Source organism: Trachypithecus francoisi, unplaced genomic scaffold (genome assembly GCF_009764315.1).
Source record: "Trachypithecus francoisi isolate TF-2019V2 unplaced genomic scaffold, Tfra_2.0 Lachesis_group0, whole genome shotgun sequence".
NCBI lineage: Eukaryota > Metazoa > Chordata > Mammalia > Primates > Cercopithecidae > Trachypithecus > Trachypithecus francoisi.
In genome coordinates this window covers 63,420,257-63,563,102 of record NW_022681453.1, presented here as the reverse complement: position 1 = coordinate 63,563,102, position 142,846 = coordinate 63,420,257, and the positions used below count along the sequence as shown (strand labels likewise).

The 142,846-nt window shown below is 42.8% G+C and overlaps 1 protein-coding gene, 1 long non-coding RNA gene and 1 other non-coding gene across 3 annotated transcripts; 2 read left to right on the top strand and 1 right to left on the bottom strand.

The window, feature by feature from the left end:
* The first annotated feature begins 20,375 nt into the window (after positions 1-20,375).
* LOC117076587 lies at positions 20,376-25,944 on the top strand. The gene is made up of 3 exons (XR_004434418.1): positions 20,376-20,484; positions 24,755-24,863; positions 25,861-25,944. It is a non-coding gene; the product is annotated as an uncharacterized LOC117076587 (long non-coding RNA).
* Positions 25,945-55,100: 29,156 nt separating this feature from the next.
* On the top strand, positions 55,101-55,202 carry LOC117084722. Its single transcript, XR_004437623.1, has one exon. It is a non-coding gene; the product is annotated as a small nucleolar RNA U13 (small nucleolar RNA).
* A 476-nt stretch (positions 55,203-55,678) lies between these two features.
* Positions 55,679-135,314, bottom strand: SNX4 (sorting nexin 4). Its single transcript, XM_033210949.1, has 14 exons — positions 135,128-135,314; positions 118,763-118,884; positions 111,993-112,128; positions 111,768-111,917; positions 110,959-111,006; positions 103,013-103,068; positions 92,515-92,587; positions 88,974-89,035; positions 79,956-80,021; positions 70,636-70,725; positions 67,263-67,362; positions 63,167-63,312; positions 60,607-60,721; positions 55,679-56,847 (listed from the first exon to the last, which is right to left on the bottom strand). Exons 1-14 carry the CDS (start codon positions 135,266-135,268, stop codon positions 56,800-56,802), a joined length of 1,353 nt encoding a protein of 450 aa, XP_033066840.1. The 5' UTR covers positions 135,269-135,314; the 3' UTR covers positions 55,679-56,799.
* Positions 135,315-142,846: the final 7,532 nt, after the last annotated feature.

The following is a 142,846-nucleotide window of genomic DNA, read 5'->3' as shown; positions in this document are numbered from 1 at the left end:
GTGGTTGTTTTCAGAGGCAACTGCTTACTTTCCCTGCTGCAGCATCGGTCATGAGACTTCAGAAGCATGAAGAAACAGAGCTAGATGTCAGTGACCTACCTTTCAGGAACAATCCCTATAAAAAAAAAAAAAAAAAAAAAGCAAAAAAGCAAAGCTCTTTCTGGGCTGGCTCTGTATAATCAGATGAAAAACTGAGTACCGGTCGGGCGCAGTGGCTCACGCCTGTAATCCCAGCACTTTGGGAGGCCAAGGTGGGTGGATCACCTGAGGTCAGGAGTTCGAGACCAGCCTGACCAACATGGTGAAATCCTGTCTCTACTAAAAATACAAAATTAGCTGGGTGTGGTGGAGCATGCCTGTAATCCCAGCTACTCAGGAGACTGAACCAGGAGAATTGCATGAACCCAGGAGGCGGAGGTTGCAGTGAGCTGAGATTGTGCCACTGCACTCCAGACTAACGACAGAGCAAGACTCCGTCTCAAAAATAAATAAATAAAAGGGCCACTTCAGCTCATTTCTGCCCAGCGCTTTGGAAGGCTAAGGTGGGAGGATCACTTGAGGCCAGGAGTTTGAAACCAGCCTGGGCAACATAGCCAGACCACACCCCCGCCCCCACCCCCGGTCATCTCTATGAAAATTAAATGAAATTAAAATTTACAAACTCATTTCTGGAGTCAGTTTGATATAAATTCATTCATTTAATTGCAATAGTTTTGGGTTGCTGCACTGGATACCAAACCTGCTAAGATCCACTTCCCCTACAGGTAAGGGCAACAAATGAATTGGAACGCTCTGGCCCCACATGTAAGTTTTACAGGAAAAAAAATGCAAAACATAAGTAAATGTAAACAGAATAAACAATAGTTTTTAACAGAAGAGAAGAAATTTATTGAATGCCTCCTATGTGCCATGTTTCCTGTGTGCATTATCTACATGTGTCTAATTTTTGCGAACATATTTCTGAGTTGTGTGTTATGAGACTCTGAATACAATAATTTGCCCAATGCTAGTGGGTAGCTTGGACTTGAATTAAGGTCAGTCTGATTCTGAAACCAGGGGTTTCCTTCCTAATCTGTACAAGTCCTATAGCACCATCATCCAGGTGAAGGAAAGAGATGCTTCCCAGTAAAATTTCTCAGGGCCATGTGGGAACTATCTCATCAAGTCATCCCCACAGTCCAAGGCCTGTGATTCCCGCAACCAAGCAGAACCCACCTGGACAGCTCTGACAGGGATGCAAAGGAGAGGTTGGAGGTGCCATGGCCATGGATTGTTTGAGGCAGCCCTGGGGCTTGAGTGAAGGGTCAGGACTAGAAGTGAGTAATCGTCTCCTTCCAATGTCATCATCTTCTCTGGAAATGATCTGAAATACAGAGCAGACATGAGAAGCACGTCTGCTGCTTCTCATGCAGCATGATACTGCATGAGAGGCATCCAAAAGTCAAAATGGAGGCATCCAAAAGTCATTGACACAGAGGGGAGTAAAATCATCTTGTAATTGCCAGAGGCCAGAGCAGCAAATAGATCAGGAATCAGGCAGGCTTAGAAATCCGATCTCATTTCTAGCCGCCAAAGCACCATGACCTGACTGTGACTCCAAGGTAACGTCTGGGCCAGCCATGTTCAGGGACTGGGACCTGCGTCCTCAGATGTGAACACCAACAACAGCAAGAGCTAACATTTTACATGAACTTTCCAGGTGCCAGGCTCTGTCTGAAAATTGTATATCCATGAACTCATCTACTCTTTACAACAGCCATTTGAGATTAGTACTCTTATTATCCCCCTTTTATAAATGAGAAAACTGGGGCAAGGAGAGATTAAGTAACTTGCCCAAGATCCCACAGTGGGTAGGTGGCAGAGCTGGGATTCAAGCGGGGCGGTCTGTGCTCTTAGCCATCAGGCCATACTGCTACGTGCTCTTTGCACTGGTCCAGGAGCAGTGCTAATGAGGTCTGAAGGAAGGATTAAAACGATGAGTTGGGGCCGGGCGTGCTGGTTCATGCCTGCAATCCCAGCACTTTGGGAGGCTGAGGCGGGTAGATCACCTGAGGTCAGGAGTTTGAGACCAACCTGGCCAACATGGCAAAACCCCGTCTCTACTAAAAATACAAAAGATTAGCTGGGCGTGGTGGCATGCACACCGGTAATCCCAGCTTCTTGGGAGGCTGAGGCAGGAGAATCACTAGAACCCAGGAGGCAGAGATTCAGTGAGCCAAGATCGCACCACTGCACTCCAGCTTGGGCGACAAAGTGAGACTCTGTCTCAAAAAAAAAAAAAAAAGGAAGAAGAAGAAGAACAAATAATGAGTTGGGATCAGCTTACCAAAGAGGGCCATGGATAAAGGAGGGAGGCACTGGGGTAGCCACTGAAGGGAATCGGATTATGCAATATCAGGGGAGCAGCAGGAGGAGGAAGGGGATCCACAGTATCCAGTGCTGCGGGGACAGGAGAGCCTGAGAAATGGTCATTGCAATGGGCAATCAGAAGCTTATGTTGAAGATATGGGTTACTCTATAACGATACAGATTTGGCTGCTGTAATAAAGACCAAATTAACAGTGTGCAGTGTATCTTCCTCACACAACAGCCCAGCATCAATAGTTCAGGGCTACTATGGAAGTACCACATTGATGGGGACACATACTCCTTATATCTCATTGCTCTACTATCTTCAGCACACGAGGTTTCTATTTCAGGTCAAAAATGACTGTCCCTGACGTCCCTCTACTTTCTAGCCAGGGTGCAGGTGAAAAGCAAAAGTGAATAGCATGTCCCGTTTCTTTTCAGAGGACATCCCAGAAGTTACATACATGGCAACACTTAGCTGCAAGGAAAACTTGAAAATGCAATCTTTAACTGGGCAGTCTGGTATGCAGCTAAAAATAATGGGTTCTATTTCTAAAAGAAGATGAGAGATGTTGGGACATAACTCTCTGTAATAAAGGTCATAGGTCACCTTTGGAGTTACAGTTTTGTGTGAACCTATAAAATTAGCAGGGAGATGACGGAGTGAATAGAGGGGAAGAAGTACCATCTGAGAAGGCTGATGTTGCTGGAAACAGAGAAACTCAGGATAGCTTGAGAAGTAACAGAATAGAGAGTTAGTTTGTGCAAGAGAAGCAGGGAAGCAGGTTTGTTTGTGGAGAGCAGGAAAAACCAAGAGGTGATGCTGGAGAGGTGAGGACAGTCGATGGGGCAAGGCTCCAAGGATATTGGGGTGAGAAGGGATTGAGGTTCAGTTGGAGAAGTTAGCCTTGGGCACTTCTTTTTTTCTTTGGGATAGGGTCTTGCTCTGTTACTCACGCTGGGGTGCAGTGGCACGTTCATGGCTCACTGCAGACTCAAACCCCTAGGCTCAAGGGATCCTCCTGCCTCAGCCTGTGAAGTAGCCAGGACTACAGGCATGTGCTACAATGCCCAGCTAATTTTTTTCATTTTTTTGTAAAGACGGGGGTCTCACTATGTTGCATAGGCTGGTCTTGAACTCCCAGCCTCAAGTGATGCTCCTGCCTCAGCCTCCCAAAGTGCTGAGATTATAGGCATGACCTTGCTTGGTCAGCCTTAGGCATCTCTTTCTTGAAACAAGAGAGAAGAAGGCAATGAGTAAAGATACAAAGACATTTTTATGTGAAGAGTAGGAAAGCTGGCCAGGTGCAGAGGTTGAGGCTGCAGTGAGCTTTGATTGCACCACTGCACTCCAGCGTGGGTGACAAAGTAAGACCTGTCTCAAAAAAAAAAAAAAAAAAGGAAAGTTGAAGAAACCTGGATTCAGGTGTCCTCAATCCCTGCCATGCAGGTGAGATCATCTCCCTCCGTAAACTGTGTTTCCAAATGTGAAGGCTGCTGAGAACTTATGAAATCTAAGAATGAGGCTCCATCTGCCTCACTAGCATCTGATCGCCTAGGGGCACCCTGCCTCCCAGGAGGAGGTTAATGAATATGCAATATCTCCCTCCTACAGACTTAGAACACCTGACAGAGCTGCCTCTAACCTGGGAAACCAAAGAGACACTGTGGGCACAGACTTGGCCCTCAATAAATATTTGTTATGTGAATGATTTCATGAATGAATGAATGAACCAACACATTTCCTACTCCATGATTTTGGATAGTTGCGCATGTTTAGAACATTAAAATTTCTCTTAAGCAGTACAATTCCCTGCAGGCTGACATTCATTTCAACTGATTCCGTTTCCAAACCCGCTTCCTTCTTCTCTAAAACATGAGAATTATGTGTTCCCTGGAATTTCTGAGATGTGGATTTTACTAGGCAATGTCTGGACCTTCTGTTTTGAGTTGTCAGAAGAGCTTGTAGGGATCTACTCAAGCTAAATGTTGACTTCCTCCAGTTTAAAAAAAATAGCATCACCAATAGGTTGGTTTTCTTTTTTCTCTTTAAAAGGAAAATATTCATTCATGGAAGTCTTTTGTGTTTTGTTTCCAAATGCCATAATGTCACATCATTTTAGATGCCAAGCAAGTCATGAGAGGACTCAAGAATCCAGATATTTCAGACCAAGGAAACAAAACAACCTCCCGTCGCCTCCGCTTCCCGCCCTCAGTTTTTGTAGTTGCTTCTCATGCCTGCTGCGCATCTCAGAGCATTTCCAGAGAAGATGGTGACACTGAAAGGAGAAGATCAGAGCAGCCATCAACCACCCACAACATCAGGATTTTTTTTTTTTTTAGGGACAGCATTCTCTCACTTTGTTGCCCAGGCTGGTCTTGAACTCCTGGCCTTAAGCCATCCTCCCACCTTGGCCTTCCGAAGAGTTGAGATTATAGACATGAGCTATCATGCCCAGCCAGGAAGTCTTTTATCATAGTCATTGTTTGTGGTGATGTGCTGAGGACTAGACAAACCAAATGACAAAGAACTAGTGGCTGCTGCCACATAGGCACAAAGTCCCCTCCCTGTGACAACTTGCAACCTTGACCCTCCCCTGAGCTTCTTGCTGAAAGAAGCCTATTCTGCTGGTCAGACATTGCCACTCCAGAGGAGAATCTCCAGATTCCACTCTTACAACTGCAGAAATGATTTTCGAGCAAAATGATTACATCACTTCCAATGATGATTCTTTTTTCTGGCCTCAACATGAGGAAGCAATGTGCTTGCTTTTATCCTCACCTTTAGATGTCAGCTCCTCTGGTCTGCTACCCTTGGAAATCTCCCTGAACTTTTCTCTTTCCAGATATGGTATTCTGCAGAGCGTTCTCTAAAGCCCTGACTCTATAACACAAGAAAAGAGCAGGTGTGCAAGGGAGCTGAGACAACTATCCCCTTCCTTCTCGAGTGGGGCGGCTTTTGATGAATATATTTGGGTCACTACCTCTGCCTCTTTTCTATTCTAAGAACACCGAGTTTCCCAATGTGCTGGGCAAGGAAGCAGGGCACCACTCTCGGTCTCAATCCCACCCTGCCTTCCAGACTATTCCACTAACATCTGGCTGGAAACCATCCAGGGCCCCCATATCACTTATGTTTGACTTGAGAGCCTCTAACTTCTCAGCCAGCATCCTCAAGTGGCCAGTGGGGTTCTGCCAGAGCACTAAAATTACAAGGTAGCATTTGTGTCCAATCCTCGGTTAGACACAATCAAATTGGTGCTAAATCTTGTCTGTCCTTTTCCGACCACATGGTTATGGTCACGGGTGATTTGTGCCTCTGCGAGGTCTATCTCAACCCATGCCAGGGTCCCCACGCTGACCTGGCCAGGGCCTGGATCCCTTTCTAATTACAGGGCAGCTAGACTGGGTTCTTCTGCATCTGAATCTTGCCCCAGCCCTTCGTGATGCATCTGATATTCCAAACCCAGTGTTTGGTTCTGGGTGTCATATTTAAGAAGGACGGTGACAGATTTAGGAGAACACCCAGCTGGTGAGGAATCTGGAAACCATCTTATACCAAGAATGGTCAGAGAAACGGAGGACACAAGCTAGAGAAGAGAGAATTGGTGAGCGGACGTGGATAGACATGGTTGTTGTAGAAACTCCAACTCTGGATTAGGGCAGAACAAGGACTGGTGAGATACACGTGCTGTTTTCAATTCAACAGAAGGGATACCTTTCCTATACTAACCCCACTACACTAAAGTAGTGCAGAGTGTTCTAGGAAAATGGTAAGTGTCTCTTTACCTAAATTGTTCTAGCAGAGATTATCTGGCCCTCCAGCAGAGATGTTCCAGAAGGAATTCTTTTGTTGGGTAGGAGGCTTGCCTTCCAACTACTTAATTGCCTATTTCTATGAAGAAGACATAGAGAGGGTCTGGAATTTTTTGGTGACTATGACCCTGTTAAGCCTCGCTGCTTGCTTGGCTCTAGACATCAGTCAGCTTTCAACTATTATTATTATCCTTTGAAATTCTGACATGCTCTCCAGGAAGTTTAAATATTCCCTTCTGTAGGGTGACATAGCCTGCCAGCTTTCAATTTCGAACTTCAAAGCTGCTTTGGACATAAAGGTTTGCTTTTACAATTTTAAAGATTTCTAGCCATATGAAAAATGACTTGCACTTTGGAAATTTGTTTTTGAAATGTAGACCTATTGACCAATTTACTGGTTAGATTGAGAGTCCTCCCAACATGTACAAGCGCCTATTTAACTTACCTTTGCTCTCTGAAAGGAAAAGGTCTGCCTCCAATCTAGAGCTGTCTAGAGCAGTGGTTCCCCACTCTTGCTGCACATCAGCATCAAACAGCCTCCAAAAAAAAAAATAAATAAGGTAATTGCCTAGGCCTCACACTCATAGCTACTGATTTAATTGGTCCAGGATTGGACTCCCACATAATTTTTTTTTTTTTTTTTTTTTTGAGACAGGGTCTCACTCTGTCACCCAGGCTGGAGTGCAGTGGCGCCATCATGGCTCACTGTGGCATTGACCTCCCAGGCTCAGGTGATCCTCCTACCTCAGCCTCCCAAGTAGTGGGGACTACAGGCTCATGCCACCGTGCCAGGCTAATTTTTGTATTTTTAGTAGAGACAGGGTTCTACCATGTTGCCCAGGCTGGTCTCAAACTCCTGGACTCAAGCAATCCACCCACCTCAGCCTCCCAAAGTGCTGGGATTACAGGAGTGAGCCACCGCACCTGGCCATCAATAAGTTTTTAAATGCCATGGGCAATTCCAGTGTGGAGCCAGGGGTGAGAGACTGTTCTTGAGGAATTAAGAGTCACAATAGTCAAATATGACCCATGTTCCCCTCAGAAGCTATTTCAGACCAAGCCAGTTTACTTGGTTTCTAGAGGATTCATAGTATTATCATATTCCAAAACATTGTTCCAGAACAAACGGATGAATTCTTGATAACCTGTTGCTTTGATCCTCAGTGAACCTTGTGTCTCAGGTCTGCTGGACCCAACTCTCATGGTGGGCTGAGAGTGGGGTGGAGTTCGAGGGATGTTTTTACATCTCTAATGACAAAAGTAGGATTTTCTGCTGAAGCTAAAATCACCTGCAGGTGTTCCAAGGTTCCCTTGGATGCCCCTTGCCAAGACACAGTTTCCCTCTGCCTAGACAAAAACATCTTTCTCTGAAGCTTTCAAAGTCTCAGCCAAGAGACAGCACTTCATTAGGGAGGCTTTTTGATATGCTGATTGCAGCTGCTTATATTCCAGAAGAGCTGTCAACTGGGAAAATCACACCCACATGACTATTGAAATATAACTGCCCGTAGGAACCCATAAGCCAGCAGATTCACCATTTCACATGGTGCTAGACCCTTGTCACCCCCCACAAAAGAAAACCCATGAAGACACAGGCCTCATGGGTCTTGTCCATCTTTGTAACTTCAAAGTTCAGAAAAATGCCTGACACATAGTGGATGCTCGATAAATGTATTCATTGGATGAATAAATGAGTAAATGAATGAAATGATACTCAGAGCTCTGATAGAACTCCAGTGACTACCAAGGTCACTTAACAACTAACTAAAAGATTTATGTCCATATTCTGGTTTCCCCAGAGCTTCAAAGAAGAGCTCAGATACCAGCGGAAGGCCCTGCAGACATCTTCACACATTGACCCTGGGAGGAACAGGGTGGCCAGAACAAAGATAAGTCAATCTATAAGAAGCCTTGGATCTCCTTCTAAGTTACCAGCCTCTCTCATTGGCAGAGTCCTCCAACTTCCCCTCCCTTCAGCCTGAGCATCATCAAAGTCCCCTTCTGCAGAGCTGCCTCCCAGAACCCAGGGATTCCCTGCTGCTAACCATATTAATGTCCCTCCTAACTAACCAACTTCCCTCCAGGGAGAGCCCCTCTCTAATACATTTATTTTGCCCAGGTTTCAAGGCCAAGCCCCCTTTCCTTGCACAATTCCAGTTTTACCAGTCATATAGCACCCCGCTCTGCCCAGCAGGGTGAGGCATCATCAAGCCCCTCTCCTCCTCAAAGAAGGCAGCTTGGCAAAAACATTTTATTGGTAACTCAAAAAATTAGAACGAGGCTTGTCCAGCCTTAGCAGTATTAGCAATCATCTGCTGGGGAAGCATACAAATTTGAGTTTAAAAAAAGCCAAGCAGCTGCATTCTCCCCATCGCCGGGGCCCTATATAACACACCCACGAAGAGTAGAAATCCTTTCTAGAATCTAGAATGTGGGATTTGATGACAAGATTCTGCCTTGGTCCTCTTTCTCTTCGGCCCTCACATCACGCTCCTAGAGGGGCCTTGTTACAAAAGGGAAAGCTACACCCAGTGAATTTTAGCTCCCCCTGTAGGCTGACACTAACTGCGTGACTGGGCAGAGCTGAGCAGTTCTCCCCGGGTCTCTGACTGGTACAATAAGGAATTTTTACTTTGAGGTTCAGTCAGCTTTCTGATGAAAGGAATTCCCTTCGGCTCAGGGTAGGTGTTGCCTGTGTCAGTGTGCATGTGGAAAGATCAGATGCTGGGACCCAGTAGTTAATGTGTTCGGTCTCTTATATGTCTCACCATCTCTGGCCGAGATTCAAAATGAGGAATTAAATGCTGGAGACCTGAATGCTAGCCTCGTGGGTGGCTCTAGAAAAGTCCCATCCATGCATTAATTCGCCTAGGAAGATTGTTTCCCTATGGATCATACCTCTAGGGATATGCATCTTAACTGAAGAGGGAAATATTCAACCAGCTTGATTTTCAACAATAACCTGTGATTGTTAACTACAAGTCAATGTTTTAAGAGGAGCAGCATTCACATTTCTAATCAAGGGGCCATTGTTATTGAGATGATAGTCCCTCCCTGCATATCCCTAGCTCTGAAATCCACATCCTACGTGGGGTGGAAAGTGATCACTTACTGAGGAAACTTCAAAGTGTTCCACATTATCACAACCCCTGGGAAGTTCAATCCAGTGGGATGATAGATTAGGGACGGAGAGGCAAGGCTGAGAGACAGACAGTACATTTAAAGTAGCATCTGGTTAGCAGCCGCCTGAGGCAGCTTTTCTCAACTTCCCCCTAAAATACATGCAGACGCAGAGTATTGAAAACTCTAAGTCATTCAAACACTTAAAACATATTCATCTAACAAGTGCTGAGTAAACAGTTACTGCTTGCAAGGAACTTATGGTCCAGTCAGTAGACCAAACTGTATTAATTAAGTATTGCTGGCCGGGCACGGTGGCTCAAGCCTGTAATCCCAGCACTTTGGGAGGCCGAGACGGGCGGATCACGAGGTCAGGAGATCGAGACCATCCTGGCTAATACGGTGAAACCCTGTCTCTACTTAAAAATACAAAAAACTAGCCGGTGACGAGGCGGGCGCCTGTAGTCCCAGCTACTCGGAGGCTGAGGCAGGAGAATGGCGTAAACCCGGGAGGCGGAGCTTGCAGTGAGCTGAGATCAGGCCACTGCACTCCAGCCTGGGTGGCAGAGCAAGACTCCGTCTCAAAAAAAAAAAAAAGAAAAAAGTATTGCTACCTAACAAATTACTCCAAAACTTAGTGGGTTAAAACATCATACAGGCCAGGTGGGGTGGCTCATGCCTGTAATCCCAGCACTTTGGGAGGCCAAGGCTGGTGGATCACCTGAGGTCAGGAGTTCGAGACCAGCCTGACCAACATGGAGAAACCCCATCTCTACTAAAAAAAAAAAAAAAAGGCCGGGCGCGGTGGCTCAAGCCTGTAATCCCAGCACTTTGGGAGGCCGAGACGGGCGATCACGAGGTCAGGAGATCGAGACCATCCTGGCTAACACTGTGAAACCCCGTCTCTACTAAAAACTACAAAAAACTAGCCGGGCGAGGTGGCGGGCGCCTGTCGTCCCAGCTACTCGGGAGGCTAAGGCAGGAGAATGGCATGAACCCGGGAGGCGGAGCTTGCAGTGAGCTGAGATCCGGCCACTGCACTCCAGCCTGGGCGACAGAGCAAGACTCCGTCTCAAAAAAAAAAAAAAAAAAAAAAAAAAAAAAAAAAACAAAATTAGCCAGGCTTGGTGGTGCATGCCTGTGGTCCCAGCTACTCGGGAGGCTGAGGCAGGAGAATCGCTTGAACCCAGGAGGCGGAGGTTGCAGTGAGCCGAGATTGCGCCATTGCACTCCAGCCTGGGCAACAAGAGCGAAACTCCATCTAAAAAAAAAACAAATAACAACAAAAACATACATTTATTATCTCCAGTTTCCAGGGGACAGGAATCCAGGCACAGAGTAGGTGAGTCTCCCAAATGAATTTCTTAAAAAGCTGTAGTCATCTCAAAGCTCAACTAGGAAGGACACGTCTTCCTCCCTCACTCAGGTGGTTGTTGGTAAGATTCAGTTGTGCAAGGGTTGGGGTGAGTATCCCTTGTTCCTTGCAGTGTGGACTTCCCCATAGGAAGTACCACAACATGGCAGCTTCAACCTGCAGATGAGCAAGAAGACTTCCAGACTTCCCACCCATCACCCACCACTGCTGCGATTCAGTGGGTATCTTAGATATTTAGGAGCTACCCATCTGCATTTAGGCTTTCTTCTTGTTCCTTCCTGTATTCGTCTATCCTCACGCTGCTAATAAAGACATACCTGAAACTGGGTAATTTATAAACAAGCAGAGGTTTAATAGACTCACAGTTCCACATGACTGGGGAGGCCTCATAATCATTGTGGAAGGTACAGGAGGAGCAAAGGCATGTCTTACATGGCAGCAGGCAAGACAGGGTGTGCAGGTGAACTATCCTTTATAAAACCATCAGATCTTGTGAGACTTATTCACTATCACGATCACAAGAACAGCATGGGAAAAACCTGCCCCCATGATTCAGTGACTATCCACTGGGTCCCTCCCTCGACACGTGGGGATTATGGGAGCTACAATTCAAGATGAGATTTAGGTGTGGACAGAGGCAAACCATATCACTTTCTTCATCAATTTATCCATTCAATAAATATTTTGAGGCTCTCTCTACATGTCAAGCACTATTTTGGGTAGTGCGAATACAGCAGTGAACAAAACAAATTTCCTATTCTTAAGGACTTTACATTCCAGTAGAGAAAAAAGATAATAAATAAGTAAGAAATGTAGAGTATAGTGGAGGATAAGTGTTACAGAACAAAATAAGGCAAGGTAAATGGGAGGGGAAGCACTGAGAAGTGTGTGTGTGTGTGTGTGTGTGTGTGTGTGTAGGTGTAAGTATAGTTGTGGGCGGTGGGAGGTTATAAGGTGACGTTTGAGCAGAGGAGTGAAGAAAATAGAGGTCTTGGGGTGGGAGTGTTCTTGGCATGTTCAAGGAACAGCAGTAAAGTCAGTGGAGCTGGGGAAAGTCAGTGAAGCAGAGACCAGCAAGGCACATGGTGACAGGGTTAGTTGTTGAGGGCAATGGGGTTCACTGCACAATAAGTTGAAGGGCTTTGTAAATCATTTTAAGACTTTGAATTTTACTCTAAGATAGAGTAAAAGTCTACATGGGCAGATTTGGAGAAGAGGAGCAATGTAAACTGATGTAAGATCACATTTGTTGCTAGTTTTTTGTGGTTTTTTTTTGGTAGGGGGAGTGTGGTTTTGGGTTTTTTTTGTTTGTTTCTTTTAGAGATGGGATCTCCCTCTGTCACAGAGGCTGCAGTGCCACGGCACAGTCATAGTTCACTGCAGCCTTGAACTCCTGACCTAAAGGGATTTTTCAGCCCCTAAGTAGCCTCAGCCTCCTGAGTAGCTGGTCCTACAGGCTCACACCACTGTGCCCAGCTTATTTTTTACGGACAGGGTCTCACTGTGTTCCAGGCTGGTCTCAAACTCCTGGTCTCAAGTGATTCTCCCACTTCAGCCTCCCAAATTGCTGGGATTATAGGTGTGAGCCACCACACCTGGGTTGCTAGGTTTGAGTGACTGTCAGTGGAGGCAACAAGGAAAGCCCACGAGACCACTTGAAAACTGTTGTTTTGTGTGTGGGTTTTGTTTGTTTGTTTGTTGAGATTTTGAGACAGGGTCTTACTCTGTCACTCAGGCTGGAGTGCAGCGGCACAATCACAGCTCACTGCAGTCTCAACCTCCTGGGCTCGAGTGATCCTCCCACCTTAGCTTCCTGAGTAGCTAGGACCACAAGTGCATGCCACCATGCCTAGCTGATTTTTTTTTTTTTTTTTTCCAGAGATGGGGTCTCACCAAGTTGCCCAAACTTAGTTGAAAAGTATTGAAAAAATTCAAGGCCAAGGCCAGCCACGGTAGTACAAGCCGGTAATCTCAGCACTTCAGGAGGCCAAGGCAGGTATATTGCTTTAGCCCAGGAGTTCACGACCAGCCTGGGCAACATGGCAAGACCCTGTCTCTACAAAAATATTAAAAATTAGGCAGGCATGGGAGTGTACACCTGTGGTCCCAGCTACTCAAGAGGCTGAGGCAGGATTGATTGAGCCCAGGAGGCGGAGGCTGCAGCGAGCTGTGTTCCTACCATTGCACGCCAGCCTGGGCGACAGAGCATTTATAGGAAAAAGAAGCAGTCAGGGAGGAGCAAATTGGGGAATGTGCAGAAATTAGGAATTCCTTCAAATGTGTTAATTTGAGAGCCTGTTAGAATCCCAACTGGACATATCAAGTGAGCAGTTAGATCAATGAGACCACAGGTCATGGACTGATTCTGGGCTAAAGATATAAATCTGGGACCCATCAGTTTAAATCTGGGACTCCCAGGATTAAACCCTGTGACACTCCAGCAGTGAGGAAGTGGCCAATAGGTAAGAGGAAAATCAAGAAAAAGTTGGCCTGGCATGGTGGCTCATGCCTGTAATCCCAGCACTTTGGGAGGCCAAGACAGGAGGATCCCTTGAGCCCAGGAGTTTGGGACCAGCCTGAACAGCATAGTGAGACTCGGTCTCTACAAAAAAATACTACCAATGAAAATAGAAAAAATGGTGCCAGGAAAACAAGTGGAGAAATTATTCCAAGGTATTTTATCTTCCTTTAGTTTATCTAAGTGTTATTCAAATGCTAATGTACATAAGAATCACTCTACAAGGTAAATACATAATATCTTAATTACGTCTTTCACAGGAAATATAAAGGATTTTCAAGGCAATTGAAGTGCTGAATGAAGAACGAAACTGTGGTCAAATGGGAACCCACTGTAGGACATGAAGTGTAAGCAGGATTCCGTAGTACTAGAGGGACAGAAGCAGTGTTTCATCGGGAGTCAGGTATTAGGGGTTTATTGCATTTTTAAAACAAATTCAATTTTTAAAACTTTTTATTATAGAGAATATCAGGTATACAAAATTAGCAGAATAGTATAATGAACCTCTGTGCTCCCATCACCCAGTTCAACAATTATCAACTCATCGTCAATCTGGTTTCTTTTATAATCCATTTAGTACTCCCCATTCAATTTGTAACAGGCTCCAAACATTGTACCATTTCATCTGTAAATAGTTTTGCAGTTATCTTTAAAAATATGTTTTTACATTACACAATACCTTTATCACCCCAACAGTTAACATAATTTCTCTTTTTTCTATTTTATTTATTTTTTATAGAGACAGGGTCTTGCCATGTTTCCCAGACTGGTCTCAAACTCCTGAGCTCAGGCGATCCACCAACCTCAGCCTCCCGAAGTCCTGGGGTTACAGGTGTGAGCCACAGCACCCAGCCAAATTTCTTAATATTAAAAAAAAAAATACACGAGCTAGCACAAGGTTAATTTTTGGAAAAAAAATCCAGTCAGTGCTCAAATTTTTCACTCATTTAATAACTATACTTTTTAATTGCTTGAACCAGAATCCAAATAAGGTTCACATACATTGAGAATCTTTTTTTTTTTTTAAGGGTCTTGCTCTGTTGCCCAGGCTGGAGTGTGCGGCATGATCTCCACTCACTGCAGCCTCAACATCCCAGGCTCAGGAGATCCTCTGACCTCAGCCTCCTGGATAGCTGGGACCACAGGTGTGCATCACCACACCTGGCTACTTTTTTGTATTTTTTGTAGAGATGGAGTTTTACCATGTTGTCCAGGCTGGTCTTGAACTCCTGGGCTCAAGAGATCTGGCTGCCTTGGCCTTCCAAAGTGCTGGGATTACAGGTGTGAGACACTGTGCCCGAGAATCTTTTAAGTCTCTATACGTTCCCCTTCTACCATTTCTCATATATATAAAATCCTTTTTTCTCCTGGCAAATTATTTGTTAAAGAGAGCAAGTTTTTTGTCCTATAGAGTTTCCCACAGTCTGGATTTTGGTGACTGCATACTCATATTGCTAGTGGTGAAATGTTTAACATGTTCCTCTACCTCTGAATTTCCTGTAAAATGAGAGTTGAATCTAGGGGCTTGATCAGGTTTGTCAGATATTTTTGGCAAGACTGCTTCATAGATGCTGCTGTTTTCTTCCACCAGGAGTCCCTTAATGTCTAGTTATGTCTCTTTTTCGTGATGATGGTAGCTGTTCATGATCAAAGCCTAGATTCATTCTACATTAGGGGTTGCAAAACGGTTCTAACACTATCCTTCCTTCTTCATTTATCACCTGTAATACTTCGATAAGGAGAAACTTCCCCACAATCTGTATATGGCTTTTCAGTGATAAAGTTCACATATGAAAGGCAATGTAAACACTTGATTTCTTACCTTTAGCTATCAATTTTCAAAATAATGAGTTGGCCTCTAACATGTTCCCACAGAACCTAACTAGGGCTTTTGTTTTGGGAGGGGAATACTGATGAATGCATGGACTTAATTCTTTTATGTTTCAATCCATTGCAATTATCTCACTGACACTCAAATTATCCATCATTGGCCAGTGGAATCCCTTCAAGTTGGTTCCTGAGTCCTTTTGATGAATAATCCTCACTATCTGGTATTCAAAGACATTCAGGTTTATCTTGTGTATTTCCTACCCAGACCTGGAATCAGCCATTTCCCCTAGAAGCCCTGACTCCTCTTAGTGGAAAAGGAGTTGAAGTTGTTATGCACGATATGGGGTCACAGAATCAAAAAGCCAGGCAGTAGGTGTCGAAGGAGATGCCACCTCTGCAAGCAAAGCTGTGTTAGAGTCCTCTAGAACTCAGAGTTTGACTGGGAACCATTCACACCAACCTCCTCTCAAGCTGTTGATCTAAGAAAAGGATGCTATTATCTCCCAAGCAGAGAGTGAGGGGCCAAGCTGGACAATTTTGTTTCATTCATGCCAAGTAAGTAAAAAGAGAAAAAAAATTGAGCCCATGACAAAATGCTACTGAATAGGAAAAAGGACAAATCTCTTCCTCCCTGAAGAGCAAGAGGAAGGGGATAATTCCTGAAAATGCAGACTACTGCAGGAAACAAGAAAATGTTGGAAAATTGTTTGACATCTTCAACAGAATGGAAGAAGAGATGCCTTTCATAAAACATGAGCAGTCAGCCATATGAAGAAAACAAGCAGAAAAGAAAAAGAACAAAATAAATCGAATGGTAGATGGATAAGATGAAGAATTCTAAGGGAAATTAAAAACACAAGGGCAAAAATAGGATGAAATTATACTTACATATTTATATATAAAATACTGTTGTTTTCTCCTAGCAATAGATGAGAAACATCTTTCTATGTGTCATTAACTATCTGTTTTCATGATATTTCTATGACTGGACTGCATGGATAATTCAACATATGAAGGATCACACTTCATTTACCATATATACCCTCATGTTAGAAAGTTAAGCATTTTCCAGACTTTTTTCTTTTTTGCCATTATGAGCAATGTGAAAAGGGTGCATCCTTGTGCATGTGCCCACAAATTTAATGACTTTTTTTTTTTTGATACAGGGTCTCACTCTTTCACCCAGGCTGGAGTGCAGTGGTACAATCATGGCTCACTGCAGCCTTCCCCTCCCGGGCTCAAGCAATCCTCCCTCTTCAGCCTCCCAAGTAGCTGAGACTACAGGCACGTGCACCTGTATGGCTAGTTTTTTTTTTTTTTTTTTTTTTTTTTTTTGTAAAGAGGAGCTTTTGCCATGTTTCCCAGGCCGGCCTTGAACTCCTGGCTGGGCTCAAGTCATCTGCCCAACTTGGCCTCCCAAAGTGCTGGGACTACACCCATGAGCCACCACGCCCAGCCCAAATTCAATAACTGTTTATTGAGCACTTAATGATTACTAGGCACAGCACTAGGTGCCAAGGTACGTGGTGATGAAAAAGATGGACACAGTTCCCATCTACATGGCCCTTGTGGTCTGACAGGGAAAGACAATTAAGTATGAAATTTCAATACTTTTGTGATGGGTGGTAGAGAAAAGAAATACAGGTGATAAGGAAGCACATGGCCAGGAAACCTAACCTGAGAAAGTGACATTTAATCTGAGACCTGAAAATGAGAGGAGTTAAGCTAAGAAAAGAAAAGCAGAACAATATTTTAAGGAGGGAGAACAGCATGTTCAAAGATCTGAATGTGAGAGAGAGCAAGGCACACTCAAGATGAAAGAAATTCAGTGGCAGCTCAGAAAGGGCCTTGCCACTGAAGGATTTTCAGCATGGGAGGGTCATGGCCAAGTTTTTTTGCTATAGAAGATATCTGGAGCACAATGGACATTGGATTATAGCCTAGCATAATTAAAGGTAGGGAGATCATTAGGAAGTGAGTCAATAGCCCAGGCGTGGAAGGGTGGTGGGCAAGAAGAGGGTATTGGCAATGAGAATGTAAAGAAGCAAATAGACTGGAAAAATATATTTAGGAGAGGCTGATTCATTTGATGTGGGTGGCAGGGGAGAGGGGAGTCAAAGCTGGCTCTCTGGTTTCTGACTTTAGAAAACCAGGTGGTGCCATTTACTAGTAACGGCAGAAACATATAGAAGAAATTATGAGTTCAGCTGGGTAATGCTGAGCTTGAGGTTCCTACAAAACTCCTAAATGGAAATATCCATTATGCATTTGACTATCCAGATCTGGAGCCCAGGAGAGAGGTCTGGGCTGGAATTCTAGACTTGGGATTCATCAGTATATGGGTTATAATGGAAACTTTGAGAATGGTTGAGAGCTCCCAGAAAGCATATATACAGCGAGAGAGAAAAGCACCTAGGAGAGAACCCTGAGGAGCAGCACTAACATTTAAGGGATGGGCAAAGGAAAAAGATTTTTAAAAGACTCTCCAAGTCTAGATGAGTCAATTGCTTCTTTCCAATTGCTTCTTTTCCAGAGAAAAGAAATTCAGAGAACATGCATCTTTAAGAAGCCAGTAAGGCTGAGCACAGTGGTTCACACCTGTAATCCCAGTACTTTGGGAGACCAAGGCAGGCCAATTACTTGAGGCCAGGAGTTCAAGACCAGCCTGGCCAACATGACGAAACCCCATCTCTACTAAAAATACAAAAATTAGTTAGGTGTGGTGGCATGCACCTATAGTCCCAGCTACTTGGGAGGCTGAGGCAGGAGAATCACTTGAACCCAGGAGGCGGAGGCTGCAGTGAGTCAAGATTGCGCCACTGCATTCTAGCCTGTGTGACAAAACAACACTCCATCTCGAAAAAAAAAAAAGAAGCCAGGAGAAGAGCTTGTGTTTAGAGGAAAGGTGTGGCTAATAGCATCAAATATTTTCCAAGAGGTTAACAAAGACAAGGGCTGAAAAGATTCCACTAGATTTAGTTGACCACCTAAATGACCTTGGTCACCATGATAAAAGCAGTGAGTGGCCATGGTAAATTGGGTGTGGTGACCAGATATTATGGTAAAGAATTAGGGGGTTTTGTTCATATTTTTTAGACACAAGGTCTCGTTCTATTGCGCAGGATGGAGCAGTGACATGATCATAGCTCACCACAGCCTCAAATGCCTGAGCTCAAGGGATCCTCCTGCCTCAGTCTCCTGAGAGCTGGGACTACAGCCATGCACCACCACACCTGACTATTTGTTTTATTATTTTCTTTTGATTTTTGTAGAGACAGGGTCTTGCTATGGTGCCAGGGAGGGCTGGTCTCAAATTCATGGGCTCAAGTGATCTGCCCCAGCCTCCCAAAGTGCTGGGATTACAAGTGTGCCCAACTGCACCCAGCCATAAAGAGTGAGTTAACTGAAGGTGAGAAAGCATTCAGTCTCATTTGACTTTTGAGCCAGTTTGAGAATCATTGTCTTTTACTGGGCAAGTGTTTTTTTTTTTTTTTTTTTTTTTTTGAGACAGAGTCTCGCCTTGTCGCCCAGGCTGGAGTGCAGTGGCGCGATCTTGGCTCACTGCAAGCTTCACCTCCTGGGTTCCCGCCATTCTCCTGCCTCAGCCTCCCAAGTAGCTGGGACTACAAGCGCCCACCACCTCGCCAGGCTAGGTTTTTTTTTATGTTTTTAGTAGAGACGGGGTTTCACCGTGTTAGCCAGGATGGTCTCGATCTCCTGACCTCGTGATCCGCCCGTCTCGGCCTCCCAAAGTGCTGGGATTACAGGCTTGAGCCACCGCGCCCAGCCTACTAGGCAAGTTTAACTAATCTACATTTATATTCATAATGGTTTTTTGTTTCTCTCATTTTCTTTTTTTTTTTTTTTTGAGGCAGAGTCTCACACTGTCTACCAGGCTGGAGTGCAGTGGTACGATCTCGGCTCACTGCAAGCTCCGCCCCCGGGTTCACGCCATTCTCCTGTGTCAGCCTCCTGAGTAGCTGGGACTACAGGCGCCCGCCACCATGCCCAGCTAATTTTTTGCATTTTTTAGTAGAGACGGGGTTTCACCCTCCTGACCTCGTGATCTGCCCACCTCGGCCTCCCAAAGTGCTGGGATTACAGGCGTGAGCCATTGCGCCCAGCCTCTCATTTTCTTTTATGCTTTCTAGTTTTTATGTTCCCTTGCTCTTTCTTTTCTATTCTATGTTTTGCTGAGTAGACGCTTATATTTACCATTAGCTCCTGAGGTGAATTCAAGGGTAGACAGTCTGCCGTTAATTCTACTCAGTAGTGGAAACAAAATTTGCATCCAGGCAGTCCAGAGTCCACAGATTCGGCCACTGTGCTATGCTGCCTCTCTTGCAACTCACAGCATCCTAACAGACATGGAAAATTAATTTGTCCTTGAAAATAGTCACACCACATGGGCAATAATTTCACTTTAGAAATATATCTTAAAGAACCAATCAGAAAATTATGCACATAGGTACTCACTGCAGCATTAAAATTTTTTTTTCCACTCTGTCACCCAGGCTGGAGTACAGTGACACAATCATAGCTCATTGCAGCCTCAACATCCTCAGCTCAAGCAATCCTCCTGCCTCAGCCTCCCAAGCAGCTGGGACTGCAGGTGGCTCAAGCCACCACAATCAGCTCAATTTTTTTTTTTTTTTTGTAAAGATAGAGGTCTCATTATGTTGCCCAGGCTGGTCTCGAACTCCTGGGCTCAAGTGATCCTCCCAACTCAGCCTCCCAAAGTGCTTGGATTACAGTATGAACCTCCTCCCCCAGCCGGCATTTTTTAAAAATAGCAAAACAATGTAAATTTGCATAGATTTTCCTTTCTTAAAAAATATTGGCCGGGCGCGGTGGCTCACACCTGTAATCCCAGCACTTTGGGAGGCCAAGGCGGGTGGATTACCCAAGGTCAGGAGTTCGAGACCAACCTGGCCAACATGGTGAAAACCTGTCTCTACTAAAAACACACACACACACACAAAAATTAGCTGGGCATGGTGGTGGGTACCTGAGATCCCAGCTACTCCAGAGGCTGAGGCAGGAGAATCGCTCGAACCCAGGAGACAGAGGTTGCAGTGAGCCAAGCTCATGCCATTGGATACCAGCCTGGAAAACAAGAGTGAAACTCTGTCTTAAATAAATAAATAAATAAATAAATAAATCAGCTGTTTCTATTTAATGCTTGACTTGTCTTAGAGTCTGTGTTTTTTGCCTTGGTTGTAAATTTTGTTTGTAAATTGGTCATGTTCATTTAAAAGTTGATTGAAAAAATATATACATTAAAATGTGTGCCCTGCTTGCTTCCTGGGCTGGCTATTTACAGCCCAGAACAGGACATGACATACAGGAGTGGGAAAGCAGAGTCCATCCGAAGGTGACAGAAGAAGCAGGCATTTTCCGGCACCAGGACCGAACGTATTAAAAGGCTAAGAGATTTGCTTCTAAGATGTCTGGCAATGAAGCACAGAGAAACACAGTAAGTTACATAATTTTTATTGTCCAATAAGACAAAGAAATTCTAATTCTTCTGCGGGAGCAGTTTTATCTGGGATCTAAAAGTCAAGCAGGAATTTATTCTGTGTATCCTCCTGGAAAGGGTATTGAGGGACGCTAAAGACTATGTTTAAATAATTGCTAAAGAAATCCCATTAAACCCATTCACGTGGATGGCTCTCTATGAACTTGTCATCCAAGCTCACCGTGAGGCATCAGCTCCTAGCCAGGGGAAGGTGTTTATGCCACGCAGCTGAACTGGGGTTCGGGTGCGGTCTTCTGGTTCATCTGTAGAGCTCTGCCTCTGAGAAGGCCCTTCACATCCCGTGCTTCTCCAGCTTTGCACAAAAGCACCCTCACGTGAACACCAGCTGGGGGCGGGTGAGAAGAGGTTGTAGCCCAAAAAGGCCAGCTGTAAGCTAAAAATTTCTTTGAAAATTTGCAATTTATATTTAAAGTTCATGTGAATTTTACAGTCTGTTTCGTAATGTGTTTATAGATAAAAATGTGTTTTCCCCCTTAAAACTTCTAAAAAATTGGTGCTCCAGTGGATGGGCTGTATTTACCCTATTTGAGTATCTCTCGGCAAAGCTACCCTGGACCTCCCCACCTAATCCCCACCCTCCACAGACATAGCAAGATTTTAATTTGATGTTGAGCCAGAGTCTCCAAGTCTAGATGAGTAAATTGCTTCTTTCCAATGTTATACGTACTGGAATAGAACATCATAGATTCTTCTGACATATAGAGAAGAGGGTCTACGTAAGCTTTGGTTGGCAGGTGTTTTTAACATTGCCTGTAGGACTTCCTGTACAGATAGCAGAGAAAGCTACTGTTCTACACAGCTACAAACATCAGGGGTGACCACATGAGGCAAGAGCTAAAGCATCTTTTACGCTCCAGGGCTCATGATTGGTCATGACCTACCTAAAGTCCCAGGGAGAGCATGTCCGGGTGGCAGGCACTTAGCAGGGCTGACCTCTCTACAATCACAAGGCTCTGTATGAAAGGCTTGAAACCCCCTATTTGCAACAAGTTCCCTGAGAGAGCAAGCATCTCTAGGAACTTCTGCACATTGAGTCATTTATCCTGGAAGCTCAGTCCTTATTCAGTTGGCCCTTTCTCTGGCTAGGACTTTTGGCTTTCAAAAGTCCAGGGTGGGTTAAGGCAGCTCTAAATGGCAGAGGGCTGGTGTTGTGCAACTCCTCTGGCTAGATTTAGGGCTGGACCAGGCTGTCCATAGGTGTTTAAGGTTGGATGCAAGGCACAAGATCATTTGGGGAAAGATGTATTCTCCTAAAATTGGAGGTCACATCCTTCATGAGCAAGACTCTTAGAGTGCTGTCTGTGGGTGATGAAAAGGCGCTCATTAAGAATAACAAAGGGGCCAGATACAGTGGCTCATGCCTAAAATCCCAATGCTTTGGGAGGCCAAGGTGGGAGGGTCCCTTGAGCTCAGGAGTTCGGGACCAGCCTAGACAACATAGAGAAACTCCATCTCTTCAAAAATACAAAAATTAACCAGGCGTGGTGGTGTGTGCCTGTAGTCCCAGCTATTCGAGAGACTGAGCCAGGGGGATTGCTGTAGCCCAGGAGATCGAGGCTGCAGTGAGCCATGTTTGTTTGTGCCACTGCACTTCAGCCTGGGCAACAGAGTGAGACTCTGTCTCCAGAAAAAAGAAGGAGAAGAAGGAGAAGGAGAAGAAGGAGAAGAAGGAGAAGGAGAAGAAGAAGAAGAAGAAGAAGAGAGGAGGAGGAGGAGGAGGAAGAAGGAAGAAGGAGAAGGAGAAGAAGGAGAAGGAAGAAGGAAGAAGAAGAAGAAGAAGAAGGAAGAAGAAGAAGAAGGAAGAAGAAGAAGGAAGAAGGAAGAAGAAGAAGAAGAGGAAGAAGAAGAAGAGGAGGAGGAGGAGGAGGAGGAAGGAAGGAAGATGAAGAAGAAGGAAGAAGAAGAAGAAGGAAGAAGAAGAAGGAAGAAGAAGAAGGAAGAAGAAGAAGAAGGAAGAAGAAGAAGAAGGAAGAAGAAGAAGGAAGAAGAAGAAGAAGGAAGAAGGAAGAAGAAGGAAGAAGGAAGAAGGAAGAAGGAAGAAGGAAGAAGGAAGAAGAAGAAGAAGAGAAGAAGAAGAAGAAGAAGAAGAAGAAGAAGAAGAAGAGAAAAATAAAAGAAATAAAGAATAACAAAAGACACTCCTGTCAGGAACATCCAAGTGTTTTAGGTGCTCTGTGATAGGAATCTAAGCAAAGACCAAGGATACTCTATATTATACCACAGAACCTCCATCCAAAAATCCTTGGGGGTGGGAACAGGGGCAGCCCAACCCATGGGACTTCCCTGAAATGATGTAATTCCCGGGCTAATACCCTGGGAAGAAGAGGAGGTCCTTCACCTAAGGACCTGGATCATTAAATGAGGCCCTCAGCAGGTTGGAGTGGGGAATCCACTTCCCTCTAGTGGCCTCATTGTCCCAACTTTCGACTGCCTTAGTAGAGGGGGTCAAGGTGGTTGTCAGTCTGTGGATTTTGGAGGTACGGATGAGAGAGAGGGACCTCTGGAGAGAGTCACAAAGCAAGTCCTGCCTTGTGAGCAAGATTTTCCTTTTTTTGTTGTTGTTTTTTTGAGACAGGTTCTTGCTCTGTTGCCCAGGCTAGAGTGCAGTGGCGTGATCATGGCTCACTGCAGCCTCGATCTCCTGGGCTCAAGTGATCCTCCTGCCTCAGCCTCCCAAGTAGCTGGGACGCCAGGTGTGTGCCGCCACACCTGGCTGATTTTTTTATTTTTTGTAGGTGGGGTCTCATATGTTGCCCAAGCTCATCTTTTAAACTCCTAGGCTTAAGCAAACTTCCCACCTCGGCCTCCCAAACTGCTGGAATTACAGGCGTGCCCAGCCACGGTGCCCAGCTCAGACTGCCACTTTCATATCACTGTGTTCTCTTCTCAGGTGTATGTCTTAAGCTTTTGTTAAAACCTTGTTTAAGTAGGGTAGCCTTGTCTCCACTGTCTGGATGATAAGAAAAAGGTTACATGTTCACCCCTGGGACACAGGATCAAAGCGGGAAGCAGGTGTGGGAGTCAGGGGTCGGTGAAGAGAGACTCCTAGGAAGAGGATAAGGTTCCAGCTCCATGTTAGAGCCACATGTTCCAGCTGCCTCCTCCCGGCAAGAGATTCTGCTCTTATGCCAAGGAATAGATTCTGCTCTCATGGGTATTTTATTAATGTATCCGGCATTTCCTTACTACCAACTACCCTCAATCTGCTTGACCCCATAACCACAGCTGTCAATACAGCAGCCAGGAATCCAGATCTTGGCCTGTGGGTGCAGCTGCCCCCAGACGGGGGTGTGCTGTCATTTCCAGACCTGAGACCCAGGCAAGCAGAAATGTAAGAGACCTCCAGGCCAGGGCAAGACTCCAGAGGGCTGGAGATAGTTTCTATCTGATGGACCCAAGGCCCTCAGGGAAATTAAAATCCTCTCCACCTTGAATCCTGTCCCAGGATCTTGGTGAACTTTCGGGTGAGCCTCTCTGCCCTCAGCAAAGAAGGGTCATAGGAACAAATGACCTGCATAATCCTAGGGTTTCATTGGTTTCACATTGTGGCCTTTGGGCCTCTGGGCTGGTGGCAGCGTCCCAGCTGTGGGGGTGCAATGCGCAGTCCTGGGCCCCCAGTTTGCAGTAGTTCCGTTCCTTGATTGTATCTGTATGTTGAACAAGCATGTCTTGTGATGAAATAAAAAACTATCTCTTGCCTCCCATTACCCCCCTTTTTTTTTTTTTTGAGACAGAGTCTCACTCTGTTCCCCAGGCTGGAGTGCCGTGGTGCAATCTCAGCTCACTGCAGCCTCCACCTCCTGGGTTCAAACGATTTTCCTGCCTCAGCCTCCCGAGTAGCTGGAATTACAGGCACATGCCACTGTGCCCAGCTAATTTTTGTATTTCTAGTAGAGACAGTGTTTCACCATGTTGGCCAGGGTGGTCTTGAACTCCTGACCTCAAGTGATCTGCCCACCTTGGCCTCCCAAAGTGCTGGGGTTCCAGGTGTGAGCCACCGCGCCCGACCTCCCACTGCCCTTTTTAACCTGAGTCAGGGTGGGAAGTGTTTCTTCCGCTACAGAATGAAAGCTCAGCAGGCTCCGCTTCAGGTCATCGAGAGGCTTCAGTCACTTTAAGTCAGAAAGACAGTCTCAATTCAATAGTTACATACAAGTAAGTCTTGAGTCTTCATAGGAAGGAAAGGTGTCTCCCTCTCTTGCTGCAGACACTTGTAGTTGATGCTGCTGTCTCTGAGAAAGGGGTGACGATCGGCTTCTTCCTCCAATCCAATCTCCTCCTCTCTCCTTCCATAGCGCTGTTTCCATCATCACCAGGTGAGAAAAAGGGCAGGAGAGGAGGTAAGGGGCTGGGCACATGCCACTTGGCCAGCTGGCTTTGTACCCTCTGCGTTGGCAGAGAATTCAAACTGACTTTCTGCTTGGATGCTTTGTAGATTGCTCAGAGACTCCCGTCCCTGGGATCTTTCTTCCACAATTCCTTGGCCAGGGTGGTGCGTCCGTGTCTGAATGGTTTCTTGTGACATCTTTACTCCCAGCGTCTTGCTAGTTAGGCCTCAAAGGTTTGCTCTTCAGCTTGGCTCACTTTGTTTTTTTAAAAGACAGGATCTCACTTTATTGCCCAGGCTGGAGTGCAGTGGCGTGATTAATATCTCACTGCAGACTAAAATTTTTGGGCTCAAGTGATTCTCATGCCTCAGCTTCCTGAATAGCTGGAACTATAGGTGCGTGCCACCACAACCGGCTAATTTTTTGATTTTCTAGAGACAGAGTCTTGCAATGCTGCTGAGGCTGGTCTCAAATGCCTGGCCTCAAGCAATCCTCCCACCTCAGCCTCCCAAAGTGCTGGGATTATAGGTGTGAGCCACCAGACCTGGCCTTTGCCCACTTTTTGACCCATGAGAAATACTCACGCTACCCTTTTGTTAAATCAAGTTTACCCTAAAGCTGCCTCCTTACATATTTTAAATTCAGCCTAAAGGTTTTTCTGTACATAATGAATTATAACCTAAATGAAGGTGTAAACAGAATGTATTCTACTCTTGTGCCAATCACCCAGTTTTGGCCATCAAAGGGGGCCAACTGTTCAAACTGTGTTCAAATAAGGCAAATGTCAAGCTGTAACCAATTGGGCTGTTTCCATACTTCAGTACAGAATGTAACTTGCCTTTTTTCTGTCCCAAAATCTTCTTCCACCACATCGCTGTGGTGGAGTCTCTCTGAGTCTAGCTCAAGAGGCTGCCCAATTCACAAATTGCTCTTTGCTCAATTGAATCTGTCAAATTTAATTTAGCCAAGGATTTTCCTTTAACAGATGATGTCAGAAGTGGGATCTGATGTAGAGCTTCCAGCAACCCCTAGGAGCACTGAGTGACCAAGCGAGGTACCCCCGGGCCCACTATGTCCATTGCTCTCTCTCACGGCAACTGGGGATTGTGGTAAGATCTCCCTCAGATTCAGAAGCTCCATGAAATTGTGTTTTGAGCTCTCTGAGTTTGTTTGAGCAAATTTCTGATCCAAACTAGGTTTGGAAGTCATGACAGAAATTGGACCGGCTCTAGGATTAAATTGGATCTGATCAATAACTGGCTTGGATCCAGTTAGAGGCCTTCTGACTGGGTCAGAAAGAAACTGGTAGTAAGTGCCAATACTGCAGCTGGTGTAAACTTCAGCTTTTGGAAATTCTTGGGGATTTTTGTGTTCTACCCCCTCTGTTTCTTCCTTCTTACATGCTTAGGTTAGGAAAAATCATTGGCAAAGTTGGTCGAGAGGATCTGAGAGGCAAAGTCAATATTTTAGGTAAAAACTGGATCCTTAATTTTTGAAGAATTGAGTACCTTCCAGTTTATACATGCATAAGTATTAGGCCCTGAAAGCAACAAAGGCTTAGGAAATGATGAAATCTTACTAAAGATAAGTTACAGTAGAACATTCCAAATAAACAATACTGGGCCAGGAGTGGTGGCTCAGGCTGTAATCCCAGCACTTTTGGGAGGATAGCTTGAGTCGAGGAGTTCGAGACCAACCTAGGCAACATAGTGAGACCGCATCTCTCTAGAAAACAAAAACGAAGAAACAAATGAATAATACTGCACTGGACGAAGTGCGTTTGAAAATGAGGTCTCCCAAAGTTGTCTCATCTAGGGGTGCTTACTGATACGCAGAAGCTACTAAAGAGTTTTTTTTCTTTTCTTTTCTTTTCTTTTGAGACTGAGTATCTCACTCCGTTGCCTAGGCTGGAGTGCAGTGGCATGATCTTGGCTCACTGAAACCTCTACCTCCAAGGTTCAAAAGATTCTCCTGCCTCAGCCTCCAGAGTAGCTGGGATTACAAGGCATGCCCCACCACACCTGGCTCATTTTTTTATTTTTGGTAGAGATGGGGTTTTGCCATATTGGTCAGGCTGGTCTTGAACTTCTGACCTCAAGTGATCTGCCCGCCTTGGCCTCCCAAAGTGCTGGGATTATAGGCATAAGCCACCACGCCCAGCCAAAAAACTTCTAAAGAGATTTTAATATTTGTATTTAAAGACTCTTTATAAAAGGCAAATAAAAGCTTAAATAACTAACTGATAAGAAAAATTAAATCTGCTAATCTGTTAGCTTAGTTACCATCCCACCTCAAAGGTGAAAAAAATCTAATCTAGATAAAGTGTTTATAAGAGGCAAGGCTTCTTTTTCAGATTAATTCACACTGAGTCCACGTATAGAGAATGCTTTTTTTTTTTGCCTCATTCCTTAATGGGTTTCACCCGGAACTCAGTAAATTTTAGCTAAAAAACAGTGGCTAAATTAAAAAGAACACTTATTGAACTAAAATCCACCATTCTGGGCCGGGGGCGGTGGCTCACACCTATAATCCCAGCACTTTCAGAGGCTGAGGCAGATCACATGAGGTAAGGAGTTCAAGACCAGCCTGGCCAACATGGCGAAACCCTATCTCTATTATTCTCTACTACTATTACGTAAATTAGCCGGTGTGGCGGCACACACCTGTAATCCCAGCTACTCGGGTGGCTGAGGCACGAGAATTGCTTGAACCCAGGAGGTGGAGGCTGCAGCGAGCGGAGATGGCGCCACTGTGATCCAGCCTGGGTGACAAAGTGTGACTCTCTCTCAAAAAACTAAACTAAACTAAACTAAAATAAAATACATCTTTCTGGAATTTAACTGGCTATTTTGAAACCGTTTTGTAAAAGAAAATTACATCTATTAAGGAAATCTCAATTTTTGAAGATGTCTGCCTGTGTACATTAGAAACTCTTACCACTGTTTTAAGTTTACATTGTAAGTCATACGTTTGTATAAGGTGCTTTTCTGGCCATCTTGTCTGGATTGAACTTTTACATGAGCACTGTGTTTTTCCTTGGTTTAAGCAAATGATGATATAATATTTAGTCCTAAAATCTTACCTCTGTGCTTATGAAATACAATTTTTTTTTTGTTTTACCTAAGAGTTGTCTCTTTAGAAATGCAAACTTTTTGCCTGGTTAATAATTGCTTAGGGCAATGAAACAGATAATTGGAAGACTGATAGTCTGAATGGGGAAAAGAAAAGCTATTTAAAAGCCAGCAAATAAAAAAAGCCAGCTTTATGACAGCTCTAAGACTGTTTCTGTGTGTTTGTGTGTCTAGATGTGTTATGTATATGTGATAATATCCAGTAAATAATGATAGTTTTTAAATTGTTGGTAAAATAAAAATGGCTTCAAAATGATCATTAAATACAATTAGATGCTTGATTTGACTGTAAGCTTATGTTTCTGGTTTAGAGCGAGCCTCTACATTCACGAGTCTGGATAGGGGGCCATGCTGAGGTCTGGAGGGGTGCTCTCAGTGCCTGGACCAGCAGCTACAAGGCAGAAGCAAGTCCAATATGCCCCTTCTTCCCTGCTTCCCCTGCATGCCTACTGGCTATTTTGGGAGAGGTTGGATCCCTTAGGTATAGTAGCTGGACGTGATGCCTAATGCCTATAATCCCAGCATTTTGGGAGACTGAGACAGGCAGATCACTCAAGGTCAGGAGTTCAAGACCAGCCTGGCCAACATGGTGAAACCCTGTCTCTACTAAAAAATACAAAAATTAGCCAGGGGTAGTAGGCTGGCACCTGTAATCCCAGTTACTTGGGAGGCTGTGGCAGGAGTATCACTTGAACCCAGGAGGCGGAGGTTGCAGTGAGCAGAGAGCACCACTGCACTCCAGCCTGGGTGACAGAACAAGACACTGTCTAAAAAAAAAAAAAAATGCCGGGCACAGTGGCTCCTGCCTGTAATCCCAGCTACTCAGGAGGCAGAGGCACGAGAATTGCTTGAACCTGGGTGGCGGAGGTTGCAGTGAGGTTAAAATACTAAAATATGAATTATTAATATGGCTTCAGAAAAGTTAAATATAAATTTAGATCTGTTAATAAACAACAATTTAAAGAAGCATCTTTCTAAAAAATTATAAAATGGTTTTTCTCTACAAATACTGATATAAAACAGTTCAAAATTACTTTCTAGGGTCCAAGCGCAGTGGCTCATGCCTGCAATCCCAACACTTTGGGAGCCAAGGGATGTGGATCACTTGAGGTCAGGAATTCAAAACCATCCTGGCCAATATGGTGAAACCCCATCTCTACTAAAAATACAAAAAATTAGCCAGGCGTGGTGGCAGGCGCCTATAATCATAGCTACTCAGGAGGCTGAGGCAGGAGAATGGCTTGAACCTGGAGGCAGAGGTTGCAGTGAGCCGAGATTATGCCACTGCACTCCAGCCTGGGCGACAAAGGGAGATGCTGTCGAAAAAATTAAAAAATTTTAAAAATTAAAAAAAAATTACTTTATAGGGTTTTCACTAGAAATTAAGGTTACTACGTTTTTTGTTTTGTTTTGTTTTTGTAGTTGTTGTTGTTGTTGTTTTTGAGACAGAGCATCCCTCTGTTGCCCAGGCTGGAGTGCAGTGGTGCAGTCTTGGCTCACTGCAACCTCCACCTTCTATGTTCAAGCGATTGTCTTGCCTCAGCCTCCTGAGTAGCTGGGATCACAGACGCGCTCTACCACGCCTGGCTAATTTTTGTATTTTTAATAGAGACAGGATTTCAACGTGTTGGCCAGGCTGGTCTCAAACTCCTGACCTCAGGTGATCCACCCGCCTCGTTCTCCAAAAGTGCTGGCATTACAGGTGTGAGCCATCATGCCCATCCAGGTTACTAAGTGTTAAAACTGTAGTTAATATATGTAACTAATACTACTAGATATGAGAGAAACAATTCTGTATACAGAGTTTATAAGCAAAAGCAAGATATGCTTTGATGAGAAAAGTTATAAAGGCATAAAAATATGTGTTTGTTAAAAAAATTTTGTTTAGTTTGGACTTACTTAAAGGTTTCAAATTAAAGCAGTGAAAAATAGATAAAACTAAATAAATATAGGAAGTTGGGAGAAAATATAAAATGTAAAATATTTATAAAAATCTTGTATGGTAGGCTGGGCACGGTGGCTGACGCCTGTAATCCCAGCACTTTGGGAGGCTGAGATGAGCAGATCACAAGGTCAGGAGATCGAGACCATCCTGGCTAACGTGGTAAAACCCCGTCTCTACTAAAAATATAAAAAATTAGCTGGGCGTGGTGGCAGGTGCCTGTAGTCCCAGCTGCTCAGGAGGCTGAGGCAGGAGAATGGCATGAACCTGGGAGGCGGAACTTGCAGTGAGCCGAGATCACGCCACTGCACTCCAGCCTGGGCGACAGAGTGAGACGCCGTCTCAAAAAATAAAAAATAAAAAATAAATCTTGTATGGTTAAAAGACTATAGATTTGATAAATTTATTTGTAGGGTTGTATTAAAATTAGCTTTAGTATTGATAATTCACTAATATAAAAGTAAAATTTTGTTTTCTCTTTTGAACAAAAATTTGGTATAGTATTAATAAGACACAGTAAAATATTTTTGTTCATCCTTTGAGTAAACTACAAAAAGAATAAAGAGAGAGAAGAGAGAAGAAGAGACAGATTCTGTCTCATACTGTCTTTCTCAGGTCTTTTGGTTGTTTGGAAAACTTTTAATTATCACTTTGGCTAAATAAATGACTATTATTTCATAGTGACCCATGATGCTATTTTGGTCAAATGTTTTAAACTTTTGACATATTTAATAGGCTTCTCAAAATCAAATGTCAGCTTCAAAATTAAGTCTTTTTTGACCTCTAACTTTGGGGTGCTACAGAAGTTGCCCAAAGCATCCAAAAGAGAGATACAAAGGATTATTTTACATATTAAATTACATGGGAAGCACTGTCAAATAAGAAATGATGTTTAAAAAAAGATGTTTAACCTTCTTCAAGTTATATTTAAATGAATATGTTATTTATATCTGTTCCAAAATTATATGGGATTTCTAAAATTCTAATATGTCTGGGAATATGATATCAATCATAATTATGGTCATTATGTTAAGTTTTTGTAGGCCACAGATATAAACAAATATTCTTGTCAATTGTGTCTTTAACTATGACCATTTAAAGTCATTTCCACAATTAACTGCTTAAACTTCAGAAGCATGCAAAAATCCTAAGGTATTGAGTTTTTTTGTTTTGTTTAGTTTTGTTTTTGAGACAGGGTCTTGCTCTGTTGCCTAGGCTACAGTGCAGCAGCATGATCTTGGCTCACTGCAACCTCAGCCTCCCAAGTAGCTGGGACTATAGGTGTGAGCCACCACACCTGGGAAAAGTTTGTATTTTTTAGTAGAGACTGGATTTCACCATGTTGGCTAGGCTGGTCTCAAACTTCTGGCCTCAAGTGATCTGCCCGCCTCGGCCTCAAAAAAGGCTGGGATTACAGGCATGAGCCACGGTGCCTGGCCAAGTATTGAGTCCTTAAGGAGGTTCATGAAAGGATGGAAAGGATTGTAAAAAGCACTCATGAATACAGGTTTCTGATAACTTTAGATTGTATCATTTGGACTGGGTAAGAATTCCCAGAACTCTTAATAAAGAGAGTAACTGGTTCATGAAGCTGCCAAACCAAGCAGGACAAAAATTAATTGAATACCAAGAAAATATTTTGCCAGATTTTCACACAAAGTCAGTTCACAAATTATTTAGGTATACAATTTGAATGAACTCCATGGTCCAAGTGAAATTACCTATGATAACCCACCAGTTATCAGTGTTATGTACCTAAATTGGAAAAATAACTGGTAATTAAGAAGACATAAATACAATGTTAAGTATGGACTCATGGAGACTCTGGCTGGCTTCCTTGTCCTTCCTGAGTCCTTAGAGCTTTCATTATTAAAAGCTCTGCATTTTGTGACTCATCATGGAAGAGATAAAATGATCCAAATTAAAAATACAGATATTGGTGTGGTGACTGTTCCAAATTGCTAACAAAAGGCCAGGCACAGTGGCTCACACCTGTAATCCCAACAATTTGGAAGGCCAAAGAGGGAGTATCACAGGCCCAGGAGTTCGAGGCCAGCCTGGGCAACATAGTGAGACCCTGTCTCTATAAAAAATAAAAAATAAATAAATTCCAAAAGTAGTTTATGACCAATATTTGGTTTGTCAAACCCACATTCCTGGGGAGACAATCAAGATGTTATAACAGCCGCTCATTATGCCAAAGTGTATTTTCACCACGTAGAGAGGGCTTTTCATGGTCCTCTGACTGAGGACAATCAACTTCTTCACAATATAGGACCTGAAGATGGGTTCAGGTTCTGAGAACATCAGAAAAAAAACTACCTTTGCCATCCATACTGCAGCAAAACTTCAGGACCTTGAACCTTGGATTCATTATCTCACAACTCAGAAAGGCCCTTCTACACTCTTGGAATGATACACCCATCGGATGTATAGTTCCTTAAGATTTCAGATGGGTGTATAGTTACAGCTAACCAGGAAAGTTTCTCCCCAGAAGAAGACAGCATCCTTAACTCGGACAGCTTTTCCCCAAGATCATGAATCAAGACTTCTCTACTATCATCAGACTCTTATCTGTCCATTTTTTCCTTTGCTTTGCCTCTATGAACAGTAGAAGTGAAAAGGTAGTCTGTTGTGTACACTCATGGGGTATACTTTTATTTGTGAAGGATTTTACAGCCAGCCTTATACATGCACAATCTTATGCCTTGATAGATGGAAGATGAAGGCCCAAAGTATACAGAAATTTTAATGGTACATTTGTTGCCTCATCATCAGTCAGAAATAGAACATTGATCCACTCTTCCTAACCTACACCATGGGTTAAAGAGGACATTGCCAGGAGGTCTTTGTTTTTCTAGATGGGCATCATTTGTTAGGTCTCTTTTTTTCCATAATTTGGAGTATACGAAGCAATGATTAGAAATTTACCTTTCTGGCCGGGCGCGGTGGCTCAAGCCTGTAATCCCAGCACTTTGGGAGGCCGAGACGGGCGGATCACGAGGTCAGGAGATCGAGACCATCCTGGCTAACACGGTGAAACCTCGTCTCTACTAAAAATACAAAAAACTAGCCGGGCGAGGTGGCGGGCGCCTGTAGTCCCAGCTACTCCGGAGGCTGAGGCAGGAGAATGGCATAAACCCGGGAGGCGGAGCTTGCAGTGAGCTGAGATCCGGCCACTGCACTCCAGCCCGGGCGACAGAGCAAGACTCCGTCTCAAAAAACAAACAAACAAAAAAAGAAATTTACCTTTCGGCCGGGCGTGGTGGCTCAAGCCTGTAATCCCAGCACTTTGGGAGGCCGAGACGGGCGGATCACGAGGTCAGGAGATCGAGACCATCCTGGCGAACACGGTGAAACCCCGTCTCTACTAAAAAATACAAAAAAAACTAGCCGGGCGAGGTGGCGGGCGCCTGTAATCCCAGCCACTTGGGAGGCTGAGGCAGGAGAATGGCGTGAACCCGGGAGGCGGAGCTTGCAGTGAGCTGAGATCCGGCCACTGCACTCCAGCCTGGGCCACAGAGCGAGACTCCGTCTCAAAAAAAAAAAAAAAAAAAAAAAAAAAAGAAATTTACCTTTCTTGATAGGCTCTATAGCAGGTTCTAATGGAAAGGCTATTGTATTAGTACAATAGAATTGCTACAAAGAACTACCTGAGAAGGGGTGATTTATAAAGAAAAGAGGTTTAGTTGGCTCACGGTTCCACAAGGGGGAGGTGCCATACACTTTTAAACAACCAGATCTCATGAGAACTCATTCATTATCATGAGAACAGCAAGGGTGAAGTCTGCCCCCATGATCTAACCACCTCCTGCCAGGTCCTTCCTCCATCATTGGGGATTAGAATTCAAACATGAGATTTGGACAGGGACACAAATCCAAACCATATCAGCTATGGTTACACATCAGACTTTGTTTTTTGTTTTTTTGAGACAGAGTCTCACTCTGTCACCCAGGCTGGAGTGCAATGGTGTGATCTCAGCTCACTGCAACCTCTACCTGCCAGGTTCAAACAATCCTTGTGCCTCAGCCTCCCGAGTAGCTGGGACTACAGGCATGTGCCACCATGTCTGGCTAACTTTTGTATTTTTAGTGCAGACAGGGTTTCACCATGTGGCCAGGCTGATCTCAAACCCCTTGGCCTCAAGTGATCCGCCTGTCTTGGCCTCCCAAAGTGCTGGGATTACAGGCGTGAGCCACCACATGGTCAGACTTTAAATTTTCTTGTGTGTACCCCTGAACTTAAAATAAACGTTAAAAAAATTCTCTTGTGAAAGTTATCCTAAATAATAGAATTGTTCTAGATTACTTACTGGCCAAGCAGAGTAGTATCTGTGCCATTACTGGCACTTCTTGTTGCCCATGGAGAAATAAATCAGGTATTACAGAGATTCAGTTGCAGGGGATTAATGAACAGGCTGCTTGGTTAAAGTGAGTAGACTCTTTAGCTCATTCTTTGATCTATTTTATTTTAATTGGTTTGGTTCATGGGAACCTTGGCTAGGGAACATACTCTAAACTCTTGGTATTATCCACCTGACTATATTCTCTCAAAAATTTTAAATGTTTGCACGCAGCCATCTCTAGAATGTCAAGTGCTCTCTTTTCAACTGGAATGACAAGAGCTGAAAGAACTGTGTGACCATGAGGGCACTGTAACCTACGAATGATATGCTGAGACCAGAAACCCAGAATGACTGGTCACAGAGTGGTGCTAAGGCTCTAAGTTTTGCTCACACTCTCACCTAAGTGAGAACATGACCAAAAGCAGGGAAATTTTAAACAAAATTATGGGAGGCCATTGTTTTGGACTAAGCTCATGCACTGGGCCCCATCAGACCAGATCAAACCAAAATGGAGTCACTCATGCTAAATGTGACATAATCAGACTAAGACTTTAAGGAAACATGATAGCTCCTAGAACAGACCAGATTTTGTTTTTCTCCGGTAAACAGGACATTTCAGCACAAGGAGATACCCTCTACTTTCTTACAAAAAATAGCCTGAAGTCCTTGTTCCCACCTTATAAAACCCACTGTTCTACTAATTCCCAGTAGGTTTCAAAACCAAGTAAGTACAGTAACGATAGTGATAGTGACATCAATGACTTAAGTTTTGGTCACCCTCTCCCAATTGACAGGATGACCAAAAAGGAAGCATTGTTAAATCAAGTTTAGCCTAAAATTGCCTCCTTACATTTTTTAAGTTCAGCCTAAAGGTTTCTCTGGACATAGTGAACTATAATCTAAATGAAGGTGTAAGCAGACTGTAGTCTACTCTTGTGCCAATCACCAAGTTTTGGCCAATCAAAGGGGACCAACTGTTCAAACCATGTTCAAATAAGGCAAATGCCAAGCTGTAACCAATCCAGCTATTTCTGTACCTCCCATCTGTTTTCTGTATGTAACTTTCCTTTTTCTGTCCAGAAATCTTCTTCCACCACGTGGTTGCAGTGGAGTCTCTCTGAGCCTACTCTGGCTCAGGGACTGCCTGATTCGTAAATCATTCTTTGCTCAATTACATTCTGTTAAATTTAATTTGGATAAGGATTTTCTTTTAACACTGTTCCAATGAAATGAAGTGAAATCTGAGATGATCCTAAGATACCAGCAAGCTTTTGGCTGTCCTACAAAGCTTAAGTCAGCTCATCTGTCTGTCATACTCTGGAGAAGGGAATCAGGCCCCAGGCTCCTGTGCACCCCCTCAACACCAGAGGCTTCCTGGTGTGATCGTGTGATCATTGTCTCCAAAGACAGCCACCGTCAGTTCCTCCCTCTGTTACATGCATAACACCCAGCTATCCAGAAGTGGAGTCTATAACATCCCCCCCTTGAATCTGAGCTAGCCTGTGGCTGCTTAACCAACAGCATTGGTGGAAGTGACTCTGCGCCACTTCTAACCTTTAAGAGTGTTGACCTCAAGGAAGAGGCTGATGCACAAAATATAATGTTTTAAAGAATTTATTTGAGCCAAGATGAGAACAACTGCCTGGAAGACTCAGACCCAAGACACCGTGGAGCTGAGCTCCGTTTGACCTTTGTTACAAGCAGGCTTTTAAAGGCAAAAAAGGGTGACAAGGAGTGGGCTGATACAAAGTTGCTTGTCAGGAATTCTCATTGGTTTACAGAAATAAGATTGATTGGTGTTTGGACATACATGGTTGAACTGTAGAGTATGAGTAATTGTGTCCATTGTGCCACATTGTTAGATAAATTTATAGCTACTTTTAGGCCAGGCATGGTGGCTCACGCCTGTACTCCCAACACTTTGGGAAGCCGAAGTGGGTGGATCACCTGAAGTCAGGAGTTCGAGACCTGCCTGACCAACATGGCAAAACCCCATCTCTACTAAAAATACAAAAATTAGCCAGGCATGGTGGCACATGCCTGTGATCCCAGATACTCAGGAGGCTGAGACAGGAGAATCGCTTGAACCTGGGAAACGGAGGTTGCAGTGAGCCAAGGTCATGCCACTGCGCACCAGGCTGGGCAATAGAGTGGGTCTCCCTCTCAAAAAAAAAAAAAAGAAAAGAAAAGGAAAAGAAATTTATAACTACTTCTGGTGACAGGCAGTCTAGAGCCCACACTACAAGTAGCTTAGCTCAAGGGGGATGTGGGATACAATGGCTGCCTCATTCCTATGCCTCTCTGGGCCTGACAATTTAGAGGAGGCTCACATTCCCCAGATTAAAAGTTTATTTTCATTCTCAGGAGGGTTGGCAGCTTCCTGCTTCTCCCAATTGGAAGCCAGCCTCCATGTTGTGAGGAAGCCCAGGCAGCCACATGCGGAAGAGCCAAGCCCCTCAGCCAACAATCTCAGCCAACCTTCCAGCCATCAGCCAGCACCAAATGTGAGGGAGCCGTTGTGGAGCCCACACCATGTGGAGCAGAGACAAATTGTCCCCACTGAACCCAATTGTAAAATTGTGAGCAAATCAATAATTGTTGGGTTTTTTTCTTTTTCTTTTTTTCTTTTTTTGAGATGGAGTCTCCCTCTGTTGCCTAGGCTGCAGTGCAATGGTGTAATCTCGGCTCACTGCAACCGTTGCCTCCTGGGTTCAAGCGATTCTTGTGTCTCAGCCTCCCAAGTAGCTGGGACTACAGGTGCCTGCCACCACACCTGGATAATTTTTGTATCTTTAGTGGAGATGGGGTTTCACCATGTTGGTCAGGCTGGTCTCAAACTCTTGACCTCAGGTGATCCTCCTGCTGCCTCGGCCTCCCAAAGTGCTGGGATTACAGGTGTGAGCCACTGCACCTGGCCAATAATTATTGTTTTAAGGCACTAATTTTTGTAGTAGTGTGTGTGTGTGTGTATGTGTGTTTGTTTTTGCAGCAACAGGTAACTGAAACACTTGGTAAGCTCCGCAAGTCGCCCCATATGAGAAATAAAATTCCAAGCCCCCCAACTGAATGAACCATCTCTTGGCCAAGGGAACCCCAGAGAAACTTTGGAATTTGAGTTCCCTGCCCTGGCAGGATGGGAAGTTGAACATGCCTTGTTATACCCCCTTCCCCACTAACCACCTATTGGCTTTCTTCCCTAAGGGCTAAATGGAAGCCAGCCCTTTCAAAAGATTCCATCAATTCTTTTCTGGTTTTTCTAGAGGAAAGAAAAAAAAAGGCTCAACCGCCTGACACTGCCGCTCCTTTTCTGCTTCATAAGGGACCCCCAACCTGGCCAGTCTACAGAGGACATGCACAGAGGGTTTTTGTGTCCTCTGCTTCACCTTTTCATATCAGAGGACGGTAAACTCCACCTCAGGTCATGCTAAGTCTGCCATTTTTTGTACAAGGGATGCATGAGGGGGCATGAAGCTCAATTGAATATGCATACATTTCTCCTTTCATAAATATTCATGATTCCTCCTATAGCTTATTCAATATGTAGATTTAGCCACCTTGGTCAGCATAAATCTGTCTTATTGTTCCCACCCTCAAAGTGTGTTTCCAGCTTCTGGTTGGAGGCTACATTTCCCAGCCTGTCAACATGTCCACCCTGCAGGCTGCAACACTTTATGAGAAATGAAATTCTCCTTTTCAAATTTATGAACCTCCATTCTTCAGTTGACACATGGAAGCCTTTCCCACTAGGTTTCAGGCACAGTAGATAGCACCTCCCTTCCTTCCCACTAGGGGGAATGGGGGATTCAGTATAGCCACAGATGTCTCCAAGGAAATCTCTTCACAAGGCATTCTGCCTCTTCACAAACTACTGCCTTTGTATATCCCTGATCTGCCTGAAAACTACAAAAGATGTAGAACTGGTTCTTTAAATTTTCTTTTTAAAATTGAAGGTGTATTGACTGGGCATGGTGGCTCATGCCTGTAATCCCAGCACTTTGGGAGGTTAAGGCGGGAGGATCACTTGAGCCCAGGAGTTTTAGACCAGACTGGGCAACATAGCGAGACCTCATCTCTATTTATTTTTTTAAAAAAGTAGGATGTATGGGAACTCTGTTTCATGATCACTTAAATGTCAGATATCTTTCACATTAGTCCTCAGTTAAATCTGAAGCCCCAAGAACCTCATGTTCAGATGCCGTGACACTGAGTCCAGGATTGGCTAGACTTCAGGCAGAAGACATATTGCATGGAGCAATAATTTTTCAAATTTTTTTCAATACTGAAAAACCCTGGCAGAATTTTATTTGAAGGCTTAAACTAGCTAGAGGCTATGCCCCAGTTGAAGAGACCTGGGGGCTCTTTCCTGCCTTCCATAGTGACTCCTAAAATGACGTAAATGCCTTTGGTTCTGCAGAACGCGATTTGAACACCACCAGTGTAAGGCAAAGAACCTGGCTTTGGAGCAGGTGGACCACTCTGACCTCAGTGTCTTCATCTGTAAAATGTGGAGAATGATAATAAATAATTATACCTACTTCACAGATATTAGGAGAGTTCAATGAAATGAAAAGCATGAGTGAATCTGTGCTGAGCTGTATTCCACAAATGTTTGCTCTGTCTCCTTTCATTTTGACTCATGTTTCGAGTCAACAGCAACACTGACTTTCCTGCCTGGGCTCAGTGGACAGCCTGCACTGTATCCCCAGGCCTCTGCAGAATGTCATTAGGTCAGACAACTTCCATCTCCTCTTCTGGAGCGGCCTCAGACCATCCCACAGCCTACCATAGGAATCTGAAACGAGATTCCCAGTAAAAAAAGGGTTGCCAACCCCTCACACCTCCTTGCCCACAGGCTGAAAGGCTAAGGTGGATCAAGATCACAAAGACGCTGGGATGAACCCAGGCCCTTTTGCCAGTCTCACACTACAACCCAAGGAGTTCCTCCTGAGAAAGTTATAATACAGCGTGGTCCTAGGAGAAGAGAAAATGTCAGGCAGCAATTTCACATGACTAACCAAAAGGAAACTATTGAAACAGCTGCAGAAGCTAGGGACTGATAAAACACTGAAAACCAGCTGGCTAAGACTGACTGGACCCAACATGGCACTGGATTTGACCTAGATTTCTCCTAGAACCTCATCTGCTCATTAACATACAAATCAGACACCCACTAGTGCCATGACTGTTCCCGGAACACCCATATTTAGTATAAAAATGGGTAGCACCACAGTTCCAAGAAATCTCCACCTTTTTCCAGGAATTTTCATGAATATTCCACCCCTTGGTTAAAGAAACCCATAAAGGTAGAAACCCCAGACCTCCTAGTGTGACCCTTTTGAGTCTGCCCACACTCCGCTTTCTTGAGTGTGTGCCTTCACTTTGCAATATATCTCTGTATTTTCACTATTTTCTGACTCATCCTTGAATTTCTTCTCGTGATGGTATCAACAGCCCAGACACTAGCTGGGGGTGAGATCCCACCAGTGTTTGGGAACCTCCCCCAGCCCTCTGGTTATTGCTCCCTTGCAATCACTGTGGAATGATGCTAAATGCTGTACATTCACTATTTAACCCCAAAACAACTCCCAGGGGGTTGATACTGTCACAGATCAGTGACTATCGGGGCTGGTGGTATGGGCAGTAAGAAGAATTTACCAAGTCAGTTGTAGGTAAAGAAAGGCAGATTTATTAGAGAAAATATGAAAATACGTTGCAAGAAAGCAATGGGCAAGTTAGCAAGAGAGGAGCTGACTACAAGGAGATAAAGGCTTGCTGGAGACTTTATAGGATGGTGCTTGTGCTGTGTACTGAAGAGGGCTGTGCAGTGCTGATAACACCAATGTTGCAGTGAGCTAACCTGCAGGTGTCTGGTGACAGTTGGGTGCAGCAAGATTGTGAGTTATCTGCACAGGAGGACTATGTGTCCTGGACCATGAAGAAAAGCAGACTCATAGCTTACCTGCTTTTTCTTTTTGCTTTCCCCTGATCCCGCCAGCCTGACTCCTTTTCCCTAATTAGGGCTCTACAGATACCCTTTTTTACAAGCTACCCCTTTTTACAAGTTAGAAAACTGAGGTTCAGAGAGATTAACTCAGCAATTTCCAAGGCTGGCTGACCATCAGAATAACTGGGGAGCTCTTCAAATGCACATTCCGGCCGGGCGCGGTGGCTCAAGCCTGTAATCCCAGCACTCTGGGAGGCCGAGGGGGGTGGCTCACGAGGTCAGGAGATTGAGACCATCCTGGCTAACACAGTGAAACCCCGTCTCTACTAAAAATACAAAAAATTAGCTGGGCGTGCTGGCGGGCGCCTGTAGTCCCAGCTACTTGGGAGGCTGAGGCAGAAGAATTGGCCTGAACCTGGGAGGCGGAGCTTGCAGTGAGCCGAGATCTCGCCACTGCACTCCAGCCGGGCAACTGGGCAAGACTTGGTGTCAAAAAAAAAAAAAAAAAAAAAAAGCACATTCCTAGGCCCCACCCGCAGACCAACAGAACCAGACCTTAGTTCTGTAGGCTCCAAGGTCACACACCTCTCCAGTGGGAAGACAGGACTGGGACTGGGATGAGACAGGTGAGGCCCTGGCTGTCGGGTGCCCGTCTGTCTGTGTGACCCAGAGAGCATGGGCCTCCTTCCAGTCTGCACCCTTGGTCTCACCCAAGACCCGCCCGTAGCGAAGCCAGTATTGGGATTACAGATCAGTCTGCAGAAAGTCCACATCCTTAGCCACAAAACTATTATTATTAATACTATAGCCCCAGGATGCCTTAGGGCAGAGATTCTCAAACTGCAGCCTGCATCCAAATCACCTGGAGTGCTTGTTAAAACGCAGAGCGCCCGGCCCCACCCCGTTTCTGAGTCAGCAGGTCTGGTTGGGGCTGAGCATTTACCTTTCTAACAAGATCCCAGGTGGAGCAGATTCTGCAGGTCCAGTACCACACTTGAAGTGCCACACTTGGAGATTCACTGCCTGAAGGTGGAAGGAGCTGGCACCTCAAGCAACAGCTCCATTCTCTAGATTTCTTCTGTCAGAGTCTATGATGAAATGCTCTGGGCAGCTGGATTGCCTGAGCCTGCAACCGCGAGACACTCCAAGTCGTAGTAAATTCCCTCATTGCTCACCTGCACCCAAGCATCTTGATGCGGGTATTCTACGCTGCTCCCCGTTCCAATAAGGAAGGAGTATCCTAGGAAAGGGTCTAAGATTTTCCAGCAGGGAGGGGTCAGGCCTTAGCAAGGTCATCACTGATAGGGTCTCTGGCTTCTGATCCCTCTGTTGGCCACACCATCTGCATGGGGGCTTCTGGGATGGCATTGTTGAGTTCATGTTGGTCTTTGTGCTTTTTGTAGCCCCACATTTATGCAGCTGTCTGGGAAAAGGAGAACCTGGTCTAAAAGTGGCTAGGGGTGCTCCCTCCGTGAGTGATCATCCTGAGAGCAGTTGCAGACATTTGTGTTAATTAGTTAATTTAATTTTATGTGCACCTAGTTAGTGCTCTAAAAGAGAATCTACAAATTAATGGCAGCTCACATGCAAATGAGTGAAATTCACAGCCCCACACTTTAGGGTTTTGGTTTTCGTTTTTAAACAGCCCGTGGGCCAGCACTGGGTATTTCCTTGTAATCCTCAAAGAAGTATTTCTGATTCATTGAGCGCCTAATTGCACAGCTCATAAGGGAAGTTCCTTCTAAAATGAAAACCCAGCATCCCGCGGGCATCGGCCCTCACTCATTTCCGCCTGTTACCAATTGCAGACTCGCTCAGCTGCCAGAACCACTCTCCTCAGCACCCTGATTTTACCCACCTGTCTGACCCCTGACCCCTGACTCCTGCCTCTTCCTCCCAATGTTCCTGTTTAAATCTGGGCCCACTATGGTTGGGGAAAGTGCTCTAAAGTGGGTGTCAGGACATGTGGTTTCACCTGCTAACCAGCTGCATGCATTTGGCAAAGTTACCTTTCCTCTCTCAGGCTTCAGTTTTCTCATCTAAATACCTGCGAGGGTAACAGGAGAGTGGTTTCTCCTCAGGAAATGGGAGGCCTTGCTGGGAAGAGGAATCAGGACAGGAAATGAGACGGCCCTTGGGACAGGAGAGGAAGGACCTGCTCTGGGGCTTTGGGAATTGGACTTGGAAGTGCTGGGAGGGCAGGAAGCAGCTCTGGACTGGGATGAGCTGGTCCTGGTTAGTTAGAAGGGAGACTTGTGGCATCACTGAGTCGCCATTTTAGTTTTTGCTGGCAACTGTGGTGAGGGACAGCCTCTCACTTCAAGGCGATGCCAACAGTTCTTGGAGCTCCTTCTCCTGAATCATGGGGAGAGTTCTTGGAGCTCCTTCTCCTGAATCATGGGGAGAGTTCTTGGAGCTCCTTCTCCTGAATCATGGGGAGAACTGGCCCAAGCTGGCCGGAGCCTGGCTTGTGACCCACAGTGTGTGCATGAGTTCAAAGAGCTCAGTCTCCAAAACTCTGTGGCCATGGAGCCCAGGCTAGATCTAGGCTAAATATAACCATGCAGAGGAGTCCTTGTACCCATTTTGAGCCCCAAGAAACCACTGTGGCATGAGAGGCAGGCCTCAGTAGCCTGGAAGCTTCCTGCGGAGACAAGGTCCCTGCCCTCAAGACAGTTCCCAAGTGGCCATGGTTCACTATTGGCCAACCGCTTGTTGGCCGCAGCCATGACGAAGAGTGGCCTTTAGGCCTCTTTGTTTCTTCTCAGGGAGGTGAAGTAACCATGACTGGGAAGCACCCAGGGGTCCCTAGATTGGCTATGGGAGGAGTTCCAGGGAGGATTTTTTTTTTTAATAGAGACCACTCCTTGTAAAAAGGACATTTTAAATAATTGGTGTGTTGGGAACATGGAGTCACTTCTCTAGACCTTAAAAAATAATTTGTTATTTTCATTCACGTGGGTAAAGCAAGACATTTGGTTATTTAAGAGAACGAGCCTATGATCTTATGGAACCGCCAGCAACAATATTCCATGATTCTGTGAGATGTCCCAGATCCCTTACTCAACTGAACAATAGCCAGCGCTATTTACCCAGCACATACCTACCAGGCACACTTGACATGCATTATTGTCATTATTGTATCTAATATAACATTTCTTTCTTTTTTCTTTTTCTTTTTTTTTTAAGACAGGGTCTTGCTCTGTCACCCAGGCTGGAGTGCAGTGACGTCATTCTAGCACACTGCAACCTCCACTTCCCGGGTTCAAGTGATTCTCCTGCCTCAGCCTCCAGAATAGCTGGGACTACAGGCATGCGCCACCACACCCAGCTAATTTTTTGTATTTTTAGTAGAGATGGGGTTCTACCATATTGGCCAGGCTGGTCTCAAACTCCTGACCTCAAGTGATCCACCTGCCTCGGCTTCCCAAAGTGCTGGGATTACAAGTGTGAGTCACCGCACCTGGCCAATTGTATCTACTGTAATATGTCTGCAAAGCAGGTGCTATCCACACTTTGCCCTGAAGAATCTGAGGCTCAGCAAAGGTAAGTGTTTGGATGAATAGAGGCAAGATGGTGCACTTCCGGGTTCTTCACCACCCCCAACTTTTCCCGTGCGCGCGAAAATGCAGCCGGCGACCCGGGAAGGTGCAGACCAACTAGGCATGCGCCAGGTGATGTCAATCCGAAGAGACCAAGATTTACCTGGTCGCACCTGTGGAACGCCCCCCCCCCCCCCCACACACGCCCGTGCCCCGCCTATTGCCCTCCCACTCCTAGAAAAGCCGCTCCGGAGGGACGCCACGCGCGGCCTGCCTCAGTCCTCCACGCCTGTCGGGATGTCAGGACTGCAGGAACTCCGTCCGAGAGCCCCACTGGGGGACTCTGTGGGCCTTCTTTGCCGGAGGCCGACAGACCTCTTCCCCACACCTTAGGTGACCAAAATAGACTTGCAGTTTTGCTCCTACACTTGCCTAGTCACTGGTTCTTTTGTGCCCGCTCTGGTGGTCTTAGAAAAACAAATCAGTTGGTGCCGAACCCGGGAGGAGACCCCTCCTCAGGGCCCCCAGGGTCTGGGGAGCCTCCTCCTCCTCCTCCTCCTCGTTCCACGCCGCAGACGGGCCAGGACCTGAGACCTGCTTCCCTCACTCTCACGGCCTCTCTGGGGTAAGTGCCCTTGTCTCCTCTTTACCTCCCTCGGCCAAAATCCTGCGCAGGTCCGAGGTCCATTTGGAGCCACCATGTGGCTCGGGAGACCCGTTCAGGACGGAGACGTCCGCCTGAAGGTAATCTCCACGTTGGCTCCATGAGCCTCCAGTCTGTCTCTGCTGGTTCCAAAGGACGCTTTGAAGCCAGGCAGGGATCCATTTCCATTTCCATTGTGTCCATTGTGTCGGTAAAGAGAAACAAACGGGAAACGCCCCAGTCCAAATTTCCAAAGAGCACCCCCTTAGGGTGCCTCCTAGCCAATTTAAAAACCTTACAGCTCGAACAAGACCTTAGGAGGAAGCGGTTAATTTCCTTTCCACTGCGCCTGATCGACCTCAGCAATTTCTGCCAGTGGCTAGGCAAGTGGTCTTAAATTAATTACGTACAAGGCTTTTGGGCCTTAAGCTCTCGTCCCTATACTCCTCCTTCTCTCCCCGCTCTCTCCACCCCCTCCCTTCCTGCCCAGACTCCTCCTCCTTCCTCTTCCTTACCTACTAGTAATCCACTCGGTCCCGTGCCTCCTTCAGGGCCCCCAACTGGCTGTCTTGAGTCCCCTCTCTCTGCCCACACCCTCCTACAGTGTTAGCACCTTTGCGAGAGGTGGCTGGGGCGGAGGGGGTAGTCAGAGTACATGTCCCTTTTTCATTGGCCGATCTTTCCAAAATTGAGAAGCGTTTAGGTGATTTCTCAGCTAATCCCACCATCTACATAAAGAAATTTAGATACCTTTGTCAGACCTATGACTTAACTTGGCATAACCTCCAGGTTATCCTAACCTCTACCCTCAACTGACTGAGGTTCTAACCCAGTATACCCGGTTAGATCCGGCCTCTCCCACAGGGGCCACCATTTTGGTGTCTTATTTCATTTCTCAATCAGCTCCTGACATTCGTAAAAAACTTCAAAGGTAGAGGATGGTCCTCAGACACCAATACAAGACCTGGTTAAATTAGCCGTTAAGGTCTATAACTCCAGAGAGGAGACGGCAGGCTCGCCTCAAACAGAAGTTACAGCTCCTAGCAGCGGCTTTACAGCCCAGTCGTAACCCCAGGCCAGAGAGTACACACTCCGCAGACTCCAAGGCTACGAAAGGAGCCTGCTATAAGTGCGGCAAGGCAGGACACTATGCCAACAGGTGTCCACAAGGTCCCCGAGCCCCAACGCAGCCTTGCTATAAGTGCAAGGCATCAGGACATTGGGCCAGTGAATGTCCTAACCCTCGTCCACCAGCAACCCCCTGCCCTGCTTGCTAGCAGGGAGGACACTGGAAGTCTGATTGCCCCACCCTGAGAACAGGTGCTGCGTCTCCACGTGACCCCCTTTCCCAGGATCCTGGGAGCTCCTTCCAGCTCCCACATCTGGACGACAACTACAACTGAAGGTGCCGAGACTCGGGGACCCCCATCACCCTCGCCGAGCCACGGGTAACTCTCCTAGTAGCAGGTAAGACAATTAATTTTTTAATAGATAGTGAGGCTACCTATTCTGTTTTGCCGTCCTTCTCTGGACCTAGCTTTCCATCCAATATCTCTGTAGTAGGAGTAAGCGGAAAGCCATCCACTCCACAAAAACTCCACTCCTTAATTGCTGCCGGGCCAACAACTACTCTGCGCACTCGTTCCTCATTCCCAGCTAAAAAGGGCCCCTACCGAAAGCAATCAGTGGAAATCAGTTTGCCTTTCCTCCACTCGCCTCAAACTTACTAAATTTTCTTAACTATCTCATACTCCTCAACCTTGCTGGGACCTTCCTTCTGGGTTTTGCCCCTATTCCAACAAATGCTTCCATTCCTCATTCCTATACTAATACTGTGCCTTATTTTATTCTTCATCCGTACGTCCAAATACCAACCATAGGCCCCGACCTTAACAACACCCCTTGGCCGGGCGCGGTGGCTCAAGCCTGTAATCCCAGCACTTTGGGAGGCCGAGACGGGCGGATCACGAGGTCAGGAGATCGAGATCATCCTGGCTAACACGGTGAAACCCCGTCTCTACTAAAAATACAAAAACTAGCTGGGCGAGGTGGCGGGCGCCTGTAGTCCCAGCTACTCGGGAGGCTGAGGCAGGAGAATGGCGTAAACCCGGGAGGCGGAGCTTGCAGTGAGCTGAGATCTGGCCACTGCACTCCAGTCCGGGAGACAGAGCGAGACTCCGCCTCAAAAAAAAAAAAAAAAAAAAAAAAAAAAAAAACAACATCCCTTAACAGCAGGAAGTAGCCAGACAGACCACGGTGCCCCTTTATCACTATTATCAAGAAAAGGTTGGACTGTTTGGATGAACGGAGGCAAGATGGTGCACTTCCGGGTTCTTCACCACCCCCCAACTTTTCCCGCGCGCGCGAAAATGCAGCCGGCGACCCGGGAAGGTGCAGACCAACTAGGCATGCGCCAGGTGATGTCAATCCGAAGAGACCAAGATTTACCTGGTCGCACCTGTGGAACGCCCCCTGACACGCCCGTGCCCAGCCTATTGCCCTCCCACTCCTAGAAAAGCCGCTCCGGAGGGACGCCACGCGCGGCCTGCCTCAGTCCTCCACGCCTTTCGGGATGTCAGGACTGCAGGAACTCCGTCCGAGAGCCCCACCGGGGCACTCTGTGGGCCTTCTTTGCCGGAGGCCGACAGACCTCTTCCCCACACCTTAGGTGACCAAAATAGACTTGCAGTTTTGCTCCTACACTTGCCTAGTCACTGGTTCTTTTGTGCCCGCTCTGGTGGTCTTAAACAAATCAGTAACTGACAAGTCATGTAACTTGTAAGAGGTGGAGCCAGGAGTCCAACCAGGCCCGAATGTGACTTCAGAATCCCCTGATTCGCAGCCTAGAGCCTCACTCGTGGCTACTGTTCCAGGACCAGCCCCATCTGGAGGTCCCTAACTCTGGTGCCAGTCAGGAGCTCACCTTTGTGCATAGTGCAGAGGGACCGTTCCTTCAGTGTGAGGACAGGGCACTGGGAGGCAGTCGACTCATGCCTGGGACACTGCTAGGGGAGGGCTGGAGTGAAACACTGGTCCGTCCAGGCAGAACCAAAACAAGGTAGGACGTTTTAAAAATCCTTTTAAATTGCTGGGCATGGTGGCTCACATCTGTAATCCCAAGAGGACTGCTTGAATTCAAGACCAGCCTGGGCAATATAGTGAAATCCCATCTCTACAAAAAAATAAACAAAACTAGCCAGGTGTGGTGGTGCATGCCTGTAGTCCCAGCTACTCGGGAAGCTCAGGCGGAAGGATGACTTGAGCCCAGAAGGTGGAGGCTGTAGTGAGCTATGATCCTGCCACCACACCGTAGCCTGGGTGACAGAGCGAGACCCTGTCTCAAAAAAAAAGAGAAAAAAAAAGGCCTTTTCATATTCCAAGTCTATTGAAATACAATACCTACAACATGGCGAAACAATGTGAAGTATGTTCAAATGGTTTAAAAAAGATGCTGCCCAGCAAGAGGGGAAAATGGACAAGCGAAGCATCAGTGTTTGTACAGGAATGCTAGAAAAAGGAAAGGGGAAGAGTTTAAAAAAGAAAACCTTTTTTTTTTTTTTTTTCTAAAGTGGGGCAGAGAAATCTCAAAATGTGATTGGGAGATTGAAGAAAAGAAAGAGGCCCGTCCTTCCTCCCAAGCTGGAGAGGTTGAAGGATGCCTCGGTAGATGGCGAGTCTGAGATTCTCTCCAGAACCAGGAGTGCCTGCCTGTGCCTCTAGAAGGCTGTCTTCGAATCTCCTGGGGGCCATTCCCTGTCCACCAACGTCCCACTCTCTAAATTCCTCGCCTCAAATTCTGATACGCTTTCGCAGTTGAAGGTCCTCCTATAGCTTTGATTACTGCTAGGAGTGTGCTAGTGCAGAGGGCAGAGGCAGCAAAAAATGGGCAGAAAATCAGGGAGAATTGCCCAAGTGTGAGTGACTTAGAAAAAGAGATTTTCCCCCGAGGAATTATATTGATGAAATCTAGGCTTGAAAGGTCCAAGTTCAAAGGTCTGCTTACTTTATTATCGTTTTACCCAGAGGAATGTGCCTGTTAGGTTAATATTTATTTTATTGAATAATCTAGTTTCAGTTACTGTCAATAAAAGTCAACGCTACTTTTTGTAGGAGAAAAAGGCAGTTTAGCGGCTAATTTCAGATCTCAAACAGGTTGTTCCTGGGCCCGTTGGCTCTACCGCCACCTGGTGGTAGATTCCTGTAGAGCAGGGCTGGCCATTTGGGTTCCGAGCCAGAACCCAAGTCGGAGAGGTTGGAATCCTGATCTGCTCACCCAGGAGCAGGGTGACCAGTTGGACAGACTTCCTCTCTCCCTGAATTTCAATTCCCATATCTTAAAATAGAGACCATAACGTCTACTTTTGGGGTTTGTCGTAACAATCAAATGAGTTAACATATATATAGTGCCTAGTGCATGGTAAATGTTTAATAAACTATTAACTTGGCCGGGCACGGTGGCTCATACCTGTAATCCCAGCACTTTGTGAGGCTGAGGCGGGCAGATTGTTTGAGCCCAGGAGTTCCATACCAGCCTGAGCAACATAGGGAGACCTCCATCTCTACAAAAAATTAAAAAATGAACTAGGTGTGGTGGTGTGAGCCTGTAGTCCTAGCTACGAAGGAGGCTGGGCTAAGGTGGGAAGATCACTTGAGCCTGGGAGGTCGAGGCTGCAGAGAGCCAAGATCACACCACTACACTCCAGACTGGGTGACTGAGCAAGACCCTGTCTCTAAAACAAAAACACATATAGGAGATTTATAAAACTTAACTACACACACACACACACACACACAAACACATACACATAAACGCAAACCAACTATTTCAGTATGTGGGGCTAAATTCTAAGGGGAAGTATAGGGAGTTCTGGGAGTCAGAGGCTCTTTGATCAGAGGCTCAGGGAAGATCTCCCAGAGAGGGTTATGACTGGGCTGAGTTTGTGAAGAAAAGTTATCCGGCTAAAGGAGGTGGGGCTGGAGGCTGAGCGATCTCAGGCAGGGCAGACAGCAGGCCTGAGGACCCCTAGGCAAACAGAAGTGAGTTTAGGGGCAGATCCCTTCCCAGAATTCACCTCTTGCTTCCAGGCAGGGGCCCCGCTAAAAGCTATCAGTCAGTTTCCATCTCTAACAGGAGATGGGGGTCTTCAGTTACCATCCAGCCGGGGCATGTCCCACAGGAAGGAACATGAGCTGGGCCCGGAAAGGAGCTGCTCAGAGCTCCAGTGTCAGGCAGGTTTGGGGAGCTCCCTGCAGGTGGGCAGGACGCAGGACTCCTGAGGCCCCACCATCTCCTAAGGAAGCCCCCTCCCCATCCTCTGCTACTCCTAAAAAGCCTGGAGGGCTTCCCTTCCGGCTGGCTCAAGCAACATGGATTCCCAGCCCTGGCCCTGCCCACGCTCACAGAGTTTCTCTGGGGCTCAGGCCATCTGTTAACACAGTTATCACTGGCTTCCTGCTCACCATGCCAAAGTGTCACACACGTGAGCTCAGGTCTAGGAAAGAACTCTAGAGGGGTTTGCAACACTACCTTTCCAAAGTCCCTGAGTAAGTGAAATGCAGTGTTTAGCCCAAACCATCATTTTAGCTAAGTGCCTTCCTGTGTCCTCCCCAAGAACCACTCTCAGTGTATCCTCTCACCTGGTATGGGGTCTCGTTTTACCCTCTTTTCAGTCCCTCCTTCCTGACTACTGAGCAGACAGGGAGATGTGAGAGCCAGAGAGACTTGGGCAAGGCACACAGGCCCATTAGCTCAGCAGCTGTGGAGAGAGAAGCCATAAAGAAGGAGTCCTGTCTGGAAATCAGAAACCTGAACGGACTGGCTGTGTGGCCAGGAGCAAGTCACTTCCCCTCTCTGGTCCTCAGTTTCTTCCTTTTTAAAATAACGGGAAATCATCTCTAAGCTTATTTCTTGCTGAAGATTCTGGGATCTTATTTAAAGAATTGGGTCTATTTCAAAAGTCAACTTAGTTTTTTTTGACGTGGGGGACAGGGTCTCCCTATGTTGCCCTGGTTGGTCTCAAACTCCTGGGCTCAAGGGGTCCTCTGCCTCAGCCAGCTTCGGGGAGTTCTTAATTGGAGGATATTGTCCCTTCTGTTACTTTTCTGGGGCTGTTGCAAGGTGGAAAGAAACAGAGGTGGGCATCCTTGAACCGCTGCTGAGCCATGACTAGGAATTCGACTTCACAAAGGAGCTGTGTGCAGTGGCTCACACCTGTAGTCCCAGCACTTTGGGAGGCTGAGGCAGGAGGATAGCCTGAGCCCAGGAGTTCAAGACCAGCCTGGGCAATGTGGCAAGACCCTGTATCTACTAAAAATAAAAAAATTATCTGGGTTTGATGGCACGTGCCTGTAGTCCCAGCTCCTAGGGAGGCTGAGGTGGGAGGATTGCCTGAGCCCGGGAGGCAGAGGCTGCAGTGAGCCAAAATTGCACTGCTGTACTCCAGCCTGGTGACAGAGGGAGACCCTGTCTCAAAAAACAACCAACCAACCAAACCAAAACACCCAAATGATGATGCAGTGAGTATCTCAGTACTCGAATGACAGCATATCTGTAGGTTAGTTGATGGGAATTCTTTAAAATAAGGTTCCATATCTTATTTTGGGGTAAGTAATCTCCCAAATAGCTGAGACTACAGGAGCGTACCACCCAGCCTGGCTAATTGTTTAAAATTTTTTATAGAGATGGTGTCTTACTATGTTGCCCAGACTGGTCACAAACTCCTGGGTTCAAGCAATCCTCCTGCCTTAGCCTCCCAAAGTGCTGGGATTATAGGCACAAGCCACCATACCTGGCCATCATCTGCCATAGCCCCAAACTGGAAATCACTGTCACTTCCATTACTACAAGGCAAATGAAATGAATTATGGTCTGCCAAAAAGAGACTGGGGTATCTGTACTGACATGGGCCGATCTTCAAGATATGTGAAGTGTGTACTATATTCCCCCATTTGTGTGTGCTGTTGGGGAAGGTGTACATGTATGTATACGATAGGTAATTTCTGGAAGGATGCATAGGAAACTGATAACAGTGGTTTCCTCTGGGGAGAAAACAGGGGGCTGAGGGGCAGGGAATGAGCAGAAGGACACAACTTTTCACTTCCAGGCCTTTAGCACCATTTGAATTTTTGTTTTTCCATCTCCATATATTAACTTGAAAATTTTTCTTTGGGTAATATAGCGATTATAGCAATTGACTTTAAATGTAAAAACAACCTTGCATTCTGAGATAAACTCTATTTGGTCATAATGCATATTGCTGGATTAAGTAGCTAATAGTTCAGTGATTTTGCATCTATGTTCATGATGTACTTAGGTAGTCACTTTCTTTTCTTGAAATGTCTTTGGCCAGTTTTGGTATTGTAGCAATACTGTCCTCATAAAAAGAGGTGGGAGGCAAGTGTTCCCTTTTTCTTTTATTTTCCGAAAGCTTGCATAGGATTGGAGCTTCTTCTTTCTTAAATGTTTGATAGAACTCATGAATAAAGCAATCTGGACCCAAAGTTTTCTTTGGAGATTTTTTTTTTTTTTTTTTTTTGAGATGGGGTCTCACATTGTTGCCCAGGCTGAACTCAAAATCCTGGGCTCAAGTGATCCTCCTGTCTTAGCCTCTCAAGTAGCTGGACCTGTAGAAAGATTTTTTTTTTTAATAACACATTTCTTTGATATAGGGCTACTCAGGTTTTCTGTTTCATCTTGTGTACATTTTAGTAAGTTCTATTTCTCAAGGAATGTATTGATTTCATCTATTGGTTTAAAGTTGTTCACAGTATTTCCTTATTGTCCTTTTTTGTTTCGTTTTTGTTTTTTTGAGACGGAGTTTTGCTCTTGTTGCCCAGACTGGAGTGCAATGGCATGATCTCAGCTCAGCACAATCTCCGCCTCCCAGGTGCAAGCGATTCTCCTGCCTCACCCTCCTGAGTAGCTAGGATTATAGGCATGCGCCACCACACACAGCTCATTTCTGTATTTTCAGTAGAGACAGGGTTTCTCCATGTTGGTCAGGCTGGTCTTGAACTCCCAATCTCAGGTGATCTGCCTGCCTAAGCCTCCCAAAGTGCTGGGATTACAGGCATGAACCACAGCCCCTGGCCCTTATTATCCTTTTAATGTCTGTAAGACCTATGATAATATCTCCTATTTTGTTACTGATAGGGATGATTTGTGTTTTATCTTTTTTTCTTACAGTTTTGCTAGGGGTTTATTAATCTCCTCAAAGAATCAACTGTGGCTTTGTTAAATGTATTGTTCATCTGTTTTCAATGTTTAATTTTGCTTCTATCTTTGGTATTTCCTTTCTTCTTGTTTTTCCTCTGGCTACTTTCTTTCAAATATATAGATATTTAAAGCTATTAATATATCATTTAGAAAGCAATTACAACCTACTAATTTAGCCTTTTATTATTTTATTTCTCTGGGTTACTCAATCTTGAAATATATTTCTAATTCTCTTTTTAGAGAAAACCTTATTTATTTATTTTTTTAAGGCTACATTGGCAAGAATTTAGAGAAAACTTTCTAGGAGAATCAGGAAATACTACCCATGGTGGGTGGAAGGGAGTATACACAAAAATCTAGAGAATGATTGTAAGGATAGAAAAATCCTAATATTCCTGTTTTCATTCTATTCCAAGCTATATTTATTCTAAAGATACTTGAATTTTAGGAACCCTCAGTTCCTTTTTGAATGCTATGTTGTAATTACCAGTGACTCACTCACCTATACTCAAGTTTTTGGATATAAATGAAGGTTAACTATGACTCCAGTTAATTTAATGCTTTATACCATACCAAGCACATCACTAATACACTGTCAAGATGCAATCTTCCTTTGTTACTAATTACATTAACTTGGTTACATTTCTTTAGGTATTGCTTATATTACCTTTTAATATTTCTCTTTGGTGAACTAATTCTCCCATCTTTTTAATAATTCATTTTAATTTCTGATTTTTAAATACTGAAACGGGTTATAACAAAGGTTATTTTCTTTATACTTAGTCTGGATAGTACAAAAAAATTTCCACCATAAAATTCTTTTTTTTTTTTTTTTTAAAGGAATGATTGTGCTCTAAAATGGAACAATTTTCTTTTTCTTTTTCTTTTTTTGAGACAGAGTCTCACTCTGTTGCCCAGGCTGGAATGTAGTGGCACAATCTTGGCTCACTGCAACCTCTGCCTCCCAGGTTCAAGCGATTCCCCTGCCTCAGCCTCCCAAGTAACTGGGATTACAGGCGCCCGCCACCACGCCCAGCTAATTTTTATATTTTTAGGAGAGTATTTGTATTTGTAATTCATGTATTTTCGCCATGTTGGCCAGGCTGCTCTCGAACTTCTGACCTCAGTTGATCCACCCGCCTTGGCCTCCCAAAGTGCTGGGATTACAGGTGTGAGCCACCATGCCCAGTGAAACAATTTTCAAAAGGAACCCCGTCAAGATATTCCTAAATATACACATAACCAAATGTATGTTTGTATATTTTAGAGAAAATAACATAATTTTTGTTCTTATTTTAATTGTAGCAACAGAGTCTAGCTATGTTGCCCTGGCTGTTCTTGAACTCCTTAAGTTGGCTTTAAGTTGCCTCAGCCTCCCAAAGCGCTGGGGCTACAGGCATGAGCCACTGCACCCAGTCTAGAGTTTTCTTAAATCTTTTTATTTTTTTTTGAGACAAGATCTCACTATGTCACCTGGGCTAGTTTGAGACAGGATCTCGCTATGTTGCCTGGGCTGGAGTGCAGTGGTGTGATTATGACTCACTGGACCCTCAAGCTCCCAGGTTCAAGTGATCCCCCCACCTAAGCCTTCTGAGTAGCTGGGTAGGGATTACATAGGTGTGCACTATCACACTCGGCTAATTTTTGTATTTTTTGTAGAGACGGGTTTTTGCCGTGTTGCCCAGGGTGGTCTTGAACTGGTCTCAAGCAGTCGAACCACCTCAGCCTTTCAAAGTGCTGGGATTACGGGCATGAGCTGCAGAACTTGTCATTTTTGAAACACAGTTAATAAGGCCTTCTCAAATTAAGTCTGCTAGTAGAAAAAAGTTTAACATTTACATTGAGTCCAAAGCTAGCTTGGGAAAAGGCTTTTGATCTTTAAATGCCAAGGGGAAAGGTATTTTATCTGTCAAGAGATGATACAACTCAGTGGGATAAAATGTGTATCCACACAGATGACTTTTGCTTCTACCAATTTTATCTTTTAGAAAACCCTGCCACGGCCGGGTACAGTGGCTCCTGCCTGTAATCTCAGCACTTTGGGAGCCAAGTGGGTAGGATCGCTTGAGCCCAGGAGTTTGAGACCAGCCTGGGCAACACAGTGAGACTTCATCTTTACAAGAATAAAATAAAAAAATTAGCCAGGCATGGTGGTGTACATATGTAGTCCCAACTACTTGGGAGGCTAAGGTGGGAGGATCACTTGAGCCCCCAGAGGTTGAAGCTGGAGTGAGCCATAATTGTGCCACCATACTCCAGCCTGGGCGACAGAGACCCTGTCTCAAAACAAAAACAGGCCAGGTAAGGGTGGCTCATGCCTGTAATCCCAGCACTTGTGAGAGGCTGAAGCGGGAGGATTCCTTGAGCTCAGGAGTTCAGACCAGCCTGGACAACATAGTGAGACCCTGTCTCTATTTTTTTTTTTTTTTTAAGTAAAACAAAAACAAAAAAACAAACTCATGATCCTTTTGTGTTCATAAGGATGATGATTGGGTGTTCACACCCACATGTGAGATGTGCCTCCCTCAAACCTTGTTACAACTTCAACCATTACCCATCTGACATTTAAAAAAAAAAAATAGTAAAATTTTAAGAATGTCTCATTTCAGCATCTTATAGTTTTAAAAACCAGTATTTTGGTAGATGACAAATTTATACCATTAATGACTTTATTTTTTTTCTTTCCTCAACTTTTGTTTTAGGTTCAGGGGATACCTGTGTAGGTTTGCTACATGAGTAAATTGTGTGCTGCCGGGGATTCGTGTACAAATGATTTTAGCACCCAGGGAGCGAGCATAGAACCCAATAGCTAGTTTTTCCACCCTCGCCTTCCTCCCACCCTGCCCCTCAAGTAAGCCCTGGTGCCTACTGTTCCCATCTTTGCGTTCATGTGTACTCAGTGTTTAGCTCTCGCTGATAAGTGAGAACATGTGGCATTAATCACTTTAAAACGTAATATGACAGATACCATTGTCTTACAGAGCATCAGATATTAGTATGTATGGATCCCCTTGTTAAATTAACAAAAATCATCTGAAAATCAGCACAATATTTCATTTATTTATTGTATAAGTTTGGCAAACAGCACAAAAATCCAGCAACATTTAAAACATATAAAAAAGTCAAATGCTAAACAGGACTGGGGATTTTTTTTTACGTCATTAGAAATAACGAGTACACATTTTAAGATTCTGCAAAGCTAGCAAAATGAAGATGCTTGTCTTCTGAACATATACCACAAACACACATATAAAAAACAATATAATTTATCTTTACAAAAATTACAGCCAAGCAATAGAAAAGAAGGATGTTAATGATGAAGATAGCAACACATATGTTTAGTACATGTATCTTACACATTGAAATGCTACATCTTGTACCCTGAAATGCCATGTGTAGAGAGCCAAGCAGAGTAAATTTAGGCTCATTACTGAGGTTAAGAATTATTTGAGAAGAATTTAATTCTTATCTGTAACATCTTCGGTTAAAACTTTCTATATAGCAATAGCTAAAGGGTGACAATGTATTCCACTATAGATCTGAGAAGTTGAGTCTTCTTTGTTGGCAGTATAAAATTTCTGATCAGTATCAAAATTCTGGTAAAACACAAATTGAAGGCATTTTCTAGTGTATGCAAATGTTACGAGGGGCATCAATGAATGTAAAAGAAAATCTTAGATTTTCCACATCAAGTTTCTGCTGAGCTTTGTCAAATCGAATAGCTCAACTATAAGGCAAGAGAAAATACCTCCCTATAACAGATTAGTGGACCTTACCAAGTAAATATAGGAATTCAATCTTGGGGAAAAATCCCCTACATTAATAGATCTGAAACAGTTGGCCTTGAAACAAACATCTAGAAATTAACAAACATCTTGACATTCAGTCATTGGTTCCGAAGCCTGACAATCTGTTGGTATATATTATTAAATTAACTTTTTGGAATCAGCACCAGTCCCCAAAACCTCAAATTATAATATTTAATCTTCATTAAAACACATCTTTTTTGTGCTACATTAACACGACTACAATTAAGTTAAAGAAAGCTGAATTCATTCAACTTATCGTATATGTTTATGTATACTAGGTAGCGACTTAAATTTCTTTTATTGTGCTTCTGTTTTGGGGCACTTTGATTGAAGAGAAATTCAATTCACAGGATTACATCTTGCCAAAGCATTCCTTAGCATTGGTCCAAACTTGAATTCCCTAAAAATAAAAATAAAAACTTTAAAATGTGAGTTTGGAAGGAATCTGAAAACCCAAATACTTGGCTTAGTGGTACACTAAGTTTTGCTTTTTGGAGTAATTAAGAAGTTGAGCAAATATGACACTATTTTGGGAAGTCGCTAATGTAAGCACATGTCTAATGCTTCTGAAAAGAGAAAGAGAGTAATATGAGCTTATCTTCAAAATGGAGAAAGAACTCCTACAACTTGTTGGAAAACTGAGTTAATTCATTTCATATCACATACTCAAGTAATTTCTATTTGTAAATCAAACAAGTTTTCAGTCGTTTCTATTTTTTTTTTTGGGAGATAGGGTCTCACTCTGTTACCCAGGCTGGTGTATAACCCTGGCTCATTGCAGCCTCGACCTCGACCTCCAGGGCTCAAGGGATCCTCCCACCTCAGCCTGCCAAGTAGTTGGGACCACAGGTGCACGCCATCACACCTGGCTTATTTTTTGTATTTTTGTTGTTGTTGTTGTCGTCGTTGTAGAAATGGAATCTCACTATGTTACCCAGGCTGGTCTGGAAGTCCTGGGCTCAAGCAATCTGCCTGTCTCTGCCTCCCAAAGTGCTGGCATCACAGGTGTAAGCCACAGTGCTTGGCCTGGTTTTTTCAATGTAATATTTGAAAAAAAAACTTTATTAGTCTAACAAATATAAATTATTATATTATTACTCTAATAACTAAAGTTTTGATAAAAACTATGTACTAAATTACTGAATCCCTCTTAGTACCTGAAGTTACTTAGCACAAAGTTATAGATGGCCTAATACGCATAAGCAAAACTGCATGTTTATAGAGATGTAACAGTAAAACTTAAGGGTTTTTTCCTTTCTTTTTTCGAGACAGAGTCTCGCTCTGTCACCCAGGCTGGAGTGCAGTGGCACCATCTTGCTTCACTGCAAGCTCTGCCTCCGGGGTTCATGCCATTCTCCTGCCTCAGCCTCCTGAGTAGCTGGGACTACAGGGGCCCGCCACATCTGGCTAATTTTTTGTATTTTTAGTAGAGATGGGGTTTCACCGTGTGTCAGGCAGGATGGTCTCAATCTCCTGACCTCGTGATCCTCCCGCCTCGGCCTCCCAAAGTGCTGGGATTACAGGCATGTGCCACTGTGCCCAGTAAGGGTTTTGTTTTTTCAATAAGTAAGATATATATTCCCCAATAATTGCTAATTTATGAAAAAGGAACTTTTTAATACTTAATCATTAAAGTGTGTCATTTATTAAGGGTTTTTATTTATTTATTTATTTTTTGAGACAGTGTCTTGGTCTATCGCCCAGGCTGGAGTGCAGTGGCGCGATCTCGGCTCACTGCAAACTCCACCTCCCGGGTTCACGCCATCTCCTGCCTCAGCCTCCTGAGTAGCTGGGACTACAGGTGCCCGCCACCACACCCAGCTAATTTTTTTTGTATTTTTAGTAGAGACGGAGTTTCACCATGTTAGCCAGGATGGTCTCGATCTCCTGACCTCGTGATCTGCCCACCTCAGCCTCCCAAAGTGCTGGGATTACAGGCGTGAGCCACTGCGCCAGGCTATTTATTAAGGTTTTAAACAATTTTCTTTTTCTTCCCTTTTCTTTTTGAAAGAAGGTCTCAGGCCAGGTGCAGTGGCTCACCCCTGTAATCCCAGCACTTTGGGAGGTGGAGGCAGGCGGATCACGAGGTCAGGAGTTTGAGACCAGCCTGGCCAATGTGATGAAATCTTGTCTACTAAAGATACAAAAAAATTAGCCTGGCATGGTGGGACGCACCTGTAATCCCAACTACTTGGGAGGCTGAGGCAGGAGAATCGCTTGAACCCGGGAGGCGGAGGTTGTAGTGAGCTGAGATCATGCCATTGCACTCCAGCCTGTGTGACAGGGCGAGACTCCATCTCCAAAGAAAAAAAAAAAAAGAAGGTCTCACTATGTTGCCCAGACTAGTCTTGAACTCTTGGAATCAAGTGGTCCTCCTGCCTCAACCTCCCAAATAGCTAGGATCACATATAAAACTCTTTATCACTTAGGCAAGAAAATAAAACGACGAAATTGCATAGTACCACTCTTGGGAAACAAGGTGAACATACACTTTTATTAAACTTTTTGTTTTACTAGTTATCTAAGGATTTGTGAATAAACCTACAAAATATCCAACAGTATGTCCAAATACAGCTATAGTAGTATCTTTTATATTCAGAGATTACATTTCTAGTACCCTCAAACCACTGCAGCCTAAACAAAGTGGAGGGGGAAAGTCCTTTGATACGTGAGTGAGAGATCACAAGGAGCTTATTAATTAGTCTTTTACAAGAAAAACAGAAAAACTAAAAACCTTTGTTATCTGGTCTTTCAGATTTCTTGAGGTTAACAAGTTAGATTGGAGAAAGGACTGTACGGCTGGGTGTGGTGGCTCATGCCTACAATCTCAGCAATTTGGGAGGCCAGGGCGGGAGGACTGCTTTGAGCCCAGGAGTTCAAGATCAGCCTGGGTAACACAGTTAGACCCCATTTCAAAAAAAAAGAAGAAAAAAAAAAAAAGAAAAAGGACCGTAAATATCTAGCACCTAGCTGCAGGCAAGAAGAGGTGACAAAGAAGGCAAAAAAAGATAGAGACGCTACCAAAGTACAACACACTCAACACTTTAGCACCTGCAAACTCACCAGTCACGATCTAAACTTGTTTTAAGTGACTCCAAAGATCCACAGTACACAGTAACTTTTAATTCACTGAGGTATAAATATGAATTTGTCCAAACCAAATGGAGCCCACTTAACCAGTGAGTGGGTATGGTGTTTATGCCTCAAAATATCTTTGTTCTCTCAGTGATGGCCCTTAGCCAAAAAATAAAATTTGGGGACAAATTAAAGCTTAAGAATTGTATATATATTTATATGAGTGTGATTTTGCCCTTTAAGAAAGTCTTCATAAATGTGAGAATTCATCTTCCCATGTAATTTGCTGAGATAATGCATGTAAAAGTGCTTGATAAATTATAACAGGTGATAGAAATCAAAGCACTGGTACTGGTAGTCACATTGGCAGATCTTAGGTTACAAAAAAGAGGTTAAGGAATGTTTCCTATTTTGTTCTTAAACCAACATTTTAGAAAGACTTCCATCACTGTCAAACATTTATTTTAACTAGAATAAGCTACAATGTTTATATCTTTCACTATGGATATCAGCAACATGAACGATTTACTTTACGAGGAAGCATATCATAACCACATCTTCACAAAATAACGTTCAAGCTATTTTCCAACCAAAGCATGTATCTGGAATGGTATTTTACTGTCTGGTCCAACAGTACCATATGATCTAAATAATCTTGGTATATATTCTCAAATACAAGTTATAAACGGGGGATACAAATTTGGATTTTAGACAAGTGGCAACTCAGTAATGGGCATACGGGTTGTAACACTTCTTTCAAAATTAAGTAGAGGCTGGACGTGGTGGCTCACACCTGTAATTGCAGCACTTTGGGAGGCCAAGGCAGGAGGACTGTATGAGACCAGGAATTCGAGATCAGACTGGGCAACACAGTGAGACCCCCCCATCTCTATTTTTTAAATATTTAAAATTTTAAAATCAAAAAACCAAAACGAAATAAAACAGAAATCCTACACAATTAAAATAGAGAAAATGGTAAACATTCTACAGGAGAATAAAAATGAAAAATTTTTTGGTCCAAGTAAGGTAATTTCAAAGAAGTACTTCTGAATATACATATATCTTCACTGAAACCAAAACCTACCTTTTTGCACATACTGATCTGCATGACTGCATAGCTTATGAGGGCCTCCTTTAAGTCTCGGTTCTTTTGTTCTTTGAAGCGTTCAATATCAGCCCATGCGTTTTTCACAAATTCTCTGAAATAAAAGGTGTAGCCATTATTATTCTTACTTAAGTTAAATAAACTGTGTATTATAAATTTATAAATATTATAAATTTAACCAGTTCTCATTGGAGTTGGTTTTTAATTGCTTAGGTAGAAGGAAAAGCTATTGCTTAAGACAGTTTTTTCTTTTCCTAAAAATTATAATTAGGGAAAAAGCAAACAAATGGTCATATATTCTTGTATCTTTTCATCTACTTTTTCTTTTTTTTTTGAGACAGAGTCTCAGTCTGTTGCCCAGGCTGGAGTGTAGTGGCGTGATCTTGGCTCACCGCAGCCTCTGCATTCCGGGTTTGAGCAATTCTCCTGCCTCAGCCTCCTGAGTAGCTGGGATTACAGGCACGCGCCACTAAGCCCAACTAATTTTTGTATTTTTAGTAGAGACAGGGTTTCACCATGTTGGCCAGGCTGGTCTCAAACACCTGACTTCAGGTGATCTGCCCACCTCAGCCTCCCACAGTGTTTGGATTACAGGCGTGAGCCACTGCACCTGGCCTAATAATCTACGTTTTTGCCACAAGGATTCTACCTTCAAATTATTCCTATAAAATACACATAGATGCCTCCTTGAGCCAGCTCACAAGGCTAACAGGTGTCAGTCATAATGAAGTAAGTGCCTTCCAGGGGTCACTGGAAAATATACACTCTTTTGACAAGATGGATTATGAATCACATTTAGCATGGTTTTTTTTTTTTTTTTTTTTTTTGAGACCACGTCTCACTCTGTAGCCCAGGCTGAAGTACAGAGGCATGATCTTGGCTCACCGCAACCTCTGCATCCAGGGTTCAAGAGATTCTCCTGCCTCAGTCTGCAGAGTAGCTAGGAATACAGGCACACGCCACTGCACAGTAGCTGGGATTACAGGTGGATGCCACTGCACCTGGTTAATTTTTTGTATTTTTAGTAGAGACAAGGTTTCACCATGTTGGCCAGGCTGGTCTTGAACTCCCGACCTCAGGTAATCCACCCACCTAGGCCTCCCAAAGTGCTAGGTTTACAGGTGTGAGCCACCGCGGCCAGCTGCATGTACCTGTTTTAAATGACAACCAAAGTTTAAAAAATTTTTTAGCCAGGCATGGTAGCCAGCAGTCCCAGCTATTTGGGAGGCTGAGGTGGGAGGATCACTTGAGCCCTGGACTTTGAGGTGGCAGCGAGCAACAAAGGCACCACTGTACTTGGCCTGGGCGTCAGGGTGAGACTCTGTCTCAAAAAATAAAAAAAATAAATAAAAATAAAAATCCCAAGAGACATTTGTCTTTTTTTTTTTTGAGACAGAGTTTTGCTCTGTCGTCCAAGCTAGAGTGCAGTGGTGCAATCTCGGCTCACTGCAAGCTCCACCTCCTGGGTTCACACCATTCTCCTGCCTCAGCCTCCCGAGCAGCTGGGACTACAGGCGTCCACCACTGTGCCTGGCTAATTTTCTGTATTTTTAGTCGAGACGGGGTTTCACTGTGTTAGCCAGGATGATCTCAATCTCCTGACCTTGTGATGCACCCGCCCTGGCCTCCCAAAGTGCTGGGATTACAGGCGTGAGCCACCGTGCCCGGCCTGTCTTTTAAAATTCCATTACTTTGCCATATTTGGTGCCAGTAGTTCCAAAAATGAAGAAAACCACCTCAAAACCCATAATACACTCTTGGTCTGCCTTGGTCTATTCACTGACTGTTAGATGAAAACAAAAATAAGGAAAATGCATCAAACAGTGATAATGAGTCTCTGAGAACTGAATTTCTAGAAATACTTATGTAACAATTACATACTAAGCCCTATGCAAGGCATTGGGATATGAATGTGAAAAAGATACAATCACTGACTTTGAGGGGCTTAAATTTAGCCAGGCATAGTCACACAGAACAATCAATCATCTAATACAAAACCACCATACCATACTGGCATGAATTAAATGCCGTGATGGCCTGAGAAGGCTTCACGATAAAGTAACCCTTCAGCTGGGTACTGAAGGGGGGGGCAGGGGGAGAAGAAACGGCAGAGGGAAAGTACAAAGGGTAAAAATCAGGAAAAGTGCAGGGAAGTAATATTATGAAGCTGAAACTCTTTTATTTCTCTTTTCCCAACATTGAAACAACTGTTTCTATAACATGATTTTTGATAATTCAGCTTTCTTTTATTTTTATTTATTTATTTATTTTGTAGAGACAGGGTAGGGTCTTCCTATGTTGCCCAGGCTGATCTCAAACTCCCACGCTCAAGCAATCTTCCCACCGCAGCCTCCTAAAGTGTTGGGATTACGGGCGTGAGCCACCACACCCAGCCTGATAACTCAAATTTCTTAGGAATGCATTTTAAAGGAACAGGCTGTATTCAGGGATGCCAATGAAGCTGGGAATTATTACAAATAAAAATAATTTGCCATATAGTCTACAAGCCTAGCTTACTTAAACATCGCAGTATCTTTACCTGCCTTCCAGATTTTTAGACTTCAGCTGTTGTTCTCCTTCATTTATTTGTTCTTCTAGCACCTTTATTCTGGCTTCTCTCTGCTCTGGAGTTTCTTGACCAAACAGCTTGGTAGTCATTCCCTTCAAAGAGAATGTTCTCACAGTCTAAAAGGAAACAGAAACAGATGAATGGATAAACAAGATGTGGCATACACATACAATGGAACACTATTCAGCCTTTAAAAGGAATCAAACTCTGATATATGCTACAGCATGGATAAACCTGTAGGACATTATGCTAAGTGAAATAAGACACATACGAAAAGACAAATACTGTTATGATTCCACTTACATGAGACACCAGCATTTACACTGTATTAGGCATTAATAATCTAGAGATAATTTAAGGCAGGGGGTCCCAAACCCCAGAGCCACAGAGTGATACCAGTCCATGGCCTGTTTGGAACCAGGCTGCACAGCAGGAGGCTAACGATCACCTGAACTCTGCCTCCTGTCAGATCAGCAGCAGGGGCATTAGATTCTCTCAGGAGCATGAACCCTGTTGTGAACTGCGCATGTGAGGGATCCGGGTTGTGTGTTCCTTGTGAAAATCTAATGCCTGATGATCCTGAAACCATCCCCAGCATCCCCCACCCTGGTCCATGGAAAAACTATCTTCCACAAAACAGGTCCCTAGTGCCAAAAAGGTTGGTGACTGCTGATTTAAAGTACACAAAAGGATATGCACAGGTTATATGCAAATACTACACCATTTTATATAAGGGACTTAAGCGTCTGAGGATTTTGGTATCCGAGGGATCCTTAAACCAATCTCACTGAAGATACTGAGGGATGACTGCAATACGGAACTATACAATTAAAAATGGACAAGATGGTACATTTTATGTTATGTATATTTCACTACACACACACAAAAGAAAGAGAAAACATTTGCCATATTTCCCCTAAGTCAGACAAAACCACCATAAGCTTCACAACCAGGGCACTCTTATATTATTTTTTATTTATTTTTACAGAGTCATAGCCAAGAATCCTAACAGAATTTCTAACACTGAAATAATATGGAGTAGTTAAAAAGGGCAAACTTCTAACTGAATTTTTTTTTTTTTGAAATGGGGTCTTGCTCTGTTGCCCAGGCTGGAATGTAGTGGCACAATCATGGCTCACTGCAGCCTCAACCTCCTGGGCTCAAGTGATCCTCCCACCTCTGCCTCTCAAGTGGCTGGGACCACAGGTGCATGCCACCACACCTGGCAAATTTTTACATTTTTGGTAGAGACAGGGTCTAGCTATATTAATCCACACTGGTTTCAAATTCCTGGGCTCAAGCAATTCTGGGTTTATGCCTCTGCCGCTAAAAGTGTTGGCATTACTGTCGTAAGCTACCATACCCAGCTTGAATTTCATAATCAAATGGAAAACTTCCACGTGAAATATTAGACAAGTTATTTCTTACTCTGTATGAATGATCATATTTTAAAAAATTACTTTGTTATAAAAAAGTAGATAAATTCACTAGGCAACTACGGAAATAAACCAAACTAAAGAAGCATATTTAAAATCTGCACAACTCACGCTCAAACTTGGGCATCTATTAATAAAACAGGATACCTAAATCCAAGCATTGGAAGGCAGCCTCAAGCTTCACTGCTTTAACATTTCCTCACTCGCTGGAGTTTACTGAAGAAAACACTTTTCCCTTGACATGTAGGAATAGGGAACCAAGCTCCCTGAAAATGGCCTGGGAACTTCTCCCACTGAATTTTAAAAATAAACCAAGGGCCTAGTTTATACTATACATGTGTCCTGGTCTTTCCCCACATATATTATGACTTTTCATAGATGTAACCAGTAGGTGATATATGTGAAAAGCACTTTTAAAACTACAGTGCTTAGCCAGGTACGGTGGCTCACGCTTGTAATTGCAGCACTTTGGGAGGCCGAGGCGGGTGGATCATGAGGTCAGGAGACTGAGACTATCCTGGCTAACATGGTGAAACCCCGTCTCTACTAAAAATACAAAAAAAAAAATTAGTCAGGTGTGGTGGCAGGCACCTGTAGTCCCAGCTACTCGGGAGGCTGAGGCAGGAGAATGGCGTGAACCCAGGAGGTGGAGCATGCAGTGAGCTGCACTCTAGCCTGGGTGACAGAATGAGACTTCATCTAAGGAAAAAAAAAAAAAAAAAAACTACAGTGCTTATTAACTAAGTAGAGACATTGCTGCTGGTTTACTACTTTCAGAATGTGTTGCTCACCATGACGGCTAATTTATTGCAATGAAATAACTGGAGAGTAGAAAGCTTATTATAAAAATGATCCAAGACTAATGCAATCAGATATAGAATTTTCCTCACAAGTACTCACTGTAAGCATTAAAGAATAAAATACATCAAAAGCTCCCTGTTAGGCAAGATGCACTGGTTCTAAGTGGGTAAGACTTTTCAAAGTCAACTAAAATTTCTACAAAGTACCTTGCAAAGTTAAATCTGATAAAGGTCACTGCATGTTTTTTCACTTGGACTTAGAAACCAGATGACTGACTAGGCATGGTGGCTTACCCTTGTAATCCTAGCACTTTGGGAGGCTGAGGTGGGAGGATCACTTGAGTCCAGGAGTTTGAGACCACCCTGGTCAACATGATGAGACCATAAACAAAATCAGCCAGGCATGGGGGGCGGGGGGGGGGGCACATGCCTGTGGTCTCAGCTACTCAAGAGGCTGAGGCAGGAGGATCGCTTGACCCCAGGAGTTTGAGGCTTCCACAAGCCCTGATCACACCACTGCACTCCAGCCTGGGCAACAGAGCCAGACCTTGTCTCAAAAAATAAAAATAAAAACAATTTTTTTTGAGATGGAGTCTCACTCTGTCACCCAGGCTGGAGTGCAATAGTCTAACCTCGGCTAGCTGCAACCTCTGCCTCCCCAGTTCAAGCAATTCTTCTGCCTCAGCTTTCCGAGTAGCTGGGACTACAGGTGTGAGCAACCACACCTGGCTAATTTTTGTATTTTTAGTAGAGATCGGGTTTCGCCATGTTGGCCAGGCTAGTCTCAAACTCCTGACCCTAGGTGATCCACCAGCTTTGGCTTCCCAAAGTGCTGGGATTACAGGTGTGAGCCACAGTGCTCAGCCCAATAAACTTTTTTTTTTTTTAATTTTATTTATTTATTTATTTATTTTTTGAGACAGAGTTTTGCTCTGTTGCCCAGGCTGGAGTGCAGTGGCACGATCTCAGCTCACTGCAAGCTCTGCCTCCTGGGTTCACGCCATTTTCCTGCCTCAGCCTCCCGAGTAGCTGGGACTACAGGTGCCCGCCACCACGCCCGGCTAATTTTTGTATTTTTAGTAGAGATGGGGTTTCGCCATGTTGGCCAGGCTAGTCTCAAACTCCTGACCCTAGGTGATCCACCAGCTTTGGCTTCCCAAAGTGCTGGGATTACAGGTGTGAGCCACAGTGCTCAGCCCAATAAACTTTTTTTTTTTTTAATTTTATTTATTTATTTATTTATTTTTTGAGACAGAGTTTTGCTCTGTTGCCCAGGCTGGAGTGCAGTGGCACGATCTCAGCTCACTGCAAGCTCTGCCTCCTGGGTTCACGCCATTTTCCTGCCTCAGCCTCCCGAGTAGCTGGGACTACAGGTGCCCGCCACCACGCCCGGCTAATTTTTTGTATTTTTAGTAGAGATGGGGTTTCATTGTGTTAGCCAGGATGGTCTTGATCTCCTAACCTCATGATCCACCCGTCTCGGCCTCCCAAAGTGCTGGGATTACAGGCGTGAGCCAACATGCCCAGCCAACTTTTTTTTTTTTTTTAAGAAACCAGATGATACTGATTACAGCAGAGAAATGTTGGCAAAATTTCTTATAATTCTATACAGCACATGGTTTTAAATGGCTTACATCTTTTTGTATCAAGATAATAATAAAAGAATTATAAAGTTACTCACAAATTATTCCCCTGTAAAAGGTGCAGTCGTCCTGAGTATTGTAACTGAAGCTGATTCCACAGGAGTGAGTTACTCACTTAGAGTGAGTGCTTGTGAGGAACCTTCCATGTTGCTACAATATCATCAGAGGCCAAAAGAAAAATACTCACCCCAGTTGCCAGTTCCTCACACTGCTGCTTCTTGGACGCTAAGTCCTGAGCAGCCATCTCCAAGTCATACTGCATAAGTTCATGTTTCCTGCACACAGCCCTACAGATGAAAAAATGTGCTGCCATTTAACTTTTTCTTTAACATGTCAAACATTTTTTTCAAGGGTAGAGGAGAACCATTCAAAATGTCTCACTAGGGCAGAACGTGTGTGCCCAGAATTTTCAAGTTTAAAATGTAGTAGCCCAACATTAAAAGTGGAATCTAGCAAAATCTAACCATAAAAACTTCATATAATCTTTTTTTTTTTTTTTTGAGACAGAGTTTTGCTCTTGTTGCTCAGGCTGGAGTGCAATGGCGTGATCTTGGCTCACTGCAACCTCCGCCTCCCGGGTTCAAATGATTTTCCTGCCTCAGCTTCTCGAGTAACTGGGATTACAGGCATGCACCACCATGCCCAGCTAATTTTGTATTTTTAGTAGAGACGGGGTTTCTCCATGTCGGTCAGGCTGGTCTGAAACTCCCGACCTCACGTGACCTGCCCACTTCGGCCTCCCAAAGTGCTGGGATTACAGGCATGAGCCACCGCACCCCGCCAAAAACGTCATATATTTTTAACACAAAAAAAGTTGTTTTCTAGATACTTGGAACATTTCTTTCAATAAACATGCCATTATCACACACATAAAACATTTTTTAATATAATGTAAGAACTAATGCTGTAATCTCACATAGCAACTGAGTATTCTTAGAAAAAATAACACCTCAAAGTTTTCTTCTTTGTGATTTAGAAAATGTCTATTAGCCTTTTTTTTTTTTTTTGGGAGACAAGGTCTCACTCTGTCACCCAGGCTGGAGTGCAGTGGTGCAATCTTGGCTCACAGCAACCTCTGCCTCCTGGGTTTAGGCAATCCTCCCACCTCAGCCTCCTAAGTAGCTGAGACTAACGCATGTGCCACCACGCCCAGCTAATTTGTGCTTTGTAGAGATGGGGTTTCGCCCATGTTGCCCAGGCTGGTCTCAAACTCATGGGCTCAAGCAATCCATCCACCTCAGTTTCCCAAAGTGCTAGGATTATATGCATGAGCCATGTCGCCCGGCCTAGAAATGTTTATAGTTCATAAAAGTAATCCATGTTCACTGTAAAAAGATTCTAATACAGTAATGCACAAAATAAAAAAAAGAGGCTGGGCCTGGTGGCTCATGCCAGTAATCCCAGGACTTTGGGAGGCTGAGGTGGGCAGATCACCTGAGGTCAGGAGTTCGAGATCAGCCTGACCAATGTGATAAAACCCCATCTCTACTAAAAATACAAAAATTAGCCGGGGGTGGTGGCGCATGCCTGTAATTCCAGCTACTTGGGAGGCTGACGCAGGAGAATCACTTGTATCCAGGAGGCAGAGGTTGCAGTTAGCAGAGATTGTGCCACTGCACTCCAGTCTGGGCAACAGAGTGAGACGCCGTCTCAAAAATATAAAAAATACAAAAAGAAAGTTCAAGAACACTCTTTCCTCCAATCCCACTATCCAGATACAATCTGTGTTACCAGATAGTATATAACCTTCCAGAATTTAGCTAGGCATTGACAAATACCATATCCACACACCCCAAATGGTTCCTACCTCTTTTGTTACATGGCTATATATCCTGGCCATCTTTCCATGTCAATATACCTTAATCCTTTTTATAATTTTAAAGAACTGCAGAGAATTCCACTGGACTCAGAAATTTTCTTTTTTTTTTTTTCTTTTTGAGATGGAGTCTCGCTCTTTGCCCAGGCTGGAGTATAATGATGTGATCTCGGCTCACTGCAACCTCCACCTCCCCAGTTCAAGCCTCAGCCTCTCCAGTAGCTGGGATTACAGGAACCCACCACTATGCCTGGCTAATTTTTTTGTAATTTTAGTAGAGATGGGGTTTCACCATGTTGGCTAGGGTGGTCTCGAACTCCTGGCCTCAGGTAATCTATCTGCCTCGGCCTCCCAAAGTGCTGGGATTCAGGCAGGAGCCACCTCACCCGGCCAACTTTCTTTTGCTTGGTGACTTGAAAATACATTGGTGAGACTTCCTACTATTCAAAGCCCTAGAAGGAAAACAAGCTAACAATATGCAGATGATTTCACACCAGTCACCATACAGGTAAGGGAATAGTGCTCTTTTGTTTTCTAACAGAATTCTTTTTTTTTAATTTTTTTTTAATTTTTTATTTTTGAGACGGAGTATCGCTCTGTCGCCCGGGCTGGGGTGCAGTGGCCGGATCTCAGCTCACTGCAAGCTCTGCCTCCCGGGTTCCCGCCATTCTCCTGCCTCAGCCTCCCGAGTAGCTGGGACTACAGGCGCCCGCCACCTCGCCCGGCTAGTTTTTTGTACTTTTTAGTAGAAATGGGGTTTCACCATGTTAGCCAGGATGGTCTCGATCTCCTGACCTCGTGATCCGCCCGTCTTGGCCTCCCAAAGTGCTGGGATTACAGGCTTGAGCCACCACGCCCGGCCCACTAGAATTCTTATACTGCTTTTACAAGTGACAGGACAGCAATGGCTCACACCTGTAATCCCAGCACTTTGAGAGGCCGAGGCGGGCAGATTACCTGAGGTCAGGAGTTTCAGACCAGTCTGGCCAATATGGTGAAACCCTGTCTCTACTAAAAATACAAAAATTAGCCGAGTGTGTTGGCAGGCACCTGTAATCCCAGCTACTTGGGAGGCTGAGGTAGGAGAATCGCTTGAATCCGGGAGGCAGAGGCTGCAGTGAGCCGAGATCACGCCACTGCCCTCCAGCCTGGGCGACACAGCCAAACTCTACTCTGTCTCAAAAAAAAAAAAAAAAAAAAGTGACAGGATAACTGTCCAAAAGCCACCTATTCTGGGAAAATAATTCCTTTTTCTAAATGGATCGAAAAAAATACATTAACTTTTTCCTAGTCACGTAGGACTACCTAAAAGAGAATTCCCTTTGGCTCTGTAAAAGACACCACAAGAACAGATAAAGTCCTTGTTACATAAGGAGGTTATACAAGCTACTGATAAGACACACAGAATAAAAATAGCAATATACAACCTAGTAACAGATACTGTTACACACACTCTGTATTTTGCTTCCAATCTTCAAACTGGAAAAAGTGGAAACAACAACATACAGACACACTTGATGCCTGAGGCTGGTAGGTTTTATCAAAATGATGCTTCGAGGGCAGGCCTCGTCTTACATGTTTATGCCTAGCACTCTGCAACACAGAGAAATACAATGAGACCTCACTCATTATGTCACAGAATGCATTCATTTAAAAAACACTTTACTATCTGTACTTTACAGTGGCATATGAGGAGAGTGGTAAACAACCCCGTGGCTGCACCTGGAACTTTTATTAAACTTACCGCAATGCTTCTGCATAAAAAAGATACTCTTTTAACTGATCTGCATAATGTTCTTCATCTTCCAAAATATCATCAATAGAAGATGCATACCTGTTTAAAAAACAAAACAAAAAAAAAAAACATTGCATAAATAGAGTTATTTTTATTGGAACGCAAAGTATTAGGGTTCTAAAGAAGTGCAATTAGGCTGGGCACAGTGGCTCACAACTGTAATCCCAGCACTTTGGGAGGCCAAGATGGGCACATCACTTGAGGTCAGGAGTTCGAGACCAGCTTGGCCAACGTGGTGAAACCCTGTCTCTACTAAAAATACAAAAATTGGCCAGAAATGGGGGCAGGCGTCTGTAATTCCAGCTACTTGGGAGGCTGAGGCAGGAGAATCTCTTGAACCCGGGAGGACGTTGCAGTGAGCCAAGATCATACCACTGCACTCCAACCTGGGCGACACAGCAAGACTCCATCTCAAAAACAAACAAACAGACAAACAAAAAACAGCAATTCTAAGTGTGGCCCACAGACAATTTGCTACCCATCAGTGATGCTGTAAGTACAGACAGTGAGAATTAGCATTTAGAATCACTGGTAGCAATGTGTAATTACCATGATGATTTTATTGAATTTTACCAAAATGTTTTGGTCAGCAATGACTTAGAAATAAAAACCAAACAAAAAATGGTCCTTTTCATAGGCAGCTTAAGAAGCTTGTGGCCGGGCGCGGTGGCTCAAGCCTATAATCCCAGCACTTTGGGAGGCCGAGATGGGCAGATCACGAGGTCAGGAGATCGAGATCATCCTGGCTAACACGGTGAAACCCCGTCTCTACTAAAAAATACAAAAAACTAGCCAGGTGAGGTGGCGGGCGCCTGTAGTCCCAGCTACTCGGGAGGCTGAGGCAGGAGAATGGCGGGAACCCGGGAGGCAGAGCTTGCAGTGAGCTGAGATCCGGCCACTGCACTCCAGCCTGGGCGACAGAGCGAGATTCCATCTCAACAAAAAAAAAAAAAAAGAAGCTTGTAAGACTGTAATATATTTTGTTCAAAGACTTAAATAAAAGGGCTACAAAATCTGTAGAAATAATAAGAGTTGGTATAATTGGTATACTGGTATACATATGTTCTTGGCTGCAACTATTTATTTATAATGATGCCAAAAAGCTACAAAGAAAAAGTAGAGTAAATAAAGATTACAGAAAATTTTAGAAGCTCATTTTATACTAATTCTTAATAACAACCTCTGCTTTGATTGGGAGACTCCCTCAATGTCATACCAGTTTCATTCCCGCACGAGTCTTCATTTGTACAGAATATGATGGCTCCCACATTGCTTCTCCAAACCACGTAAGCACATGTCTTAACACCTCTAGGAAATTTTCCCAGATTGCTTTAGTCTTTAGTCACCATTCTACTTCCGTTCCCTGATCAACAATGTAGAATTTAAATTTTATCAAAGTCATATCTCATGTGTTGGTTTTTTAAAAAGTTATTCTTTTATTTGAATTATCTATTTGTTGAACATCTACAATGTGCCAACTGATAGGTTGAGTGTGACAAATCTAGTGACAAAAGAAAACTCAGTACTAAAGCCAGGGTAGATGGAAAAGCTGTAGTCGGAGATTGTACACTAAAGCCCAGGAGTTCAAGACCAGCCTGGGCAGTGTACACGGCAAGACCCTGTCTCTACAAAAAATACAAAAATTAGCCGGATGTGGTAGTGCATGCCTGTAGTCCCAGGTACTTGGGAGGCTAGTATGGGAGGTCTGCCTGAGCCCAGGAGGTCTGAGGCTGCAGTGAGCTGTGAATGTGCCATTGTACTCAAGCTGGGGTGACAGAGTGAGAACCTGTCTCAAAACAAAACAAACAAACAAACAAACAAAAAAAAGAAAAAAAAGAATAAATCATAGCTGATACAACGTATTGTAATTTAATATAAAATTGTATGAAATACATGGCAAGTTGCAGTTTATCAGATACATTTAATTACAAACACCATTCCACTGTTCCTTTTAGATTGACATTAGATAAGAAATTACTAGATCTAGATAATGCAGGACAAGTGAGCCCCAAAATTGGAGGTTAGCCCAGGAGGGTTATTGGCTTCGCCCAGAAAAGAATTCAAGGGGGAGCCGGTGGTGTCAGGTGGAAACCTTTTATTGAAGAGCACTGCTCCTTGAGGAGCAGGACTAACTCACAGGCAGTGCACCTAGAGTCGGCCTCGTGTGTTGGTTTTACTTCTCCGATAGCACTGTAAATTCCATAAGGACAGGGGCTATGTGTATGTACTACTTCTGTGTGATACAACAGGTATCCTTCTTTCAAATTAATTCTGGTTCCTTCACACGGACACACTTTATATCTCTAGGCCTGCCTCATCAAGTTTATTGAAGTTGTAAGACAAAATAAACAAAACTATGCTAAGATTCATTTGAAAAGCAATGTGCTTATAGGATTTATAAAAACAGTGAACATATACATTCTGTAATTACAAACTTACAGCTATGAGAGTGAAGAATTTCTTATATGTGACTAATAAAAGTCTTGAGAATCACTGTTAAGAGTAGGAAAACCTGCCTTTAGTTCCTAAGTCTATGATTCTGGAAGAGTTAATGTGAAGAAAACAAAGAGGCGCACAGGGCTGGTGGCCTGAAGATAGGAAACACAGCGTAGGCAGAAACTGGAACATCCTAGGGTGGGGAAGTATAAATGATAAAGATTTTTAGATCTCAGTACTGAGAATTTTATTTAACACTTTAATAAATCAACTGAAGGCATAATCCTAAATTCTTACAAACACTGAAATGTCAAATCAAGAGGCTGCAGGAAGACTTAAGGTTAAACAAAATAGTTGAAAAAAATAGCTAGTTGGTCTGGAACATGGCCCAAAGGAAAGTAATATTTACATAAACATTTTTCTTTTTTCTCTCTCAGCTAGAAGGTATAATTTAAAACTTATATGTATTTACAGTGTACAAGTGATGTTTTGACATATGTATACATTATGAAATGATTAAATCAAGCTAATTAACATATCCATCACCTGACATACTTAGCATTATTCTTTTGGAGAATATTTACGATCTATTTTTTGTCTTTTTGAGCCACAGGAGTTCTTTCTATGCTATGGTTAGAAATGTTTGCTCCTGTACTTGCTTCTTCACTGTCTTAATAGTGTCGCTTTTTAAAAAATAGTAAAGGTCAGCCGGGCGCGGTGGCTCAAGCCTGTAATCCCAGCACTTTGGGAGGCCGAGACGGGCGGATCACGAGGTCAGGAGATCGAGACCATCCTGGCTAACATGGTGAAACCCCATCTCTACTAAAAATACAAAAACTAGCCGGGCGAGATGGCGCGCGCCTGTAGTCCCAGCTACTCGGGAGGCTGAGGCAGGAGAATGGCGTAAACCTGGGAGGCGGAGCTTGCAGTGAGCTGAGATCCGGCCACTGCACTCCAGTCCGGGCAACAGAGCGAGACTCCGCCTCAAAAAAAAAAAAAAAAAAATAGTAAAGGTCAGGCGGGGTGGCTCATGTTTGTAATCTCAGCACTTTGAGAGGCTAAGGCAGGTGGATCACTTGAGCCCAGGAGTTTGAGACCAGCCTAGGTAACACAGTGAGACCCCGTATTAATTTATATTAAAATTTTAAAAAGATAGTAAAACATACATAAAATTTACCTTGTTAATAATTTTTATGTGTACAACTCAGTGGTATTTAGTATATATACATTGTTGCATAATCATTACCACCACCCACCTCCATAATTTTCTCATCTTCTGCAACTGAAACTCTGTACCCCATTTAACTCCCCATGTCTTGCTCCCTCAATGGTATGAAGTGGTAAATTGGTCTTCATCAAAATTTAAACAAAAATTTAAAATTTGATGAAGACCAATTTGCCATTTAAAGTAATTTTTTCTTTTCATATCCTTTTTAGCAATGTTTTCCACTAAAAGCTGTAATTTTACCTTTTACAATTATGTGTATGATCCAAATTGAATTAGTTTTGTATCAAGTGTAAGATAAGGCTCAAAGTTCTTTTTTTTTTCCCGTGTAGGTAGATATCCAGTTATTCCAACACCATTTGTTGAAATGAACTATAGAAGTGTGAGTCTATTTCTGTACAGAATTCTGTTCCATTAACCCTCCCTCCCTCCCTCCCTAAATGAACATAGAAGTGTGAGTCTATTTCTGTACAGAATTCTGTTCCATTGACCCCCCCCCCCCTTCTTTCTTTCTTGACAGAGTCTTGCTCTGCTGCCCATGCTGGAGTGCAGTGGCATAATCTTGGCTCACTGCAAGCTCCATCTCCCGGGTTCACGCCATTCTCCTGCATCAACTACAGTAGCTGGCACTACAGGTGCCTGCCACCATGTCCTGCTAACTTTTTGTATTTTTAGTAGAGACAGGGTTTCACCATGTTAGCCAGGATGGTCTCGATCTCCTGACCTCGTGATCCACCCGCCTCGGCCTCCCAAAGTGCTGGGATTACAAGTGTGAGCCACCATGCTCGGCCATTCTTTTTTTTTTTTTTTTTTTTGAGACACAGTCTCACTCTCACCCAGGTTAAAGTGCAGTGGCAGGATCATGACTCAACTGCAGCCTTGACTTCCTGGGCTCAAGTGATCATCCCTCTTCAGCTTCCCAAGTAGCTGGGACTCCAGGTGCACGCCACCACTCCCAGCTAATTTTTGTAGTTTTGGTTTTTTTGAGATGGAGTCTTGCTCTGTCACTGAGGCTGGAGTGCAGTGGTGCAATCTTCAGCTCACTGCAACCTCTGCCTCCTTGGGTTGAAGTAATTCTCCTGCCTCAGCTTCCTGAGTAGCTGGGACTACAGGTGCATGCCACCATGCCTGGCTAATATTTATATTTTTAGTAGAGTCAGGGATTCGCCATGTTGGCCAGGCTGGTCTTGAACTCCTGACCTCACATAATCCACCCACCTTGGCCTCCCAAAGTGCTAGAATTACAGGCTTGAGCCACCACATCTGGCCTAATTTTTGTAGTTTTTTGTAGAGACAGGGTTTTGCCATGTTGCCCAGGCTGATCTCAAACTCCTGAACTCAAGGGATCTACTCGTGTTTGCCTGCAAAGAGCTGGGATCACAGCATGAGCCACTGTACCTGGTCAATCTGTTCAACTTTATGCCAATACCTCACTATCTTTACAACTTAGCTTTATAGTAAATCTTTTTTTTTTTTTTTTTTTTTGCTGGGGGGACAGAGTTTCACTCTTGTCACCCAGGCTGGAGTGCAATGGTGTGATCTCGACTCACTGTAGCCTCCACCTCCTGGGTTCAAGTGATTCTCCTGCCTCAGCCTCCGGAGTAGCTGGGATTACAAGCACCCACCACCACGCCTGTCTAATTTATTTTGTATTTTTAGTAGAGATGGGTTTCGCCATGTTGGCCAGGCTGGTCTCGAGCTCCTGGCCTCAGGTGATTCACCCGCCTCGGCCTCCCAAAGTGGCATGAGCCACCATGCCCAGCCTAGTAAATCTTGAAAGTAATATATTCCAGCTTTGTTCTTTGTCAAGACTGTTGTAGCTATTCTAGGTTCTTTAAATGTCCATATAAACTTTATTTATTTTATTTTATTTTATTTTTTTGAGACGAAGTCTCACTCTGTCAGCTAGGCTGGAGTGCAGTGGCATGGTCTTGGCTCACTACAACTGCCTCCCAGGTTCAAGCGATTCTCCTGCCTCAGCCTCCCAAGTGGCTAGGACTATAGGAATGTACCACCATGCCTGGTTAATTTTTCTGTTTTTAGTAGAGACAGGGTTTTGCTGTGTTGGCCAGCCTGGTCTCAAACTCCTGACCTCAAGTGATCCACCTGTCTCGGCCTCCCAAAGAGGAGATTATAAGTATGAGTCATTGTGCCCGGCCCATGTAAACTTTAGAATTAGCAATTTGGGAGAACTGCCATCTTACCAATGTCTTCCAATCCATGAACATAGTTTATCTTTCCATTTATTTAGGTTTTAATTTCTCTCAGCAATGTTTTATATAGTTTTCAGTGTAGAGGTCTTTTGTATCTTTCACTAAATTAATACTTAAGTTTTGTGCTTTGATATTATTTATAATAGCATTGTTTTAATTTTTTTATTTTCAAATTGTTGTTGCTATTATATAAATACAGATTTTTAGATATTAAACCTGTATCCTGCATCCTGATTAAATTCAGTTGTTGGTTTGCCATATATAGATTAAACTGGACCCCTTCCTGTTATCATACACAAAAATCAACTCAAGATAGACTAAGGACTTAAACGTAAAATCTGAAACTTTTAAAAAAAAAAAGAAAGAAAACGAAAACCTAGTAAATACCATCTGGGCTATGGCAAAGATTTCATGATGAGGATTCCAAAAGCAATTGTAACAAAAACAAAAATTGACAGTTGGGACCTAATTAAACTAAAGAGCTTCTGCACAGCAAAAGAAACTATCAACAGAGTAAACAGGTAACCTACAGAATGGGAGAAGATATTCCCAAACTACGTTATCTGACAAAGGTTTAATATCCAGAATCTATAAGGAACTTAAAAAAATTAATAGGCAAAAAACAACTCAATTTAAAAATGGGCAAAGAGGCCAGGCGCGGTGGTTCATGCCTGTAATCCCACACTTGGGGAGGTTGAGGCAGGAGAATCGCTTGAACCTGGGAGGAGGAGACTGCAGTAAGCCGATAGCACCACTGTACTCCAGCCTGCGCAAAAGAGCAAGACTCTGTTTAAAAAAAGAAAAAAAGCCGAACGCGGTGGCTCACACCTATAATCCCAGCACTTTGGGAGGCTGAGGCGGGCGGATCACCAGGTCAGGAGTTCGAGACCAGCCTGGCCAATATGGTAAATCCCCGTCTCTACTAAAAATACAAAAATTAGCTGGGCTTGGTGGTGCATGCCTGTAGTCCCAGCTACTCAGGAGGCTGAGGCAGAAGAACCACTTGAACCTGGGAGGTGGAGGTTGCAGGGAGCCAAGATGGTGCCACTGCATTCCAGCCTGGGCGACAGAGTGAGACTGTCTCCAAAAAAAGAGGCGGGGGCCGGGTGTGGTGGCTCACCCCTATAATCCGAGCACTTTGGGAGGCCATGATGGGCAGATCACTCGAGCCCAGGAGTTTGAGACCACTCTGGCCAACATGGCAAAACCTTGTCTCCACTAAAAATACAAAAATTAGCACGAGGCTGGGTCAGGAGAATTGCTTGAACCTGGGAGGCAGAGGTTGCAGTGAGCCGAGATTGCGCCACTGCACTCCAGCCTGGGCGACAGAGTGAGACTCCGTCTCAGAAAAAATAAAAACAAAAATAAAAATAAAGAAGTGGGGTGAAGGACATTAATAGACACTTCTCAACAGAAGACATACATGTGGGCCAATAAACATTAAAAAAAAACTCAACATCATTAAAGAAATGAAAATCAAAACGACAATGAGATACCACCTCACACTAGAATGGTTATTATTATTTATTTTTTTTAACTTAAATAATAGAGACTGTTCTTGCTATGTTTCCCAGGCTGGTCTTGAACTCCTAGGCTCAAGAGAGCTGCCTACCTCAGCCTTCTAAAGTGCTGGGATTACAGGTGTGAGCCACTGTACCCGGCCAGAATGGTTATTACTAAAAGGTCAAAAAATAACATGCTGGCAAGGTTGCAGAGAAAGAGGAACACTTATACACTGCTGGTGGGAAAGTAAATTAGTTCAGCCACTGTGAAAAGCAGTCTAGAGATTTCTCAAAGAACTTAAAGTATAAGTACCATTCAACCCAGCAATCTCCCAGTACTGGGTCTATATCCCCCAAAATACAAATTATTCTGCCATAAGGATACATGCATGCCTATGTTCACTGCCACAGTATTCACAATAGCGAAGACATGGAATCAGCCTAAATGCCAGAAACAGTGGACTGGATAAAGAAACTGTGGTACATGTATACCATGGAATACTACACAGCCAAATAAAAGAATAGATGTAGCAATATGGATGCAGCAACATGCATGCAGCTGGAAGGCCATTATCCTAAGTGAATTAACACAGGAACAAACAACCAAGTATCACATATTCTCACTTATAAGTGGGAGCTAAATATTCAGTACACATGGATACAAAGAAGAGAACAACAGATACCAACGCCTACTTAAGGGTGGAGGTTAGGAGGAGGGTGAGAATCGAAAAACCACCTCTCGGGTACTAAGCTTACTGGGTAATGAAATGATCTGTACACCAAATCCCTACGTCAGGCAATTTACAAACCTGCACGTGTACCCCCTGAACCTATAGTAGAAGCTGGAAAAAATAAAATTAATTCAGTTGTTGGCCAGGTGTGGTGGCTCCCACCACTAATCCCAGCACTTTGGGAGGTTGAGATGGGAGAATCCCTTGAGGCCAGAAGTCTGAGACCAGTCTGGGAAACACAGCAAGATCCCATCTCTAAAAAAAGAAAGAAAAATTTTTTAATTCAATCTGGGAATAGCAGCTCATGCCTGTAATCCCAGCACTTTGGGAGGCCAAGGCAGGAGGACTGCTTAAGGCCTGAAGTCCAAGATCAACCTGGGCAACATAGCAACACTCTGTCTCTACAAAAAAATAAAAATAATTAGCCAGGCGTGGTGGCATGCACCTGCAGTCCTAGCTACTTGGGAGGCTGAGGTGGGAGGCGTGCTTGACCCCAGAAGGTTGAAGCTGCAGTGAGCCATGATTGTACAAATGCACTCCAGCCTGGGCAGCAGAATGAGACCCAGTCTCTTAAAAAAAAAATCAGCTGTTAGTTCTACAATGTTTTTGGTTGATTTTTTATGGTTTTCTGAGTAAAAGACCTTGTCAACTGAAAATATAGTTCTGCTTCTTCCTAATATTTAGGCCTCTTATTTAATTTTCTTGTCTCACTATACTGAATAGGACCTCCAGTACAATGTTTACTAAAAGCAGCGAGAGCAAAAAACCTTGCCTTTTTCTTGACCTTAGGAGAAAGCCTCAATATTTCACTATTAAGTACAATATTGGCTATAAATTTTAGACTGAGAAAATTCCCTTTTATTCCTAGTTGATGAGACTTTTTACTGTAAATTGGTGTTAAAATTCGTCAAATGCTTTTTCTACATTTATTGAAATGAACATACCTTCAACGTTTTCATCTTCATTCTGTTAAAATATGAATTAGACTGATTTTCAAATGTTAAACTAACTGCATTCCTGAGATAAATTTAAGTCAAATATGTACACACAGAGCACAATACAAATGCCAGCAAACTTGATAAAAACAGAAGAATAGAAGAGTCACTAACGCTTCACTACAGGACTTCACCTTGGGCTTCACAAAAGTTCTGGAGGTACTTACACATCCATGTGATGACCAGCACTCTGCAGTCCATCACCCATTTCTTTTTCTATGGCACTCCATTCACTAGGGAGTAAAAGATAAAACCAAAAGCAACGTGCATTAGAGATACAGAATAGTATTAAATGGACTCTTTTCAAGACTCTTGTCTAGCTAGCTTTAAAATAATGTATAGTACCCATATTTGGGTTTGTTTTCTATAACTCAAATATACTGTTTCCCCTTAAGTTTAACAACTAAATATAAGTGAAGGCTTCAAAGGTTGATGCTTGCTGCTAAGTGTAAGGTAAGTATCATACAAAACAGCTGCTGGTTATAGATAACATTCTCAGTTAGGGGGCTGACTTAAATCATTTGTAAAGCTTTTTAAAAATACGGATGCTAGCCCTACTCTTGATCTACTTAATCAGAAGCTGTGGGGATAGAGTGAGACATGTACATTTTTAAATACTCCATGTATGGCTCTGATGAACACACCTGACTACACGTCACACTGTTCTAGTAGGTAACAGAAAAAGACAACTGTATAGAAACAGTACATGCAAAGTTTTAATAATAATAATCATATTACACAAGAAAGGTACTAGAGCCACAGATAATTTTGTTGTCATTTCTGTGAAATGCTTTACATTAAAAATCTTTTTATGGAAGTTATACATGCTTATTATAGTAAACTGGGAAAATAAATCTATAATCCCAAATGCCAAGAGATAACATACTTTGATATACCTCCTTCTTTTTATTTGCGTAAAGTGGCTGAGATCAAATGGTATATGTGAGTTTGTATCATGCTTTTTTAAAATAGTATTTTCCCATACTATTAAAATAATTTGTTCTAAACATCACTTTAAATGGCAACTCACTATCTTTTTAACCATTTTCCTGGCTATACAGGTTGTTTCCAATTTTTCTGCTATTTAAAGACTGTTCAATTCCAACATATCATAAATATGTTCAATTTCAACATACCATAAAAAAATAGTATTATATATACTCTTAGTATAGATGAAAACTATGTATCTTTTCCCTAAAAAGTTAAAAACACACACACACACACACAAAATTTTGTATACAATTTCAGAGACTTCAGACAATCTGAAGTCCACCCTCACCTCTTGGATCTAGAACTCCAACTAAAAAACCACCAAGGTTGCTCTAGTATTCAATAGCCCCATTAAATAAAAAAAAAAAAGGAAAAGACTCCAAGAAGGCCTGAGAGTCAAGATTTTGGACAGGAATGAAAAATATTATTAATTATAACAAAAAGAAAAGTTTACAGCTAAATTTAGTAACCCAGTCTGGTGTTCATCAAGGATCAAATCTCTAGCCCCAAACAGGTCTGTGGAAATAGTTTCTATTTGTTTATATTTTTGTATGAAACTTTGTTTAAACAAGAGTTTCACACTAAAAAAAGATTTGAAAATCACTGTCCTCATCTACCCCAACAATTAAGAATAGACACTCAGGCCCAGAAACCTAACACAGTTTACTCAAAGTCAGGCAGCTAACTAGACAGAGCTGAGCCTAGAATCAACCTCCAACAGAGTCCTCTATCTACCAGTCCCAACTTAAGGCACTTAACTTTTTTTGTTGTCTCAGTCAAAAGAGCTTTTCAGCCAGTCACAGTGGCTCACGTCTATAATCCCAGCACTCTGGGAGGCCAAAGAGGGCGGATCACCTGAGGTTGGGAGTTTGAGACCAGCCTGACCAACATGGAGAAACCCCGTCTCTACTAAAAGTACAAAAGTAGCCGGGCATGGTGTTGCATGCCTGTAATCCCAGCTACTTGAGAGGCTGAGGCAGGAGAATCGTTTGAACCTGGCAGGCAGAGGTTGTGGTGAGCCGAGATCGCACCATTGCATTCCAGCCTGGGCAACAAGAGCAAAGCTCTGTCTCAAAAAAAAAAAAAAAAAAAAAAAAAGAGCTTTTCACCCACTTACCATGCATATAACTAAAAAATTAAAAATTAAAGTATAGAATCATTAAACACAAGTACATCTTTGTGTCTTTGAGCTTTGAGGTACATAACAAGTTGGTGTATCTTTGCACATGGCTTTTTGAAAGAAATTTGTATATTTTCCTGGAATCTCTTGAAAGGAACTGTAACACTAAATCTGGGAGAGACAGTTACTTTTGGTTGCTTCCATATGGATTCACAACCTATGAATTAAGATGAATATTTTAAAATGTTCAATTAACAGAACACAACATTTTTAGGCTATTAGCTCCTGACTGCTTTCATCAGCTTTAAATGCATAGTTATCGGTACTTAAAATCTTTCCCCCTCTTCTCTAAGTCTTTTGCAGAGTGAACCCCACCTATGTATTTAGTCCATTTCTGCACAGGTGGATCTGAAAGTTCCTGTCTGAACATGAAACTAGTACTATAAGCCCCGATAGGGAATAGCCCTTTTTTAAGCTTATCCTAAATTGGGTCAGGGGCTATTAATAGGGGAAGGAGGCTGCAAAAGGCCTAGGGATTAAGAGCACAAAATAAACTCCTCTACTTAAATGAACAAACAAACAAAACAAACGTAACAGCAGCAGCGCCATGATCATACTACACAATCTTCCACGTTTCTTCTCTGAAAGGCTAATTCCTGCTCATTTCTCACTTACATAACATCTGTCGCTTCATGTCAGTTCTTTTCCACTCACAGATCAGTCTTTTTTTCTCAGTCCATTCTCTCACTCCAACCTCCAACTGCCGTAATTTTACAAAAATTACTTAAGGAATATCTTGAAAAAATTTCAATTAAGAAAAAAAAGCTGATAAAACCAGCTTTGTATTTCTTCCTCTCTCCAAAGAACCAAAGAACAAATTAAGTTTTTTTCCGATTATGTGGCCCCCAACTTTCGAATTTTTTCATTACTCTTATAGGTCAGCAACACTGAAAAGATAAACACCATCTCCCACAAACTGGCGCTGCTCAGCAATCCTTTCCACATTCCTAAGCGATGCCTTCATCAGTGCTTCTCAGGCTGGGATGTTTTCATCATGGATACTAGAAGCCATATAAGAGACATGGCACACTCTTTCTGAAGAATAAATTTTACTTAAACATTAGTGGGGAAAAATAAACTTTTAAAAATAAATACTAAAGTATCCATACAATGTAGATTTTGCATGAATTGATAAAACTCAAGCCTTCAGAGAGTTCCTGCACTTGGTACAGCCGCTTGTGGCCAATGCCCTGTGAATTGATGAAGGGAGGGAAAGGAGGTTTTGCAGTAGGACAAGTATTATTGGCACCCCTCTCTCCAACACCCCAAAAGAGAATTCTCTGCACTGTTTGAGACAGACTGCCCAATGCCCCTCAATCCCCACAACCACACAATTACACAAACTTGGTCTCAAAAAAGACACCCACTTCATGGTGCCTTCAACAACTCACCTCTCCCCTGCCTTAAGACAGCTCTGTGCTTTCCCTACCTTCTCCCTCGTCCACGCTCCTATCCCTCCCCTGTCCACCATCCCTCCCCAGCCCTAGCCTCAGCCTCCCCTCAAAAAAGTCCTATTCCCCTTTAAAAATAACCACAGTTCAGCTTTCTCCTCAGGGACTTTTTAAAAAAATAATTTCAACTTTTATTTTAGACTCAGGGAGTACATGTGCAGGTTTGTTACATGTGTACACTGGATGGTGCGGAGATTTCAGATACAAATGAGCCCACCACCCACATAGTGAGCACAGTGCCCAGTAGTTAGTTTCTCAACCCTTGTCCCCTCCCACCCTCCCTCCCCGCTTTAGCAGTTCCCGGTGTCTACTGTTGCCATCTTCACATACAAGGGTAGGGACTTTCTTAAAAGACTGATCAATAACTTGCTGTCTTTCCTTCCTTAATCCTTTCCTCTTATTCCTAGGATCACTAGGACATAACATCATACCACTTAAACTGCTTTCCAAATTAACACCAAAGATGTACTTACCCATTCTCCCCCTTCTCATCAAAACTCAATTTCTCTTGTTTTTTTTTTTTTTTTTTTTTTTTGAGATGGAGTCTTGTTCTGTCACCCCGGCTGAAGTGCAGCGGCACAATCTTGGCTCACTGCAACCTCCGCGTCCCAGTTCAGGCGATTCTCTTGCCTCACCCTCCCAAGTAGCTGGGATTATAGGCACACCACCACGCCTGGCTAAATTTTTGTATTTTTAGTAGAGATGAGGTAACACCATGTTGGCCAGGCTGGTCTTGAACTCATGACCTCAAGTGATCTGCCCGCCTTGGCCTCTCAAAGTGCTGGGATTATAGGCATGAGTCACCATGCCTGGACTACATTCAATTTCTCTACAGTGTAACGCCAAGCCTTACTGAAGTGTTCCCTTCACTTGCTTGACTTTGCATACTCCAGGTTCCTCATCAATTTCTTGCCTGATCCCTGAACGCAGACATTCCCTAAGGCTTGGCCCTTGAGTCTCCTGTAGACTTGCTCTAACCCTCTAATATTATCGACTAACCCTATGTTTTAAAAAAAAATCACTCTGTAAGGACACTTTGTATATACAACTCATATTCTCACTAGCTTCTTAAATTCCTGATCCAAATTTCTAACTGCTTAATAAAAATCTTTAGAATGCAATTTATCCACCAGAGAACCCTCAAACTCATCCCTCAAACCCACCACTCCACCTACATTCTCTATCACAATCCTCCTAGGCACTCAGCTGCCCTAAATTAAATCTTGGTATTCTTAGCACCTACCATGGTAACAGAAGCTCAGTTACTGTGTGCTGAATGACTGAAAAAACCCATTGGTAAGTCTATCATTTAGGCGTCTTCATTCTTCACTGGCAACTGCTCTAGTTCGGGTCTTGATTAAATTACCTCAACCACCTCTGGTCTTTCTGGCTCAGTTTTCATAAAAAGTTTTTATTTATTTATTTTTGTTTTTATTTTTTAGAGAGACAGGGTATTGCTCTGTCACCTGGGCTGGAGTGCAGTGGTGTGATCACAGCTTGCTATAACCTCGAACTCCTGGGCTCAAGTGTTCCTCCCACCTTGGCCTCCCAAGTAGCTAGGACTACAGGCATGTGCCACCACACCTAATTTTTTAAGTTATTTTTGTAGAGATGGGGTCTTGCTATGTTGCCAAGGCTTGTCTTGAACTCCTGGCCTCAAGCGATCCTCCTTCCTTGGCCTCCCAAAGTGCTGGGATTACAGGCCACCACACCCAGCCACCACACCCAGCCTCATGAAATTTTTTAAATGTAAAGTGGCTTTCTAATAATTTATTAAGCTGGCAAAAAAACAAACCTGTACGATATTTATCATGTGGCATTAATGCAAATAACATTCTTTAAAGTTTGATTCAACCAATTGATCTTTTGTCTACCTGCCTCTCAAATTAATTAAAAAGTTCATTTATTAACTATAATAAATGTGCTACCTTTGAGAATGTTTAGTTTATGTTAATTCTCCCCCCATGTCTCCTATGGGATATAATTTTTGTTTTTAAATAAGCATTGTTCCCAAGTTTAACTGGGTTCCAGTTTGAGTAATACTAAAAATTAGAGATGACTCATGCATAAATTTAAAATCAATTAATGTTAAGTCAGACAGCACGAGGTAGACTTCAAAAAGTATAATACTATTTGTCTTTCTTCCCATTATACTATTCTTTTACATTTGACCATATGTTTTCATACACTCCTAGTCCTAGTTATGAAGACTTTACATTTTTATAATATCAATAAGCTTCTTTTAATTAAAAAATGTCATATAACCCTGATCTGTCTCAACTTGCATTTAATTTTAATATATTGATCAACCAAAGACATATGGATAATCTATTACTCTAATAAATGAATTAAATAAATTTAAATCTCTATCTCACATCTTACATTCAAATAAATTACAGATGAATCAAAAATATATGAAGCCACAAAACAGAGAAGAAATGAGAATTTTTTTCTCCACCTAGAACCCACCACCTGAGAAAAAATTTTTTTTATTTTTTGAGATGGAGTCTCACTCTGCCACCCAGGCTGGAGTGCACTGGCGTGATCTCAGCTCAATGCAACCTTCACCTCCTGGGTTCAAGCAATTTTTCTGCCTCAGTCTCCTGATTAGCTGGGATTATAGGACCCCACCACCATGCCTGACTAATTTTTTTATTTTTAGTAGGGCTGGGGTTTCACCATATTGGCCAGGCTGGTCTCGAACTCCTGATCTCAGGTGATCCACTCGCCTTGGCCTCCCAAAGTCCTGCGATTATAGGCATGAGCCACCACGCCAGGCTGAGAAAATTTTTTAATAATCCAAAGTAAGGGGCCAGGCGCGATGACTCATGCCTGTAATCCTAGCGCTATGGGGGGCCGAGGTCAATGGATCAGCTGAGCTCAAGAGTTTGAGATCAACCTGAGCAACATAGTAAAGTCCCATTTCTGCAAAAAATACAAAAAGTAGCAGGGCATGGTGGTGTGTGCCTGTAGTCTCAGCTACTCGGGAGGCTGAGGAAGGAGGATCACTAGAGCCTTGAGAGGCAGAGGTTGCAGTGAGCCAAAACCACACCACTGCACTCCAGCCTCGGTGACAAAGTGAGACCCTGTATTAACAACAACAACAAAAACAGGTGCGGTGGCTCATGCCTAAGGTGCCAGCATCTTAGGAGGCCGAGGTGGGTAGATCACGAGGTCAGGAGTTCAAGACCAGCCTGGTCAACATGGTGAAATCCCATCTCTACCAAAATACAAAAAAAAAAAAAAAAAGCCCAGGTGTGGTGGCGGGTGCCTGTAATCCCAGCTACTCAGGAGGCTGAGGCAGAGAATTGCTTGAAACAATTCTCCGGGAGGCGGAGGTTGCAGTGAGCTGACATTGTGCCACTGCATTCCAGCCTGGGCGACAGAGCAAGACTCTGTTTAGAAAAAAAAAAAAAAAAAAAAAAAAAACCCAAACAAAAACCAGGCTCGATGCAGTGGCTCACACCTGTAATTCCAGCACTTTGGGAGGCTGAGGCAGGCAGATCACTTGAGGTCAGGAGTTCAAGACCAGCCTGGCCGCCATGGTGAAATCCTGTTATCCACTAAAAATACAAAACGTATAAAATGTAGCTGGTTGTGGTAGCATGCACCTGTAATCCCAGCTACTTGGGAGGCTGAGGCAGGAGGATCTCTTGAGCCCAGGAATTCAAGACCAGCCTGGGCAACATAGCAAAACCCTGTCTCTATTTTTAAAAAAAGAAAGGCGGGGGCGGGGAGGGGAAGCAAGGTAAAGCAAATGAACAATATAATGTATACAATATGCTCCCTTTTCTTTCTTTCTTTGTTTTTTTCTGTTTTTTGTTTTGTTTTGTTTTTTTGAGATAGGGTCTCTGTCATCCAGCCTGGGCTGTTTCAACCCCCCTAAGCTCAAGTGATCCTCCTACCTCAGCCTCCCAAGTAGCTGAGACCACAGGCACGTGCTACCATGCCCAGCTAATTTTTGTACTGTTTGTAGGGATGGGGTTTTGTCATATTGCCCAGGCTAGTCTCAAACTTCTGGACTCAAGCAATCTGCCCACCCCAGCCTCTCAAAGTGTTGGGATTACAGGCATGAACCCCTATACCCAGCCTCCCCTTTCACTTTAAAGAAAGGAAAAATGCATTTGTTTGTATGCTAATATGTTCCATTAACAGTACTATTTTTTACTAGAAGGATACAAGAAACTAAGAAAGTGATATTAGTTATGTCAGAGCAGGAGACCAGAATAGTTGGCAGACAGGGATGAGGAGACTTTTCTTTTTTCTTTTTGAGAAAAAAGGGTCTTGCTCTGCTGCCTAGGCTGGAGTGTGGTGGCACCATCACTATTCACTGTAGCCTCAACCTCCTGGGCTTGAGTGATCTTCCCACCTCAGCCTTCCAAGCAGCTGGGACCACAGGTGCATGCCACCACGCCCAGTTAATTTTTAACATTTTTTGTAGAGATGGGGGCTCACTATATTGCCCAGGCTGGTCTTGAACTCCTGGCCTCAAGCCATCCTCCTGCTGTGGCTTCCCAAAGTCCTGGGATTACAAGCACGAGCAACCACACCTGGCTGAGATTTTTCACCGTATAAGCTTTTATTCCTTTTGAATTTTGTCCTACTTGAATGTATGATCCAATTAAAAATGTAAAATAAGCCATATTTTAAATTAATTCCATCAAAAGGACTTATAATGGAACATTTGCAAGGATATTTTTCTTATAAAAAGATCTAGATAATAACTTCTAAAATGTCACAACCAAAATAATGAACACATATGAAAATTCACAAAAGAAAGTGGTTCTTACCCTAGAACTTAAAGTATTTTTTAAAAAAAAAAAGCGGTTTAAAAATAACCAAAATATGCAAGTCATATAAACAAATATACTAATTATCACTAAAGTTAACCTAAGACTACAAAACTCACTCTGCAAAAGTCTTTGTAAATTATAAAATGACAAAGAGAAAGAAAGAAAGAAAAATCACTAATTCTGTAATCCAGTAATTTCCAATGGAATATTCTTGGGCATTCTGTCAAGAAAGCAAAAGGCTGCAACCCCTGCTTCAATCAGACTTTTACTTTTTGTCTGATCAATATATTGAAAATCCTCACTAATTTTTGTTTAAAGAAAGGCTTTGAAATGAAAGCCTTGAAAACCACTATTAAAGGACATTATTTGAAAAAAATAATCTTCTCACGCTGGGCACAGTGGCTCATGCCTATAATCCCAGCACTTTGGGAGGCTGAGGTGGGCGGATTACCTGAGGTCAGGAGTTTGAGACCAGCCTGACCAACACAGTGAAACCCCACCTCTACTAAAAATATAAAATTAGCCCGGTGTTGTGGCACATGCCTGTAATCCCAGCTACTGGGGAGGCTGAGGCAGGAGAATCGCTTGAGCCCAGGAAGCAGGGCTTCCGAGATCACATCATTGCATCAGAGAAACTCTGTCTCAAAAAAACAAAAACAAAAACAAACAAAAAAAAGAAATAATCTTCTCTCCAGACTCATAAATTTTCAAGAATTATTGTTTTTAGGCAAAAAGCTAATTGTTTATTTTTAAAGTTTGTATGATGCTTACCTGAAAACTCGCCCATAATTCCCATGTACTTTATATACACCATAGAGTCGATCTGCTACTCTCTGAAATAAATATTTAATAGAAATTGATTTTAGGTCAAAGTTACATCCTCATCAAAAAAAAAAAAAACCCAAAAAACAAAAAACATGCTTAGTACAATAAACTTGGAAACAGAACAAAGAAAATTAGTAATCTCCGAAAATCCCATCCCCCTAAAACTAAAACCAGTGCTCTTACAATATTTATCATATCTTATACTTTCATACTTCTTTTTCTGCAAAGTTTTTAATTACTGTTTTTAAATTGCCTACAGCAAGAGTGGTAATATGCTTACCCATCAGGTTAGTATTATCTTTAATAACTACCACTATAAATAGCTGCATAAATTCCACTAAGTAGTGTATAAAATATACAAGCATTCCTTGTTGAATAATCTTGTTGGCATTCAGTTATTCTTAATTTTTCAGTATTATAAAAAGTTATCTCTGAGAATAAGGCTTTTTCCTTCAGACTGTTTCCTTATAATAAAATCCCCAAAGTGGAATTAACCAAGGGAAAGGATGTATTTTCAATTTTATTGAGATATAGTTTTATATATAAATGCTCAATACATGCAACTATGCTACTTTGTCAAAAGATAACTCCTAACCAACGAACGCATTATTTTAATAACAACAGAATTACAATTTACATCACTGAAATGAAATGTGTACTGCCTAGTCATTCACGGAAATTTCACAAGTTAAAACAAAACCTCAATATGGTAATTAATATGCTTTATGTTCCCCCAAAGCATTATGAAAATGAACTGGAAGACCAAAAGTTCATCCTACAAAAAGCTCTAGAAAAAATTTCTGGTATATAGGTTCTAAGTATAAATTCTAAGGAAAATTATCTCCCTGATTCCTTATTCAAACATGAGTATAAGGAATTAGGCATTAATGACACAACAAATAAACCCTTTCAAGATCTCCCCTTACAGTGACAGAACCGCCACTGCAAATACTTCAAGTAGGTGTGTGAGGATCATAAAATATTTTCCATCTATCGTTGGCCTGCTCTGAGGAGACACATACCCACTAGATTAGGGGTCCAGACACTACAGGTCTGCCGCTTATTTTGTAAATAGAGTCTCACTGGAGCACAGTCAGGCTCACAGTGGAGCTGAACAGATGCAACAGAAACCATAGCGCTAACAAAGCTGAAAACACCTCCTATCTGGTCTTTAGAAAAAGATGCTGGCCCCTGTTCTGGAACCAGCTTCCGAGACAAAGCTCATAGTCCTATTTCTACTTGAAACTCTTACAGGTTGTCCCCAGATCTCTAAACTAATTTCTCTAGGATGTCACTTCCTTCTTCTTCTTCTTCTTCTTATTATTTTGAGACGGAGTCTCACTCTGTCTCCCAGGCTAAAGCATTAGTGGCACGATCTCAGCTCACTGCAACCTCTGCCTTCTGGGTTCAACCAATTATCCCACCTCAGCCTCCCGAGTAGCGGGAATTACAGGCGTGCACAACCACGCCCAGCTAGTTTTTGTATTTTTAGTAGAAACAGGGTTTCACCATGCTGGTCAGGCTGGTCTCAAACTCCTGACCTCAAGTGATCCGCCCACCTTGGCCTCCCAAAGTGCTGGGATTACAGGTATGAGCCACTGTGCCTGGCCCCCAAGTATTTTTTGAGCATTCTGTGCAGTGTTGCATGTTTTTCTTTCTTTTTAAGGGTTTCCATCATCAAGTAAGGTTGGAAAACATCGAGACAATAAAATTTAACAGGTTTTTTTCTGTAGGACTTTTTAGACCTTTAACATCACACAGGGGTCATGACTGCTCAAGGCAGATACGGTTTGCAGTGGGAACATCTTACGGGGTTAGCATTCCAGAGAATATATGATGGAAAATGTCATTCTAACACTAACTTTTCTAGATCCCTGTACTTTCAGATACCAAACCTCCTTCCTAAAAGCTGAGCATTCATCCTCTACTAAGATATTAAGCATGGAAGAGAAGAAGGAAGTTGCTGAAAAATCACTTCAGAAAAAAAAACTAGAAGTAATGTGTACAATGCAGATTCTCTGATATGTTTGTCCCCATCCGCACCTCCCACAAGAACTAATACCTAATTTGTCTGGTTAATTTCAAGGCAACCAAAGGTCCAGAAATTTTATCTCATTAATCCACAGTTTTTTCTAACACCCAGTTCTTGACTGTAGCCTAATAATTATCACCAGTAACTTTTCTTTTATGAGAAGGTATCTTATAATTTATTCGAAGAGTCCAATGATACTCTTGAACAGTTAAACTGGAGATCAAAACAATGTAAGATCTTCAGAAGCATTTTTTTATTCTATTTTTTCTGTACTGTCATGGAAATCTTGAAATATACAAAAAGCATATAGAACAGAAGGATATACCTCCATTTCCCAACACCCAGCTTCAATAATTATTATATGGCCAAACTCATTTCTCCTAAAACTGCCCCCACTCTCCACTGCTCATTGGTAGACTCATTAAAACAAATTCCAGGCAACATATTTCATTTCAAGAGGATTCCGGCCAGGCGCGCAGTGGCTCATGCCTATAATCCCAGCACTTAGGGAGGCTGAGGTGGGCAGATCACTTGAGGCCAGGAGTTGGAGACCAGCCTCGTCAACGTGGTGAAACCCCATCTCTACTAAAAATACAAAAATTAGCTAGGCATGGTGCCATATGCCTGTAATCCCAGCTACTCAGGAGGCTGAAGCAGGAGAATTGCTTGAACCCCAGAGGCGGAGGTTGCAGTGAGCTGAGATTGTGCTACTGCACTCCAGCCTGGGTGACAGAGCAAGACTCTGTCTCAAAAAAAAAAAAAAAAAAGTAATAATAATGAAAAAGAGGATTACAGATTCCAATCAGCATCAATCAGCATAAAATGTGACCTTACATGGTATCCTAGTCTCTTTCAAAGCCTTTGGCACAGGCATGTTCTAAGGTTCCTTCTAGGTTACCACAGGGGACCAGAGTGGATGGTACATTTTCCAGGTACATTAATTTGCTGAAAAGTATTTTCCTCCTTGCCTATTACAGCCGAACTATATGGTTAAGTATAATTATTATTCCTTGATTTCTAGCCCCTTTTGTCATGGCAGACTATTATCTAAAATTAGTTTATTTGGTAGAATTTAAGAGCACAGACACAGGATGGCCTAAAATCTATAAACTATTTCACAGACCTCTAAAAAAAAATGAAAGAATACGATATGTAGATCTAAAATCCTACACATATTCACATTCCAGCACTGAAACGGCAGGCCTTTTGACAACATCCGAAACAACTACTCTATTATAAACCATGGAGAAAACAGGCTAAAATTCTTTGAGTCGTTTATAACAGAAACCATTTCACATTTTTTTAAAAAGTGCAGTTTAGATGATGAACATATTAAATTCAAATACAAAACTCAGGTATTCATGATAAATACCACCTATTACTTAAAAACATAATGATTAAATGAGAAGCACTTCCTTATAAATGTGCATCAAAAAGCTTCTGGGGATCACTTACAGCTCTGACTCGAAGAAGATGTGAGATGACAGACTGCAGTTCATCACTATAGTGCTTAAGGTCAGTAAATCTCCTGAAACAGGAAACAAATAAAAAATCGTTTTTCAAATGAAAACAAGCAGTCAAAAACTGAAAGTAAAAACAGTAGTTCCCAAGAATAGCAAAGCTGATTCTATTTAAACATATGCTGGCCTTAAACATTTACACATCAATATAAATCCAAAAAACTCTAAAATAAAATGATACTTTCTTTTGATATTTTGAAAGTCAAGATATCACACTTCATAATTTACCTCGTGGAACTGAGATACAGAAAAAAATCTGTTGGTATGAAAAAATTACTTTGAAAATACAAAACAGGAAAAACTTTAAGGAGCTAAAAGATACATTACAGTGCAATCATAAACGCATAGTCTCTAACCTCAATCTTAATTCTACTCAAGTAATTTGCTTCCCTCATCTATTAACTGCCATTTTCCATAAGAAGCAAACACTTCTGATGCACCACCTGTCATTCCCCCAACAACCAAGCTTCACAGATAAACAAAAGCCATCAGATGGGAACAACTCCCACCTTCACCTCCTGCCAATCAACTTACACACTTCCCTATATCTACATCATTTTTTCCCTCCCATTAGGATTTCTTCCCATCTAACGCTCTAGATTCCATTCCAGCTACAACTCATATTCCTATTTCCTAACTTCCTATCTCTATAAGCTTCTTCTCACTAGCATATCAATTAACTCAGGTCTCTCACAGATTAAAATACACACTCCCTTGACAACACACCCAGCTATTAACACCCTGTCAATATCTATCCCTTTTATAGCCAAGCTTTCACAAGGCATCACTTCTCCAGCAATAACCACTTCTTCCATTCCCATTCACTGCACAGCCTATGAGAATCTAGCTTCTGCCTCCAGCACTATGTAGTAGGGAAATATTCCTGACAAAGTCACCAACTATTTTCATGTTGTAATATTCAATGATCCATTTTAGTTCTCCTCTTACTTGATCCTTTTGGCAATGCAACAGCTGAAACCGCCCACCTTCTCAAAGATCTGTTTCCTTGTCAGTGTTATTTTTCTCACGGCTTTCCTTTTATTTCACTCTCTGGTCACTCCTGAAGCTTCTTTTGTAGTACTCACTTCCTTTACCCATTTCTTAAATTTCCAACTGTGGTGTGCAAAAAATTCCTGAAATCTTTTTTTTTTTTGAAATGGAGTTTCACTCCTGTTGTCCCGGCTGGAATGCAATGGCATGATCTTGGCTCACCACAACCTCTACCTCCCGGGTTCAAGCAATTCTCCTGCCTCGGCCTCCTGAGTATCTGGGATTACAGGCATGTACCACCACATCCAGCTAATTTTGTATTTTTAGTAGTTTTGTATTTTTAGTTTCTCCATGTTGGTTAGGCTGGTCTTGAACTCCCAACCTCAGGTGATCACCTGCCTCAGCCTTCCAAAGTGCTGGGATTACAAGCGTGAGCCACTGCGCCCAGCCAAAATGTTTCTTAAAAACACTACTGATGGTCTCTCAGAGGGATGTGAATATCCTAAGGTCCTCTTGGGACTCAGGAATCTGAACCTGAATTTTATAGCTCATCCACAGGATTCACATGCTAGTAGTCCTCAGGTTACACTTTATTTTTCTTTCCTTCTATTTTTTTTTTTAAAGGCCCAGCACTGTGTCACCCAGGCTGGAGTGCAGTGGCTTGATCCTAGCTCACTGCAGCCCTTGATCCACCTGCCTCAGCCTCCCAAACAGCTGAGACTACAGATGGGCATCACTATGCCCAGCTGATCTCAGGTAGTTATACTTTGAAAACACCCTTAAAGTGCTGACATTCTTCAAGGTTCAGTCCTAGGTCCTCAGCTATCTTCCAATCAATCTTTCAATCTATACATTCCTATGTGACTTGTCATTCACAAAGCTTCACGATTATGATCTACATATTGCTAGATTCCAAATTTCTATCATCAGCCCAAATCTCTCCTAACTCTAGATCTATAAAACCAACTGATTTAGTACACATTTGTACTTGCTTACATAGCCAAAGCTCAGCCTATCTTCCACTACTCCACAAAATCTCTTTCCCTTGTGCTCCCTTGCACTCTAAAGAATGAAACCTGAGTGCCATCTGTATTTCCTTCTCTCCTTCACCCCATACATTCCACTAATTGCCCAGTCTGTTGATTCTACCTCCTAAACATTGCCCCAATCCACTCACTTTTCTCTGGCCTCTCTGCCAATGCCCTAAATTCAGATTAGCATCATCATCTCTCACCAGTCCTCCTGACTGGCCTCCTAGCCCACTCCCACACTTCTCTAATCTACTGTCCATTCTGCTTGGATGATCTTCCAAAATCCAAATCTATACCACCCCCTTGCTTTTAAGCAGCTTTCTACTGCAAAGGTTATCCACTGATCCTGAGACAAAGTCCAAACTCTGTAATGTGGCTTAAAAAACTTTTCACAGACCCCAAGTATTCAGTTACTGTATAGTAGGTTCATTTAAATAAAGAGGCAGTGGTGAGGTGGAGGACATCAAATCATTAGATAAAATACTTAACCACTCTTACTCCCTCAAGGCAGAGTTTTTCAGCAAGGAAAATAATTCAGGGATAAAAGAGCTGGCAAGATTGGCTCCCAGTTAAGTGGAGTACAAATCTCCCTTTTTATATCCAAGATGGAAGGTGGAAAATGTACACCTGCATTTGTAGGATAAAACTTTGAAGGAATATAAACCTAAAAACTAACAAGGTACTACTCTCTGGGGAGGGGAAACGGATAGAGAGGAACAGGAATGAGACTTTTCACTGTACAACTTTTCCATACTTATCAATCTACATATAAATCTGGTTAACCATAAGAATATATTATGTACTCCAAAACATTTTTATTTAAATACAATTAAATTTATATATAAATATATATTTTATATATATTTATATAAAATCTCAGATAACTGTCAGTGGCTTTCTTTATGTAGAGCCAATTACAACTGAGCTGGTATAATTTTCCCTTAGAAGCTTTATGATTTGAATTTAAGTTTCAAGAGGCTAATATTTTGTTAAACTCTTTGAGCCGGGCGTAGTGGCTCAAGCCTGTAATCCCAGCACTTTGGGAGGCCGAGACGGGCGGATCACGAGGTCAGGAGATCGAGACCATCCTGGCTAACACGGTGAAACCCCGTTTCTACTAAAAAATACAAAAAACTAGGCGGGCGAGGTGGCGGGCACCTGTAGTCCCAGCTACTCGGGAGGCTGCGGCAGGAGAATGGTGTAAACCCGGGAGGCGGAGCTTGCAGTGAGCTGAGATCCGGCCACTGCACCCCTGCCTGGGCGACAGAGTGAGACTCCGTCTCAAAAAAAAAAAAAACAAAACAAAACTCTTTGATCAGATTTTCTTTTTTTTTTTTTTTTGAGGCGGAGTCTCGCTCTGTGGCCCAGGCTGGAGTGCAGTGGCCGGATCTCAGCTCACTGCAAGCTCCGCCTCCTGGGTTTACGCCATTCTCCTGCCTCAGCCTCCCTAGTAGCTGGGACTACAGGCGCCTGCCACCTCGCCCGGCTAGTTTTTGTATTTTTAGTAGAGACGGGGTTTCACCATGTTAGCCAGGATGGTCTCGATCTCCTGACCTCGTGATCCACCCGTCTCGGCCTCCCAAAGTGCTGGGATTACAGGCTTGAGCCACCGCGCCCGGCCTGATCAGATTTTCTAATGCTGGGTCCCAGGAGCTAGAAATTCTTAAAGATCAGGTCTTCTGGAGCTTCTCCAGAACTGATTAGGTGCCCTAAAAACGTTTCTTTGCCGGCTTCCATACTCGGGATCTGGCATGACTACAAAATTCTTAGCTGTCATATCTGGATATGAGAAATGTATAAGAATATAAACAGTAAGCCTCAGAACACTTAAATTAGGTGAAGCAGGGGTTTCTGGAGTTGAAAGGTCTTAACACCTTTGGTCACAGAACATAGAAGGCATACTAAAGTTTCTCTGTTTGATTAACACATTGGTACAATCTCTTGTTCCGGGAGAGGAGTGACAACACAAATCATCCCCAGGTGATCACATCATCAGAAAGTCAGGGCTAAAAGATTCTAAACACCTAGGGGACAGAGACAGATGTGCACCTTTGAAAAAAATCACAATTACTGGGAAGTCAGAGGACCTAAAGGTGAAGAGTGAAAAATTCATCAAGTTTTAGATAATAATGCTTAAGAAACAATGCTTAAGATATGCTTAAGAAACAAAGGAGCCGCGCAGTGGCTCACGCCTGCAATCCCAGCACTTTGGGAGGCTGAGGTGGGCGGATCACAAGGTCAGGAGATCGAGACCATCCTGGTTAACATGGTGAAACTCCGTCTCTACTAAAAATACAAAAAATTAGCCAGGTGTGGTGGCGGACGCCTGTAATCCCAGCTACTCGAGAGGCTGAGGCAGGAGAATGGCGTGAACCCAGGGCACGGAGCTTGCAGTGAGCCTAGATCGTGCCACTGCACTCCAGCCTAGGCGACACAGCAAGACTCCGTCTCAAAAATTTTAAAAAATTAAAAAATAAAAAAAGAAATAAAGGAATTAAGGAATTAATCTTCTGAAAATGAGGGTATAACTTCTTAGCCCAAGTCAAATTCTAGAATGTCTGCATATTAAAATGAGGAATCTTATCATAAATGATTAGGTGTTCTTAGAGAAATAGTAAAGACTAAAAATCATATATATACGTCAGAATGTTGTAGTTCCACTTGAAAGCAGGGAGTTTAAAAAGAGGACAGTCCATACTAGGAAGATGGTGACATAAAACTTCCCTCTTGAAATACTAAGTATCTAAAATCCCTGTCTTCGAGGCATGCAAAACTGAACATGTAAATGCAGATTCTGATAAGACTGTAGTTTGAGGCTGTCTATATTCAAACCCAGTGTGTCCTATGGACTGAATTAGCCGTATTTTCTATTCTCCTCAAAGTATACCTATTGCCATTATAGGCTTTATGTTTCCCTTTATTTTCCATATTCTGTTTTTTGAGACGGGGTCTAGCTCTGTCACCCAGCCTGGAGTGCAGTGGCAGTGGCACGATCTTGGCTCACTGCAACCTCTGACCCCTGAATTCAAGTGATTCTCCCATTTCAGCCTCCCAAGTAGCTGGGCCTACAGGCATGTGCCACCAGGCCCGGTTAATTTTTGTACTTTTAGTAAAGACAGGGTTTTACCATCTTGGCCAGGCTGGTCTCAATCTTCTGACCTCAAGTGATCTGCCTACCTTGGCCTCCCAAAGTGCTGGGATTACAGCTGTGAGCTACCATGTCTGGCCTTATTCTCCATATTCTTTAACATACTTTTAGTAAGTAAGCCTGGACAGGTGCCTCTCCTAATCAGATCTCATCCATTTCTCAAGACTCATGTTGAAAAGACCCTCCATCAAGGCTTTTTGAGAATGCTTCTCTCCAATCTCAAAGGCAAAAACATGGCTAGGTGCAGTGGCTCACATATGTAATCCCAGCATTTTGGGAGGCCAAGGTGGGAGGATCACTTGAGACCAGCCTGAGCCGGTGAGACCCTGTCTCTACAAAAAGTACAAAAAATCAGCCAGGCCGAGTGGATCACCTGAGGTCAGGAGTAGGAGACCACCCTGGCCAACATGATGAAACCCCGTCTCTACTAAAAATACAAAAATTAGCCAGGTGTGGTGGTGGGCGCCTGTAATCCCAGCTACTTGAGAGGCTGAGGCAGAGAGAATTGCTTGAACCTGGGAGGCAGAGGTTGCAGTGAGCTAAGGTCGTGCCACTGCACTCCAGCTTAGCGAGAGAGACTCCATCTCCAAAAAAAACAAAAAAGAAAAAACAAAACAAAACAAAACAAAAAACCAGCCAGGCATGGTGGTGCTTGACTGTAGTCCCAGCTACTTGGGAGGCTGAGGTGGGAGGATCATTTGAGCCTGGGAGGTCGAGGCTACAGTAAGTTGAGATCATGCCACTGCACTGCAGCCTGGGTAACAGAGCAAGACTTTGTCTCAAAAACAACAACAAAGGCAAAAACATAGCTTGAGGTATAACTTATCTATTTTATATGGCTTTCCTTTTTTTATTAGAGTCTCACTCTGTCACCCAGGCTGGAGTGCAGTGGCGCAATCTCAACTCACGGCAGCCGCCACCTCCCCAGTTCAAGTTATTCTCGTGCCTCAGCCCCGCAAATAGCTGGGATTACAGGCATGTGCCACCAAGACTGGCTAATTTTTGTAGTTTTAGAGTTTCACTATGTTGGTCAGGCTGGTCTTGAACTCCTGGCCTCAAGTGATCTGCCTGCCTTGGCCTCCCAAGTGCTGGGATTAGAGACGTAAGCCACTGTGCCCAGCCTTATTTGGATTGCATATTTGCATATGGCTGTAGTTTTCTCTACCTAGCTATTATACTGAAAGTAAATCAAGCCATACAGATTGTCTTATGCTCCTTTACAACTTGTGCAACTATTACCGAAGATAAACCCCTGAAAGAAAAGAAACTGTGATTCTAGACTGTTTCTAACAGTCACTCAGACTGTTAGAAATCATAAATGACAGTCTACTCCCCACCCTCCTCTTCTAGTTTCTACACTTTGGTTCTTGCCTCCCTATCTGTAAGCATTCTTTTTTTTTTTTTGAGACGGAGTCTTGCTCTGTTGCCCAGGCTGGAATGCAGTGGCACGATCTCGGCTCACTGCAACTTCCGCCTCCTGGGTTCAAGCAATTCTCCCGCCTCAGCCTTCTGAGTAGCTGGGATTACAGGCCGGCCCCACCACACCCAGCTAATTTTTGTATTTTTAGTAGAGACGGGGTTTCACCATGTTGGCCAGGCTGATCTCGAATTCCTGACCTCGTGATCCACCCAGCTTGGCCTCTCAAAGTGCTGGGATTACAGGCATGAGCCACCGTGCCTGGCCTATGTAAGCATTCTTAATATGATGTACCTTGAGCTCCTTGAAGAAAACTCACTATATAGATTTCTCTCTATCCATACTTCCTGCCCCAAACTCAGCATAAGAAAATGATATAACCTGATATTTGGAAGCTCAAGGAATAACCTGAACAAATCATAACCTCAATTATCTAACTAGTTTTCTTTTAAAATAAAAAACTATCACTTTATATATGAGTTAACTAAAGTCACATAGATTTTTTCCAACCAAGAAAAACTGGCCACATTAGATGAAACTTCTACTATGCAGTGTAGCACAGTACATGAGTGGTTAGTGTTGCTTATTTCTACAACAGACAGTAGATTGCCAAGCATGGTGGTGGGTGCCTGGAGTCCCAGCTACTCAGGAGGCTGAGGCAGGAGAACGGTGTGAACCCGGGGGGCAGAGCTTGCAGTGAGCCAAGACAGCACCACTGCACTCCAGCCTTGGCAAGAGAGCAAGACTCCGCCTCAAAAAAAAAAAAAAAAAAATGTTACTTATATAATCTGGGCAGTTTGCCACCTAGATTTTGACTTAGTGGGTTTAGTTTATTTGCAACAATATAAGATGCTCAATAAATGGAGATAGACCTTGGGCACATCTCTTTCAAGAAACATATACAAGCTGGGCACAGTGGCATCCACCTGTAGTTCCAGCTATTCGAGAGGCTGAGGCGGGGGGCATTGCTGAGCCCAGCAATTCCAGACCAGCCTGAACAACACAGTGAGACCGCATCTCAAAAAATATATATATATGTCATTTTGGGAGGCCGAGGCAGGTGGATTATGAGGTCAGGAGACCGAGACCATCCTGGCTAACACGGTGAAACCCTGTCTCTACTAAAAATACAAAAAATTAGCCGGGCATGGTGGCGGGCACCTGTAACTCCAGCTACTTGGGAGGCTGAGGCAGGAGAATGGTGTGAACCCGGGAGGCGGAGCTTGCAGTGAGATGAGATCGCACCACTGCACTCCAGCCTGGGGACAGAGCGAGACTCTGTCTCAAAAAACAAACAAACAAACAAAAAATACATATGTGTGTGTATATATATGTATATAGGTGTGTGTGTACATACACACACACAATCCAATATGCAAAAGAAAGCATTTACAGAGTACCTAAGGCCACATAAAAGTAGAAGACTCCAGGCCCTCCCACTCACTGCTCTTAACAGTCTAGTTTGGGGAAAGATAAACATGAATGAAGCAAGTACTAGAACAATCATTTTGGTAATCCCTCTAAAACAATCTTTCTGGTTTTCTGAATTTTAGAAAATAACAAAACTATTTTAGTAATCTATTTTAATAAGAATATAAAAATAATCTATTGGAACAGCTAGATCTATAAAAGAGATTCTACATATTAAGAATCTGATATAACAATGACCAATATACACAATTATCCAGAATTTAAGACAAACAAATCTTATTACTAATTATATAGCAATTATACACTTTAACAAGAACATAAGGGCAAAAGAACTGCCTTGGTGACATTATTGGTCACATTAAACTTAAAATTATGCACACAATATGGATAATAAATAAAATTCGGCAGTTCAGAAAACCTGGCTGGGTCAAAAAAGGGAGGAAAACATTCAATTGACAGAATATTTTCCCTTCAACCGAAAAATACTAATTGACAAAATATTAGTATTAATCAAAAATATTACCAAAATACCAATCAAAAATGATTCTCTAATGGATGTACAGTCACCAAAGTCATACATTTAGCTTACTAAGTTTTCCAGAGCTTTTTTTGAGAGTGACTTATAATTTTAGTTCTTAATCCAGAGAACACCTTATATACCATGCATGTTAGTATAATACTTATTAAAAACCTCAATGGAACCACAGACGCAAATTAAGTGAAAGAAGCCAATCTCAATGTTTACATACTGTATATGATGTGACATTCTAAAAAAAAAAAACTATGGCGATAATAAAAAGATCAGTGGTTGCCAGTTGAGGAAGGAGATGAACAGGTGCAGCAGAGAGGATTTTTAGGACAGTAATAGTATTCTGTATAAAATGATAATGGTGGGTACATGTTACTATCCATTTGTCCAAACTCAAAAACTGCCCGACACCAAGTGTGAACCCTGACGTAAATGATGGTCTTTGCTGATAACGCTGTTTCAATGTAGGTTCACCACCCACAACAAATACAGCTCTCTGGTGTGGGATGCTGATAGTTAGGGAGGCTCTGAGAGGTCAGTGGGGAGGGGTGTGGAAGAGAAGGTATATGGGAATTCTCTGTATACTCTGCTCAATGTTGCTAACTCTACTAAACCTATAACTGCTCTAAAAAATAGTCTATTAAAAAAAAAAAAAAAAAGGCCAGGCATGGTGGCTCACACCTGTAATCCCAGAACTTTGGGAGGCGAAGGCGGGTGGATCGCCTGAGGTCAGGAGTTTGAGACCAGCCTGCCTAACACATGGCAAAACTCCATCTCTACTAAAATACAAAAATTAGCTGAGTGTTGTCGGGGGTGCCTATAATCCTAGCTACTCGGGAGGCTGAGGCAGGATAATTGCTTGAACTTGGGAGGCTGAGGTTGCAGTGAGCAGGGATCATGCCACTACACTCCAGCCTGGGCCACAGAGCAAAACTCTGTCTCAAAAAATAAAAAAAATTAAAACTAAAATTAAAAAAATCAAGTTAACATCACAACCTCCTAATCACCAAAATTTAAAAATATTCATTTAGATTTTATATTCAAAATGTGTATGAAAAATCAGGGGCATTTTGTTAACATGTTATGGTTTATAAAGTCAGGCATAATAGGTCATCAGAACATGCAGACCTCGCCTTTGTCTGGTAAGAATTTACACAGTGTAGAAATTAGTGCTGAAGGATTCACTAGAAAAATTCTAACAGACTTCATAAATTTGGTACTGCAAAACAAAAAAGCCTCATCTGCCTAAGCACATATCCAACTAAAAAACTCTAACTGAACCAAATTGCCAAGTAAAGGTCCGTATAACGTAGATTTTGAATTATCCACCACATTTAAAGATTAAGTAAAACCAAAATCTTAAATACATAGGTCTCACCCCATGTTAAGTAATTTCTGAATACACTGGCTTCTTTTAATATGGAAATGCTCTCACAAACTCTAGCTGATATTAGTAAAATCAAGTATTTGTCATACACCTTTGTGAAATTTTCTTGGTATACAAACTAGATGGTTCATTATTAAGTATATGTAAAAAGTATATAATTTTCTTATCTTGAGCCATGCATATTCAACAAGCAAAATCATATAAGGAAAACTATAAAATTAAAATTACTTTTCTCATTTTTCTGATATCTGCAACAACACTTAATAAACCCTTCTAGAAAAAAGCAATGGTTTAATTTTATAAAACTTCAGTCACAATCATACCCCCTAATCAAGTTATCAAATTTCAAATTCAGTTTTAAACTTGAAAAGGATTTCACTAAATGTGAATATGTAAAATATTTAGCAAATAAAGTGCATACATTCAGAAATGAAAAATTAAATAGACTGATAGGCACCATTCAAAACAACATTGTAACTATTATTAAAACAAAACCTTACTTGTCTGGGTTTTTCACTCTGAATGTTGCATTAAGCGCTTTTAACCTGGAGTCTGCCTGGAAAAAATAATTTGTTCACTTAATACAATTACATTTCAGGGTATAAAATTCAAACAATTTTACTTTCCCTTTAGAATTAAGATGCTCAAGTACAGTTTTCTTCATATCAATTGTTTTAAACACATTAAACATGCCTAAAAAAAGCTTAGCAATTATTTTTGAAAACACTATAAAAACATACTATAAAATAGACTGAATACAAGGCATTCAATGGCACCAAAGTAAAACAACTGTACACACCTACCAATACACGAACAGGCATATAGCAATGCATTATTAGGATTCGGAAGAGGTCATGTGAAAACAGTAGTTTTTCTCTAAGCCAAGAAAAGCAATGATCTGTATATATAAACTAAATGAAACTACTGCTTTAATGGCTGGGCACAGTGACTCATGCCTGTAATCCCAGCACTTTGGGAGGCCGAGACAGGAGGATCACTTGAGGTCAGGAGGTTGAGACCAGCCTGGCCAATATGGATAAACCTCGACTCTACTAAAAATACAAAAAAATTAGCTAGGTGTGGTGGCATGTGCCTGTAATCCCAGCTACTTGGGAGGCTGAGGCAGGAGAGTCACTTCAACCTGGGAGGCGGAGGTTGCAGTGGGCTGAGACCATGCCACTGCACTCCAGCCTGGGCGACAGAGAGACTCCATTTCAAAAAAGAAACTACCGCTTTAGAATCTGCATCTACTGAGAATAGTTCTCAGATGGAATCCAAAGCAAATGTACATTGGTTTTTCTCATTTTCACAATCTATATTTTAGAAGAAAGAATATAGAAATACATGTACTAACACTCTACTAAATAAAACGAGCTAGATGACAGCAATTACTTTCTAGCTAGCAGAAAATGTTGTAAGACAACACAACTTTTTTAACTATTTTATTCACTTATTTCTAGATAATTACTCTCAAAGAAGAAACAGAGAGATCAATACTAAATAATAATTTCACTGCATAAAATGTTTACTTAACACATTCAAATCCTGTCCTGTCCTAAATTCTCATTTAAAAAAAAAAGACAACCAAACAACTTTTCTAACCAAGGTACAAGAACTATTAGGGTTCATAAAAGGTAGCTCAATCAGGAATCAATTTCAAAATGTGGTCTGGTTTTTAAAATCCCACCTTGAAAATTTCACACTATTATAACTTTCAACCCATAATTACAAATACTGTTAATGCATAAATAAACAAAACAAAAATATTACTAAGGCTTCCCAGATTACCTGGTTAAGAAAATAAAAACAAATATAACAAATATACTACAAACAAGTTCAGTCTCCTAGAACGTCAGACCAAAAGAGATTTAAAGAGCTATCTAAAGAATACCCAAAGTAGTTTATTTTGATTTTAGGGAATTCTCTTATGGAATTCTCCTATTTCTAAAATCAGTATTTCACAAATTCTGGACCTTTCTTACATCTCAAGGAAAAACGAGCTAATATATGTCAAAGTCCTTATAAATAAAAACATCTATGAATTTAAGACATATATTAAAAATCACTAAAAACCAAAGGATCTTGTAAGTGTTTATGACTTCAGTCACATGCAAAATGTGATTCTTTAAATGAAGATGAAACTACATAAAACACTAAGGAAAAAAATATTCATTTGTATCTTTTCTTGAATCTCATGCTTTTTAACACCAGCAATTTATTTTTTACTTTTAAAGTCACCGATTTACCAATTTAAAAGTCATTTATAAATGTAAAAGATCACCATTCTAACTTTTGCTTACCAAATGTTTTGTCAGATCAGGTCCATCTCCACATCCAACTCAATCTGCTTATTTCACAAGATTACACAAAAAGGAGAAAGCTGCCTAAAATGTCACCAAACCAGAAACTTTTCCCAAAAGCTGGATCTCTGAAAAACTACCTGGACTGTTTCAAATCTGATAGGTTATCGCCCACCTAATCAGATTCCCCATTCAACACCTAAAGATGCCCCTTAATTCATTATTGTTTCCTATGATCCTATTTTACTCCCTCTAGAACAGCATTATCTGAAATCATATTATTCACTTGATTCTTGGCTGTCATTAAGAATATAAGAGCCATAGGCCAAGGCGCAGTGGCTCATGCCTGTAATCCCAGCACTCTGGGAGGCTGAGGCAGGCGGATCACGAGGTCAGGAGTTTGAAACCAGCATGGCCAATATGGCGAAACCCTGTCCCTACTAAAAATACAAAAAATTAGCCCGGCGTGGTGGCTCATGCCTATAATCCCAGCTACTCAGGAGGCTGAGGCAGGAGAATCCCTTGAACCCGGGAGACAGAGTTTGCAGTGAGCCGAGATCGCACCACGGCACTCTAGCCTGGGCGACAGAGCAAGACTTCATCTCAAAAAAAAAAAAAAGAATACAAGAGCCATAAAAAGACTCAGTGTGAAGGTGTCCCCTGGACTGTACAAAGGCTGCTGTGACAACACTTTTACCTGCTTTATCTTCCCCAACACATTACCTAGTAAGGCACACCCTGCCTGGGCCTCCCTCTCAAGGAGCATTCCTCTTCCTTGGCCTCTGGTGACTCCACTGCAGGTTTCTTATCATCACTAATGTCTCAGCTCAAATGTAAGCTTTTTAAAGGAGGTTGACCATGTGGCCTGGTTTGCCCAGGACAGTCCTGATTTATGACTGTCGTCCTAGTCTTTTTTCTTTTTTTTTGAGACAGAGTCTTGCTCTGTCACCCAGGTTGGAGTGAAACGTGTTGTCCTCATCTTAAACGTCCCCATTTCCTCTCTAAAGGGTTCCCACTTGGACAATAAACTTTATGGTCACCCATCTTAGGGTAACCCTTAAAAATAATCCCTGCTGTCATATTCCTCAACAAGGATGATGCTTTATTTCCTTTATACTACTTACCACTATTTTAAAGTATCTTATCTTTTATTTAAATGCTAACTTAATGTCTCCGACGATTAAAATATAAGCTCCACAACAACACAGAGTTTATGAATATTTCCAGCTCATTCACTACTGTATCCACAACACTTAGAAGAGTACCTCACGCTGTAGGGACCAGCATTTGGAATCTCCACGTTGGATCTCTCAGAGTTCCTGTGCAATAACGAGATTAACAGAGATCCTAACTAAGGGCCCAGACCTTGGCTCTGGTAGTTCTTGCTCCAAGGAAGAGGCAGGGTCCTGGGTTCTTATGAATCAGACTAAATTCATTTAAGGATTGGGTATTTAGAAGAATACTTTCATGACTAACCATGTTAACTGAGTTAAAAATGTTACTTTTATATTAAATCAACTAGTTTATATGTTCATTACTCTAGGGATAAACCCTTTGCTCTTCTTTCACTGAATTAAGTAAAATGAGTATTTATATTTTGTGTAGGTATTTATTCTTAAATAGAAACAGAGTCTCGCTATGTTGCCCAGTCTGGTCTCAAACTCCTGGGCTCAAGTGATTCTCCTGCCTCAGCTTCTCAAGTAGCTAGGACTATAGGAACATGCCACCAAGTCCAGATTGAGTATTTATACAACTATTCCACCCCCAAAAAAGAAGAAATGCCAAAAACCAGTAATGATGAAAAAATTGGTTGCTCCTGCTTACGTTAAATAGAACACAGATAAAAAGAAACTAAATTTTGGCCGGGTGCGGTGGCTCACGCCTACAATCCCAGCACTTTGGGAGGCTGAAGCAGGCAGATCACGAGGTCAGGAGATTGAGATCATCCTGGCTAACACGATGAAACCCTGTCTCTACTAAAAATACAAAAAAATTAGCCAGGCGTGGTGGTGGGTGCCTGTAGTCCCAGCTACTCTGGAGGCCAAGGCAGGAGAATGGCTTGAACCAGGGAGGTGGAGCTTGCAGGGAGCCGAGATTGCGCCACTGCACTCCAGCCTGGGCACTCCAGCCTGGGCGACAGAGAGAAACTCCATCTCAAAAAAAAAAGAAACTAAATTTTAGATTATCTTGCCGGGTGTAAAAATCACTCTCAAACATTTGAAGAAAATATTAATCTAGGCCAAAACTACAGATCAAATAAGTCTGAGAAAAGGAAAATTAAAGTAAGATAACATTTCAATTTGAGGATAACAATCCAAGAGCCAAGGTCAAATATTCTTATAAGATATGAATATTTGGTCTCATTCAGAATGACCTCATTTTCACAGAAATAAAGCTTTCAATACTTCCTTTACCAACAATCTCTACAGATATTAATTACATAATTAATAAGAGAGGTAATATGGGATGGTAATTAAGGAGGGCTTTGAGTTAGTCTAGACTTGGATTCAGCCTCTATCACTTGTAATTATGTGACCTGGGCTAAGTCACGTTCTAGAGTTCCTCATCTAATAAATGAGAATATTGACTCACCTCAAAGGTACTGAGGCAATATTCAGCAAAATAAACAGTATAATTATAGCATAGTGCCTAGTAAATAGTAAGAATATATGATGATGGTAATACTTAGATAAGAAACTGCTTTAGATTCTAAAAAACGTTTTCTTCTTTTTTACCATTTTTGAAAATCTTCCTAAAATTATCTTCTTAAAAATAGTTTTCTTTATCGCCATATAGCAATAGTTGTCAAATTTTAGGCTAATGGGATTAAGGACCTCTGGGACGAATTCAGTATTTTGAACAAACAATCCCATCAATTGAGTTACATGCAGTCCACTGACCACACACTGAATTAAGAGTACACGAGCAAAATTCTACTTTTTCTTGAGGCCTCCAGTTAACCATTACAAACAACAAATACTGAATCCATTGATGATACCCTTAGGGGTTACAGGTGGGTAGGAATTTTGCCTCATGCCAAATGTACCCATTCTGCGACTTGTGACTCACATACCACTGCTACCTCTTTTCCGCTATCAGGCTCAGCTGTCAATTGTCACTATTGTCACAATGCGCCTGTCTCCACTCACTTTTTAATCTTCTGCTAAAATATGTCGTAACCTAAAAAACAGCCAAGTTTGTCTGAACACCTATAATAAAATTAATGGGTCTGCTCCGGGAAGACCAAAATATAGTAGTAAAGTATAGCAGGAAGCCATGTTACATTCCCTCGAACATCTCAGAAGTCAGTTTTGCTTAAATCCCAGCTTTCAACTGTCATCAGGTTAGCTGTAACTGCCAAATATATGACCTCCAGATAAGTGAAACGTGACACACTCATTCTCTCTCTCTCTCTCTATATATATATACACACACATACATATGTATGTTATGTACATATGATTGTGGACATTTGTATGATGTACACATGTATATGAGGCTATGCAAAAAGATCCCATTTCCCTGACAGAAGGAAGGACTTAAAACAAGACATACATCCACAACAAAATAAGGAATACAGAGAGACACATGGGTTTCTGAATTCTCTCCATCAATCTTGTTTCTGGCTCACTTCATTAGAAGTCTGATGTTTTGAATTATTAATTCTGTATATTAATATGACCTTTCAAATACTTTTTAAAAGTATAATACATAAGGCTCCCCCACAATGAAACATTCTATCTAAATACTTAAGTAGTAGGCCGGGCGCGGTGGCTCAAGCCTGTAATCCCAGCACTTTGGGAGGCCGAGACGGGCGGATCACGAGGTCAGGAGATCGAGACCATCCTGGCTAATACGGTGAAACCCCGTCTCTACTAAAAAAAATACAAAAAACTAGCCGGGCGCGGTGGCGGGTGCCTGTAGTCCCAGCTACTCCGGAGGCTGAGGCAGGAGAATGGCGGGAACCCGGGAGGTGGAGCTTGCAGTGAGCTGAGATCCGGCCACTGCACTCCAGCTTGGGCGACAGAGCGAGACTCCGTCTCACAAAAAATAAAAAATAAATACTTAAGTAGCACCTACACATAAGATTCAAGGCACTTAGTAAACAGCAATTTTATAATGATGGGGACACTCAAAGAGTTTTCTCAGAATCACTAAAGTTATGGCCAAAAACTGGATTCAAGGACAAAAACTTGTAACTATTAACTACAGTAAAGACTTAATGGCCGGGCGCGGTGGCTCAAGCCTGTAATCCCAGCACTTTGGGAGGCCGAGACGGGCGGATCACGAGGTCAGGAGATCGAGACCATCCTGGCGAACACGGTGAAACCCCGTCTCTACTAAAAATACAAAAACTAGCCGGGCGAGGTGGCGGGCGCCTGTAGTCCCAGCTACTCGGGAGGCTGAGGCAGGAGAATGGCGTAAACCGGGAGGCGGAGCTTGCAGTGAGCTGAGATCCGGCCACTGCACTCCAGCCTGGGCGACAGAGCGGAACTCCGCCTCAAAAAAAAAAAAAAAAAAAAAAAAAAAAAAAAAAAAAGACTTAATGACTAGAATTTTTGAAATTTTTGTTATATAAAGAGAATTCACTAAAAGATTGTATTTTAATCTTTTCCTTGTTAGCTTTTAACATATCTTGAACTATTTTTCAGAAAACTCTATCTAAACATAAATCAGTTTTTAAACTTTCAAGTTATTTCAAATCCAACCCTAAACTAAAATTCTACCATCCCCTCTGAGTGTTATAAAGTGATGAATTACAGCCAAGAAAATTCTAATTGTTTCAGTATATCTGTCAACTAAATATTCATAGCTGGGCACAGTAAAACTAGCACTTTGGGAGGCTGAGGTGAGAGAATCAGTTGAGCTCAGGAGTTCGAAACTAGCCTACGCAACATAGTGAGACCTCATCTCTACAAAAGAAAAAATGTAAAATTAGCCAGGTATGGTGGCACACACCTGTAGTCTCAGCTACTTGGGAGGCTGAGGCAGGCAGATGGCTTGAGTTCAGGAGTTCAAGGCTGCAGTGAGCTATGATCACACCACTGCACTCCGGCCTAGGTGACAGAGCAAGACTCTGTCTCAAAATCATAAAAACCTCAAAATATTTATAAATTAGAATCAGTTTATGACAGAACTGGTTTATCATATTTTCTTTGCAGAAAAAAATTTCCTCTTTCTAGTTTGTTTTGTGCCAAATTTCAAATACCTATCTGCCAATGCATGGGAAGTGTTACTGTATGGGACTCTTTTTGTATGGGACATAAAAAAATTTTCTTCTTGTCTAGACATATTATATTAAACTTTTGGTACTGTATTTTCATGTGAGTCATTTAACAATATATATTATGTTATATATCAATTTATATTGTTAGTCTACTTACCTATTCAGTTTACACCAGAGATGAAAACTTTTAAAAGTTTGTAATAACCTTTGTTGTATTTATTTTAGGAAAGAAATAAAGAGCAGCATGGAATTCGAGTGTCCAGCTCACCACCACTATGCTCCTTGATTTTCAGATCACCATCTCATTCCCAAACACTAATTCTAATGACTAAATTTAAAAAGCTGCTATAAAAACTAAACAATCCTGTACCACTAACAGATCAAACTAACTTAGAACTATTTCAAAATGACTCCTTTGTCCCTATTTAAAACTGGCCACCATGTCTCAACAGACAGAAGAAGCATGACCGAGGGCTTATCTTTTAGACTGCTAAGGTTGGACTCTTTCATATCTGATAGAGTGAGCAACTGTCGAGGGCAGGGATATGAGTGGAAACAGGACAGAAGAAAAAAAAAGAGGCAAGGTATAATACTAGTACACTGGGGAAAATCTACAACTTGTATTTAAATTACTGCTTCATTACTACAAACACTAACTAAAAAAAAACAAAATAAATCACTGTTTCACAATGTTCCTTCCCTGTAGAATAAATTTGCCCATTATAGTCTAATTAGTAACTAAAATTACACAAATTGAAAGTGAACTGTAGTGTCTCTTTGAAAACCTTACCAATGACACTTATTGTAAAGACGATTTCCAACATTCGTTTACACAGTAAATACCAAGTTCACAATTAGTGCATGGCACCATGCTGGGAACTGTAAAGGAACATGGCAAATTTCACAGAAACATTCTTACCTTCAGCTGAAACCCAGTTTCATTCACAGTCTCCTTCCAGTTACCTTCCTAAAAATTGAAGTTAATTTTAGAAATCATTACTGCAAAGCAAATATTCCAAATTAAATAAATTAAATTCCTATCATTCTGTTCTTACTTCAGCAGGGATTGGAGAGAGAGGTTTAAAAAAATTTCTTTTCACTTCAAAATTAAACATTCAATCCGGCCGGGCATGGTGGCTCAAGCCTGTAATCCCAGCACTTATGGAGGTCGAGATGGGTGGATCACGAGGTCAGGAGATTGAGACCATCCTGGCTAACACAGTGAAACCCTGTCTCTACTAAAAATACAAAAAAAGTAGCCAGGCGTGGTGGCGGGCGCCTGTAGTCCCAGCAACTCCGGAGGCTGAGGCAGGAGAATGGTGTGAACCCGGGAGGCGGAGTTTGCAGTGAGCCAAGATCGCACCACTGCACTCCAGCCTGGGCGACACAGCGAGACTCCATCTCAAGACAAAACAAAACAAAACAATTCAATCCAACTTCTAAAAGATAACCAAATGGTGCACCTAAGATTTCATAGATCTGAGCTTCAAAATACTGAAGACAAATTTTACTATTATTTAAATGATATCAAAAATACCATCATCAGTATCTTTAAATAGAAAAATGTTAGCCAAAAGAATAACATAATCCATTAATTGGAAATTCAAAACAAAAAAATAAAGTGCATATAAATTAACAAAAAGATCCTTAAAATAAGTATTCTACAATTTTTTTTAAGAAACCCAAATTAAATGAATATTTTACTAAGACTAAATAAAAGAAAAATACCTGTGTTAAAAACAGATAGAAGATTTTGTCTCTACAAAGGATGGGATGTGAAGCAATCCTCAAGAGAAAGTTTTCTAAACCAATCCGTCGCCTCTCCACAAAATCTGGATCCATGTTGTCAGCAGAGAGTTTATGCCAAACAAATTCTGCCTAGGTAAACAAAACAATCATTAAGAATAGTCTCAATGCTGAAGACTTCTAAACTACTGCCATTTCACTTCTTACCCGTTTTTCTGGCAGAGGTGGCACAACAATATGTGGATAGTAAACTAAAAGGTAGTTTCTCAACAACTCAAATTCACTATATCGCCGCCACAGTGAGTCTGTTAGGACACTCTGACCATCGGTATGTTCAACTGACCTGAAAAGGAACAGAACGACACTGAAGTTATTTTTTAAAAACTAAAATACATACATATAAGTTGGAGTGCAGTGGTACAATCACGGCTCGTTGCAACCTTGACCTCCTGGGCTCAAGCACTCCACCCACCTCAGCCTCCTGAGTAGCTGGGACCACAGGCACATGTCACCACATTGGCTAATACTTTAATTTTTTGTAGAAATGGGGTCCAGCTATGTTGCCCAGGCTGGTGTGAAACTCCTGGGCTTATGTCTTCCTCCTGCCTTGGCCTCATGTATTTTCATATTTAATCCTTATGACAACCCTGTGAGGCAGAGATTTATTATCCTCATTTTACAGATGAGGACACAACTGCACAGTATATGCTCTGCCTATGATCACAAAGGTCTGTGGATAAAGTACTCAGATCCATCTGATTTCAAAGCCCTTACTCCTAACCACTTTCTTTCTGATACAGAAAGCCTGTTTAAACATAAGAGAAACAGTTTTATTAGGAACACTCTAAAAGCCTTAATGTATAAATAATTGATTTTTTAACATGATAAAATCTAGTTTAGCTAGTGCTTCATTAAATAAAAAGCATTTTTAACTTCACTTCTGCCACAATGAGAGAATAACATTCACAACAAAGACCAAGACACCACAAAAACTTCAATTTAGGTTATTAATGAATCAGATTAATCCAAGTACCAAGAAATATCCACAAGAACAAAATATTAATTAGCTCTGAAAGAGTGGCGAAGAGAGGTCATAAAAATTCATCTCTAGCCTTACTTTTAATTATAAAGGGCTGGTAGGCATGTCTCATACATATAAAAGTTCAACTTACTTTTGGGGGAAAGTTAAGGTAAAATCATATAAAGGATATTTTAAATATTTTGACTACTTAGGATTTCTTGCCAGCTATAAGTAAGTCCAATTAGAAAGCATCAGTCTTCTAAACATTATCAGGACCTTGCTATTTTTCTAATTAGCTTGACAATAACCTGTTTGCCCTCCACGAAATGCACAATGTGTATTTTGTACATTAGGACACAAAGTCATAGAAGTTAAATCAGTCTCTGAATAAAGTCTAGAGAAAGTATTTACATCATGCCATGTTCAGCACAATAGATGCTCATTTTTATTATTTTTTAAGTTTGCTACTAAATTTGTTTATTGCATGCTAATAAAAATGAACCAAAATATGAAATGCAAAATGCACAAATGGCTCCCATGGCAAAAATATAGTATTAAATCATAATTTATTTTAAAGAGTATACCTAGACATTAGCTATAACTGATACTATCCCAATTACAATTCCCAACTTCAGCTGCAAAAATACTTGGGTTAATCTCAAGTTTCAAATTATTCAGAATCACTACCAACAAAACCCGTAACTTGTAAGTAAGTGGATAAATAAAGCCTATAAGCAGTACACCTACAGGGCTGATAGGTCTGTGTAAGCGTTTAAAAACAAAAAACAAACAAACAAACAAAAAAAAACGCGACTGGATGTGGCAGCTCACGCCTGTAATCCCAGCACTTTGGGAGGTCAAGGTAGGTGGATCACCTGAGGTCAGGAATTCGAGACCAGCCTGGCCAACATGGTGAAACCCCATCTCTACTAAAAATACAAAAAATTAGCTGGGTGTGGTGGCAGGTGCCCATAATCCCAGCTACTCAGGAGGCTGAGACAGGAGAATCGCTTGAACCTGGGAGGCAGAGGTTGCACTGAGCTGAGATTGTGCCAACGCACTCCAGCCTGGGCAACAAGAGCGAAACTCCATCTCAAAAAACAAACACCAAAAAAAAAAAAAAAAAAAAAGAAACCAAAAAGGCAGGGTCCAGTAGTTTCATTAGAAACTGACTAAAAGCACAGAGAAGACTTTCATGAGACCCCAAAACTAGCCCATTTATCTAATCGCTCAACAACTATTTAATAGCACCTCATTGGTTTTCCTTGTAATATTTAACCCTCACAATGAAAATATGATCATTAACCACGCTGTACAAATTAGAAGAATAACACACTGCCTTCCAAGCCATCAAGGAATTACTACCTATTCTAAAAGAGACTTATACTTATTTTAGAATAGTTCATATTCAATGAAAAGGAACACATAGAAAAAAGTCTTGGGGAATTAAAAACCAGTGACTTTAGTCTTACTCAATCTTAGCCCACTAAACTATAACACTATAGAACAGGCACATACCAAAAACATCCTTTTTAATTTTAAACTTAAGAATTTACTTTGGAAGCTAGAGTTAACACTAATTTCCGAAGTATTTTTTAGGTGGCTAACTTTAAAAAAAACAAAAAACAAAAAAACAGAAACAAAAACCTCTCAACAACTGGACTATAGACAATTGCTAAAAGGGCTTTCTACTTGTATCCAAAAGGTAGGTAGGTAAGCTACATGACAGAAGTTGAATTTCTAGTTAATATGAAGGGTCAATAATATCCATATTGTCCACAACTGTCTGCAAAACACTGAATTACAAAAACAATGCTACATAATTAAATTAAGAAATTTGATGACTGTGGTTGATGATGAAGGTCAGTTAACCTTAGGGATAGTATAAAACAATCTATTCAAAATCAGTATTTCTCGAATCCCATGTCTATAGGATGTGGAGTAGGGAAGAATGTCTTAAAACAGAAAAAACACAAATCATAAAGAGAAAAGACAGATAAACCTATCTTAAAATGGAAAGGCTTTGTAGTTTAAAAGACAACAATAAAAAATCATGGTCCAGCTGGGCACATTGGCTCACACCTGTAATTCCAGTACTTTGGGAGGAGGCCGAGGCAGGTGGATCACTTGAGGTGAGGTGTTCAAGACCAGCCTGGCCAACATGGCAAAACCCCATCTCTACTAAAAATATAAAAATTAGCTGGGTGTGGTGGTACAAGTCTGTAATCTCAGCTACTCGGGAAGCTGAGGTGGGAGAATCGCTTGAGCCCGGGAGGAGGAGGTTGCAGTGACTCAAGATCACATCACTGCATTCTAGCCAGGGCAACAGAGCGAGACTCCATCTCAGAAAAAAAAAAAAAGATCCATGGCCCATCTGTACTGAAAGCACCTGGACCTTTAAATAAAAAATGTAAAATCCTGTAGCCCACCCCAAACCGCGAAGTTGTTTAACAAATTTTTCAAGTAATTCCAACATGTTTTTAAGTATAAAAGCCATGTTTTAAAATAAATTTGTATTGAAATACAGTTGTGAAAGTTGACTCAATAATCCTTTTGTGCACCACACATTTATTGATGGTCTACTTAAATATGTATTCACAGTCCAGCTATTACTGATGTATGGTCACTTCTAACTCCCAGGTTCAAATTAGAACTGGGCTACAGAAGAAAATAATGATCCTTTATTTATTTCAAAGCCAAGCATAAACATTATTCAGTTATTCCAGATTACCCAAATCAAGGTTCTCTCCCAGCAGTAAAAGTAATCAATACCTATTTCATTGCCCAAGTGGGTGAAAAAATAGGCATATACCAAATATATCCTTTTTCATTGTAAACTTAAAATTTACTTAGAAGGCTACAGCTAACACTATTTTCTAAAGTATTATTAGTAAAGTGGCTAATTTAACTTAAAAAACAAAAAAACAGAAACAAAAGTCCTCTCACGGGGCCATGATCTTTAAAAAATAACCTTACAAATCTCTGCAATACATAAACATATATATGTCATGAAATGACCTAATTTTGAAAAGAACCACATTACCTCTCTCTTTTCCTAAACTTACTACTGTATAAAAATTTTCTTGGCCGGGCATGGTGGCTCATGCCTGTAATCCCAGCACTTTGGGAGGCCAAGGCAGGCGGATCACAAGGTCAGGAGATCAAGACCATCCTGGCTAACACAGTGAAACCCCATCTCTACTAAAAATACAAAAACAATTAGCCGGGCGTGATGATGGGCGCCTGTAGTCCCAGCTACTCAGGAGGCTGAGGCAGGAGAATGGTGTGAACTCAGGAGGCGGAGCTTGCAGTGAGCTGAGATGTGCCACTGCACTCCAGCCTGGGCAACAGAGCAAGACTTAGTCTAAAGAAAAAAAAAAGAATTTTTTTTTCCCAGAAGATTCTTTTCTCTCTTTTTCTTTCTTTCTAGTGGAAGAAGGAAAACTAAATTTTCAGAATTGTCTGTAGACAACGTTCACCAAGATTTAAACTTTTATTTTGGGTAGAAACACAGACCTGGAAGAAGCCTTGAAAAGTCACAGGGTTCAGCATTAAGGCAAGCTCACAGGTAAATCCTATGAAAATGGTAGGTTAAAAATCTTTTTCTTAAAAAAGTATTAACACTGGTTGGGTGTGGTGGCTCATGCCTGTAATCCCAGCACTTTGGGAGGCCAAGGCGGGTGGATCACGAGGTCAGAAATTCGAGACCAGTCTGGCCAACATAGTGAAACCCCACCTCTACTAAAAATACACAGTGGCCGGCGCCTGTAATACCAGCTACTTGGGAGGCTAAGGCAGGTGAATCGCTTGAACCTAGGAGGTGGAGTTTGCAGTGAGCCAAGATCGTGCCACTGCACTCTAGCCTGGGTGACAGAGTGAGACTCCATCTCAAAAAAAAAAAAAAAAAAAGTAGGCAGGGCACAGTGGCTCAAGCCTGTAATCCCAGCACTTTGGGAGGCTGACATGGGTGGATCACAAGGTCAGGAGATCAAGACCATCCTGGCTAACACGGTGAAACCCCGTCTCTACTAAAAATACACAAAAATGAGCCGGGCGTGGTGGCAGTCGCCTGTAGTCCCAGCTACTCGGGAGGCTGAGTCAGGAGAACAGCATGAACCCGGGAGGCTGAGCTTGCAGTGAGCCGAGATCGCGCCACTGCATTCCAGCCTGGGCGACAGAGCAAGACTCCATCTCAAAAAAAAAAAAAAAAGTATTAACATTAAAGCATCATTATAACACTTAACTTCATTTGGTAGTCTTTTTTTTTTTTGAGACAGTCTCTCGCTTTGTCACCCAGGCTCGAGTGCAGTGGCACAATCTCAGCTTACTGTAATCTCCACCTTCCAGGTTCAAGCGATTCTCCTGCCTCAGACTCCTGAGTAGCTGGGACCACCACACCTGGCTAATTTTCGTATTTTTAGTAGAGACGGGGTTTCCCCACGTTGGCCAGGGTGGTCTCAAACTCCTGACCTCAGGTGATCTGCCTGCCTTGGCCTCCCAAAGTGTGGAGATTATAGGCATGAGCCACCATGCCCAGCTAGGTTTAGTAGTCTATTATTTTACTGGCTATCAACAATTCTCTCATATCTATTTGTTTTAATTGAAAGCACTTCTGCTCAATCTCTGAAGACAGAAAAGAAACAGTACATTATTCTTTATATAAACTGTTTATAACTGGCAACAACAAATTGAGTCTTCCCTTGCCGTTTTTTTAGACAAAACAACTCTAATTCCTTTAGCTTTTCCCTTAGGAGGTAAAAGACAATTTTTCTGGTGAGTTTTTATTTCCTACTCCATAATTTGTCTTTTCTCCAACTTTGTCTTTTCTATTTTTACTCACCAAGTTCTTTTTCCTTGTTTTTTAAAGGTGTCTACTTCCCTTTATTCTTAAATTTACTCCAAGTTCTAAAGTGCCTATCTAAGTGTTTCTGTTTGTTAATTTTTGTAACTCCCAACTGTCCTAAGAGGACTCAGACCTTATTCTCTACTCCTAGAATTCTTTGTTAACCATTTCCACTTGCCCAAGTTAACTTCATACATGCCTGAGAACCTGGTATCCTTTTACAAAACAGGGATTCTGAGACCAAGGAATCCTCCAAAGCATGTATCAAGTAACATTCCAGATTCCAAAAGCATTCCACTAACCTTCCCTCTCCCCACAAAACAGATTCATTAAAATATAGCTATCTACCAAGAGTATCAGAGCAAAAGATACAGCTGTTTACCCATTAAAAGGCTAAAGACACAGGGCTGGATGCAGTGATTCACACCAGTAATGCCAGCATTTTGGGAGGCTGACACAGGAATATTGCTTGAGCTCAGGAGTTTGAGACCAGACTGAGCAACATGCCTACAAAAAATTTAAAAACTGCCAAACGCAGTGGCTCGTGCCTGTAATCCCAACACTTTGGGAGGCCAAGGTGGGTGGATCATTTGAGGAGTTTGAGACCAGCCTGGCCAACACGGTGAAACCCTGTCTGTACTAAAAATACAAAAAAAAATCAGCTGGGCGTGGTAGCACATGCCTGTAATCCCAGCTACTTGGGAGGCTAAGGCAGGAGAATCGCTTGAACCCAGGAGACAGAGATTGCAGTGAGGCAAGATCATGCCACTGTATTCTAGTCTTGGCAACAGAGTGAGACTCCATCTCAAAAAAAAAAAAAATTAAAAATTAGCCAGCCATGGTGGCTCACACCTGTATGCCAGCTACTCAGGAAACTGAGGTGAGAGAATCACTTGACCCTAGGAGTTTGAGGCTGCAGTGAGCCATGACTGCACCACTGTGCTCCAGCCCAGGCAACAGAATGAGACTCTGTCTCAAAGAAAAGTAAAGAAATAAAATCAATCCCCCCCAAAAAAAACCTTTAAAAAATTCTGTTATACAACAGAGTCTGCATCAATAGCTACCAGAAAAAGCTCTCCATCTACCTGCCCAGGTGTAATTTTCATCACCCACCTTGTTTCAATGAGGTAAGCGGTATATGTTTCTTGCATGTTCATGGCATTTCTTCCAGTTCGTTTTTCTGCTTCTGAAACACTGATTTCTATCTTCTTCAACCAAAAATTATTGTGTGTCATCTGGACAAAAATAAAACAACAACAACAACAACAAAAAACTCTTTAAGATGGTACTGAAAAAAGTCTCAGCCACATAAATTAAACCCATTATTGGGTTTACATATTTCAAAATAGTTACTTATAGTTCTTGAGTTGCCAGGGGTTGCAAAATGACAGCAGCAAATGATAGCCTTTATCAACATACAAAAGTACATTAACTTTTCCAGAAGTATTTTATTTATATATGTATTTATTTTTATTTTTTGAGACCAAGTCTCACTCTGTCACCCAGGCTGAAGTGCACTGGTGCAATCTCGGCTCACTGCAACCCTCACCTCCTGGGTTCAACGGATTCTCCTGCCTCAGTCTGCCAAGTAGCTGGGATTATAGGCATGCACCACCACGCTCAGCTGACTTTGGTATTTTTAGTAGAAATGGGGTTTCACCATGTTGGCCAGGATGGTCTCGAACTCCTGACCTCAGGTGATCCACCTGCCTTGGCCTTCCAAAGTGCTGGGATTATAGGCATGAGCCACTGTGCCCGGCCTTCCAGAGGTAGTTTAAAAGGTACTATATGTTGAATGATTAAAATTTAGACATTTCATAAGTGACTAAGAATAATCTATAGAAATACATATGAAAATATCTTAAAAACACATTAGACACAAAGGATTCCGGGAGGATAATGAATAGGAAGCACCAGGAATCCATCTCCCCACCTAGACAACAACTGGACTGGCAGACCCTGTCTGATGTAAGTATTTGGGAACTCTGGAGTCCAATAAAGGCTTGCAACTCCTAGGGGAAGGCTTGGATGACAAAATGTGGTTACTTTCAATCAATTTCAGCTACCTATCCCTTAGTGCCTAACAGGCAGCTGTGCAGCATTCCTGGAACAGCCTGATGAAGCCAGGGTAGGCAAAAAGGGCCTTGTTCTCCAAACATCCAGGATCTCTCCTCTGATCACCAACTGCTTCTTCTAAGACGCACAGACAAAGAAGTAGTGGCCATTGCTGTTGTTCCTCCCCACACTGTTGCAAGCCTCCTTTCCTGGCTGAAGTGACTTCCAGGGGATTCAAAAGCCAGCATCCTATTTTTCCTCCCTTCATTTTTATTTTGACCCTCTCGTAAGCCATTTAGCCAGGTGTGGTGGTGTGTGCCTTTAGTTCTGGCTACTAAGGAGGCTGAGGCAGGTGGATCAGTTCAGCAAAGGGAGTCAAAACTAGCCTGGGAAACATAAAGAAAAAATTGGACATTTAAAAACAACTGGATATGTGAGGACAATTAGAAAATAATCACACATGCCCAGGAAAAGGCTCAAGCTCAGGAAAGATCTCTAAAGACTAAGTTTACACCTCTCTCAGGTTGATCTTTGGCATGAAGACAGCCTACAGTAATTAAAAATAAATAATAAATAACAAAAACAACAACCCCCAGAGTAGGAGAAGAATTCGATATCCAGAGTCACCACATTATTACATGCAAATGCCTAGTTTTCAACAACAACAAAAAAATCACAAGGCATATAAAGAAACAGGGTGGTATGAACCCTCCAGAGGGAAAAAATACATCAACAGAAACTGCTCCTAAAAAAGACATGGGCCGGGCGCGGTGGCTCAAGCCTGTAATCCCAGCACTTTGGGAGGCCGAGACGGGCGGATCACGAGGTCAGGAGATCGAGACCATCCTGGCTAACACGGTGAAACCCCGTCTCTACTAAAAAAATACAAAAAATTAGCCGGGCGATGTGGCGGGCGCCTGTAGTCCCAGCTACTCGGGAGACTGAGGCGAGAGAATGGCATAAACCCGGGAGGCGGAGCTTGCAGTGAGCTGAGATCCGGCCACTGCACTCCAGCCTGGGCGACAGAGCGAGACTCCGTCTCAAAAAAAAAAAAAAAAAGACATGATGACAGATCTACTAGAAAAAGACTTTATCCCTTTATCCCTTTTTTCATTTCTTTTTTCCTTTTTTTTTTTTAGACAGAGTCTAGCTCTGTCACCCAGGCTGGATTGCTGTGGTGCAATCTCAACTCAGTGCAACCTCTGGCTCCTGGGTTCAAGCAATTCCTGTGTTTCAGTCTCCTGAGTAGCTGGGATTACAGGCGTGTGCCACCAAACCTGGCTAATTTTTTTTTTTTGAGACAGAGTCTTGCTCTATCGCCAAGAGTGCAGTGGTGCGATCTCAGCTTGCTGCAACCTCCACCTTCTGGGTTCAAGGGATTCTCCTGTCTTGGCCTCCAGAGTAGCTGAAACTACAGGCCATGTTATCCAGGCTGGTCTTGAAGTCCTTGGCTCAAATGATCCACAAGCCTCCGCCTTCCAAGCTGCTGGCATTACAGGCAGGAGCTAGCATGCCTGGCTGACAAAGACTTTAAAGTAATCATCTTATAGACGCTCAAAGAACTTAAAGGAAGATGTGGAGAAAGTCAAAAAAATGATTTAAAAAAAATGATGTATGAACAAAACAGAAGTATCAGTACAGAGACAGAAAACTTAAAAAGAAACCAAAAAGTGGCCAGGCATGGTGGTTCACGCCTGTAATCCCAGCACTTTGGGAGGCTGAGGTCAGGAGTTCAAGACCAGTCTAGCCACATGTTGAAACCCCGTCTTTACTGAAAATATAAAAACTAGCCAGGCGTGGTGGCAGGCACTTGTAATCCCAGCTACTCAGGAGACTGAGGCATGGAGAATTACTCGAACACTGCACTCCAGCCTCGGTGATAGGGCAAGAAAAAGAAAAAAGAAACCAAAAAGAAATTCTGGAGCTGAAAAGTACAGTAACTGAAATTAAAAGTTCATTAGAGGGGTTCAAAGGCAAATTTCAGCAGGCACAAGAGAGAACTGGCAAACTAGAAGATAGGAGAATGGAAATTATCAAGTGCGAGGAACAGAAAAAAGATGGAAGGAAAGTAAACAGAGCTTAAGGGAGAAGCAGGACACCATCAAACCAACATGTGCACTCTGGTAGTAAGGAAGGGGAGAGAGAAAAAGGGGAAGGGACAGTATCTGAAGAAATAATGGTAGAAAATTTCACAAATATGATAGAAGAAATGTATATAAACATCCAAGAAGCTTGACAAATTCCAAAATAAGATGTTTACTGAGACACCTTATAACTTTTCAGAGACAGAATCTTGACAGCAGCAAGACAGAAGCAACTGATCATATATAAGGAATCTTCAATAAGGTTATCAGCAAATTTCTCATCAGAAATTTTGGAGGCCAGAAGACAGGGAGCTGATATCTTCAAAGTGCTAAAAAATAAAAATAACTGTCAATCCAGAATCCTGTATCTAGCAAACTGTCCTTCAAAAGTGTAGGAAAAATTAAGACATTCCCAGAGGCAGGAGAATCGCTTGAACCCAGGAGGCAGAGGTTGCAGTGAGCCAAGATCGCACCACTGAACTCCAGTCTGGGCAACAGTCAGGCTCCGTCTCAAAAAAAACAAAACAAAAAAAATAATGAAAATGAAATTATAAAAATAAGTCAATTTACAATAGCATCAAAAAGTAAAAAATACTTGGGAATTAAGGTGGTAAAAGACTTGTACAATGGAAACTAAAACATTGCTAGAAATTAAAAGAAGATAAATAAATGAAAACACATCCCATGTTCATGATTTGGAAGATTTATTATTATTAAGATATCAAAACTACCCAAAGCACTCTATATATTCAATGCAAACCCTATGAAAATCCCAATGGCATTCTTTGACATTCTTTGCAGAAATAGGAAAACTCATCCTAAGAGTCATATGGAATCTCAAGGGAACCCAAATAGCCAAAACAGTCTTGAAAATGAAGCATAAGGCCGGGCGTGGTGGCTTACGCCTGTAATCCCAGCACTCTGGGAGACCAGGGTGGGCAGATCACGAGGTCAGGAGATGGAGACAATCCTGACTAACACGGTGAAACACCGTCTCTACTAAAACTACACAAAATTAGCCGGGCATGATGGCGGGCGCCTGTAGTCCCAGCTACTCAGGAGGCTGAGGCAGGAGAATGGTGTGAACCCAGGAGGCGGAGCTTGCAGTGAGTCCAGATCACGCCACTGCACTCCAGCCTGGGCGATAGACCAAGACTCTGTCTCAAAAAAAAAAAAAAAAGAAAAAGAAAAGAAAAGAAAATGAAGCATAAATTTGGAGGACTCATACTTCCTAGTTTCAAAACTTACTACAAAGCTACAGTAATAAAAACAATATGGTACTGACATAAAGACAGGTATATAATGAAATCGAATAGATAGTCCAGAAATAAACCCTCGAATACATGGTCAAACAATTTTGTGACAAGACAGTTCGATGGGAAAAGGACAATGTTTCCAACAAATGATGCTGGGGAAACTGAATATCCACGTATAAAAAAATTATATTAGACCCTTACCTAACACCCTACACAAAAACTAACTTTAAATGGTTCAAAGACCCAAGAATAAAACTCTTAGAAGAAAACACAGGGCAAAAGTTTGAAGACATTGGATGTGACCATGGTTTCTTGGATATGACACCAAAGGCACAGGCAGTAAAAGAAAACACTGGCAAACTGGACTTCATGAAAATGAAAAATGTCGTTCATCAAGACAGTATTAACAGGCCAGGCGAGGTGGCTCACGCCTGTAATCCCAGCACTTTGGGAGGCGGAGGCAGGAGGATCACTTGAGGTCAGGAGTTCAAGACCAGCCTGGCCAACATGGCAAAACCCCATCTCTACAAAAACACAAAAATTAGCCAGGTGTGGTGGCATGTCTGCAATCCCAGCTGCTTGGGAGGCTGAGGCAGAAAAATCGCTTGAAACCAGGATCCAGAGGTTGCAGTGAGCCAAGATCACACCACTGCATTTCAGCCTGGATGACAAAGCGAGACTCTGTCGCGAGAGGAAAAACAAAACAAAACAAAACAAAAACGAGACCAGCCTGACCAACATGGAGAAATCTGGTCTCCATGAAAAATACAAAATTAGCCGGGTGTGGTGGCACATGCCTGTAATCCCAGCTACTCAGGAGGCTGAGGCAGGAGAATTGCTTGAACCCAGGAGGCAGAGGTTGCGATGAGCCAAGATTGCACCACTGCACTCCAGCCTGGGCAACAAGAATGAAACTCCATCTCAAAACAAAAACAAAAACAAACAAAGGACAGTATTAGAGTAAAAAGGCAACCCAAAGAATGGAAGAAAGTATTTTCTCTCACGGATCCAGACTATTTAGGGAACTCCCAAAACTCAACAACAAAATACAACCCAATTTGGCCAGGCACGGTGGCTCACGCCTGTAATCCCAGCACTTTGGGAGGCCAAGGCAGGTGGATCACCTGAGGTCAGGAGTTCAAGGCCAGCCTAGCCAACATGGCAAAACCCTATCTCTACTAAAAATACAAAAAATTAGCTGGGTGTGGTGGTGGGTGCCTGTAATTCCAGCTACTTAGGAGGCTGAGGCAGGAGAATCGCTTGAGCCTGGGAGGCAGAGGTTACAGTGAGCTGAGATCGTGCCACTGCACTCCAGCCTGGGTGACAGAGCGAGAATATGTCTCAAAAAAAAAGAAAAAAAAAAAAAAAAAAAAAATATATATATATATATATATACACAACCCAATTCAAAAATGGAAAAATGGGCAAAGGACTTGAATAGACATTTTTCTGAAGAAGTACATGAAAAGATGCTCAACATCACTCATCATTAGGTAAATGCAAATCAAAAGTACAATGAAATACTATCTCATTAGAATGGCTACTATGAAAAACAAACATTAGGAAATCAGCATTGGTGAGGATGTGGAGAAATTGGAACCATTGTGCCCCATTGGTGGGAATGTAAAATGGTGCAGCTGCTGTGGAAAACAGCACAGTGGTGCCCCAAAAGATTAAAAATACAATTACCATATAATCCAGCAATTCCACTTCTGCCAAAAGAATTAAAAGCAGGGTCTCAAAGAGATATGTGCATATCCATGTCATGGCACCATCATTCACAACAGGTAAAGTGTGGAAGCAATGCAAATGTCCATCAACAGATGAATGGATTTTTTAAACATGATATATACAAACAATGGAATAGCATTCATCTTTAAAGGAAATTCTGTCATATGCTACAACATGGATATATATATTGAAGACATTACGATAAGTGAAATAAACAGTCACACAAAGAGAAATACTGTATGATTCCACATATATGAGGTACTTGGTAATCAAAATCATAGACAGTAGAGTGATGGCTGCCAGCAGCTGGGGCAGGGGGAAACAAGTAGCTGTGGTTTAATGGGTACGATTTCAGTTCCACAAGATGAAAAGAGTTCTGGAGGCTGGTTTTACAATGTATGTGAATGTACTTATGACTGAACATTTTTAAACCATCAAGATGGTAAATTTTATATCATATATATTTTAACACAATTTTTTTGTTTGTTTTTTGAGACAGAGTTTTGCTCTTATTGCCTAGGCTGGAGTGCAATGGGGCGATTTCAGCTCACCACCACTTCAGCCTCCCAGGCTCAAGCGATTCTCCTCCCTCAGTCTCCTGAGTAGCTGGGATCACAGGCATGCAACACAACACCTAGATAATTTTGTATTTTTAGTAGAGATGGAGTTTCTCCATGTTGGTCAGGCTGGTCTCGAACTCACGATCTCAGGTAATCCACCCACCTCGGCCTCCGAATGTGCTAGGATTATAGGCGTGAGCCACCGTGCCCAGTTTAACACAATTTTTTAAACTGAAGAACACATTCTAACAAATATGAATGATCCTCAATATTGATATCTAATTTGGGGTTTAACCAAAATCAAATCTCTCTCTCAAAAGTCAAATACTATACATATGCCAAAAGGCAAGATAATCAGTAGTCAGCATAATTTTTTTTTAAACAATCAGGAGTCATCTTATATTAAACTTTAAATTCGCCTAAACTTTTGGCAGTGGTTAATAGGCTCCAACCCTGAGGCAGCAGAGTTTTAAGAAGAGCAGACTCCTTTCTTTTCCCACTAGAACATCTCAGGTCTACATCAAAAGGTGAAAAAGAACACTAAACACACCACTGGCAGCCCCTAGGCCGTAGGTCTGAGAAGTGCATCACTGCAGAAAGGTTTCAAATACACTCAAACTAACTCCAAGTCTAAACAAGGAAGAGGAAGTGAGACCACGGGATAACTGCTATGCTATGGCTTTTTTTTTCTTCTTTGCTCACTGTCAAAACTGAGGTGGGTTTTAACTTAATTTAAAATATTGTACTGCATTATAATTGGGGTGTTTTATGAAGGAGAGATAAAAGTAGAAACTAAGTGCAGCAAAAGGTGAAAGAAAAAGCTACACATATCAAATTAAACCCAGCCACTACAAGGTCTGAAAGAGGTCTGTGACAGTGCAAAAATATGAATCAGCAATGAAAACAGATGATACACCATGGAGCTCTCCCAAAAGGTACAGGAAAAATGCGGAAGAAGGTAAAAATCCTAAAAGAAGATAAAAAGAGTCAACCCAATGGGTTGAAATCATCAGCCAACAAAAATCACTCAGTCCTCAAGGCATTTTTATAAAATGTAAGTTTTTATATATTTATGTACTAAGACAGAAAATAAGAGAGACAGCAGGAAATCATCAACCAAAAGAAAGTTCAAGAAATCACCTAAGCACAAGCAGGGTTGGTTATGAAGCCCTCACTGGTTGACACATATATATATGTATTAATTATACGTTCTGGCCATAGCCAAGCATTTTGATTTACCATCTGCTCCAGTGACAAATTCTCTGAATTCTGAAAGCACATCCTGATAAAGCAAGTTATTAGTATCTCCCCAGTCAAAAAGATATCATATGTGAATCATAAACTGACCCTGTCAGTAATCCAGTTACAAAGAAGGAAAAAAAATAAAAGCATAAAATCAGCTAACAAAAAAGCTAAAGAATACAAACAGGCACACCACAATAACACCAGTAGGGTTGGTAGATGATATAAAATTACTTAAACTGTCAATATTAAAGCACAGAACAGTGCCAAGAATAACACAACTGAACACCATAATTGTTAAAAGGACACATTCAACAGATTTAAAGATGGACTGCCCTGTTGAATGGCAGATGAGACCAGGGACCTTTTAAAGAGAGACCTAACTTTTATTTTATTTTTAAATATTATGTGTAGAGACGAGGTCTCGCTATGTTGCCTAGGCTGGTCTCAAACTCCTGGGTTCAAGCAATCCTCTCACCTCAGTGCAGGGTCAACAGATACAACAACTTTTTTTTTTTTTTTGAGACAGTGTTAACCAGGCTGGAGTGCAGTGACTCAACCCTGGCTCACTGCAACCTCTACCTCCTGGGTTCAAGTGATTCTCATGTTTCAGCCACCCAAGTAGCTGGGATTACAGGTGTGTGCCACCACACTCAACTAATTTTTGTATTTTTATTAACAATAGAGATGGGGTTTAGCCATGATGGCCAGGCTGGGCAAGTAATTTAGCCTGTCTGTGCTTCAGTTTCCTCATCTGGAAAACAGAGATAATCGTACCTGCAAAAAATGGAATGTCTGTGTCCTCCTAAAATGTATATGTTAAAATCCTAACACTCAAGGTAATGGTATTAGCAGGTGGGGCCTTTGGAAAGATTAGGTCATGAGGGTAGAGCCCTCCTAAGTGGGGTTAGTGCCCTGATAAAAGAGACCCCAGAGAGTTCCTCTCCTCCTTCCACCAAGTGAGGACACAGTGAAAAGACAGCCTACAATGAGCCAGGAAGCAGCCCTCACCAGTCACTGAATCTGCCAGTTCCTTAATCCTGGGCTTCCCAGACTCCAAGACTGTAAGCAATTCATTGCTATTGTTTATAAGCCACTCAGTCTGTGGTACCTTGTTATAGCAACCCGAACAGACTAAAGACAGTACCCAATTCACAAAGTCATTGGGAATATTTAATGGATTAATGCATATCAAGAGTTTTTAAAGTTGCTTGGATCACAGCAAGAGCTCAAGTATTACTTTTCCACCATTATTTTTAGATTTAAATTTCCTGATGATGAAAATTATATATGCTAAATGTACAAACGCTGAAAAAAATTAAGTAAATGTAAATCATCTGTATCCCACTACCCAGCGCTAACCACTGTTACTATAACAGTATACTTACTTCCTTATCACCTTTTTTCTAGGTGTGATGCGTCCGTGTTACTGAAACAGATCAGAGAGCTAAGGATAAGAACCACCTATTGACTTCCTCTGGGGCTCTGTCAACCCTGATCAGAGGCAGCTGGTACTAGGTTAAAAATGACGTGTTTACTGATAGTGATGCTTACCTCAGCTGTAAATAACTTAGTTTTGGCTGCTATAACAAATGACCATAGACTGGGTGATTCGTAAACAACAGAAATTTATTGCTCACAGTCCTGGAGGCTGGGAAGACCGAGATCAAGGAACGGGCAGATTCGGCGATGGTCTGCTTCCTGGTTCACAAACAGCTGTGTTTCACTGTCTTCATATGGCTGGAAGAGAGGAGATTTCTGGATTTTTTTTTTTTAATAAGGGCACTAATCCCACTCACCAAGGCTCCATCCTCACGACCTAATCACCTTCCAAAGGCCCTTCCACCAAACACCATCACAATGGGATTAGGTTTCAACATATGAATTTTGGGGAGACAGAAACATTCAGTACAAAGCAATAACTAAGAAAAATAGGGTTATAATATATGGCCTGTTCTCTTGTGCTTTTTTTCTATAAAAATACTTTAAAAATAACAGCACAGCTATTCAGAAAACATTACTTTTTATTTAAATTACAACAATATGTTAAGTCTGAACAGTGTTCCAAACTGAGTAACACATTCATGGTCCATGAAATTAATTTGGTGGGTTGGGACCAACACTTTTTTTTTTTTTTTTTTGAGACCGAGTCTCGCTCCATCACATAGGGTGGAGTGCAGTGGCATGATCATGGCTCACTGCAACCTCCGCCTCCTAGGTTCAAGCGATTCTCCTGTCTTACCCTCCTGAGTAGCTGGGATTACAGGCATGTGCCACGATGCCTGGCTAATTTTCATATTTCTAGTACAGTTGGGCTTTCACAATGTTGCCCAGGCTGGTCTCAAACTCCCGACCTCAGGTGATCTGCCCGCCTCAGCCTCCCAAAGTGCTGGGATTACAGGTGTAAGCCACTGCACCTGGCCTCCAAAACCTTTTCTGACACAAGGTCTTGCTCTGTCACCCAGACTAGAGCGCAGTGACATGATCATGGCTCACTGCAGCCTCAACCTCCATGGTTCAAGTGATCCTTCCACCTCAGCCTCCTGAGTAGCTGGGACCAAAGGCGGAGGTCACCGCACTAGGCTAACTTTTTAATTTTTTTTGTTTTTTATTTATTTATTTATTTTTTTGAGACGGAGTCTCGCTCTGTCGCCCAGGCTGGAGTGCAGTGGCAAAATCTCGGCTCACTGCAACCTCCACCTCCCGGGTTCACGCCATTCTCCTGCCTCAGCCTCCCCAGTAGCTAGGACTACAGGCGCCTGCCACCTCGCCCAACTAGTTTTTTTGTTATTTTTTAGTAGAGACGGGGTTTCACCGGGTCAGCCAGGATGGTCTCGATCTCCTGACCTCGTGATCCGCTCATCTTGGCCTCCCAAAGTGCTGGGATTACAGGCTTCAGCCACCGCGCCCGGCCCAACTTTATTTTTTGTAGACTGGGTCTCCCTATATTCCCATTGCTGGTCTCAAGAGATGTGCCTCAGCCTCCTAAAGTCCCGAGATTATAGGTGTGAACCACTGCATCCAGCCCAATGTTTCTTTTTAATTTAAAAATATAGAAAAGAAAAATATCAGAAAGGATTGCATGAAGTAATGGCTAAGTATTTGTAAATGTGGTTAATTATCACATTTTCATTATGAGGGTTAAATATTACAAGGAAAACCAATTAGGGGCTATTAAATAATTGTTGAGCGATTAGATAAATGGGGTAGTTTTGGGGTCTAATGAAAGTCTTCTCTGTGCTTTTAGTCAGTTTCTAATGAAAGCCCTCCTGAAACAATAATCACATACTGAAGTATGTGTATGCTGATTATGACGTAAAAGTGTATTTTGCTTTGGGAGGCCAAGGCAGGAGGATTGCTTGAGGCCAAGAGCTTGAGACCAGGCTGGCCCAAATGGCAAAACCCCACCTCTACTAAAAAAAAAAAATACAAAAATTAGCCAGACGTGGTGACACGTGCCTATAGTCCCAGCTACTCGGGAGGCTTGGGCAGGAGACTTGCTTGAACCCAGGAGGTGAAGACTGAAGTGAGCCAAAATTATGCCACGGCACTCCAATGTGGGCGACAGAGGGAGACTCTGTCTCAAAAAAAAAAAAAAAAAAAAAAAGTATTTTGGGTTGGGCATGGTGACTCATGCCTGTAATCCTAGCAATTTGGGCGGCTGAGGTGGGAGGCTCACTGGAGCCCAGATGTTTGAGACCAGCTTAGGCAACATAGGGAGATCTTGTCTCTACAAAAAAATAGAAGAAATTAGCCAAGTATGGTGGTATGTGCCTGTAGTTCCAGCTACTCCAGAGGCTGAGGTGGGAGGACTGCTTGAGCCCAGTAGGTCAAGGCTGCAGTGAGCCGTGATCATGCCATTGCACTCCAGCCTGGGCAACAGAGTAAGACTTGGTCTCAAAAAACAACAAAAAAAAGAATATGTATTTTGTACTGTGAGTCACCCTCAAAAAAATCTGAGAGCCACTGAGGTAGAAAATGATTTTTAAAATTTCTTGGGGCTGTGTGCTGTGGCTCACTCTTGTAATCCTGGCGCTTTGGGAGGTGAAATGGGAGGATCACTTGAGACCAACCTGGACAACAAAGTGAGACCTCTTCTCAATCAATCAATAAAAAATTACTGAGTATGACTTTACCATCTCATGCTAAAGTGATGAATTCTGTAATTATGCCTATAAGTTTTCTCTTCCTTTTTAATATTATCCTTAACCACAGAATGCCTCAAACCTTACTCACAATCTGGTCTACTCCACTTAGTTCTCTGCTGCCAATCAGTGAAGGTATTCAATGTGTACCGGAATTTTTAACCACCAGTTGTTCAATCACTCTGCTCCATCAGCATTCCCAGGTCTAGAGCACTCTCCCTAAAAATCACTTATGAATTCCTCAGGTAATGGGTTTTCTCTGGCAAATACTGTAAATATTTTTTTCTCTGGCAAACACCTGTCTGTTAACTGCCAATTCAATGGAATCTAAAAAAGTACTCTGTCCTCCACTCCCTTGCTATTTCCTCTCCTTCTGCTCAGGGTAATTACTACTTTCTTAGAGAATGAATTCCCTTCTCATATTTTCCATTTTCCAAATTATTTTAAATAGAACTGACTATAGCTTTAAAAAATTGTACAGAAAAAGAGCTTACACAGAACTTACATGGAGTTTAAAGAATCCCGATTAGTGGTGTTAAAACCAGAAGAGTCTTGCGACTTTTTGGCAGCGCAGTTTCCACAACCTCTTGGGGTAGGATAATTAGTATAAATTACTCTCCCTCTTAAAATCTAAAGTCAAAAATAAGGCTGGGCCGGGTGCAGTGGCTCACGCCTGTAATCCCAGCACTTTGGGAGGTCGAGGTGAGTGGATCACTTGAGGTCAGAAGTCTGAGACCAGCCTGGCCAACATGGTGAAACCCCCCTCTTTACTAAAAATACAAAAATTAGTCAGGTGTAGAGGCACAGGCCTTTAACCCCAGCTACTTGGGAGGCTGAGGCACAAGAATCACTTGAACCCAGGAGGCCGAGTTTGCAGTGAGCCAAGATCCTGCTACTGCATTCCAGCTGGGGCCACAGAGCAAGGTTCTGTCTCAAAAAAGAAAAAAATGGTAGTTAAGCAAACTTTTTTTACATCTCTTAACTCTATTTGCCTAGACATATTTGTAGTTAAAAAATGGATAAATCAACACATCTTTCAAACCTTTTTTTCGTTTTCAAAATTACAACTTGCGCTGGTCTGAAGATAGTAAGTTACCTCAATTTATTTTCACAATCAGTTACAGATCAAACTCTTTGTTCTACTCTTTTCCCCCTTCTCACTACTGCACTTGACTAGTCTAAAAAATTACAACTTAGTGTTAACTACACTAAAAACTTTAAAATACAGTATTGGAACAAGGTACAAGATTACTTTAAACTTTTTTTAATGAAGCAAAATGGCTTAATGGAAAAAGCACTGATTTCAATGCCAGGTGAACCTAGATTCACATCCCAGCCTGCTACTGACTAGCTTGTGACCATGGTCAAATTACTTCTCTCTGAGCCTCTGGCTGGTTCCATTTACCCATCTATTGGAAGTAATTTTGAGAATTAAATGAAAAGTAGAGCCCCACTGCGCACAGCACACACAAAACTAACTTACTTTTCTGCCCAGACCACATTCCTATCAGTAACAGCTACAATGAGGCCATAAAAATATTACAGTAATTCTCAACTGAAGACAGACTGAGTGAGAGAGAGTATAGAGAGAGGTGAAGAGATGTGAAGACCTTCAAAGGATGGGTTTTTGGTTTGATTTTCTCTTTAAGGGGAGAAGAGGGGAAGGGAAGGAATGCACTGAATGTATGTTTGTTTAAACACCTAGTAATTCTGAAATATTTGCCCAAATAGCTTGTGTCTCTTTATGAATTACTAAATTAGGGAGTTGTTTTAAGAAACCACATATGCCGAGCACAGTGGCTCATGCCTGTAATCCCAGCACTTCAGGAGGCTGAGGCAGGCGGATCGCCTAAGGTCAGGAGTTCGAGACCAGCCTGGCCAACATGGTGAAACCCTGTCTCTACTAAAAACACAAAAATTAGCTGGGCATGGTGGCACGCACCTGTAATCCCAGTTACTCAGGAGGCTGAGGCATGAGAACCGCTTGAACCTGGGAGGCAGAGGTTTGCAGTGATCCAAGATCATGCCACTGCACTCCAGAATGAGCGACAGGTCAAGAGACTGCTCAAAAAAAAGGAATAAAAATGTCAGGAAGGCCGGGCGCGGTGGCTCAAGCCTGTAATCCCAGCACTTTGGGAGGCCAAGACGGGCGGATCACGAGGTCAGGAGATCGAGACCATCCTGGCTAACACGGTGAAACCCCATCTCTACTAAAAAAATACAAAAAAGCTAGCCGGGCAAGGTGGTGGGCGCCTGTAGTCCCAGCTACTCGGGAGCCTGAGGCAGGAGAATGGTGTAAACCCAGGAGGCAGAGCTTGCTGTGAGCTGAGATCCGGCCACTGCACTCCAGCCTGGGCGACAGAGCGAGACTCCGTCTCAATAAAAAAAAAAAAAAAAAAAAAAGTCAGGAAATAGTATGTAACTACAACTTATACTGTATGATAGCATCCCTGGGTTTTCAAATATTTAGAACTACATATACATAGTGTTCTTTTAATTAATGAGACATATATAAAGTCTTTTAAATTAACATAAACAGATTTTATATTCTAGTTGCAATTTCATATTAATTAAATATCTAATGGCAGGGTTTGGTGGTGTGTACCTGTAGTCCCCGCTACTCAGCAGGCTGAGGCAGGAGGACTGCTTGAACCCAAAAGTTCAAGGCAAGTCTGGACAACACAGAGATACCTCATCTTTACCAAAAAAAAACAAAAAAACAAAAAACAAAACTTAGCCAGGTGTGGTGGCATGCACCTGTAGTCCCAGCTACTCAGGAGGCTGAGGCAGGAGGATCGCTTGAGGCCAGAAGGTCGAGGTTGCAGTGAGCCATGACTGTACCACTGCACTCCAGCCTGGGAGACAGTGAGGCCCTATCTCAAAGAAAAAAAAAAGTACACCCAAAAAAGTCTTCATGCTACTTATACACCTAGGTATGTTCCTCAGCAGGCAAAACTTTCAAATCCCTAAGTCCCTGCTTAGTTGGTCTCTAAACTTAAAAGGCTTTCAGGCCGGGCACCATTGCTCACACCTACAATCCCAGCACTATTGTGAGGCCCAGGTGGGCAGATCGCTTGAGCCCAGGAGTTGCAGACCAGCCTGGGTAACATGGTGAAACTCATCTCTACAAAAAATACAAAAATTTGGCTGGGCATGATGGCTCACGCCTGTAATCCCAGCACCTTGGGAGGCCGAGGAGGGCGGATCGCTAGAAGTCAGGAGTTCAAGACCAGCCTGACCAACATGGCAAAACCCCATCTTTACTAAAAATACAAAAAAAAAATTTAGCTGGGAGTGGCGGCGCCCACCTGTAATCCCAGCTACTCAGGTGGCTGAGGGACAAGAATCGCCTGAACCCAAGAGGCGGAGGTTGCAGTGAGCCAAGATCTCACTACTGCACTCCGGTGAGGATCCGTCTCAGAAAAAAAATAAATAAATAAAACAAAAAATATATATAAATAAATTAGCCGGGCGTGGTGGTATGTGCCTATAGTCCTAGCTACTCAAGAGGCTGAGGCGGGAGGATCGTTTGAGCCTGTGGGGGTTGAGGCTGAAGTGAGCTGTGTGAGCAATACACAGAAAAAGGAGACTTTGGGCAGGGCGGTCTGATGTGGAGCACTGCAGTTAGTTTCTTAAAGGCTTCAAGATAAGCAGGTCTACAAATCTTGCATTATATATGAAAACACTTTGGAATGAAAGCACTTACAAATATAATGATACATTTTTCCCCTTTTCCTCAAGCAAATGAAAATCACTAATTACTAAAGGGTCTTCAAAAAGCACATGGGATATCAGTAAGTCTCCAATGGGAAATACAGCACTTCCCCCAAAACAAAGAAATTACAGCCAAATAAGGAGTTTAAAAAATGTCTTCTCATTTGTACCTTTTATTGAAGCTGACACTTTCTTCAGTTTCCTGACGGCAGCACCAGACCAACACCCTTATTGCCCCTGACCTGCGCCTCACTCTAGTCCCCCATTCCCTTCCTTCTCAAGCACTGCTGCCGACTCCCCACTGTGTCCCTTTAAGCTCCTCGCCAGCAAAACCCCTTAGCAACTGCCTGAAACATCAGCGTTCCTCTCGCGGTCCAGATCTCCTGGCTACGCGACAACTGAAAACCCCCTCCCTCCAGCCTCGCCTATCCGGGGCCCGCAACCCGCGTCCCTTTCCCTCCCCTCCGCTGTCTCGACACTTCCCTCAGTCAACCGCAGCGCCTGGCGCTCGCTCTGCACCTAGCACCCCGTTTTTCCACTAAGCCTCCTCTCACTGCACCTGCGGACCCGGTCTCTCCACCTCACTCCCCCTCACCGCTGGGCCTCCCCGGCCCAGCCCACTGGCCCGCGCCAGCCCGGCCCGCTAGGCCACGACACAGGCCACGAGGGCTCTGCCGCCCCTTCTTCTCACCGTGTCGACCCCGGAGTCCTCTTCTCCGGCCCCCGCCGCTTCCTGGCCGACCGTAGCCCCCAGCCCAGCGTCTGGGCAGCCCAGCGGCTCCAGAGGCGCCGGCTGGAGCTGCCGCTCGGGGTCCGGAGGTGCTTGCTCCATGGCTGCAGTTCGGCGCGGCGAACCCAGTGCGCCTGCGCCGCCGCCGCGCCCGCGGCCAACCAGTGTCTCCGCTTGCTATGCCCGCCCCTCCGCTCGCCATCGCCTAGCCCCTGCTGGTAGACCTGGCGGCTCCAGGAGCTGCAGCTGGAGGCGGAGCCCGGGGTGGGGAGACACGTAAGCCTGCGGATGACCTGGTCAGCTGCTAAGCCGGGAGACCCAGAGAGCTGAGAGAGCTGATGAAGAGAGAGACAAAGAGAAAGGCAAGGGGAAAGTGAACACCTGAAGTAGGTACGGCGATCCTAAAGCCAACGAAACTCAAAAGAAATTGGAGGCGTAGTCTGACCTACTCCCTCTGGGCCTCCTGCCTTGCCTGTTATTATTGAGTCTGTTCTCCCGGAAAGATCAGAGCTCCATAAATTATTAACTTTCAGCAGGCCGAGTAACACGTTCAGCAAAAGGTAATACTTGCAAGTTATGGGTTTTTTTTTTTTCCTGAGACGGAGTTTCCCTCTTGTTGTCCAGGCTGGAGTGCAGTGGCGCGATCTCAGCTCGCTAACCTCCGCCTCCTGGGTTCAAACGATTCTCCTGCCTCAGCCTCCGGAGTAGCTGGGATTACGGGCGCCTGCCACCACGCCCGGCTATTATTTATTTATTTATTTATTTATTTATTGTATTTTTAGTAGAGACAGGGTTTCACCATATTGGCCAGTCTGGTCTCCAACTCCTGACCTTGTGATCCACTCGCCTCGAACTCCCAAAGTGCTGCGTTTACAGGCGTGAGCCACCGCGCCTGGCCTTTCAAGGTTTTGAGGAAAGTGAAGCGTCCTGTTGAAGCAAGGCTTGACTTCTGTTATGTTTCATGAAGCCCTGGAGACCTCTGATAAATTTCTAAACATCCCTTTTTAAAATTTTCCAAACCTGCTTCCTTGACAAGCTTTCACCATGGCAACCTGATGGGAAATGCTCGCTGGTGGTAACAGACTGTGGTACCTTAAAGCACTTTCTATACAAAGTCTGCTCTCAATTTTTCAAGTACAGAAACATTTTTCTGCCCACTTAGTTATTTCACGCTGGGTATCATGGTGACAGTTTGTCACCACGAGAGAAAATTGTGACAAAACACACAATTTTCTCTTCCTGGGATTCCTTCTCTGTCCTGGGAGCAAATTTCCATTCATTCCTAAAACCTCAGCTCAGTTATCATCTTCAAGTGCTAAGTTGTTCATAAATCTGTTACCGGCTGGGCGCGGTGGCTCACGCCTGTAATCCCAACACTTTGGGAGGCCAAGGCCGGCAGATCGCCTGAGGTCAGGAGTTTGAGACCAGCCTGGCCAACATGGTGAAACCCCATCTTTACTAAAAATACAAAAATTAGTCAGGCCTGGTGGCTGGCGCCAGTAACCCCAGCTACTCAGGAGGCTGAGACAGGAGAATCACTTGAACCCAGAAAGCGAAGGTTGATCTCAGTGAGCCCAGATCGTGCCACCGCACTGCAACCTGGGCAACAGAGCAAAACTCCGTCTCAAAAAAAAAAAAAAAAAGATTTTAGAATCGGCAAAATGGATCCGATCCCCTATTTTATGTGCACATAATACATGTTCATTGTGGGGAAATTAGAAAAGTTGAGCATTAAAAAATAAGAGCCACAAATTAAGCATATCATGAGAAAAAATAATAATAAAATAAAAAATGGTTCTTGGGCAGGAGTGGTGGCTCAGACCTGTAATCCCAGCACTTTGGGAGGCCCAGGCCGGCAGATCACTGGAGACCAAGAGTTCGAGACCAGCCTGGACAATATGGTGAACCTGCCTCTACTAAAATACAAAAAATTAGCCGAACATGGTGGTGTGTGCCTGTGGTCCCAGCTGCTTGGGAGGCTGAGACAGAGAATTGCTTAAACTGGGAGGCGGGAGGTTGCAGTGAGCTGAGATCGAGCCCTCCAGCCTGAGCAACAGAGTGAGACTCTGTCTCAAAAAAAAAAAAAAGGCCCGGCGTGGTTGCACACACCTGTAATCCCAACACTTTGGGAGGCCAAGGTGGGCAGATCACCTGAGGTCGGGAGTTTGAGACCAGCCTGGCCAACATGGTGAAACCCCATCTCTACTAAAAATACAAAAATTAGCCGGGCGTGGTGGCACGCATCTGTAATCCCAGCTACTCCAGAGGCTGAGGCAGGCGAATCGCTTGAACCCAGAAGGCCAAGGTTGCAATGAGCTGAGATCGTGCCACTGCACTCTAGCCTAGGTGACAGAGCAAGACTCCATCTGAAAAAATAAATAAATAAAAATAAAACATGGTTCTTTTGGCCGGGTGCGGTAGCTCATACCTGTAATCCCAGCCCTTTTGAAGGCCAAGACAGGCAGATTGCTTGAGGTCAAGAGTTCCTAACAGGCCACAGACTGGTACCAGCCCACAGCCTGGGGGTTGAGGACCCCTGCACTAGATAATATGCCTTACTCTTGGGGCTGCCTATAGGCTAACAAATTCTTTTTGATAAAGAGATAGCAACTAATGGTTATGTAAAAAGCCTGGGGTGGGAGGGGAGCTGGCATTTTGAATTTTTTTAATGGGTCCATGTTTTGGACACCCTGCCCAATGGCCAGAATCATGATAGCTGCAGTTTTTTATGTGATTGGCACTTCACACATTAATACTTTTTCATGCAGTACCCCTCCCTGCAAGACAGGCATTACACAAGCTGGGCATGGTGACATGTGCCTGTAGTCCCAACTATTCAGGAGGCCAAGGTGGGAAGATCACTTGAGTCCAGGAGTTTGAGGCTGCAGTGATCCATGATAGGACCACTGCACTCCAGCCTAGGGAACAGAATGAGACTGACGCTTAAAAAAAAAAAATCCCAGCACTTTGGAAAGCCGAAGTGATTGCTTGAGCCCAGGAGTTTGAGACCAGGCTGGGCAACATAGTCGGACTCTGTCTCTACAAGAGATACAAAAATTAGCCAGGTGTGGTGGCATGCACCTGTAGTCCCAGCTACTTGGGAGGCTAAAGTGGGAGGATCCCTCGAGCCCAGGAGGTCAAGGCTACAGTGAGCAGAGACTGTGCCATTGCACCCCAGCCTGGGTGACAGAGACTCTGTCTCAAAAAAAAAAAAAAAAAGTTATTATTTTCCCCATTTCACAGATGAAACAGCCTCAGTAATATTGACAAAGTCACACAGCCATTAAATGAGGGAAAGAGATTCAGACCTAGATTTGTAGGACATCCAGAACCCAAGCTCTTGGGCCATGCTGCTTCTCTTCATGGGGGAGAGGAAGAAGAGAGATTCTTCTAGGAAAGATGCAAATAATTGGCAGAAATTGAGAATTGACTCCTTACGGGAACACACACAAAGAGAAGCAGGTTTCCTTGGCATATGAAGGCAAAGTCACACCTGTGTGCTGAGGTCTGGGAAAGCCCAAGGCTAACTCCATGCAGATTATGGAAATAGATGTTCCCCCTTCTTCTGACTCTGGAAGGGAAGGAATTTCCCCTCACAGCCCGCAGTGGGGGAGAGCCTGCAGTGACCTGCTCTAGAGTGAATGGGGAAGCCTCAGGAGCAGGAGTGACTAGCCAGGCAGAAGGCACTTAAGTACCTTGCATATCAACAGCATATTTTAGATTTCAATTTGTCATTAATTTAACATTTATTGAGCTCCCGTGTTAGCCTGGGAACACCAAGAAATATTTATTCTCTGGTCCCCATCATCCAGGTTCTGTTCTCCCCCTTCCCAGGATTTTCCTCCTGGTGCCTGGTCAGCCTCCCAGGGACTGTGACAGTCACTTTTGTCTCCTTCCTCTGAAACTATCCCCTTCTTCTCAGCAGGAACCAAACCCAAACCCCACCCCATTTCTCCTTTCAGTGTCAGTGTGGATGACATTTGCCCTTGGTCACAGCACTAGATCTTTCTTCCCACCCTCCTATCAGTACCACCATATTCTTTTGGAGCAAATTCCTCATTGTGTGAGGACTTGTGTGGGAAGCAATTTTTAATATGTACCTCTGTTGTAGCCTCCCATCACAGGAGTTGAGGAGCCCAGATCCTTCTTGTACCACCCCTGGGAAGATTATTTCAACTCACCAACTCAGACCCTTAAACTTCCAAGATTTTGAATCTTGGATCAGAGGGGATGCTGGAGGTTGAGCCTGTGGCAATGCTAGGGTCAGGTTTTTGCCAAGTCAAGTTTCTTGTGTGTTCTGTGCCAAGTGTCTGGAGCTACCGTGATTCTGCAACTTTCCACAGAATCACCAGCCTTAATTCTGTGTATTCCTGTCCTATTTCTCTATTTGCTTCATATGACTAGAGTTCATCTTTGTTTTTTGTTCTTTTTTCTTAAGAGACAGGGTCTCACTCTGCCACCCAGGCTCGAGTGCAGTGCCATGAACACAGCTCACTGCAGCCTCAACCTCCTGGGTTCAAGCTGTCCTTCCACCTCAGCCTCCCATGTAGCTGGGATTATAGGCCCATGCCACCATGTGCAGCTAATTTTTTTTTTTTTTTTTTTAGAAATGGGATTCTACTATGTTTACCAGACTAGTCTTGAACTCCTGGGCTGAAGGGATCCTCCCACCTCGACTTCCCAAAGTCCTGGGATTACAGGCATGAGCCACCGCGCCCGGTCCTGGTCTCTATTCTAGGCAACATGGAGCTGTAACTGCTGCAGTGAAGCACTCATCTACTCAACTAAACATGCAGTGAATATTTATGAAACATCTACTCTGTCCCTGGCAGTCTCGGTGTCAGCCTAGGTGATTATCCAGACTGATTCATGGTTCTGTGCTCTTGGAGAAGACTGGAATATATGCCCAGAGTCAGAAAAACCATATCCTTAACCCCTATTGCTTGAGAAACTCCCCAAAGCACTACAGCAAGCCAGCTACTAGAATCTTCAACAGCTAGAAACCATGGAAGCCACTACAAGGTAGAAATTTTTCTTGCCGGATGGATAACTTAAATACACTTTGATAGAGACCTTCTGAGGCAAATAGTCACTTACAGCTAAGAAATTTAAACCAGACAGGTTAGGAGGAAGCACAGGTTGGCCAAAGTACTTCCGGACAAGTGAGTCTTGTGGCACTTCTCAACTAATATTGTGCCTATGAATAATAACAGCTTACCTGTAAGGCTATTTCGGAAACTCAGAAGAGCCTGGCCACTTGTTTCTCACCTCCCACCAGCAACCTCCCATTCAACTCTGGGCCCCAGACACATGAAGCACAAGTCTCAGGGAACCATCTCCACATTGTGGAGATCCCAAGGGAGCCCATAACCACCTCTTGCATACAACTGCCCACCATACCCAGTGTGAGAAAGGGATGTGGTCTTGCCTTAATCTCTGTTAAAACTGCACATGTCCGAGGCAGGCGGATCACCTGAGGTCAGGAGTTTGAGACCAGCCTGGCCAACATGGTGGAAACCCATCTCTACTTAAAAATACAAAAAATTAGCCAGGCGTGGTGGCGGACACCTGTAATCCCAGCTACTTGGGAGGCTGAGGCAGGAGAATCACTTGAACCTGGGAGGGAGAGGTTGCAGTGAGCCAAGATCATGCCACTGCATTCCAGCCTGGGCGACAAGAGTGAGACTCCGTCTCAAAACAAAAAACAAAACAAAACAAAAAACTGCAAGCAAAAACAAAACAAAACAAAAAACATGTGCAAGCCATTTGCACTCTGGAATTGCATGCTGTGAAAACTCCTACTGGTGTGGAACTTAATTTGAATTTGAAATCACACGGCATGCACAAAGGGACAGGCCTAGGCCTGCCCTTGGGTCACCTGCCTGCTGACTGCAGAGCATCCCCTGTAAGCCACAGCAAGGCCCATGGAGTCTGAGCTTTGTGTAGCTCGGTGCTTATGATGTACCACCTCCCTTCAGTCCCAACTCCTCTTCCTCCTCCATCCTCAGGTATACTGATTGCACACTCCCTGTGTCAGAGGTGTTTGAACCAAAGCAACTCCATTTTGAGTGAGGGCTAGGAAAATGAGGCTGGGACTTGCTGGGCTACATTCCCAGAAAGCCAGGCATTCCTAGCCAACAAATTAATAATGTTTACTAAACAGACCCAAATTTGGGAGTGTCCAGGTATCCCGATATCTGGAGAACAAAGGCATTCTTGATTTTGCTTTAAAAATAATAATATCGATTCTTGCAAAATACAGTAATTAAGAAAATTAATCCTTCATCATAAACTCTTGTAGCAGAGCACACCCCCTCATATACTCAAGCATTGTACCTAGGGTGAACGTGTTTCTCCTCTTACTTTCGGGAACGTCCTACTCGATGGAGTAGCTGTTCTTTTACTACTTTACTCTCTTAAGAAACTTGCTTTTTCTTTGCACTGTGGACTCGCCCTGAATTCTTTCTTGCGTGAGACCCAAGAACCCTCTTTTGGGTTCTGGATCAGGACCCCTTTCCTGTAACACTTGTGCAAACGACAGTGTCCCTATTATGACCATCTCATAGTGGTAGATTCCATTCGGATTTAAGGTAAGCCCAAAGACCACTTTTGGGTTTTCTTGACTCTCTGAGAAAAGTTGTGTAAGCACCCGCGTTCTTCTGGGTTTGGCTACATAGGGTTGTGCCCCTCTATGGAATGGAGAGTCATGTGGACGAGGGTGTCATTTTCTCACCCAGTAAAACTCACTGAGGATGCTTCTGTACAAGTGAGAAATATGATGACTATATTCAGAATAATGATAACTTGGCTGGGCATGATGGCTCACACCTGTAATCCCAGCACTTTGGGAGGCCGAGGTGGGCGAATCACTTGAGGCCAAGAGTTCAAGACCAGCCTGGCCACCATGAAACCCTATCTCTAATAAAAATTAAAAAATTAGCTAGGCATGGTGGCGTGTGCCTATAACCCCAACTACTCGGGAGGCTGAGGCATGAGAATTGCTTGAACCTGGGAGGTGGAGGTTGCAGTGAGCCAAGATCACGTGACTGCACTCCAGCCTGGGTGACAGAGTGAGACGCTGTCTCAAAAACAAAAAAACAAAAAACAACACGTTGATCAGGCTGATATCGAACTCCTGACCTCAAAAAGTGATCCACCTGCCCCAGCCCTCCAAAGTGCTGAGATTACAGGCATGGGCTACCACACCCAGCAATCATTTTTTAAATTAAGGAAATATTAACAAGCAAAAATAAAAACATACAGTCTTTTCCCTTAATAAGCCCTTCTAAGAATCTGTACAAGTTAGTTATCAAGTAGTAGACATTCATAGTGGGAGTTAAGCATAAGGACTAGAATTGTGTGTGGGGTGAGAAATTCAGTACTACTTACTGTTTTTGGTGACAACCAGGTATTAGAGATAATGATGGCCATAACGTACTGAGTTCAGGGAATCAATACGGATACACCATAACTTACCGAATATACAATATAAAAATTACCTTTAGAAGCTTAAAAACTGTCTAACTGGAACATGACCGGGGGCTTAAATACAAATATTTTGCAGAAGGCATAGTGTCATCACCATGGGAAAAAAAATTAAAAGCCCAAACATATGGCTGGAACACTCTTGTTTTGTTACTTCCAGTCTGGACCTTTTTTTTTTTTTTTTTTTTTTTTTTG

What these genes read in the sequence shown, in the direction of transcription:
- SNX4 (XM_033210949.1), bottom strand. Translation starts at nt 135,268, where the DNA reads ATGGAGCAAGCACCTCCGGACCCCGAGCGGCAGCTCCAGCCGGCGCCT. An exon ending in TCTATCTGTTTTTAACACAG is followed by an intron (nt 111,007 to 111,767) that starts GTATTTTTCTTT and finishes TTCAATTTTTAG; the next exon opens with GAAGGTAACTGGAAGGAGAC. An exon ending in AAACTGGGTTTCAGCTGAAG is followed by an intron (nt 103,069 to 110,958) that starts GTAAGAATGTTT and finishes TATTTTTTCCAG; the next exon opens with GCAGACTCCAGGTTAAAAGC.